Here is a 106,351-nt window from a genome sequence, read left to right as displayed (position 1 = left end):
GCTCGTTGTGTCCAAAGTGCTTCGTATCCGCTCTGAACACTTTGGATGGCTTGATATACAAGTAGAAGAGGGAGGGGGAGTGGAGGAGGGAGGGAGAGTGGGGGAGGAGAGGGAGCAGAGGGGAAGACTGACATCTGGCAGCATCTGTGGGGTGGGACTAGAAACAGCATAAAAGCCTCTGTTTGGAGTCGTTCTGTACCTTTTTGCAACTTGTTCCCTGTCAGGAACTTTGTGAGAGAGGAACGCTCACACTGAGACATTGTGGCTTGCTCTGGCTCAGTACTAGTTGAACTTGCCTGCTCCTTTTTCTTGTTACAAAGGAGTGGATAGGATTTAGCTTAGCTTAGCTTAGTTTTCTATTCAGTTATTATTAGTATTACTATTCTTATTCAATTTAATCTTTGAATTTATATTTGCTCTTTTTTTGTGTGGAAACTTTGAAAAAAGAAAGGTGTGTTTTCCCTGCCAGTGTGATCTATCACTGTGCAGGTAAGCACAGCTTGCTTGCACTCACACCCACACACAGACACACATGCACACACAGATATACAGACAATATAGACAACAATCAGATATTCACAGCAGAAGACGACAGACAGACAGCACACAATTTTTACATAACCTTAACACAAACATTCAAAGAAGAGGCCAATGCACGCATGCAACAGAGGGTATAAAACGCATAGTACGAAAGGATTCACACACACACACACACACACACACACACACACACACAGACCTTTTGCAGCACAGGAAAGACCAATATGAAGCGTGCTGCAAAGGCAGGTGCCAGGTCTTCTGGCAGGGGAGGGAGAAGGGTTAGGGGGAAAGCTACAGCTGCAAGCCACCCCCCTCCCAAGCACAGACGCATTCTCTTCCCAAGCAGCCATGACATCAGTGCTGCCAGTGGAAGCAAGGAGATGGGAGCAGTGTCTGCTCCTGACATCCCTGTACCTGCGTCACCTCTGCTCAGTCCAGAAGTGGGCACCAGCAATAGAATCACTGACTCCTGCACCCCAATTTCAGCTCTCAGCATGAGCCTCCCACTGCCAGTGGAGGAGCTGGAGCTGGAACCAGGGATGCTGAGCGCACTGGCTCAAGCAATTCTGGGGACTGAGGGAGAACCAGAGTTTGTGCTCCACACCCCTCAAGTTTCCCCTAGACCCAGGTCTCCTCCAGAAAGCAGCACCTCAGAGGAGGCTGAGGTTGTGGAGGCAAGTGGCTCAGCTGGGGCAGCTCCTCCTGCTGTTCAGCCTCAGCCTGCTGAGAAGGGGGATAAGGCAGCATCCCCACCCTCAGACCAGAAGTGGAGGAGTAGTGTAGTGTGGGATCATTCTGAGGTGGCAGATGATCCCAGGTTTGCCATCTGCCAACACTGCCGAAGGCACATGAGCCATGGCAAGGACGTGAGACACTTCTCCACCACAGCGATGCTGCTGCATCTGAGGAGGCACCACCCTTTTGCCCTTCTTCTTGCTCAGCTTGGCACCAGTGTGAGTGTGCCAAAAGGGAAGTCCCCCACTTGCTCCAAAGCTCCCTTGCCCCCAAAAGCACAGGCAGGCCACCCTGGACCAGTGGGGGAAAGGTGGACAGAAAGGCGGGGTATATTCCCAAGGCGAGTGAGATCACCCAGAGTATTGAGGAGATGATTGCTCTGGATAGCCACCCCTTCTCCCTAGTTGACCAGCCAAGGTTCAGCCAGTTTGTAGCACTTCTGGCCTCATTTTACAAAGTGCCCACATGCACCACTTTTAGAAGGACAGTGGTGACCTCCCTGTATGAGGCATGCAGAGAGTACTTGAGGAGTTGTGCAAGGCAGGGCCGCAGGTAGCCTTGCACTTCACCTCTGACATCTGGAGCAGCCAGGGTGGTGATCATGCCTACCTCTCCCTATGGGGCACTGTTGCAATCAGTCAGGCCGTCAGTCCTAGGTGAGTCCCACATGGCAAGGGAGATCATGGGGGTCATGAACCACATAGTGCAGGGTTGGCTGATTGGGCAGGCCGAGCTCACCCACAGGTTCGTGGTCACTGACAACAGGGCCACTGTGGTGAAGGCTGTCCATGATGCCAACTTTGTTGGTATCCGCTCTGTGGCACACAGGCCGCACCTAATAGTGACAGATGCCTTGGAGGGGGACAGGGCTGCTGGTGACAGTGCTGCCACTAGTACTGCTACAAGTCAGCTGATTGTGAAATACAGGAAGGTGGCAAGATACTTTCATTGCAGCATCAAGGGGGGCAAGATGCTGTGGGAAAAACAGGCAGAGCTGACAATCCCATGGCACAGAATTATGCAGGATATGGAGACTCAGTGGAACTACACATACTTGATGCTTGAAAGGTTGGTGGAGCAACAGAAGGACATCCATGAGATGGCTTTTCTTGGGAAGATTGGGATCAGTGCCCCCCTGAACAGAGATGAGTGGTGTACCATCTCCCAGTTCTTGGTGGTCCTCAAGCCCTTCCTCAAGGCCACCGAGACCCTTAGCACTGGTGATGCCCTCCTCAGCCAGGTGATCCCCCTAGTGAGGGAACTGGAGAACCAAATGGAGAAGTTCCAGGGGATCAGTGTTCCTGGCTGGGGCAGGTCACTGTCACCAGACATGGAGGCACTGATGAGGCGGCTGAAGGAGGGCATCAGGAGACTGCTGGATCCCTTGCAGTCCAGTATGGTCCACATGATGGCAGGCATGTGCAACCCAAAGGTGAAGGGAGCATGTGCACTTGCAGCCCTAAAACCCTCGATCACTGGACGCAGGTGCTGGTGAATGAAGTCAGGGAGGCCGAAGTGCAGAGGCAAGGGGATGTGGAAGAGGGGGATCCACTTTTCTGTGCCAGCAGTCCCAGTCCCAGCACCAGCACCAATCAGTTTTCTCCATGCCAGCCACTGCCAATGCGAGCCATGGGCATGGCTTCAATGCTGGGGTCCAAAGTCGCCAGACCCCAGCCTCAGGCAGGTAGTGCCGAGGCTTCGGTGGCTCCCTATCTCACTGAGGCTGTGGAGCCACTGGACTGTGGCCCCTTGGCTTACTGGGCAAACTGCAGGCAGGTGTGGCCGGATCTGGCCACAGTTGCCCAGCAACACCTGTCCTGTCCACTGACCAGTGTTACAAGCGAGAGGGTGTTCAGGATTGCTGGGGATGATGTGACACCACACCGCACCTGCTTGGATCCTATGTTGGTGAAGCAGCTGGTGTTCCTAAAGGTGAACCTCCCCAAGCTCCACCTGCAGACAGAGTGCCACCCTCCTCACTCCGTCTGCACCAATTTCATTTTTGAAATTTTTAAAAGTCGAGTAATGCCATGCTGTCAGTTGGAGGGGACACTAACTGCATCACCAGCCAGCAGAGGAAGAGCATATTTCTGCCGAGCTCACTCCCCTGCCAGAATGAACTTGGAGGTATGGGATTGGGGCTATGGGGAAGGAGGAGGTCTCAGGTCCTGGGCATGACCATGAAAACTGCACCCTGCCAGGGTAGGGAGGCCTGGTGGGACTGCTGGTACCGTGGCAGCCCTGTAAATGCCAGGACCAATGATCCCCTGGTGAAAGGTGGGTAGGAGGCGCCATAATCTCCAGCTAATGCACGCATGCACAAAGTCCTGGCTGGGGAATGTCTTTGACAGGCCTGATGCTTGCTGGTTGCAGTGCAGTTGGAGGCTCCCGGTGAGCTCAGCTTAGCTGCCTGGGATTCCAGCTTTAGGGTTGAAAACCCCTTTGTCAGGCTGAGGAAGTACCCGCAGTTGGTCCTGGATGGAAGGAATGGTAAAGAAGTCAGAGGCTGGCCTGGCCCGCAATGCAGGTAAGAAAACCACTGCAGTTCATAGGCCCAGCTCTGAAAAGTGGTTTGGCATTGTAATTTGTACCCTCTCAGGATCAGGCCTGAGAGACTGGAGGCAGAGTGTTTTTTTGGTGAGGAATGTGCCCCCACAGCTAGTTTGATTTTGTTGTCTTTGATAGATTCTGGTGTGCAGTTTGCGAGGTTATTGGAGATAGTTGGCAAGTTTTGTGTTTTAAGCTGTAGGAAGTTGGCTTCAGTTCTGGTGATGAGGTTAGGTGTTTCTTTGAATGTACAAACAACTTTTCAGAGCTGGGCCTATGAACTGCACTTCATCAGCCTCCTAGGTAGTAGGTACAGAAACTCATGAACTCAATATACACAGTGGAATTCTGGCACACTGCCACCTGCTGGACATCTGGGTAACTCCCCAGTTACCTCTGCACTTTTACCTGTGCTGCTACATCCCCCTTTCCCCGCTACCCCAGGCTGTCCCTCCCCCCCCCGATGCCTCCATTTCCATTTTCAATGACTGACTTTCTTGCCTGCATTGCATGCCAGGCCAGCCTCTGGCTTCTTTACTATTCCTTCCATCCAGGACCAACTGCAGGTACTTCCTTAGTCTGACAAAGGGGTTTTCAACCCTAAAGCTTCCAAAGATACATTATTTAAGTACTCCTTTTTTTTTTCATAACACACATATACATATAAAAACACAAGATGAGCCATCACACACCATGAGCAACATCATATGTCCAACACAACACATCTTTTTACTGTCAATTCCTTTATAAAAAGAAAGGCTCTGTGACAGTTGTGTTTGTGTACCTTTGAAGTTGCTGCTGCTGCTACTGGTGTTGAGCCAGCTAAGTTATTTTACCCGTTGTCACATAAAGTAGAGGACTGGGCGTGAGGCTGTAGGGGAGGAGGAGGCTCCACTGGGGCACACTGCCATGTTGTGCAGAGGCCCCACCTCCAGGAAGGGCACACCTTAACACACACAATGTCACCCACCCACATCACGGGTTTTGCCTGTCAGCAGCTTGGGGTGCAGGGCCCTGGACTACAGACTTCCCCAGCGAGACACACACAACTGGCAGGCTTCATGGCCTGGCAGGGCCCAGCACCCAGGCCTGTACTAGATTTCACCTCCCTGTGGCCCAAGACAGATGCAGTCGCCCAAGCACCCACCCACATGACGAGTTTTGCCTGTCAGCAGCTTGGGGTGCAGTTTCCCCCAAACCCTTGCACTGATCTTCTTGAAACATGGCAGGCTTTGTGACCTGAGCAGGGGCCATCACCCCTGCAGTTTTCAGCCTGCTGTGCCTTAACACACACAGGGTCATTTGTGTCATGAGTTTTGCCTGTCAGGAGCTTAGGGTGCAGTTCCCCCCCAAACCCCTACACTGATTTTCTTGAAACTTGGCAGGCTTTGTGGCCTCACCAGGGGCTACCATTCCTGTAGTTTTCAGCCCCCTGTGGTGTAACACATAGACGTGACAGGAGTTTTGCTTTCAAGAATTTGGGGTGCAGTTCCCCCCAAACCCCTGCACCGATCTTCTTGAACCTTAGCTAGCTTCATGCTCTAAGCAGAGGTTACCATCTCTGCAAGTTTCTCCAGAATTGAAGCTAAAACAACAAAGTTATAGATATTTCATTGATCCCTCTTTATAGCCTATAGCCAGATGTCCGAAGTGGTTCCGAAGCTTCGGAGTCACTTCAGCCGAATCGTAGTGGCAAACCTATCTGGAGCTCTGGATCAGATCGTGGCCATCCAAAGTGGCTGGATCCAAAGCTGGATCAGATCGCTGCTGACTTGCACAGACCTACTGCTAACCCCTGTTCTAGGTCCTTTTCAGCTCAAATGGTTGTTGCACCCATTCTTGCCCAGCTCCCAGTTCTTGTACTTGTGCCCAACTACCAGGCTGTAGAAGAGTGAAGGTAAGAGTGCACTCTACTCCACTGCTGTGCACAATGGATTGCAAAATCTATGGTGCTGCAGGGAAGGCAGATAAGAGGGAACCTGAGCATATAGATAATTGATGAGGGTCGTCTCAGGGAGTGGATGTCTTTGGTTTTGGTCCCTGTGACTGGGTCTTTAGCCAATACCTATCTAATGTAAAATGAAGCTTTAAGCCAGTAGTGCTCTACCTCTGGCTGTCAGGCTAGATTCAGCAGGTGGAGCCATGTCATCTTGCTACCCCACCCAGATGCCAAATTTCTAGACCCATGGGGAGTCGTGTGGTCTGTATGACATGGCCCTACTTATTGTACTGCACCAGCATGTGGGCACTCCGTGGCTAGATCTGGCTTGCAGGGTGCGGCTGATACAGTGCAGCTGGATCTGGCATGTGAGGAGGTCACACCTGTGCACTTTTAACCCCACACTGAATCAAGATTGCACACTAACCTAATGCAGGAGCTCTGGCCCATGGGTCCACCACATGTGGGGCTGGAGAGGTTGAGCACCACTATTTGAAATTTAGGGAGTGGAAACCAGAAACAAGAATTACAAGAATTCCCTCCTCCCAAGGAAATGCCTGCCTCACTAGGCTACAGAGTCATGATCCCTCTTTCTTCTTTCTCTCTCTGGCCCCATGACTCCTCTGTGTATGCCTTTCAACCAGAACCCTCCAGGCATCAGTATAAAATGCTTCAATGTCTTGGCTTTGTGAAAATTGGGGGTGTGTGGGGGGCAGAGGTTGGGGAAGGGGAAAAGGAGAAAGGGGTGATCTGTCTCTCTCTCAAGCAAAGCAATGGCAAAGAGACTGTCTGCAATGCTGCCACAGAGGCTACATACTATTACTGAGTGGTATTAATGTAGGAAGGTACCAAAATAATACAACTACAGGAGAATGGATGGAAGATACTGAAACTACAGACAGGTATTCTGTTTATCAGGTCCCACTTTAGTGCAAGTGAAAGCATAATAAACCCTAAGCAGAGTGAATTAGCCCAAATTTTGATCATTAACAAAAGAAAACTTTAAAAAAGGAAGCCACAACATAATGGTAGACAATATTTGCAGATTTTTTTAAAACCTCCTTACCATCTCTGCTACATAGCATTTAGGATTTGAGAAGATTGCAGCTTTCTCTCTTTTACTGCACATCAGTAACAGAAGTGAACCTCTAGCTTCCAGCTGAACCTGCAATTTTGTTGATGGTATGAGGCAGACTAGAATGAGATTCACTTTCCTGTGATGGTTTTGTAGGCCAAACAGCAGAAATTGCTTCTTCTCCCTCTGTTCATTTTTTCCATTATAGCCAAGGGATGTGACTCAGATGCACTAAATTACAACTGTGTTGAGCAAGATGCTGATATTTCTTCCCTTATTATCAAATTTAGGGTAAAAGCAGAAAAAACCTAAACACACCTCTGTCAGGGGAGAAAGCTAAGATACTACAATTACTGAATACCTTTAATAGATTTTATTAATAAAAAAAAACAGTTGGAATACAGTATAACAGAAAAGAATAGCTGTATCCACTGGAAAATGAAGTCTTACAATATATAATAAAACATCTTCCCTCCCCTCACTTAAACAATTTTTTAAATACTATTATCACAATTCTTGTTAAATCTAATGAAATTAACGGTCCTTTCAGGTTCCCATTATATAAGAATGAACATTAAATACTGGCTTAAATATGACATCAGGAAAACAGTAGTACAGATAATGTTACAAGCATTTGGAACCTCATGAAATTGTGTATGAACACAGTCATAAATAGCAGCAAATTAAACAATTGTCCTACATAGAAATCATTACAGCAGATGATCATGGCCACTCCTGTACCATACAAATAAAGTATTTCTCCCTGCATAGTCATGAATTACCTAGATGGTCTGGAGCAAAGCTGTGCAAATGCAGCTGATGGTGATTTTTGTTTCCTGAGGAAGTTGAGCCACTGTAAATTGCTCCACTGAAGCCATGCTGACTTACATAAGCAGAGGAGCTGGGCTCTGTGGTTTAGTCATTCTTGCTGAGAATAAGAGTAAATAAATCAGCTCCAGAATGCAGTGAAATCCATGTAAGGAAACAAAAGAAAATAGTGGGAAGGGTAGTAGCAGAATCTAGGCAAATAGTAAGGGCTGTATGGAAATATTCAAACCTTGCTGCAGAGAAACAAAGAGAATTTCACCAGTTTTGTTTTGTGCTACAAGTCCCAACAGTAATTTGCACTCCAAGCCTCTTTTCTCTCTTTCACTTTCCAAAACTCCTATAATGCTGTTAATTGGAGCTACATAGTAGAATTAGTAGTAATAATAACAATAATCATCACCATTGATTATTACTATTAATAGAGATGATAATAATAATGATAATAAGTCACATTTTCCCCACTCTCAACAACTTCTTGCATAGTTCTACTTAATATTTTATTTATTCATTCATTTCCTATGTAAAAAACACTAACTGTATCACTCAGTACTTTGGAAGCCTCTTACACATCACCCCATTTTCCTTACACATAAGACTACAAAAAAGAAATAGATTCACACTTGTTCTTGTAAACAGTGGTTTTGCAAGTAGTTAGGAAGAAATTGCCCTCTCTTAAATAGATAGGGATTGAGTCTCTACTCAGTTACACCAGTTCTAGGATAGTATTACTCTAGCATATTGTAATGAGGCATCAGGTCCATAGTACAAATAATACTCCCCAGAATACAATGTATGTCTCGGTGCAATTTCTGACCAATAAGTATATATATTATCTGCCCTCTGTCCCTTTGGAAAAGCAACTTGCTTCCAAGTATAAAGTGTATAACACTGTTTCCTCTTTTCTTTTTTAAGGACAGAAAAAAAAGATAGTAGACATAGAAAATGGCTGGAGATTTCATAGAATAGATGGGACACCATGAGTCACATTTGTATAAAACTGGTGTAGACAAATGAAAGTCAGGGCTAACGTGTATATAAAGTTGAAAGGAGTGGCCTATATGACTTTTTAAAGAGTCACATACTGTAATTGAAAAGGTGGTACTGTTCCACTGCTCTCGCTCATTAATCCACACATCTACCATTCAGAGCTCTTTCTACAGGACCTGCCATCATATTTTCTTTTGTAGTGTCAGAGAGAACACACACAGAATGCAGCTGACTGATTTCAAATGGTTGTTTTACAATGGTCTGACTAGATGGTCAGATGTCAAAGTGCTGCACAAAAGAAGATACGGCATTCAACAGGACTTAAAAACATGCAGGGTGTAGGAATACCCTTCTGAATATTAAATATTCCATAATGTTTCCTGTATCACTGCTCATCAGCAACATGTGACCATCTCATATTTTCCATGTCTTTTAATAATTAGTTGAGGCTTTGGTTTAGAGACCTCATTACAATTATTTTTAGGAGCTTCTGTAGCTTGGATGCTTAAGATGAGATATAGGATTAATAGTGTGGGAAATAGGCAGATGAGAAGAAAGGAACAGAGAATCATGATGCTATATGCTACCCTCTATTGAATCAGTAGCAGAATGGCATCATCATTGCCCCAGAGAAGACAGCACATTTTACCTTCCCTGAGGGAGTCACATGATTGAGGGTATATGATTGGTTTCCCTTTAACTATCAGCCCAATCAAATAATCTGTAGATAAGAGTCAGAAATAACATAATCGACTAAAGAAACACTCCAAAGGAAACCTGATGATCTGGAATACTTTATATCCCAAATGTTTAGTTTTTGTTTCTCTTCCTCAATTTCATGGCACAGTCCTACACTCCTCAAAGCTGTTAAGAGAAGCCTAAAATATTTTGGGAGCTAACATATTCCAGAAGGTAACAGGGTGCAACAGTGTGTTGACATAGTAGCTCCCTCTACATGTTACAGATATTGCATAATTAACTGGTTAATTGTACAATTACCTTTGAGACCAGCTATACCTGCAAAGTAGCTATCCTGGAATGAAAGTTCCAATCAGCTATGAATTAGACCTCAAAAGTGTGTACTAACTTTATAGCTGGTTGCTACTGAGCTTCAATTTTTACATATGACAGGATCCCATAACTTCAGTGGTACACCATGCCTAGCCAGGGCTGCATGTCCCACAGCTGAGGGACTCTCAGCCACAGCAGCTGCTGACTCTGGGTCTTGGCAGCACAGGGACCCAGAGTCCCACAGCTGTGGATGTTGTATGCTGTGACCCAGATGGGCTGGGTGGATTGCCGCTGCTGTGATCTCCTAGCTTTGGGGGTGCATGAGTGTCCCATGGCTAAGAGCTCCTCAACTAAGGGGGCAGTCAGCTACAGGAGCTTGCTTCTCCCCAGTGCAGGGGAGCCTGGGATTGGGCTCCCCCTGCATTAGCAATAAGGTGCAATCAGATCTAATGCACGATCCCACAATCATGCCTCCTGCCTTGCGTATGTTTTGTGGCAGGATTTGTGTGGATTGTGCATTACATCCCAGCGTGCCTTTACCCACACATGTAGAAGGGCAATGTTGGAAACACTGAAGTACCACAGCACAGTGGCTCTTCCAGAGGATGACATATTAAAAGGTTCAATCTTCTCCTTGCCCCTGAAGAAACAAGGGGGCCTATTCTGTGGCATGCAAAGCAGCTCTTAGCCTGGCTTACCTAGCTAGTTAAACCAGACTTCAATTGTTTGCTTCACTTGTGTGGTATAAATAGGCCAGATTGTATCAGTGAGTCAAGCTTTAAATTTCTTCCAATACTTATTCCACGAGATGCAAAGAAGTATTTTACTCACTTGCTTGTTAATTGGTATTATCCACCTCAGAACAAATAAGAGATTTTGTTTAACAGTAATGGCAGAAGAGGACCCTATGGTAGACCATGTGAAACACATATCAGTGCCCAATACTACTATTATTGCCATGCTACAAAGTACAGAAAAACCCACTAAGTTGCAAACACTATCAATGCTAGCATAGCATAACTCTAACATTTTAGGATTAAAATAGAAATTTAAATGAAAAAATAATTTTCTTTAACAACCATCCCCACACCTCAATTATTTCAGACACCATCTTGTCTGCCTGGTGTATCCTGCTTCCAAGAGTCTGCTCTCATTTTTTCAGGAGCATTTTCCCCTCAATTTTAAAGGTTCATTCTCCTCCCTTATTCTCCACTGTTGGCAGATGTGTTATCTGAAGGGACTGTTAGCTCCACCTTGTGATAGTGTTGCAATTATTACATATGGTCCCACACCAGCTATGTTTGAAAAAGAATAAGTAAGCTTTTTCTGTTCTTCTTGGCGGGCATGCATGGTTTGGTAACGGAGGAAAACATTGTGTTAAATGTACTCTGACAAAAGCCAGCATAAACTGCATGACAATGAAAAACTTCTCAAAGTTTCTGTGCTTTGCACTTGGAATCAAAGATACTTAGGTATCCTAAGCACACAAGCTGTTGCAAAACATAACAGCAAACAACCTCTGAACATGAGAACCCATTTATGATCTACCTACTTGGAGAATCACAATTTATCTGCTTTAGAAAATAATCTTTATAGTTGTTACACTGGTTTTTCTACAATAATGGCAATATTTACAAAAGTGTCCTGGAATTTTAAATGCCCAATTTTAGGCACCTTGGATCTGTTTTATGTAATGGATGAGAATGAACATCAACTGAAATTTTGGGTGAATGGCACCTTTAAAAAGCAAGTCTCTGGAAAGAAGTTTACATTGGAAACTCCCAAAACTGCAACATCATAAATCACTGGCCACTTCTGAAAACATTAACTTAAAGACATGGACAATTAGCACCTTAGGAGGAAACCACCATTTATAAAAGATCTGGGTGAAATTCTAGGAAACGACTTGATACCTATATTATTATACGCTATAGATGAAATAATTCAATTGCAAAATAGATTAGAGTGTAATACTTGCACAAAGTAACTAATGATTGTAGCTTGGGGTGCAGTTCATTGTGTATTGATAGAACCTGGAAAGATTAATTACACCAAGTAACTATATCCATGCACTGCAGTGATATGTGATCCTCCTGTATGGTGGATGAGGATTCATTAGAGGTGACAGGTGTTGCTGCCTGCATTCCTTTTTTCAAACTTCTGTTTGAGCTCTGACACTAGGGCATTGTGGGCACTGCTGTGACCCTTCTTCAGCTGCTTGTTTATAAACATGGGAGTCAGGGAACCTGATACGGTTGGCAATCTCCATTCAGTGCTGTTCTTCTTAGGTGCTAGAAGTGGGATTGGCGGTGGGGGTGGGCTTGGGGCACTAGGCAGTAGAGAAGGAATTTGGATGTTATTGTTGCTGTTTTCATTCTTCAGGCTCTTTGTGTCATCTTCAATGGCAAACTTCTCTGCAGCGGTGCTGGGCCTTTTGAATTTCAGCCACTCCATCCTAACTGCCCTAGTCTGCTGCGTCTGTCTCTTTCTTATGATCCGTCTTACCGGCATGATTTTGTTGGACCTCTTATTACGCCAGAACATGACAGTAGAGATTATGATTGTGATCATCACCATTATGCCCATGACACCAGCTAGCACTCCTAAGGCTTTCATGGGGTTATCTTTAGTTTGCATCAAAAAGGCTGCCATAGGCCCTTTGTGAAGAGTCTGTAAAAGAGTACAAAGAGAACGTGATTTTACTCTATGGGACCAACAGTGAATTTATAATTACATTTGTCCAAAATATATACCAATAAGGGTTGGCCAACGGAAGCTGACTTTAAAAAATAATTAAATGATTCAATTATTTTATATTTGAATTTGAGTAATTTTGATTTAATACCAACTGTACAGGAAAAAAATCCCTGGAATACTGTGTTGTTGTGCTTGGACACTGAAGCATAGAGTTGTTACTGAAATATTTGAGGATATCCCTATATAACACTGTAACATATATTTATTTAGCATGAGCATGAAAAGGATTAACTTTAAGATTTGCAGTGGAATTGTTACACTCTATTGTAGAAGCAATTTCCAAAGTATAATGCGGTTGAATTCTGCTGGTGGGAAATGATTTTCTGAGATGAGTTTCAGGTTTACAGATCATTTGAGTTATTGAATATGGCATTACAGATATTTTGAGGCAACTTTTAAAAAAATATTGCCACATGCAAAATAAACATCTAACAAACAGGCCTGTTATATTTTGTTTTCTAGTACTCTTTTACAGACATAACAAAACCCTTTGAAGTAGGGGATCTGAATAGACCAAAAGATCTATTTTTGGGGGGGTTGTTTTTTTTTTAAAGATAACATACGCTACATGTGGCATATTAAGGACAAATGAATTAACAGTTCATTTGCAGCTTAGCATATTGAGCTCCTTGGAGGTCCCCGTATGATTTTTCTGATTTTCCCCTGTGGATGCAGTCTGGATCTTTTAAGATTTTTCCAGTATATGATGGTAGAGATCACCATTGTTACAGAAATGGTGGATAGGACGCCACTCATGAAAATCCCAAATATTGTCCATGGATGCTGCTTGAGGCCTAAAATATAGGATTTTACCCTTGACTTCATCTGGAAATGTCAAAAATAAAAGAACTGGTCAACTCATACACCTTTATATTCCAAAAAGGCTAGGGTACTATGCAGGCATGTGATACCACAAACATGTAAAAGGAGGGACATTTTCATTAGGCATGGGAGATAAAGGAGTATGTCATAAAGTAAAACTAAACCTGGAAACCAGAATGAATAACGAATGAGACATCCTACTGTAGGGGCTAGGTATAAATGACATTATTGATGACATTAGTAATCAAGAAGTAATTAATATTAGTCCCTGCATGCCATGGAAAAAATCTATGGTGAGGTTAGCAACTGAGGAATGTTTATTTATAAATCTTCTCTCACCTGGATCATGCTCTTTGGGAAAGGCTATCTAAATTAGGTTTTGGAATCACTATAATAGCGAGTAGTTATTACAATGTGGCATGCAGGAGAGTGAGGTTGTTCAATGGGGACTTGTTTGTTATAAGGCATATTGAAATGTGGGGATGCTCTCTTCTGTTACCATAGTGTGCTTCACATTCACACACCCCAAGCATCATTATCCCAGACTGGTATTCTCACAACCTGAATGTATCCTAGTGGCTGAGAAAATTGGCAAAGGAATGGCATCAATGTCCTTCTATAAGGGTCAAAATTCACCACGATAAACAAGGCACCACATCCAGTGTTTACATCATTAAAATGGAGATGCGGCTGAGCTAGCACCTTAGATATAAACACCCTAAAACTGAAGTTTGGATTGAGGTCTAAACTTTGCTAATCAGGTCCATCTTTGTATTCAATAAGTGCTATGCACTTAACTCTACTCAGATGAGAAAACTTCTATACCTCTCCAGTTACGTAATTTTATGTGAAAGTCTGATGAACTAAATGTCAGATAAAACCTTGGGAAGAAGTACCTGTCTTGAAATAAGTCCATTTATTATGAGTGTTTGTCAAAATCTATTTTGTGGCATGGCAATGAAGGCTGGATAGTGTAAGACAAACAAAGGGTTGGAAAAATTACATATATTTTAGAGGGTGCTATATAACAGTAAGTAATTATTTGACTAGCTACATTGTATCATCATGAATAAATAGGATTAGACACCACCAGGCTCTTTCTGTTTTGTCAGAGCAGAGATGTTTCAATGGAGCACAACTTGAAGGTGTAATAGCAGTACAACCCTGGGTACAGATTGGCAGCATCACCACTTTGCTTCTTTAAACCCTCTCCTAGCTCACTGACCTTTGGGCTTGTTCCAAGCATTTAGAGGCAGTTGTTTTATGCCAAAACTAATAACTTTAGTGTCGTAATCAGAATCAGCCTATACTGGAAAATATTTTATTTACCAGGTATTTGTTAGAAATGTTATATGGCTTAAATTTGTATATGCATATCAGACTATGATTTTTTTCTAATTATTCAAAAAGACTATGCATTTTGTCACCTTGTGTAGGGAAAAATGCACCTTTTATAAATGAGATGACATTCATAAAATCCACTGCAATGAAACTATCTCAGATGATTTGTGTGCTCAGTGTTGTGTGCTTTTGTTGTACTACTTAGGTCAGGGGCATCAAACTTATATCCTCTCAGGCTGGACCCAGAACTGAGTGCCCTGCATGCAGCACAGGGGGTCAGTCTGAGGGGCATGCTGTATGCAGCATCCTGCTGGACCAGCCCTGCATGCTGGTTCTGGGACTGGTCCTACCTGGACATTGCTGAAGCCAAGATTCAGGGTTGTTCTGGCAGGGCTTGCTGTGCCTGTGGCACATGGGGTTGGCATGGAGTATTCACTCCCTATGGCTGGTGGGCTGGACCTGACCACTGCATATGGCAGAGGGGTCCTGGGGCACAGGTTGCACGTAGTGCCCCATACTGACACCCAGACTGTTACCTTCAATGCTGGGTCCAGCCCATGCAGTGAGGGCCAAGCATGTCCTGTGCTGGTCTTACATACTGTGTGCACAGCAAACTCTGGGGCCTGCATGTGCAGAGTGCAACATACAGGTTTGACCTGGTGCTGTGGGTGCTGCACAGAGAGTTGGTCTCTGGTCAACAGACAGGCCCAGCAATCATCATTCATGGAACTTGACTGGGTCCTGGCTCCAGCATGAATTAGTTGAGGGTACCTCTGATATCTTTTATTAGACTAACTGAATAGTTGGTGAAATATAACTTAGCAAAAAACCCTTCGTCATGCTGAGGAAGCATCTGCAGTTGGTGTTGTGTTTGCTTTTCTTAAATGGAATGAATAGTGAAGAAGCCAGAGGCTGCTATGCATGCAAGAAAGCCAGTCAGTGAAAGTGTAAATTGAGGTGTCAGGGGGTGAGGGACAGGCTAGGGGATGGGGGGAGGAGGATGTGGCAGGTCAAAGTGGAGAGGTACCTGGGGAGTCAGATGTCAGGCAGGTTATAATGTGTCATAAAGCCAATGTCCATATTGAGTCCATGAGTTTCTGTATCTCGGAGATTGATGAAGTGAAGTTCATAGGCTCGTCTGTGAAAAGTGGTTTTTAAATTTAAACAAGCGCTGAACGTCGCTAACCTCATCACCAGAAGCAAACTTCCTACATCCCAAAACATACCGAGTGGATCCAGACCATACCATGACAAGAAATACAAAACCTGCCAACATATCTCTAGTATCCCCACAATCACTACACCCCACAGCAGAACCATTACCACTCCTGGATCTTACAGCTCCACCTCCAGAATTTATATATCTCATGCAATGCGCCAAATGCCCTGATGGAAAATCCGGCTCAGTGAATGAACACCAGAAATCTATTACAGACAAGAATACCCAACTACCTGTCGGAGCACATTTCTCACAAGAAAGCCACTCTGTCTCCAGTCTCTAATGCATGATCCTTAAAGGGAATTTACAAGCCACTTTTCACAGACGAGCCTATGAACTTCACTTCATCAACCTCCTAGATACAGAAACTCATGAACTCAATATGGATATTGGATTTATAACACACTATAACCTGCCTGACATCTGACTCCCCAGGTACCTCTCCACTTTGACCTGTCCCTCCACCCCCCAGCCTGTCCCTCACCCCTGACACCTCAATTTACATTTTTACTGACTGGCTTTCTTGCATGCATAGCAGCCTCTGGCTTATTTACTATTTATTCCATCCAGGAAAAGCACACAACACTGAGCTGAGATGCTTCCTCAGCCTGAAGAAGGGTTTTTTGCTAAGATATATTTCTCCAACTATTCAGTTGGTCAAACAAAAGACATTAGAGGTACCCTCAGCTGATTCATGCTGGGGCCGGGACTCAGTCTAGCTCCACTGATGATGACTGCTGGGCCTGTCTGTTGGCCAGACAGAGACCAATGCTCTATGCAGCACCCACCGCCCCAGCTCTGAGAGCGGGGCATTAAATGGTTTAAAAAATAATAATAAAAGGAAACAGGTGTGGATGGAGTGAGGAGGGTGGCACACACTCTGTCTGCATGTGGAGCTTGGGGAAGCCCAGCAGCAGGAGATTCACCTTGAGGAACACCAGCTGCTCCATCAAACCAGGATCCAAGGAGGTGCAGTAGGGTGTCACAACATCCCCAGCAATGCTGAATACCCTCTCACTTGGAACACTGGTTGGTGGACAGGGCTGGTGTTCCTGGGCAACCGTGGCCAGATCCTGCCATATCTGGCTGTGGCTTGCCCAGTAGGCCAAGGGGTCACAGAGCAGCGGCTCCACATCTTCAGTGAGATGGGTTGCCACTGAGGCCTCGATGCTACCTGCCTGATGCTGGGATCTGGTGCCTCTGGACCCCAACATGGAAGTCATGACCTTGGCCCACACTGGCAGCATGTGTGGTGGAGGAGACTGGCTGGTGGATGGAATGATGGTACGGGACAATGGTTCTTCCTCTTCCACATCCCACTGCCTCTGCCCTTCTGCCTCCCTGACTGTTTACCAGCACCTCTGTCCAGTGACCCAGTGTTTTGCTGGCACACACACTCCCCTTCACCCTCGGGTTGCACATGGCCTCCAGCACATGGACCATACTGGGCCACAACAGATCCAGCCATTTCTTGATGCCCTCCTTCAGCTGCTTCACCAGTGCCTGCACCTCTGGTGAAAGCAGCTTGCCCCAGCCAGGATCATCGATCCCCCGGAATTTCTCCGTTTGGTTCTGAAGCTCCCTCACTATGGGGATCACCTGGATAAGGAGGGCATTGCCAGTGCTGAGGCTCTTGGTGGCCTTGAGGAATGGCTTGAGGACCACCAAAATCTGGGAGATGATAGCCCACTCAACTCTGTTAAGGGGCTGCTGATCCCAATCTCCCCAGGCAAGGCCATTGCATGGATGGCCTTCTGTTGCTTGTCCAGTGTTTTGAGCATCAGGTATGAGGAGTTTCACTGAGTCTCCACATCCTGCATGATTTTGTGCTGCGGGATGCTCAGCTCTGCCTGTTTCTCCACAGCATCTTGCTGCACTTGATGCTGCAGTGGAAGTAGCCTGCCACCTTCCTGCATTTTGAAATGAGCTTGGTGGTTGTGATGGCGTCCTCACCAGGAGCTCTGTCTCTTTCCAAGGCATCCCTAACTATAAGGTAGAACTTGTGTGCCACACAGCGGATGCCAACAAAGTTGGCATCATGGACTGCCTTGACCATATCCGCCCTGTTGTTTGTGACCATGAATCTGTGGGTGAGCTCACACTGCCCAATGAGCCATCCCTGCCCCATGCGGTTCATGGCCCCCATGATCTCCATCGCCATGCAGGACTCATCCACGGGCCTGAAGGAGAGCCCACTGATAGTCTAACTGATGGCACCAGTGCCCTGTGAGGGAGAGGTAGGCATGATCTCCACCCCAGCTGCTCCAGATGTCCAAGGTGAAGTGTAAGGCCACCTGTGGACCTGTCTTGCACAGCTCTTCCCTCAAGTACTCCCTGCATGCCTCATACAGAGAGGGCACCACTGTCCTGCTGAAGGTGATACATGTGGGCATGTGGTATGATGTGGCATGAGCGCCATCAGCCAACTGAACCCTGGCCACTTAACAAAGGAGAAGGGCTGGCCATCCAAAGCTAGCATCTCCCAATGATCTGGGTGACCTGGCTCATCTTTGGAATGTGCCCCATTCCAGGTGAGAAGGAACAAGGGGAAGGGGGCGGTGCCTCCTGAGATGCATCAGCATCCCTGTGATGCTGAAGTGTTTCACCTCCTTGCCCCAGCTGGTCTTGCATTGACAGTGCAGACAGATAGCATAAGTGGGATCATCTGCCACCTCACAATGATCTCACACTACACTACCCCCTTTCTTCTGGGGTGCAGGTGTGGATCCTGCCTTATCCCCCTCCTCAGCAGGCAGAGGCACAACAACAGTGGAAGCTGAGCCACCTGCCCTACAACCTCCTCCACAGTGCCTTCCAGAGAAGGAGACCTGGTTCTAGGGGAACTTTGAAGGGTGTGGAGCAGAAACTCAAATTCCACCTCCTTCCCCAGAATTTCCCTGGCTTTGGCACTGAGTTCCCCTGGTTCCAGTTCCAGCTCCTCTGGCACTGGGAGGCTCAAGCTGGAAACTTAAATTGGGGTGGAGGAGACTATCATGCTGGTGCTTGTTATGATGGTTTGCTCCCTCTAGCAGCAGAAGCCTCATGGCTGCTAGGGAAGAGGGTGCATCTATGTTTGGTGGGGGAGAGGAGCTTGCAGCTCTCCATCTGGCCCCACTGCCCACCCTGCCAAAAGACCAGGCACCTGTCTTTCCAGCACACTTCATGTTTGGTGTGCTGAAAAATGTGTGTCGGTGTGTGTATATGTGTAGTGTTTTCCTGCACAGTGATGAGACACTGCCAGGCAAAACACAGGTTTCTTTTTGTTTTCGGTGAAAAAACCCAACAAGAATAAATAAGAGGATTTTGGAGAAGAAGTATTTGAAAGGAATTAACAATAGGGATGGTAGGAAAGGGTATGTAAGAAAGGATTGGCTAACAGCTGGCTTGGTAGCAACAATCTACCTGCTGTTAACAGCCTGGACTCCTTCAGATCCTGTGCTTTGCTGCTCATGCTGCAAGTGACAGATCTCACAAAAGGCAGAGAGGTGTTCACAAACAGCCTTATATGTTCTTTCTCCATCCCTCCCCCACAGCCCTGGGATTGGAAGGGACTTCAGGGACAGATCGCAGACACTGGCCAGCTACAGATGCCAGTATCAGAGCAGTCCCTCCCCACCTCCTCTGAGTTTCTGTTTCCCCACAAGCTTGCTTCTGAAACATTCCAAAACATTCTGAAGTGTTTTGAATGGTTCTGTTTCATTTTGGAGATGTTTTGGAGTCTTTTGTTTTGATTTGGATTTGGTGTTTTGGGCACTGAAACAGGCTGAAACACCTCCCGAACGAAATGGCTGCTGAAGTTTCACACAGCCCTAGTAGTTATTACCTCTTAGATATGAAACACTCTCAAATTATTATATTAGTTAGATTTTTTTAATGTTTTGCCTATCAATATAGAAAATAGGGATGGAAATATTATTGATTTGTGGGGCTAGGAAGTCAGGTTTCTTGCTGATTTCTTCTGATGTCTGGGGTCTCCTTGCTTTCCTCAGAAGCATTTGGGATGGGACACAGCCAAAATGGGGATTTTGACTGGGTTGTGTTCATGCTTCTACTGTGACTTAGAAAACCCAGAGGGCCCTGACTTTCTCTTCCATTCATGGTCAGATAAATTGCAACATCCATGGTCAGACTGGCATGGACAGTGGAGATTTTTGCCTTCCTTTGTAGTGGAGGCATAGTCCTCTTCCTTGGATCTCACAAATATAGTTTAACAAACTAGTTCCTGTCCATGCAGTAGTGCAGTGGCAGAACACTGGAAATACCCTGATTTCCCTTCTCTGTGGCAAGTTAAAGGTGTTTTAATGCTTTGGGCATTATGCCTATTAGTTGTGTGTGAGGGTTTGTTCCTGAGGCTTTTAATAACTGGTTAGACAGATACTTGAATAGTTTAGACAGGGATGGTCCTGTCTTGAAAAGGGGGTTGGACAAGATAGTGACCTTTTGAGGTCCCTTCCAGCCCTACTTTTCTGTGATTTTATTTGAATGCACTATTCAATGAAGAGTTAAAACAGTGATTTTTTCATGAGTGATGATGCCTTGAAGTTTACTGCACTGATCTTCACAGTTACATAAGAACTAGCCAAGAAAGACATGTGAATATAATCATAGGGCTGATAAAACATGCTCAAGATTTCAAGATAGCCAAATTGCTCATAACAATTTTGAAAAATGGAAAGTCCAAGCCTAAAACAAGGCTCCCACTGAAAGCATTAACCAGGAGCATTTTTCTTTTACACTGCCTTTAGCTATTTCCCTCCTTTGCCTAATACTTTATGTGCTGATGATTCTTGTGCTATCCAAATATTCTGCAGACTGGCATAGATTTTATGGCTGAAAAATCCTCTACAATTAAGACCCAGATGTATAAAGGCATTTAAGTCCCTAGTTATCACTGATTTTGGTGAGAGATAGGTGGCACTAGAGCCCATCTAAATGGGCTGAGTTGCCAGTGCATGCCTTTGAAGCTGCTTTCAGAAGCTTTACTTCCAATCTCAGTGTAATGCTAAGTAGAAAGGGTGCTCTTCAGCAGGACTTATTTGAATAGTTACATTGTCTGAAAATTGGGACTAACTGTTTCAAAGGGCATATATGAAAAATGAGTATGGTAAGGACATACTTCTGCAATGAATATAACTACTGTGGTAAAGTGGGCCCTATTCGATTTGGATTCAGACTGAATCAGGGACAGTGATTCAGTTTGTTGATTTGGGTCACTGTCCCTGATTCGATTCAGCTGAATTTGAATCTGAAGATTCAATGCTGATTCAGGGAATCAGAAATTCAGACATAGACACAGCTTTAAATGTTTTTTCTACATACCTTAAAGTAGCAGGCACGGCTCGTGATCGCTGCAATACTGGGGTGCATGGAGCATCCCACAGGAGTGTGTGGGAGCCCTCCATGTCCTTGGTGGCAAACCCAGAAGTGGACCAGAAGTCTGGGTCAGCTAGGGAGCATGCTGGGGGCCCCCTCCACACACTCCCAGCTTGGCGATCGGTCACAGAGGGACCCTAGGTCCTGCCCAAACCCAGGAGGCACTAGTCACTGAGCTAGGAGAGTACAGGGGGAACCCCCCAGCGTGATCCCCACCAGACCCAGAAGTGAAGCAAAAATGCTTCTGGTCCACTTCTGAGCCTGCTGCTGAGCATGCTGGGGAGCCCCCTGTGCTTCTGTGGGACACTCCATGCATCCCAGTATTGCAGCATTCATGAGCCCCTGCTACCCACAGGTATGTAGGAAAAACATTTAAAGCTGTCCCTATGTCAGAATCTCTGAAGCTTTCTGAGTCTCTCCAGATTTATTTGGAGGGTTCTGATTCAATCTGGAGAGTTTCAAGGGTCCTCTGATTCCATTTGGATTAGAGATTCAGCTACTTCTTAGTTTGTGTACAGTATTGTTGAAAATGCACTACATCTTTGTACCTAGGGGTTGGGTATGATGTGGATGTCTGCAAGTTTATGGGCAACTCAGACTTTTTTCCCCCAAGGAGCAGCAGTCTCATTTTATGTGAGGTCTTTCTGAGGCATAATTCTTGTTTTTAAATCACATGAGTTACCATCTGAATCACCACTGCAAGCTGCTTTCCTCTGAATGTGTTGTCACACATTCTTGCAAGGGAACAGCATAAACACTTGGAAAGTAATAACTGGACTCTAAGATAGTAGATAAAACTCTCTGGTGTCCCTCACCTACCCTAACACTCATGGAAATGGACTCAGAGTTGCGGAGAATATCCAATTTAGTTTATCATTTTTATCTCAGTTTGTATATAAAATAAATTATTTAGGCTGAAGCTTTCAAATATGAGTGCCTAAAATGAGGCATCACCAATATTTACAGGCAGGTCTAAATAAACAGCCTAACCTTTTAATTTCTTAAAAGATAGCACTAACTTTACATGCCTTGGCATGCATAAGCCTCAATCCTATGTGTAAAGGTACTCCCATATCTTTGTAGAACCCCTTGGGACAATAATGGGTGGCACAGGTGTCCACCAATGGAACAGCTGAAAAGATACGGGGCACAGGTGCCTAGCTTTAAACAGCTATGTTTGAAAAAGTTGACTCTGGGGAATACATTTTAAACAGGGCCTTTGAACATGAAGAAAATAGTGGTTTCTACAGCATCTGTTTCTTATTCTGTTCAGCAAGGACAGGAGATTAAGAAAAGTGTCAGGAGCAATCAATACTAATTTCCATAAAAACAGACTCCATTAAATTAAACAGCCTCTGGAAAATTTTATCTCTGTATTATTCCAGGAGTAAAAGGTCTTTTTGATGTATTATACTGCTGAACTTAGCTGCCAGGCTTCTATCTCGAAGGGTACAGTCTTGCACTAATTGTAATAGTAAATGTTAATCAGAAAAATATGCCTCCTTAATTACTCAGTGTGATTAACACTGCAGGAAACCTCTAGTTATGCTGTCAAAAAAGCCCTTTATCCATAAGTACTAATAAAAAAATCACCCAACATGCAGCCTTATAACTAAAAGATATGGTGCACTTAGAGTGAACAAAGAAAAGATGATGTACGCAAAAACATAGGCTTTAAGTGACTATGTACCCATAAGCTTTAGAAAGGACTGTTTCCTTCAGGTACTGTTGGTTAAGATTGTGTTGTATTGGAATAGATTTTTAGATTATGTCAACATCTTCCACAAGATATGAGTGAAAGCAAAAGGATGGTGGATAAGATGGACTCTTTCAGGGACAGAAAAGTGATTAAGAACATTGGCCATAAATAGATTTTGAGAACTCTCTCTTTCATCACAACCCATGAAAAAGATTTGTGTACCTGAAGACTGAATATCTCTCAGAGGTAAGGTGGAACTGGGAGCATATTTTTAAAGTAATGATATAAAATGTGGTTGAGCACTGCGTAAAAATTTTTATGTAAGGCAACTATGTGGGATAATTAGACAGTAGAATATTCATAGATTGTGAGGCTGAAAGGGAACCCGGAAGGTCATCAAGTCCAGCCCCCTGCACCAACTGGGGTCAGGTGACCATCCAGCAAGGTGACCATCCAGTCTCCATTTGACGCTTTCCAGGATAGGCAATTACCCCCGCTCTGGAGGGAGCTTATTTCATGGTCTGGACACCCTAGCTGTGAAGAAGTTTTTCCTAACCTTGAGTCTGAAACAGTCTTCTAGGAGCTTGTGACCATTATGTCTATTTTTTCCCCAACTGTTCTCCTCTTGGTGAATACCCCTTGATGTATGCTGCTTTTAGTTCTAATATAATGGACTAAAAGTCCACAAAGGCAGCACTTGAGGGACAGAACACTGAGGCTGATTTTACTTGGAGATGGTCTTGGAAATAGATGAAATTCAGCATTCTCCATTTGCTAGTTGGCTGTCATTTAAGTGGATCAAATTAGGAGGAGGAGTTCCTCAGTTCTTAATGTATGATCATGATTGCTGATACCATGTGGAGGAATGGCACTTCAGCCTTTGTAGTGTACCTACCAATAAAGGGAAAGGGAAGGTGAAGGATGAGGAGTCTATGTCTCAAAGCAGGTTTATAGACAATCAAACAAGTGAATGTGTAAGTGCATGTGCAGGATTCAGAACTGCCTAGGGGAAGAGCCCTTGTTTTTCTAACTGCCTTCACCACCTCTTCTGCATCCACATACCTACCCTAGGGAGTACCAAGAGTGGAGAGACTACCTAATCTGTTCACCTATGGACTCTCTCTGGAGAGGGGAACACTGGAGGCAGGACTCCCTCTTTCCCTTTCTAATGGAGAACTAGCTAGGGGCCAGACTTCTCTTGAAGAAGGAAGGATGCAGGAAAGGGGCACTCCATTCTCTTATCCTTAGGAGATGGGGCTACTTTTCAGCAAAACATTAGCTTTTCCTGCTGTTCCCACTTTGTAGTCCCAATGAGCCTTTAGATCAGCAGCCAGAGAACATGCAGAAGAAGTGGGTTTCTGGGGAAGCAAGTTCCCCAAGGGGACAGAGGGAGAAAGAGATGGGAACTTGTTCTCCTTAAGCACTGGAAATAAACAGGTGAGAACTTGACTGCTCATATTTTCATACACTCCTTTTTTCTAATCCCTGCTCATTAGTGGTCTAATATCCAGGTAGACAGTCACCTCACTGAAGCCTGGTACTTAGTCAGTCCCCTCAGGGTGGCAACTCATCAACCATTCCTAAGGAGAGCAGGGAGAGCTAGAAGTGGCAGGCTCTTTCACTTTGCTTTTCTGTAGAAATCTAATGTCAAAGCTAAGCACTACCCAGTGGTGGTGAAATCTTCTCTGGTGATAGATATCCTCACCGTTGTGTGCCTGTCTATGTGTAGCTTATGAACAGATAGATAAAACCAAGATACAGGTGAGAGAGTTGTGATTGCCTGCAGTAGCTGTAGCATGGTATTTTTACCATCTATTTTGATTCATGAAAGGCATCGTTTCATTAATTACAACTATGTCCTACTTGGAAAAATCTGGTAATAGGTTATTATGATCTTATTTAGCTGTTGGAATAAAGGATGCCCTTAATGAATAGTTGCCTCTAGTCTTTGGTGTGCGTTATATAAAGCTACCATTGACTTAGAAGCACTGCATGTTGGTCATTGAACCACCAGTGTTTCAGAAGCAAGATCCTTTTAGAAGTTAAGGCTAAGACAAACTTTCTAAAGTGAGCGTGCTTATTTTATACCAGCAAAATCTCTTTTGGCTCATTCTGCTCCAAAAACCTAGGCTTGTGTACATGAACAGTGCGTGCCCCTGGCGGCTGTGGTGGCACAGCTGAGCTGGTGGCAGTGGGAGTGTGGAGGCAAAAGCGGAAGCCCAGCTGCAATGGCAGGAGCCCAGTGGCAGGGGGTGGGGAGTTCCTGCAGATGCTGGGTCAGTGACCACCTACAGGAACCACTGGCAGGATCAGCAGCGGCCAGGGGTGATCGGGGACTGCCCAGAGGCACCGCCGCCACACACAGGGGGTGTACGTGTATCCACGTGCACCACCTACATGTTCCCCCTGCCTGTGCATACAAAAGAGCACTAGTGCATGCAAAAATGGTACTTGCATACTGAGACAGATACCTAGGTAAGCAGTTCCTACTGCAATTCCTTGGGACCAAATTATAACCCTTGTAGTACCTGGTATGAAAGCCCTTTCGAATTGAATACACAAGCCAGCCCCCTCTGGCTCTGACTTCTGTTTCCACTCTGCTCCTGGAGCTTGGGAACTCTGTGTTGGCTTGGACTCAGCATTAGCTCAACAGTCCTAAATAACATGCATCCACAACCACTCACTAGTTGTCACTGTGAAGTGTGATAAAAGTAAGTGTTGTATAAGCTCTCTACCCTCTTGAGTATGCACTTGTTCTCTCTCATACACACTAGACTTGTGAAGATTACTGAAGCCAGTTGACCACGATGCTGTCACAATGGAGAATGTAGCTAGTCAAAGTATTTGTTCCCTCCCTACACACCAGTCCTCTCCAAACACCACCTTCTCACCATTGAGTAAAGACTTTTGATCCAATTCCTTGTTGACTCTATTAATTGGCAATGTGGAATTTTAGGAACCAGAATGAAATTTGCTCTCAGAGGTACATAGTCAGAATAAGAAATAAGAAGTGCATCCTGCTCCTAGCTTTATAACTTCTCCACTCAGAATCTGGTTATACAATAGGGCTCTAGGAAGGTTCTAAACTGTGGGCCTACCAAGAATCCGTATGTCAGGCTCTGATGCTTGGGAAAACCTTTTGTTGATGACATCCCGTTAATTAGAAAATTGCACAAAATCTACCTAAACAGCTTTCAAGGTGGACGATTTCTTTCCAACATCAGCTTACCTCCTCTGTGATATCAATCTTCAATACTGCAGTAGTGCTAAATGAAGGGGAACCCCGGTCTTTGGCTTGGACTATCAGGGACCATATACAGTCTTTGTTCTTTGTGATGTTGTGGATGATATCCAGGGATCTGATATATGACTTCAGCTTTATCTCCCCAGTGCTTTGGTCTATGTCAAATACATTAGCTGGATCTGCTTGCATAATAGAGTAGTCCACAATGTTGTTGGGTTCTTCTGCATCTTGATCTACAGCCTATTTGGGGGCAATATTGGAAACAGTGTGTTATGGCTTATGATTTTGCTTGAAAGCAGAGTAGTCAATGTTTCTGAGCAAGTATTAGCATACTATAGGGGCAGGAAAAGCATTTGCTGTGAGACTACTGAGACATAGCTGTGTGATCTTAGAGTAATATTTTCTCCTTCTCCCTCTCTCAATGTTGAATTTTTCTACAGAAAAATTCCAAAGTGCAATGCTTTCAGTCTAGACAATTTCTGTTCGAGATTAAAAGAGAAAAAAAGTGCAAATAAGTAATTATGTATGGGAATACAATCAATCACTCTGTAACAGTGGACATCTTAGACTATTTTACTGCAAGTCTTCCTGCAAACAGACTGGGGAAATAATTTAAAATTTCATAGACATCATCGTCATAGACATCAGGGCTGGAAGGGACCTCGGGAGATCATCGAGTCCAGCCCCCTGCCCAAAGGGCAGGAAGTCAGCTGGGTTCATAGGATCCCAGCAAGATAAGCATCCAATTTACTCTTGAAGGTGTTCAATGTAGGTGCTTGAACCACCTCTGCTGGCAGACTGTTCCAGACTGTTTTCTTCTTAAATGTTCAATTCACTGAAAATAATCTGACAGTCAGCTAGGTCCCCACACTATATAACTGTATTAGTCTTTGTCATACCTGTGTTTTTACTTTGGCTAAGTAAAGGTCTAGTTTTGCCATCAGGCTTGATTATGTATGTCTGACAAAATATCTTTTTTTTTCTTTACCAGCAGATAATTTGTGCTGCTGGAAACTAAAACCCTCTCTTTACAGAACTGACCCAATGGCATGGACAAATGCAAGTATTCACATACAATCTTACCAACAAGCTTGACTTGTTTTGATGGTTAACACCATTGGAAACTCATGGATATGGGCAACTGTGATTTATCCTTAACTCAGCTATTCAAATAATGCTGCTTAGCTTTATTATTTTTATAGATTTACATTTTGGGCACATTTTTCTTTCTGAACAATATGCAAAAAATAGGAGTGAATGTTTTATCTCTGTGTTATATATTGCCACAAACTGGCAAAGTAATTGACATAGTGGGAGAGGAAAATCCCCTCTCCTCATCTAATTTATGCACTCTTTGGGACCAAAGTGGGGTACTTTAAAACCTCTTTGCATTTTCTCCCATAAAATTCCATATATTGTTTCTTGTCTCACCTCTATCTTCACTGGTGACCCAATGATCATAGTCTTTTCCTGGATGTTCTCACTGAATTCTGGTGGGTGATCATTGACATCTAGCACCGTAATAAATACCTCAGCCAAGCTGTACTTCCCCTCTGTGTCTTCTGCCTTTACATAGAAGTTGTACTTTGAGCTGACTTCAGCATCTAATACAGCCCATGGCTGGGTATAAATAATACCTGTTGATGGGTGGATCAGAAATCTGGAAGGGAAGCGTGAAAAGCAATAATCGGTCACTTCAGGGATGTACAGATCCTACAAAGATTACTGAACTCATACCCAGCACAAATGAAAGCTTAGGTTAATCTAGATAGATTGTGTCTGGCTAACAAAGGGCCAAAAAAGAAGCTTCTGACAGAATTAAATCATTATGTGGTATGAGTCTGACATAACTGGCCCTATGCCCATGGTTTCTTGCCTGCTCCATAATGCAAGTTGGTATGTGGGAAGGTTTTGTTGGGTGAGCTCACGTCGTGGACAAAAGGTGCTGCATTACGTCTGTGTTACTGCTCTAAATTATATTGGGTGCCAACTCAATCCAGGACTGGGGGAGTTGAAAAAACAACTGAAAAAGGAGCCACCATACAGATATGGTTTACTGCAGGTAAGGTTTTTAAAGATCTGGGCAGTGACACAAGGCTACAAAGCATACAGTTGTGAGTCCCCTACCCCATTACTTTGAAAACATATCTAAAACGGAGACTGTTCCCTAAGCAATGACCCGACATATTTTTTGCTTGTCTTTTTTGTTTTGAAAACAAAGAATTATTGTCACTTCTTTAAAAAAAATTATTACTGTGTTTGCTCTTTCAGTTGCATTTGTTGTTGGCAGCTTTTGTGCTTGTGAAATGCTCAGTGTGATGGCTTTTTCACAAAATAATCACTTTGTGTTAAAATATTAGAGAACTGCGTATTCATTCAGTTTATAACCACACTGTATTAGATCATGTCCTGAATAAATTAAGACTTATTGACACTTTCTGAATAGCTGAGGAAATTGTGTTGCATATAATATTTGCCTCTTAGTGTCTCAGAATGGATAACAGAAATGGCTTCTCTAACACCCCAAAAACACAGGGTAATTATCTCCTCCAAAAAATAATTACTGTTTCATAAATTGGCACACGGAGGTAGCAGGTATTCAGAATTTTCTGTGGCAAGTTCAATTCTATGCATTTTTAATTACTGAAGCATGGTGAAGAGTGACAGGCAAAAGACTGAATTTATCTTAAAGATACTAGAATGCCCTTTTTTAATGGACTGTCAGTTTAGGCACCAAATATAAGTTTTGTGAAAATTAAAGGTTTTTATGTGCTCTGTAATTAATGAAAAATAAATTCAATCCTTTTGTGCATTATTATAAAAAAGATGTTGTTATCTATGATCATTGTTTATACTACAGTTGTACATACAGACCTCAGCTGAGAAAGGACTCATAGATTTTCATAGATTTCATAGACATTAGGGCTGGAAGGGACCTCGGGAGATCATCGAGTCCAGCCCCCTGCCCAAAGGGCAGGAAGTCAGCTGGGGTCATAGGATCCCAGCAAGAGAAGCATCCAATTTACTCTTGAAGGTGTTCAGTGTAGGTGCTTGAACCACTTCCGCTGGCAGACTGTTCCAGACCTTGAGGGCTCGGACAGTAAAGAAATTCTTCCTTATGTCCAGCCTGAAACGGTCTTGCAGGAGTTTGTGACCGTTCGACCTCGTCATCCCTTGGGGCGCTCTGGTGAACAAACGTTCCCCCAGATCCTGGTGGTCACCCCTGATAAACTTATAGGTGGCCATCAGATCACCCCTGAGCCTGCGCTTTTCCAGGCTAAAGAGTCCCATGGCTCTCAGCCTGTCATCGTAAGATCTGTTTTCCTGACCTCTGATCATGCGCGTGGCTCTCCTCTGGACTCTCTCAAGCTTCTCCACATCCTTTTTGAATTGTGGAGCCCAAAACTGGACGCAGTACTCCAGCTGCGGCCTCACCAAGGCCGAGTACAAGGGGAGAATGACGTCCCGGGATTTGCTCAAGAAGCATCTATGGATGCAAGCCAGTGTTTTGGTCGCTTTACTAGCTGCAGCATTGCATTGCAGGCTCATGTTCATCTTGTAGTCAATGATGACCCCCAAGTCTCTTTCTTTTGTAGTGCTATCCAACGTAGCACTGCCGAGCCTATAAGGAAGCTGCAGGTTTTTCCTCCCAAGGTGGAGAACCTTGCATTTTTTGGTGTTAAACACAATCAGGTTCTCGTCCTCCCATTTGCTGAGCTTGTCCAGGTCAGCCTGGATCACCTGCCTATCTTCTGGCATGGATGCTTTGCCCCAAAGTTTGGTGTCATCGGCGAACTTGGCATTAAACACAAAGCAATGCTATTAACGCCTTTTCATACAGCAGGAAATGAGGCAGAGGTGTTCTGGCACACGCCACATGTATATCAGAATGACAGGAATTACACTGATCTAACTTTTTAATTCATTTAACACTCCTAATAGAAATAGCTGAATCATTGTATCTAAGTCATACAGCCAAGGTAACTCTGGAAGCCTGTGGCAGAGCTGGAACAATGATCCAGGTTTCCTGAGGTAAAAGCCAGTGTATTAATCATGAGTAGAGAGAGATAGTTAGCTACATTAATCTGAAGTCAGATAGAAGGCAGGTCACGGTGACAATTTATAAACTTATACCTCTCTGAAAGAGTTAGTCTTACCGTGCTTTCCGCCTGCATTAACGAGATGACTTTCCTTTCCCTCATTCTGCCTAAGCAATGAAATTCCACACTTAAGGGGAATAAAATCTCATTTCTTACTTTAAACTTTACAGCTTTAGAAGTGTGAAAATCAGAAGACACTTGCACATACTTTAAAAAAACATCTTTGATAGCAGCCTTCACAAGCTTCCTGACACCAGCTGTTACATTGTAATCTTAACAGGTCTGAAGCCAGCATATGACCTTTGCTTGCTTGTGTCTACCCAGTTAACAGCTTGCCAAGAATTAGTGGAGAAGCTCAAAGTATGTTGCGATTTAGAAGCTCCTGCAGATGAGTATCCTGCTGTTGGCAGCAGAAACTTGGACATCTCCCAGTTAGGCTATGGAGTTCTAGGGCTGGCCTGGTTTTCCTAATGAGTTTCGTATGTAAAATGAGCAACAGAATTTGAAAGTTCTTCTTTGCAGTTATACGTTAGACAGTGTCGTTGAGTGGTTTGGCAGGATGATATGAGTGGCCAATGATATCAGGGTGGCAGAGTTGGGGTGTTGTTGTACCCATGACAATCCAGAAAAAAGGAGAGGGGCGAGGATTTTTGTGGGTGATGTCTTTTATTGGACCAACTGCATCATTGGGAGGGATAAAGACAAACTCCTGAGACCTGAGGAAGGGAACTCCATACTCAAAAACTTGTCTGTACCCTTCCCACCTATACAGTTGGTTCTATAAAAGATATCATCCATAAAAATCCTTACCTCAGTGACATTAGAGATAGTTAAGAGCATCAGCCAGATACTGAATGAGATGGGAAGCAGCCTGGGAGACCTGATCAAATCAGTGAGGTGTTTTTTATGCCCAGTCATAAGGCAAGTAAATTTTTCTTTCGTTTCTGGGCTTTCCTGCTACAAGTTTTGGATGCCAATTCTAATATCCAGTGCTAATAACCTCCAGTCCTAAAAGTGCTATTGGCATTAGACTTCAGAGAATACTGTAGAAATCAGTAGATCTTGTTACCTTTGATCATTGGTGTTTTTGTACATTTGACCAAGTGTTGAAATTGTACCATATTTACAACTAAGTATAAGTGAAACTTTTTCTACAAAAGCTGATCTTCTGCATTAACCAGCACAAAAAATCTTCCTTCCTATTACAGGTGTTTATGATTGACAATATGGTCACATTCTGGGTGCTATTACTTTAGCAGTCTCTTGCCTCTTTGGGACTTGTGGGTGAACTGCTATAAAGTCATAAAACTTGTGTGTAATGACTTTGACTCTCTCTAGGAGTAGAAAATGATTTCATAGAAACAACTTACGGAAGGCCCAGGGTAAATTCCCCTTGGAAATTAATCTCAACATGCATTAGTCTGAGCTGTCAGCTCTTGTCTTAACACTCATATTTTATAAGTAGCACCTTCCTTTTTTATTTTATTAAAAACTTAGCTTTTTACTTACAGATCAGTGCCTGTTCCATATATGGAGTATTTGACTTCTCCCCAAAGTCCTGAATCTGGATCTGTAGCCTTAAGAAAAGAATTGTAAAAAGTCCTGATTTATTTACCTGGAGAAAATTGTATTATGTTTTGCTTAGCAGATCAGTCTAAACAATGCAATGGTTAAACACAATGAACTTTCCCTCTTCTAAGAGTATTTATCATCATATTCATTAACATTTCATTAACATTTTTCATGTGGAAGTTTAGAAAATTCAACAGTATCTGATAATACTGAGTCTCATAACAAAACTTTTTTCAAACAGTGTCCTGAGCACTCTGTTTGATCACAAGCAATATAATCTGGAATGCCCACTGGGTGGCTCTGTTCGTTGGAGTTTAAACACATCATCTATTAACATCCTTCATTTCATAGAAATAAAGATTGCTTTAATGTGGTAACCTGCGAAACAACTCTCACACAAAATTTACTAGATATTACTTAAACATTAACACAATGTTCCTGGCCCAAACAGGGACTTTAAGGAACATATACACAGATTCTTAATTTTTTTCTGAGGATTGGGAGATGCAGCTGACTCAGTGATAATAAACTGTTTCTATTTCTCCCTCTATTACTTTGTTCTCTGTAATGAATTTTCTATGCCAGTATATCTGTTCATTGATGTCTACAGTATACGAATGTTAGTTGAACTAGGCAGGTGCCCTGCCTACATGTATAACTAGCTGTTTCATGTCATTTGCTTAAATATTGTTACTTGTTTTGTAGTCTTTAACAATATATTCAGTTTCCAAAACTGCTCCACAGCCAGTATACCATATCTGTAGCTTTGTGGGGATGTGCCTCTGGTTCTTGATAATTAATGTGAACTGTTTTCAACATCTCAGAATTAATAACTTCAGGTACTTTTTACTGAATTTCATTTTGCATGCTAATTTCTTCCAGAAATACTCGGAATTCCCCAAAATTCACACGTAGCCTTTGTCTTAGAACAACTGCTTTCAGTCACATGATCTCAGTTCGTTCTGATATGGTATGTCTCTGAATCTTGGTCAGGCAGTGCTCTCATGCATATTTGATACTGAATATGAACTCTTCTAATATGCTGATTTCTTGCCTTTCACTAGATGGACCTTTCCTTATTGCTTTTACAAAATGGCTTCTTTTCGTATATCTTCTGCAGACCCCCTTGATGCTGGACACTTTTTCTTTCTTCTGCTACCATGGTAATCACAAATTGGAATCTCTGTTATGCTGACTCACGGCTGGTTTCCTATAGAGTGTCTTGTTTCTCTTCTTTGGGTACTTTTTCCTCTTTGTTGCTTTCATCTCCAGGAACTTCCTTTTAATTCTTTCAGTACCATTTCTGTCATTTCACTATCTCTGCAGCATGCCTGAAATCTGCCTTGCAGATCACTTAGCGTTCTGTCCCTGCCAACAGCATCTCTGCTGCTGAGCACTATGTGGTCGTCTATCATTTTCAAATTCACAGGTGGCTGTGAGGTGCCTCAGCTTTGTGACATACTGATCTATGTTCCAACTCAGTCTTAGATCCTCTACCTCTGACTCAGATCCTGATTGTTGTATTAAATAGATGCTGCTTAGTATTATTTATAGCTGGAAGATTTCTCCAGTGCTTCTAGGGCCTGTGTAACATCCTGCTTTTCTGACTCTGACACTGTGAAGTGCTGCTAAAATAAATAAACAATCTCTTCCCATAACTGAACATAAAGAGGTAGTACAGATTTTGGGATCTATCTTTTCCCAGTTCTATTGAGTTGTTTATAGTCTTACTCTTAAGCAGTATAATAATGCATGTTAGCAGTCAGGTTCTCTCCCTGCAATTTCTGGAGGGTGGGATTAAAAGTTTACTAAGCAACCATTTTATTTTCTTTTTTCCCTTGCCCTTGATCAAATCAAGCTGTCTTACAAACTCAACTTCACTTTGCCATAGCTAAATCTTGCATGTAGAAGCTAGTCAGCTTTCTATTTGTCTGATGTGTGATGTCTTTTTTCTTTGGTGGCTAAAAAGTGCTAAAACCTACCCTGGATTGCAATAAAGTCATTCCTAATAACAAGCATCTTATTGAGTCCCTTGTATTTCTGTAACAAAAGAGGCTACTTGTTTCCACACATTGGAATTGAATATACCTCTGCTATACAATAGGGCAGGGGTTGTCAACCAGGGGTATGAGTACCCCCAGGGGTACTTAAGAAGGACGTAGTAGGTACGTGTGGGTGGGTGGGGACTGAGTGCCACCATGCATCCAGCTGGATGTGGGGGGCAGGGGAAGTTTGCACATGGTGGCTGCTGCTGCTCCACATGCCACCCCCCACCCCCCATGCCCAGCCGTGTGCCACATGCCCCCTGCTCCGTATCCAGCCACTGGGGGTACACTGATACAAAAAGGTTGAAAACCCCTGCAATATGGTAAATGCTGTATGTCTATTCTGTCTTGATGTCAAGATACACAAGCTTGCAGAAGTAGGTTTTCTCTTGCATGTTGTTTTATACCACCGAGGAGTCAGCCTATGCTCTCTCTCAACATAGGGCTGGGCCCTACTTGTGTTGAAGACTTTGCCTTTAGTGGGATAGAATAAAGATAGTAAGAGGATACTGGGAGTGATGAGAGCTCACTCTGGCTGCCGTCCTGATCTTTCAAGATGCTGAAAACCCTTGGTTCTACAAGCTTCAGTGGATATTGAGAATGACTGGTACACTTCAGGATTAGATCTGTAACTGGGCCGCTATAAGGCATAGCAGTGGTCAAACTCATTCCCACTGGGCTGCTTCCATATGGAAGGGATGTGTTCCATGAGGAACATATGCCTGCGTTTGATGAGAGGGTAGGAGACAGGAGAATTCCTTCAGGGAGTGGGCAGGAAAATAGCTCTAAATTTTCATAGCTACATACTGAAGTGAGAAAAGGGGCAGACTCTGAGCAGGCCAATGCAGAGAGGAGAAGAGTATTTCCTAAAGAACTGCTGCAACTCTGTGTTATTTTGTTTGCTTTTGATTACATTCTTACCTCACTTGGAAAAGAAGTCCAGAGGAACTGAGTACTGCCTGGAGGGACTTCTGATTCTGTGCTAGCTCCCTAAATAACCAGTCTCTTCTGTTTCCAAAAGAGAAAGACCCTTCCCTTTTCTCAACCCCCCCCCTCAAAAAAACCAAACAAACCGGTTTTCCAATGATTATTGGAAGGAATTGGTATTGGGTCCAGTCATTGGACAAAATATGATTAAGGAAAATGTCATGTTTTGCTCACAAGAGATTTAGTTGACAGGGTTTGAACACCTGCCTTTCCAAGATCCTTTGTTAAAGTGCCAGATATGTTGGTTAGCAATTCTGATAGTCAGTAGGGTCTGATACATCTTTAATGCATTTAAAATAACTTACGGTTACAGCCACTACATTGGAACCTCCTGGGGAATTCTCAGGGATCCTGGCAATATAATAGTCAGATGAGAACTTTGGGACATTGTCATTGGTGTCCAACAGACGTATGACTATATCCGCTGTTGAGCTGAACTTCTCGGGAGTGTTCACCTCTATAGCAAGAAGCTAAGAAAATAAAATTGGAATTTAACACCGGTACTTGGAAAACATTAATCAATACTCTGTGCAGGTGTACTTTACCCCATTTAGAACAGAATGGGGAGCATGCAATTTAGGTAAATGAATAAATCATGCTAAGATCAGACTCAAATTTTAAATGAATAAGCAGCTTAAAAGAGAACCACTTTAAATATGTTTTTGAACATTTTGATTGCCTCCATCAAAAAATCAGCTTGGTTCTTATAGAAACCAGACTCCAAATTTGTGTGCAATAGGAACCAGATTTACAGTCTGTAGGTATCATTACTAACAGAGGAAGTGAATGACTGATATAAACTATCACAACACAGCTGAGACACCTATTGGAAATCAAATACCTACAAAGAGCTGCTCCTGATCAACTCATAACATTAAAAAAATGACTAAAAAAATGTAATCATTGAATTATTTAGAGAAATGAATAGAACTGCTGGAAGCAGCTGGTGAATATTTTTCATACAGATAGACTGCAGATTTAACCAATTGTTCACTGCAAGGTTACTTGATCAGCTCCAGTGCTTAGCAGCCACCTATAGCAGCTGATATAATTCCCTTGGAAGGGCTCAAGATAATAAACAGCACTAACAGACCAAATATTTAGGGCCTCCAGAGGCTGGTACTAGTGGGAAGCCTGGAAGCAGAAACACGTTGCATGAACTTTCACAAACACAGCCAGGCTGGGATTCCTATCTATTGAACTGAAAATTCCAGATGTTTCATTAATGAGAACTCCCAGACTAAAGCTTCCTTGAGCTTTATCCTATCTGAGCCATTCTTAAGGTATATAGTCATAGCGAAGGTTAAAGGAAGTGAAAGTCTGTGACTGCAGGGCCTAAGTAATAAGGACATTTTTAGATAGTGACCAGCACCTTGAATACCATGTTGAATGTGCAGTTACTCCAGTGTGGAACTATATGTTCTCATTATTCAGATCTTCTGAAAAGACAGACAGGTGCATGCTGCACCAGATGCACAAAGACACTTTGTAGGATAACCCAGTTATTTTTAGGTTATAATGGTCTGGTCTTGAGGTGACAAAAATATGAATTACCACAAACTCCATACTTAGAAGAATGGGCTCAATTTTTTAGTCACTGAAGCTGTAAATGTGTGTCTCATTTGAGGTGGTCCCAAATAATCAGAGTCAAAACCCAGGACAAAAGAGGAGTAGCAGTGGCATGCAAGGAGCTTTCTAAGATGCACTGGTATTCAGTGGCTAGGGAGAGCACACAGCCTGACAGGATTGCCCCTGGACTGATTGGATTACCTTGAATGAGCCACTAGCCACAGACATACAGGGAACTGTTGGGAGGGGGAAGGGACCCTTTAGCACATTTTATCTCACATACTTCACAGGTACTTCAAGTGGGATAAAGGGCTGAGAAGTCTTTAGTATTCTGAAACAAAAGGCTGTCTCCCAGGAGAAATGTGACAGTTTATACCCTGGAAGTGAAAAATGTTTAATTTTATTAACGGGGTATCTAGGATCTAATAAATACCCAAGGGGATGAACCATTTTCATAACTGGAAAGCACATACTTTTGGGCAAAGCAGTAGCCACTGGCTCTGCCAAGTCTTTGAAATGCACTCTGGTTGGATGGCTTTACCTTACTCTCTGGAATGTTAATGGAAGGAAGTTAATAATTCCTTCCATTAACATTCCAGAGGAATAATAATAATAAGCAGGGAAGGAGTTAATAAGCAGGGAAGGAGTTAATAATTCCTCAGGGGAAGATATAACAGGCAATGAAAATTGTTATGGAGTAGATGTTAAATATTAAAAATTCTGATTTCTACCAAAAATAATTAGCTATAGCACATAAAAATAAGTGGCAAGTTGATTGAATTTAACAGGTAAAAGAAAGAGAGAATGACATTTTATTAAAATGTACTTTAGTTGAGTTACTTTAAACCTTGATTATTTCTACCCTTCCTCCCCTTTCTAATTCAGATTTGGAATTAGTCTCTAGGAAAATCTTTCAGTTTATCTTTAAGCTTTTGGGGAAAAAATATCCAAATAAAATTATTGATTTCTTAAGCAAAAGAAATGTATTATTTTCATTTGTACTTAATTCTTTTGCTATTCACTGCAATAAAATTAACTGCTTTGAATTTGCTTAGTATTCATGAGGTTGCCATGTGTAACTTCTTTACTGGTCTTCTGGTAATTTAGTATGAATAAATGTGCACTTATAATTCATTTGAGTAATACTTTATAACCTCTCCTGACCTCACTGTAATTCAATAAGAATATACAGAGTTTCTATAGCACTATGTAATCTGAGGAGTTCAAGGTGCTTTACAAACAAAAATGGTGAAATGAAGGCATGCTATAGTGAATTTTATTTACATCATGTGAAAAACCCTTGGCAAAGGGGAGAAAAGAACACAGTAAATATGACTCTTAGATTTCTCCTGGAATCATCGTGTAGCAACCCCCCCAGTTTTTTAAAATTTATTTTAAAATGCATTCCCTCCTCTTCCCCAACCATTTATGACTTTTTCTCTTCCTCTCTATTCCCTATAGATAAGTATAAGTAAGCTAAGCTGTAGGATAAGGTTTAACATTTTATTTTAGGTAGTAAGTTTTATTTTGCTCTCCCCTTTTTGCAAATAAGTCCGCTACTATTTTGATATTGATACCCACTGTTTTATTAGTGATAATTATTATGTTTGTACTGCTTTTATATTGTGTGATTACTGTTTTAGGCCTATATATGTAAGTTAGCATAAGGCAAGTCAAGTTTCCGTTTTGTATGTCAAGCCTCCATCTTGTGTCCTCTGCCCAGGCATGCCCTGTGTTGCAACTGTTTGGTTCATGTACCCCTCCCATGTAAATTGGTTCCTGGATGAATGAGAGTGATTGGGAAGGACTGAAATACAATGGTAGCAGGCCTCTACTGAATGGCCTGTAACAACCAGGCCATCACCTTGCATTGATTCACCCAGGAACCACGGACCTCACCCAGGAACACAGACAAGAACCCGGCATTTTGAAAGAGAAAAGACCCTGCAGAACCAGCAACTCTCCCACTGTACCCCACCATTACAGACACTCAAAGCTGCACATCCCTGCATGTAGCACACATGCTCAGTACACCAGGGGCTGACCCTTGCCTGGGCATGCCTCCTGTCACTAGGGTCACACAACGTCTATCCCCTATAAAAAGGAGCAGTGAAGACAGACCCAGTGGGATGCCCTCTCCATCTGGATCAGCACCATGCCACACCACCTATCCACCCAGAGGCCCTGCTGGCGACCCCCCTCTGAACAACACCTACTGGACAAGGCCCCTTTTCCAGCCTGGATAGGTAGCTATCACCCCCCACCCCCTCTTCAACCAAGGACTTGGACTCTGCTTCTCTTCCCCACCTAGACTCCAACCCTTCCACCGAGTCTCTTTCTCCTGGTGCCATTGTGAGTGATTATGTATGTACGTGTGTGTGTGTGTGTGTGTGTGTGTGTGTGTGTGTGAGAACCAATAACTTCATGGGGCTGTGTAGTGTGTTGTCTGTTTAATAAAACTGTTATTTGGACCCATAAGTTGGGTTTTGCTTTACTATGGTTTGGCTCGGCTCCAATCTCTGCTCCTCGCCCCTCTAACTTCTGTCTCATGTCTCCCTTTCCTGCTTCTGGCTCACTGCCACCACCAACACCTGTCCTGAGCTCCTCTATGCCTCTAAATCCCCTTTCTTTGCCACTGTCTTAACCCACTGCCTCCTTTTCGCCTGAGCAACCAGGTGTCTGCCTCAGTTTCTTTCCTGGCTGTCTCCTCCTTGCCACCACTTATCTGTTCTCCCCGCCCCCCCCAATATCTCAGCTGTCTGCCTCAGTTTCCAGCCAGCTTCTCTCTAGTGTACCAGTTCTAATCCCAGTTCTGGCAACTTTCATTCCCTACACTTTAACTCTCTCACCTGAACCTTCCCCCAAGTATCCCAGGTACCCCAAGCACACACATACACACTGTACCATCCAAGTTAGGAACTTACCTGTGTGCTTGAATTGGTGATAGGTATGCATGTGCCTAGCCTGGTTTGGATGTGTATGTGCCTGAGTTGGTAGTGTGTGTGTGTATGTACCTAATTGATTTGTGTGTTTGTATATGTGCAATTGTGTCACACCCTCCTATTTTACAGCGTGATATTGAGATCCTGAGAGTTGGCCTGACCCCACAGGGCAACAATCATAGTAATGCCTATGTATACAACACAATTTAGCCTATACTAACACTACACTACAGTAAAAAACACTACACTGAAACTTTGACAAGTTATTTTTTACAATACATTCTGTCTAAATAGCTGGAGTCTTAGGTCCGCTGAAATGAGTGGTGCCAGGATTTCATCTGGTAGGTCAACTTACATCAGTGAAATAATCCCCTAGACCTGCACAGTCTAGAGTGTTTCAAAGCCATCACAATATAAAATTTCTAAGTGTAGTGGTCAGAAAGCCTTGCATTAAATGGATTAAATTTAATCCTCAATTACAACCTTAAATCTGCAAGTAAATGAACTGAAGGAAGACTGTAGTTTGGTGAACTTAATTTACAAAGAATACAACGCTGTAGCACTAATTCAGATGGTTTGAGGAGAAATGAGAATTTTAAAAAATCCACTAATTGTATAAGACTTCTAATTAGAGAGAGGAAAAGATAAGCTCCAGTACCTTAAAGGATAACATCTGAAACTGCTCATAGTCTATGGTTGCAGAGTTTTCCACTATTACTGTAACTTGAGCTTCATTCAGGACAGTTTGGGGAACGACTCTGAATATGCCACCAGGTCCAACAAGTCGGAGGTTGAATTTAGCATTTGCCCCCTATAAAAAAAGAATAACAGAGTAAAATTATTGCATGGTTAATTTTGAAGTGATGCTGTAGCTGTGAGGTCCAGAAAATATGCAAGAGAGAAGAATTTGTTTCAGTGATATCTTTTATTGGACCAACTGCTTGGTTGAGATAGACCTAGACAAGCTTCTAGGTCTAGCACAACCATGCCGTTCATCCAATAAATGATGGTTAAATCTTCATCTGCAGGCCACATTTCTTTCTGCAAAGCACAGTCCCTGTTATTCAGTATGTGTATAATTAGAATGAGTGTGACTGCTTACAACGTTCTGCCTCCTCCCTACCCCCCATCTCTTGGGTAAGAGAGTGCTAAGAGGCTTAGTTAAATAATCTCTCCAGCTCTGGTCACAGGGCACAACATAGCCTGTTTAAAAATAGATTAACAAGCTTGACTGTGGAAAAGTACCTGTGGGTTACAGTGAATCACAAGCTGAATATGAGTCAACAGTGTTCTGTTGTTACAAAAGTAGCTAGTGGGATGTATTAAACAGGAATGTCATATTGAAGTTGTGGCAAGTGTTTCTTTCACTCAACTCAGTACTGGTAAACCCCACCTGGAGTAATGTTATCAGTTTTGAACACAACAGTGTGTCCAGAGATATGTACAAATTGGCACGCATGCAGAAAAGAGATTAGGGGTCTAGAAAACATGACATATGAGGAAAGCCTGGAAGAACTGGGATTATTTAGTCTAACGAACAGAAGATTGGGCAGGTATTTGGTAATAGCCTTCAAATAGAAAAAAGGTGTTGGAAAGTGAATGGTTAATTGTTCTCTTTTTTACAAGCAAGATGACAAGCAGTAAATAAACAAGAGGACAAGTAATGGGGTCCTGGCAGTTACTGGCCACATGGGCCTTGCACCCTCTATCTTGTAATTGTAATGTCTCAGCATAGTGGTGTAGCTGAGACTGGGCATTTTTGCTGTTTCACAGCTATTACATTTTAGCCTAGCTGTGTGGCTGAACTCCAGCCAAATGTTTGGCTAGCAGATTTGAGCCATGGTGGAGCCTGGTATGTTTTGATCCAGGGTGAAGCCCAGCATCACTTGTTTATCGAGGCCTCAGTGCAGTATAGGCCTGGCTGGTTCTTGCTGCCCAGTTCAGGCCCAGTGAGATAGGCCTGCACCTCCTTTTGGCCCTTTTGTAGTGTATGTCCCAACCAAGTGGTGTGGTTGGATGCTAGTTGTAGGTCAGGCCCAAGCCCTTTTACTTCTTTTGCAGTTTTCTGCCCGGCAGAGCTGGGATTGGGACTAGGAATATTAGTGTGCAGTATGCTGATGAAAGCCACAGTTAACGCCCTCAAAGCTGCGGAAATGGAGATCAGCACTCTACCATGTCTCCAGGAGCAACAGAGCTCCTTGCAATGCAGAAGCACCCACGCTCTCGGGCAGCTCCTTGCAGCACAGTGAACCCAAGGATCAGCTCAGGAGTCTCCAGTGTGGGTCCCCCTTTTCAGCCCATTGCTGAAGGGCATATATAGGGGTGCAGGTCCCCAGAACTACCTTTTGGGGAGCCCCAAGTCCCAGACTGCCTGGGCATGGGTGAAGCCTCCCCCAAGAGGGAGCCACCTATAGACTTTGCTTTGTAGTTGATAGTGTTTTAAAATTATATTTAGTGGGTTTTATGTTTTGTTTTTATTTTTGTTAATAAACTTAGGTTTTTGTGTTTACACTGCTTGTGAGGAGGGGGTTTTGTTTATACAGGCCACACCAGCAAATTTAGTGTTCCCATATTTTGGGTGGGGGCTTGAGCCACTGGTATAATTTATGGGGTACCTTAAAATGTGAACCCAGCCGTTCTTGCTGCTGAGCAATGTATGGCAGAAGGGTTACACTCAAAAGAAAGCTGCTATGGCCATATACATTCTGTTGTGATCGAGTTGTGATGCTAGCTGTACAAGTCTCCAGAATGTTAGTAACAGGAAAAGCACAACTTGTGGACTCTCCCACTTCCCCCCCCCCACCCAAATCTAGTGCTAAAACACTCAACATCACCTTGCCTACCAAGGCATTGGTTCTGGGTTCTTGTCTCTGCTCCTGCTACCATTGCTGGCCACCTATGTTATCTCATTGCTATTTCATATTGGAATATTTTAACAACCCTTGCAGCAGCAGGACATTGACTTTACCTGAATTAGATTAGGGTGCTATGCCTTGTGGTTGTGTGATAGAGTTTACTGAGTAGTTTTAGTAATAGGTTAGACAAGGATGGGATAGTTTGGATACAGATGATCCTGCTTCAGGCAGGGGGCTGAACTAAATAACCCCTAGAGGTCCCCTCCAGCCCTACTTGTCTACAGTTCATGCACGATACAGATCCCACACCATCAAGAGGAAATATGTACACATACTCCAGTGGGTGCCAGTATTTCATCCAATTTTAATCCCCAGTTTATATTCAGACTTGCTAATGCCATGACATCCCTCAGGACGCACCTCAGGATGCTATGACATTTCTTTAGATGAGCCACTTCCAGGAGGCATACTAACACATGATACCATGTATTTCTGTGTATGAAAGGGGAATAATTCTGCTCTTTGTCTTAAAAAGACAAACCCTGACAAAATGTGATATGGCAGCATGAAGCATTAGCAATTTTTTTCCCCTTTGTTATAGATCCCCTGTAGCCTCAGTTAGGGTTTTTACCCCAAGTAGAAGAGAAGTTAGTAAAGCTGTTTCTTGTTTGCTTCCTCCTGCAGCAACATCCTCAGCAACAAGGGCAGTGACTGCTGTGAAGGCAGTTATTTATCTGCTTGCTTCAGAGCAAGAGGGGGAAGTTACTGGCTTTGATACAGTACAATACAGTTGGAGTGGCTCGATGCTGGGTACAGTTATGTAAGAGCATTCTTTTCAATAGCAATACAGTTTCAGATATATTAAACTTTCTGCTGTAATGCCCTGACCCTGAGCTAATTCAGATGAAGGCCAATCATATAGTTTCTGCCTTAAGGTTTCCTATAGCAACCATAACCATCTCTTTACTTCCCAGGTCAGTTAGATTTGTAGTATGAGCTATGTGGTGCCTTCTTCTCTTCTTTATATAGTTACAGCAGGTTCTGTTTAAGGTATAATTTTTATGATTATATAAAAATGTTACTCCAGTGGGGACATCCACTGCAGGCTCTTGTTAATTAGCTATAACATGAAGGCCATAAGAAGGATTAAACATAGGTTTTACTAACAATAACAATACTATGCTTATGGACTATAGTCTTTCTATAAGGTCATAGAAGACACAACAATCATGCCTGGCATTTGTCTAGCATTCTGAATACATAAAATGCTACATATTCCTTCTACCTCCTCTGGGAAACAGATGAGAATGTTTTCTTCATAGTATTAGTATGAGGTATCAGTATGCATCATTTTATGTATGGGTATACAAAGTTGGAGAGGTGAAGGGCCATGAAATCAATAATATTAACTGGAACAGTATTAGATTAGAAATAGGAAATCAAATGTGCCAAGCCACAGGCAGAAGCAGCATCTGGGCTATATCTAGAACGTATGACAAGTTCCTTGTTTCTTAAATTAGATAGACAATATTTCTTTCTTAAGTATTCACAGATGGCTTATACACTGCTGGCCAATCATATCATAGTATTACTAAACTATCATTGCCCCACTTCACAGTGGACATGTCTACACATGTCCCTGACTGTGCATTTGGTACTGTGCAATCCCGGCGGTGCATGGTTAGTTTTAGATGCTACATCACCACAGCAATGGTAATGTAGCAGTGGTATCATGGTTTGTGCCTACTGAAGCTACGTTGCCATAATGAAAAGTTATGTCACTGTAGCTCATCGCTACGGCGATGTAGCATCTCACGTAGATGTGCCCAGTGTGAATGTCTGGGCACTATAGTGACAGATGCTGGAAAAAGCTTATCAAAACATTAAATGGATAATTTTTACAAACTCACCTGATCTGAATCATTGACTGTAATTTTCAGCCCCCTTAGGATCTCACCCTCTGGTGGGTGTTCATACATAGTCAGTTCAAACCGGTTCTGGGGCCCATTTTCTCCATAGAATGTTGGTGGATGATTGTTGAGGTCAACAATTCTTATAATCACTGTGGCAAAAGCATACACAGACACATTGCCCTCCGCGCTGAGTTCTGATGCCTACAATGAGGAAAAGATGCAAATAGGGACTTCTTTTTAAAAATGTTTAAAACATTTCTTCTCTCAGGTCCAGCTAAAACCATTATCTGCATGCACAAATCACACTGATATTTGGTACATGGACCAGAGGCTAGTATGTGAACTTACATTTGCTTCTACCTTTAATTCCATTTTGGCAAGAAGCCTAACTTTGATATGAAGATTTTTTTCATGTCAGTGAAAAATCTGCCAGTAACTGGTAAGGTAAGGAGTTCAGTCTAGAGTTAAACACACTTGCAGAAATCATAGATGTACAAAGCTGTGATCAGTTAACTCAAAACTTAATAAAGAAATAAGGCCATGTATGCAGGAAAGGGCTTCACCATCCACATCTGTCTTAGAATCAAAACCGCTCCCTAGAGCTAGGGAAAGACATTCAAAAAGCCTGAGCCTGAACTGATTCAATCTTTGCAGGTTAGTCTAACCTGCCTAGGTTGAACTGGTTTGCAACCACACAAACATTCCCTCTAGATTGAAGAAATGCAGGTACAAGCCTGCATTGGCTCAGGTTAGAAGCTGGGGGGTGCTAGATCATCCCTCTCTGCCTTTCCATAGTGCTGAGCTGAGGTGGGGGGATGTGCCTAGACCACAGGATGCTCTGATTAGGGGCAGGTGTAAACCCCCACTCTGGCCTGCACCGTCTCAGGGTTTTCCCCACTTGCAGCTCATGGGGAAGGAGTGTTGCCAGACCGCAGCCCTGAGCTATCACTCTGAGACAAAGCAGGGGTGTGCAGTGCATGCATCTGTTGATGTTGAGCTTTTCAATCTCCCTCTTCTTGCTTCTTCATACTGTCTGCAAACCTGACAGGGCTGCAAACCAGCAAGAGGCTGACAAAACCAGTGTTTATCAGCCCATCAACAAAACAAAAGCCTCTCTCATTAGTACAAGCTCTTCTTAAACAGCTTTTTCCAAGGAAGGAAATGAGGGACATTACTAGCTGACCTGTTGATTAGCTCCAAAAAGCCCTAAGTGGACACTGTTCTGTCTGCCTTTGTCCTGTCCAGTGAAATTGGACACGCGCGCGCGCACACACACACACACACACACACACACACACACACTTACCCTCATTATTAGCATTAGCTAGCATACCGCATGCCCAGGGTCCTTGGGGATGGGGCGTGTGCTGTGGGAGATAGAGGGTGGGGGGAGAATCCCTGATTGAGCAGCGTGGGAAGCCAGGCAGACCCTGCTCTGCCTACAGTCTCCCCTGGAACTGTGGATATGGAGGAGAGGGGCAGGGCCACCTTGTTCTCCGGAGCAGGGTTGCAAAGCACCAGGGATGCTGGGGACTCTGATTTAAGTTAAACCAGGAAAGGGTCTGGGACAGACTTTGCATAAACTGGTTTGACCCAAATCAGTTAAGTCTGATACAATATTCAACCAAGTTTATCTTAAATTGGTTTCAGCCATTTTGAAACTGGTTTATGTGCACTGAATTTATGTTCTGTTACAGGTTTAAACCAGCTTCTGATCACTTAAATCAGTTTATGTGTAATGTCTGTCCCTAGCTTAGGGGGTGTGTCTATATGAGATGCTACAGTGCAGTAGCATTGCTGGGCAGTAACTGTGATGCGATGCTACCGCGCAGTAGCTCATCACTACTGTGCTGCAGCATTGTAAAAAACATGTGGGGTAGGTACTGCACAGTAATGCTGGTTACTGCACAGTCATTTAGTACTTGTTTATGCTGCTTGTATAGATGTGTACAGGGAGAGATTGTCCAAATTTATCTAAAGCAGAAGCTGAGCTAAAGTTTTGCTAAGAATAAAAATTGAAAAGGAACCTGAATCTCTCTGGGGTTTCAAAAACCCTTGGATATTTCCTCCCAGTAGTTTCTCATATACCACTGCCTTTCTTGGCAGGGTAATATGTTCTGAGTTCATCAACAACACTCTGGACATTCCTGGGTTGAACTAACAGTTATTTATTATTATAATTCTCTGGAATCATATCCAGGATGGATCTTAATGATGGCCCTCAGTAGATATATGCAGAACTTATACCTGCTCTGCCTCTGACTTGACCCAGTCCAGTCCTGTGAACCCAGAATGCCTCTGGCTCCTCATGGCAGAGAACAGGAGTCTTCAGTGCTACAAAACTGCCACAAAGCAACTGAACCCTGCAGTGCTGAACATGAGGGTTTTAAAGGGACAGTACAAGGAAAACACAATAAGATACAGTATTGGGGAAAGGGCATGGGAGAGGAGGGGTGTGGAGAGGAGGAAGGGGAGAATCAGAGTGATGAAACACTGTGGTGAGAAGAGCTATACTTACTTGGGGATATATCTGAAGAAGAAAACACAATATACCTCTCTGTGGAGGCCTGTTCTCAGATTCATAGCCTCAGCTAGCAGTAGGTGGATTGGATAAGATTTGGACAGGCAACTAGACTATCAGCACATATTTGTAGGAACTGAACCACCACATATGTATTAAGTTCATTCATGTTTATTCTCGCACCATTTTGTGCTTCCTAAGCTTTAAATAATAGAGGGAGCTGACTGTTTCCTTGTTTCACAGACTAGTTACCTACTGAATTCCTGAGAGGTAGGTACCTAAATATCTTTGAAGACATGGCCATTAACTAAAACCCATTAGATTTACCCCTGACCATGTGTACCCATTTCAGTTAAGGGGTTAACACCAGCACTAAACTGGGTTTCATTTAGTATTTTACTTGTAGAAAAATATTGCTTTGATTTTTCTAATGCAACACACTATTCCATTACCATCTTAAAGTCTCTGAACATGTGGAGCCAGGTTTTAAGCCAGAAGTGAATACACTTAATATAGATACTACGAGCAGAATAACCATGGCAGAACAGAGTTCAGTATGGGCTACATGCCTCAATATTTACCCAGATTGTCAGGTAGGACTGGCAACTTATACTGAACTATAGGCTTCAATGGCTACAGTGAGATGTCAGAGATTCTTTGTTCTGGAGTTTTACTAGTCTGTGAGATACAAGACTCTTCAGACCTTATTCAGTTTGTATATGGCAGATTTGCAGGGATTTTAAAATATGATTTCCATTTACATAAGTTATCTTAAACATTGATTCTATAGAGTTTGTTTAAAGAGGAAACTTGAGGCATTTTTAATATCTGTGCAAATAAAGGGAACTTATTTTAATTTACACCACATTAGGGCTTAGAAAGGTGAAAGCATAAATAGAATATGGAGCACTTATGGCATCACACATTTTACCTATTTTTAAATATATTTATATATTTGTGGACAACAGCCCATTGGAGACAAGTCTTGGGAACATACCTGAATTTTTAGCTCATATACCTCTTTCTTCAGTTGATTAGGGCTTTTTATAACAGAAATGGCTCCAGTTGCATTATTGATGTCAAATGAACTTTCACTTCCTACCATAAAACACAGATATTTCATTATTCATATTACACTTTCCATTCCCCACCCTCCCTACCCAAAAAAAAAAAAAAAAAAAAAATTAGCAATCCCCATGAGCAGTACAAAGTATTTGCCATATTTTTTTTTACATACAACATGCCCTGGCTTATGATTTTGTTTTTGAAAGGTAGAATTAAGAAAACGGTCTTTGTTTGTAGAAAGTAACTGAGTAGCAGCTACGAATCTGAGCCTATTCCTCATTCTGCTCCCTGTGAGAGTCAAATTGTAGATTTTACCTACTTTACAGTTTCTACCACCTTCCTTGCATATAATGCACACTGAAATTTCCAGAAGCCGATTTTTGGGAAAAATAATGTTGTATGCATGATAATACAGTCAGTAGTATATATCAAAAATGTATTTTCAGGCCAAACCACAAGGTGGAGAAGGGCTGAGTGGAACAGCAGCTAGCAAGCTGTTTGGAAGAATGCTGGCCCACTGACCAATCCCTGAACGATGATCATGGAGCCCTGTGGATGTGAAACAGAAATATCACAAATGATTCACAGAAGTTTAAAGCTGGAAGGGACCTTGTGAGATCATTGGGTCCAGCCCCTCTGCTCTGGGCAGGAAAGACTTCTGGCCTCAAATGACCCCAGCAAGGTGTGTGTCCAGTCTCCTTTTGAAGATCTTGAGGGTAGGTGCCTGCATCACCCCACTGGGAGTCTATTCCAGAGTCTGGTCACACGAACGGTGAAGTTTTTTCCTTACATCCAGTCTAAAGTCTTTTTCTAAGAGTTCATGACTGTTGCTCCTGGTTTTCCCCTGGGGTGTTTTGGTGAATAGTTGTTTGCCTAGTCCCTGATGCTCACCCCAATATATTTGAAAGCTGCTGCCAAATACCTTCAAAGTCTTTTCTTTTTCATGGCTTGAAAAGAGAATTTAAGTGGCTGTTGTGCATGTGGAAGTCTTTGGCTAAATGGAGGTGAAGAGGTTCAGGGCCATGAGCCTGAATTTCTCCTCTAGAGAGACTGGCACCAGTAACAGAACTGAATTTGCAGTTCTTGTCCTTGGAGAAGTACCAGGATTATGAAACTTCCCAGGCTGTACTCCACATACAGTCAGATGCCACTTATCTTTAAAAGGATAGGGGTTTCCTAAAAGGTAGCAAAAGTGAAACTGGAGAGCTATGTATAAAATAAAGGGGAGATGCTGCCCCGGGTAGAAGATTTAAGCAAGATGGACAGCATTTCTCCCTCTGTGTAAACACTATCTTCTGAACCCCAAACATGGTACAACTCAACAAAGCAACTTTCTCTGTCTCAGAAAGTAGTCTTAAAATAAGAATGGGATTCACTGCACATCAGACATGAAACTTATATTTTCCTTAGTAACTGGTGATCTTTGTTGGTTGTCCGACTTTCCAAACACTGTAAAGGGAATTGATTTGCAGAGTGCTAAGCATTTAGCCCACTTTGAAATTCAGGTTCCTTTCAGGCACCCAAAATGACTTTGGGGTCATATTTGCTTGTCTAGGTAAAAATAAGATTCACACTGTAATTAGCACATCCAATTATATCTCTGTGAAAACAAGAACATCTCTTGATAATATCAGCTAAGGTGAGAAGTCTGACAATCTAACTGAAAAAGAAAAAAATAGTCATGTCTTCTGCAGGAGGCACCCCTGGAGGCCTTAGGTCTTTGAACACTAAAAACAAAGGATGCCTATACATGTGCTCTGGGGTGTGCTGGGGGAGGGGGGCTGTTTTAATTAGAGCAGCCTGCAATGTCTTGTGTATTCAGCATCCTGTGTTTCAAAATGATGGTGTGGGAGCACTTTGGCTAAAGCAGGTTCAATGAGCTTTAAAGTGCCCCTGCCACCATTTTGAAATGAAGGATGCTGAATACATGAGATTCTGCAGCACGCTAGAGGTTTCTTATTAGAATGCTCCAGCAGACTCAATTAATCCGATTAATTTAATCAGAACTTGCCAGAGCATGTGTAAAAGTGCGTATAGTCATGAAAGACTGTACTATTGAAAAAGGCCTTGAATAGATTTGGAGCATAACTCTGATCTTAACACTCACTGAGGGCCAACAGATTTATAAAGGTGATGAAAGAATCTGGGTTGTAGAAGTGGCAGGGCTGTGTGCTGGTTTCAGCACTCCCATTCTTCCTTACATTTGGCCAGAGAATCGGTTACGTTTGTGCTATGCTCCCCTTTTGACCTGGCTAATTTGTACATGAGCAGATGGCCACTTCCAGAGATGCAGTAATCACCTGCTTTGCTATCCTTAGCCCTCACCCTACCTACGTAATAGCATAGATAGCTGCTAGGAGAAAAGGAGGAGAAAATGAAAGCTTAGAAGAATGGCAGGGCTGTAAATACTTGATTATTCTGGGTTGGGAACCTGATGCTGGATGCTTCCCTCCCTTCACTTCAGTCTGCATAGAAAACTAGCCTTGGATGGTTTTGCATCTGAGTTGATTGTTGGTGCCAGGAAATAAAACTAAAAAAAAATAAGAAATGCTTTAAAATGGAAGATTTCAGTCCTTCAGAAATGAAGGCTGATTGTGTAAAGGCCAAGTCATTTTTCTCTCTCTCTAACTTGACTTTAATGCTCATTTTAAAACTGTCCAATAATGTCCCATTTTGCTAATATCTGCAATAACTGCAACTTCATTAAAGTGCATTAGACACAACATTGAACAGATATTGACTTATGTGGTGGTCAATTATCAAGATGCATAGGCCTGAAAAGTAATTTCTGACCAAGAAGAAGCTGAAGTCAATAGTAGTTTTAAGCAACAATTCACCAAGATATTGCCTAATTACCATAAGGAAATTGGTACCTCAGAGTATGTAGCATTATGTACTTCCTGTGAAAAAGCACATTTGGAAACTTAAGAGTTTCCTTTTAGAAACAAATGAACAAAACATACAGTTTGAAACAAAACAACGAATTAGTAAATAATTAACAACTGGATGCTAGTATTTTTCTGAAATCTTGACAGCACAAATTCAGGGTTGAGAATAATGACCTGGCTTTCCACTGAAAGGCAGGAAATACTGCAGTGTTTGTCCTTGCTCTCTTACCGTTCTTTTCCCAAATCAAGGGATATGTTGGCCAGAAGATTTACCACTGCCTTGCACTCTAAAACCATGGTTAGTCCTTCCCTCCTTTTCTATTCCCATTTCCTGCTAGAAATATCCTATTACAATGTACATGGAAACTTGGATAACATTTGCTGGTCTTGAAGTTACGTTTACATCCTGGTGCTACCTGCGCTCTGTTCTCTCATCTCTCTGATCCTTAATATTTCTCTTTAAACCAGTTTATTTCCTTTTTCTATATTTTAATGACTCATTTTCCTTTCCATAACCACACCTTTCTCACATTTTTCTTTCCCTTTATCAAGCCCATATCTTTCTGCCCTAATTTATAGGACTGTGCAAAATGGCACCATTTTGTTTTGACTGCATTTCGATGGAACAGCATTTCATTTTGAATTTCATTTTGACTTGAAGCTGCTGTTCAATTTTGTTTCGCCAAAAGAGTTTCGCTGTTTCACTGTTTCACCCATAGTCTATCATGGGGAAGCTTGAAACAGCCTATAACTTTGTCATTTCTGGCCTGATTTGGATGAAACTTGCAGGAATAGTAGCCTGCCAAGCTTCAAGGAGATTGGTGCAGGAGTTTCAGGGAAACTGCACAAAGTCTTGAAAGCAAAAAACTCATGTCACATGTACGTGTTAAGGCGCAGCAGGATGAAAACTGCAGGTGTGCTAGCCCCTGATGAGGCCACAAAGCCTGCCAAGTTTCAAGGAAATATGTGTAGGGGCTTCTGGGTTCTGGGGCCCTGCACCTTTGGCTGCTGATAGGCAAAACTTGTGACATTGGATGCTTGTGGGACTATGTGTGTCTTGGGGCACAGGGGGGTGAAAACTGCAGGCCTACTAGCCCCTGCTGTGGCCACAAAGCCTGCCAGCTCTCAAGGAGATAGGTGCAGGGGGAGTCTGGGTTCTGGGGCCCCGCACCCATCTCCTTGAGAGCTGGCAGGCTTTGTGGCCACAGCAGGGGCTAGTAGGCCTGCAGTTTTCACCCCCCTGTGCCCCAAGACACACATAGTCCCACAAACATCCAATGTCATAAATTTTACCTGTCAGCAGCTAGAGGTGCAGAGCCCCAGAACCCAGACTCCCCCTGCACCTCTAGCTGCTGACAGGCAAAACTTGTGACATGGGTGCGTGACACTGTGTGTGTGTTAAGGTGCGCCCTCACTCAACTGACACCAAGGCAGAAAGCAGGGCAGTTCAAACAATGCTGCCTTCTTTGCAGAGTTTCCATCCCTCCCCCTAAGCACTGGGATTGAAAGGGATCTCAGGAAAGAATGAAAGTCACTGGCCAGCTACACCGTCAATAATGAGAGCACTGCTTCTCCCCACTTCCCCATCTTCCCCCTCCCTTTCCTTACTTTCCTTTCTGTTTCCCTTCAGGCAAGCCCAGTTGAGCTTCAAAACTCGAAATGTTTTGAAATTTTCAAAACGTTTCGACATGCCTTGTTTCTTTTCAAGGCTGTTTCAAAGCTCTATGTTTCATTTTGATGTTGCTGTTTCAAGCTTGAAGCAAGTCAAAACAGCATTGAAATGAAACTGCCAGAGAAATTTCACACAGCCGTATTAATTTATCTCTCCTTCACATTTTCCCTGCACCATCTCCTTCCTTTTATTCTTGTCCCATGCCAACATCCTCTTTCTCTCCACATTGTCAATAATATTTCCTCACAATTTTTCTTTTCATTCTCTATCTTTCCTTCCCCCTGTATTCTTTCTGTTTCCCCTTCCCTGCTTGTCCCTGCCCCATTATTTGCCCTTTTATCCCCATTTAAGCAGAAGGTATCTCCCATTCTCTCCCATTTAGGGGTAAAGCACGGAAGACAGCTTTCTAGCAGAATTAAATGTCATCACGTCTCTCCATACCTTGCCTTATCAGTGGCTTATACCACTTTCTGCCACCAGATCCAACCACCATATATTTGACTCATCAGGTGAACATGGTTCTTGTTACTATCTGTTGACCCCTTTTGTAACTGGTACCAGGTTCTGAAACCTCCTCAGATTTCAGATATTAAAAACATGCACAAATGTTTAAGAACTTCTCAGGACAGTTGATGGAAAACCTTTTCTACTTAAAACATCCTGCTTATTCCAGTATGGTGAGCATGAAGCCTCTTTATACATGAATGCCCATTCCACCCGTAAGGTTTGCAAATGTTGACCTATAAAGAATATTAAAGAATATTCATCACAATATGCACTGTTCTCTGATATGCTCACTGTCTTCCTTTGTCTACCAACTTAGGCAGGAAAGTCCCTTAATAGTGGGACCATGCCTTCCTTTATATCTTGTCAAATGCCAAGTATACTATGGTGCTTAACAAATAAAAAAATAAGTATTATTAATGGTTCGAAGATGAGAAGTGCAGCTCCATGAAGAAAATACTAAAGGTCAATGAATCATCGCTTTGCTGCTTGCAGCTAGACAGGGACTAGGAATAATTTCAGATGTCTGGCACTATTTTATGACAGTTTTCTTTAGACTTTATTAGACTCTAGCACACCACATTTTAATTTAATGTTGCATCTACCTTTGACATTCCTTAGGATTTCATACCAACTTAGTCTACTCACCGTTCACAAGACTGTAATGAATATTGTTAGGCTTTCCTCTGTCACCGTCAAGAGCAATAACTGTTAGTACCTCAGAGCCCTAGGGAAGAATGGGGAATTACAGTCTATGTAGTGAGATCAAAGAATACTGAAATTTCTACTGCATATTAATAAAATCCACTTTAGCCAGCCCCCCTGCTCTCCCCAACAGGGTGATAGATGCTCTTGCTGTGGTTGCAATAGGAATATGGCAGGGACTCATAGTTCTTAGCTTGAAAATCACAGCTTGACTTTGGGCAGGCCATTTGCTTGGTACAGCTACAACTCTTTGGAGGGCCCAGGTTAGGTTTCAGGACCAGGCACTCAGCTTTTGTGTCCCTTTCCTCCATTCTTCTTCCTGTAAATCTCCCAGTTGCTTATTCATGTGCTGTAGTGCAGGTGCTGATTCTTTCAGTGAGTTGTGATAGGAAGCAAAAATCAGTCTCAGTACCTATATACACTTTCCATTCAGCAATGCAGGTTGACATCACAGCTGCTCTTGATTCGAAGTCTGATATTTTGAGCAGGATAAATCTTCCAAGGGAAATGTAAAGCTTGGCTAGCAATTAAGTTTAGAAGTTCTGTCTCCTGGGAGAGACAGGACTGAGATACTTCTGGATTACTGAACCTTTGCTTAGGATAGCTCTTTATCAAGGTAGAATTCTGTGTGGCTCATGGCCTTAGGTAGGTGGCCAGCCTAAGTAGCTGGCTAAGGCCAAATCAGACTCTGGTTTGACTGAGCAGTGCCTACAGATTTCCTAATTATTAACTTGAACAGAGGGTGGCCTGTACTTGGGAAATCAGCTGCTGCTACTGTCTGATGCAAAGTCTAGTTGACTCTTTTTTCCTGTTGTTTATAATGGTTGAATCTAGCAAAGTTGCACTGTGTTCTGTTTCTTTCCTCCTCCTCTTCCCCCCCCCCAAATGGGAACATTCATTTTGCAGCACTGTCAGCGAAGAGATTCGTTATCTAATACCTACCCTGATCAGCTTAATGTCAGCATAACGTACGGCAGGCACAACCTTTGTTGATATGTGGAATATGAAGTTGGTCCAAAGTGAGATATTGGCCCACAACAGTCCCAGTGTTGCTCCTGATGATATACTGTGTTATTTGCCCAACTAACAGCTACCCATCTACTCTACCTTGTGCAGCTCTCTATAAGCAATGAGAATAAATAATGAGAATACTGATCTGCTCCCCTGTGGGGTTTCTGATGAGCACAGAGCTGCCCACATGAGCATTTCAGTGACAATACTGACTCCATTAGCCTGAAATAGAGATTAAACCCTCTGTGAGGGTTTTAAGGTATCATTGCTTTTAGTTTACATGGGAAAACCAACCATGGAAGTGGCCAGAAAGAACCTGGAAAACAATAAGAAGAGATAGGCTCAAGCCACAAAATTTGGATACAGGATACTTAAGCAGGGTTTAGGAGTATTCAACAGGAAGGTTTTAGTTTGGCTTATTGCAAACTAGAGCCGTTTGCAAAATTCAGACTAGTACCAAATGCAAATTTCCATTATGCTATACTATGCAAAAGCCTAGGAGAACTTTAATTTAAGATTCTGGCCCATTTCCACATCTAATTTTAATCTGAAGAAGCTACCTCTGTTTCTTCTGTCCTCTTCTCATACAGACATACCGTTCATATAATGGGACTAACTTCCATTTCTTATAACTCCTTGATCACAGCCTGATTTATGAAGTCTTTTCTCCACTTTTACTGATACTAAATGAGGTGAAGGAGCCTAGCATGTTGCAGAATAAGACCTCTACATTGATCCTGCAAATATCACGCAGCTCATGTAAACAGCAAAACGTACAGTTCAGTAACTTTTTAAAATTTCCATGTTTTGGAATTGCAATGTGTTTTTTTGCCTTTTAGTTTGCCAAGAAACAGACAGTTTCTAGAAGGTTACTACATCATTTTTGTTCTTTCCAATTAAATTGAGATAGAGTAGAAACAAATTAGGGCGTCATATGGCAACATTCTTTGTAAGTACTCTGAAATCTCATAAGTGTAAAATCCTGATGAAAATTCATTGTTGTCTTTAAAAGCTTTATGGGCTTTCCTTTTTCCTAACAAGCATCACTCTGGGCTACATTATTCCAAATTTGTTACTATTAATAATGTTTATTCACAGACATAGTTCTACTGCATCCAGGAGAATAATCCAGAATACAAGTGTTCAACAAAATATGCAAAGCTGTTATAATCTAACCCCTTTGAAAATGCCAGTCAATATTTTTGTATGGGGAACACTGAGAGAATGTTAATTACTTGCAAAGAACAAGTGGGAACGTTTTCATGATGACCACTACTTATTTCAAATAATGACAGCTTTCTGTCAGAGCAACAGCACTGTCAGAACATACAATATATATGCTGGCAAATACCAACCTCAAAAAGTCATTTAATTTACCAAACTGATGAACAGGATATTCATACATGAAACATGAATAAACATCTACAGAAAGTGTCAATATTATTCTGTGGGCTGGAGGCAGACTTTACAAAAAAAGATTGTGGAGGAAACCCAGAAGTTGATTGAATACATGGCTGATCACCTCCTGGTTGTCCCCCTGACAGCGTATCCTTGACAGTCTGGTAGCTTTAGAGCTGTGACAGTCGCATAGCCCCTGTCTCCTTTGTCACCATTTATCAGAGAAGTTCCCACAATATTAGATGTCAGAGATACTACCTTCATAGTGACTCCAGGGAAGGTTGTACTTGGGACCTTATGGCATAATGGGCAATAGGGTAGCAGAATCATAGAGTCTTCCCTAGCTAATATTCGTAGATATTAGGGTCAGAAGGGACATCAGCAGATCATCTAGTCTCACCCCCTGCCCCTGGCAGGAAAGAGCACTGGGGTCAGATGACCCCAGCTAGGTGCTTATCCAGTCTCCTCTTGAAGACCCCCAAGAGAGGGGAGAACACCATCTCTCTTGGAAGCCCATTCCAGATTCTGGCAACCCTTACCATAAAGAAGTTCTTCCTGATGTCTAACCCGGATCTGCTCTCTATCAGTTTGTGGCCATTATTTCTAGTTACCCCAAGGGGTGCCCTGGTAAACAGAGCATCTCCTATCCCTTGCTGTCCCCCCACCATGAAGTTGTAGATGGCCACAAGATGACCTCAGACTTCTCTTGCAGAGGCTGAAGAGATTTAGGTCCTTGTAGATCTCTCCTTGTAGGGCCTTACCTGGAGGCCCCTAACCATATGAGTGGCCCTACTCTGAACTCTCTCAAGGTTATACACCTTCTTGAAATGTGGCACCCAAAACTGGACACAGTACTCCAGCTGTGGCCTTCCCAGTGCCGCACAGAGGGGAAGTATTACCTACCTGGTGATATTCTACAGAGCTAGCTGATAGCTCATTGACATGTGAGCTAGTAAGTAAAGGCCAAATAAAGGCTGGTAAGTAAAGGCCAAGACCAAATATTTCTGTTTATTGATATGCCCAGAGTCTTCTGTGTCACTTGTGCTGAGTGGTCAGGTGAATGGGGTAGCTCATTTGAGTTCTCTTACAGCAGCTCTTTGAATCCCAGTAATGGATAGTTCTATTCACTGTGAGATCAAGGGGCAAAAATACCTTTCATTTTGGAGAGTAGTGATTGAACATAAAGTTAGCAGGAGACTTGATTGGACATCAAGGTAGCAGAAACTTCTTCTCCTGCTAAATGCAAATAACTATAATGTCACTGGGATAACGGAGACCTGGTGGGACTCCACCTGTGACTGGACCATGGTTATAGACGGCCAGACCCTGTACAGGAGGGATCGAGTGGACAAAAGGGGCGGGGGCATAGCTATGTCAAGGAAAGCTACATGTCCCTGCAAGCCAACATTGGCACCCATGGTGGATGACTTAAGACACTTTGGGTTAAAATCTGTGGGGAACACAGCACAGGGGATACTATGGTGGGGGTGTACTACAGACCCCCTACCCAGAGTCAAGACCTTGACCAGGAGTTCACCAGGGAATTGGCTGAGGTCACACGATCCCAGTGTATGGTTGTCATGGGAGACTTTAACTACCTAGGCATCTTGTGGGAGGAGTGCTCGGCCAAATCTGAGTGGTTGCAAAGCTTTCTCTCATGTGTGCACCTCTGTCTGACGCAGGAAGTTTACAGGCCAACAAGAGATAAAGCGCTGCTTGACCTCATACTGGCAACCGGGGATGACCTAATCAGTGACCTAACGATCGAAGGGAAGCTGGGTGACAGTGACCATGAACTGATCACCTTCACCATCTGCTGTAAAGCTGGCAAGTCAGTCAGATCAGTTCCCTTGGCTCTCCAGGGAACTGGCAGACCTCCTGTGTCTTAAAAGGAAGACCTACAAAGGATGGAGGACTGGAACTGCCACCAAGGAGGATTACTCTGCTTTAGTCTGGACCTGCAGGGAGCAAACCAGGAAACCCAAGGCTGTGATGGAACTCCAGCTAGCTACAAATATCAAGGAAAATAAAAAGTCCTTTTTTAGATATGTGGGGAGTCGGAGGAAAAGGAAGGGCAACATTGGACCCCTGCTAAACCAGATGGGGCAACTGATGCCCAGGAAAAAGCAAACTTGCTAAATGGGTACTTTGCATCAGTTTTTCACCAGTTCCATGGGACGGCACTGCTCACTATGGGTTAGGGAGGTCTGGGTGAGGGAGATTTCTTGCCCTCCATCGAAACTGACATCATGAAGGAGCACCTTGACAGGCTGGATACCTTCAAGTCAGCAGGCCCTAATGGGCTACACCCAAGGGTACTCAGGGAGCTGGCAAGCATCATAGCTCAGCTGCTGGCACAGATCTTTGAGCGCTCCTGGTGCTCTGGTGAAGTGCTCAATGATTGGAAGAGGGCCAATGTCATGCCTATCTTCAAGAAAGGGAGGAAAGTAGATCTGGCAAACTACAGGCCCATCAGCCTGACCTCTATCCTGGGGAAGGTCTTGGAAAAGTTTATCAAGGAGGCCATCCTTAACAGAGTAGCTGAAGGCAATATCCTGAGGGATACCCAGCATGGGTTTGTTGCGAGTAGGTCTTGCTTGACCAGTCTCATTTACTTTTATGACCAGGTGACTTATCACCTGGACAAGGGGGAAGAGATCGACGTTGTATACCTCGACTTCAAAAAAGCCTTCAATCTGGTATCCCATGATCACCTTTTGGCTAAACTGGTTAACTGCGGCCTTGCCATCACCGCAACCCACTGGCTGGGGAACTGGCTCCGCAGTAGGATCCAGAGGGTGGTGGTTGATGGGAGCCAATCGTCTTGGTGCACTGTGACCAGTGGGATCCCACAAGGCTCTGTCCTAGGGCCTGTACTTTTTAACATCTTCATCAATGATGTGGACATTGGTGTCAGAAGCGGACTGGCCAAGTTCGCTGGCGACACCAAACTCTGGGGTAAAGCATCCACACCTGAGGACAGGAGGGTAGTTCAGGCAGATCTTAACAGGCTCATGAAGTGGGCAGATGAGAACCTGATGGTGTTTAACACTGAAAAACGTAAGGTTCTCCACCTTGGGAGGAAAAACCTGCACCATGCTTATAGGTTTGGCAGTGCTACGCTGGTTAGCACTACAGATGAAAGAGACTTGGGGGTCATGGTTGACCACAAGATGAACGTGAGCCTTCAGTGTGATGCTGCAGCTAGTAAAGTGACCAAAATGCTGGCTTGCACCCATAGATGCTTCTCAAGCAGATCCCCTGACGGCATTCTCTCCTTGTACTCGGCCTTGGCGAGGCCGCAGCTGGAGTACTGTGTCCAGTTTTGGGCTCCACAATTCAAAAAGGACATGGAGAAGCTTGAGAGAGTCCAGAGAAGAGCCACGCACATGATCAGAGGGCAGGAAAACAGACCTTACGACAACAGGCTGAAAGCCACAGGGCTCTTTAGTCTGGAAAAGCACAGGCTCAGGGGTGATCTGGTGGCCTCCTATAAATTTATCAGGGGTGCTCATCAGGATCTGGGGGAACGTCTGTTCACCAGAGCCCCCCAAAGGATGACAAAATCGAACGGTCACAAACTCCATTGTGACCGATTCAGGCTGGACATAAGAAAGAACTTTTTCACTGTCTAAGCCCCCAAGGTTTGAAATAAACTGCCGCCGGAGGTGGTTCAAGCACCCACTTTGAACGCCTTCAAGACATATTTGGATACTTATCTTGCTGGAATCCTATGATCCCTGCTGAATTCCTGCCCCTGGGGCAGGGGGCTGGACTCGATGATCCTCTGGGATCCCTACCAGTCCAAATGTCTATGAATCTATGAAAGGTGAATGTGTTTATTTCTTGGCTCTCCAGAAGGTGAAAGATAGTGATACTCACAGCCAGGGTATCCTCATAGACATATCCATAGTAGGGAGTCCCAATGAACATGGGAGGGGTATCTTGAACATCTTCCACATTGATAGTGACTGTAGTTGTTGCTGAAAACACCTTGTTGTTTCCTCGGAGCTTCCCACCACCATCCTGAAAGAACACACATTGTAAAGATCACAGTGTTGAAATTTGCCTGAGACCCCTTGATTGTGGACCTATCAGTTTACAATACCACACACATCTCTGATTAGCCTTCACTGTTCATTCCTAAAGCTATTATAAGCTATTATATCTCTAACAACACACAGAAGAACAGATGCATGAGAATGAGAAGCAAGGATTGTGGGGAGGAGGGTGTGTGTGTGTTTATTTCATATGTGCTTAGCAAGAAAATGGTAATTTTTCAGGTCAATACTACGTGGAAATAGATAAATGATATTAGAACCAATCAGCTAATGCCAACTGTTACAATACACTCTGCCTGTTGTGTTTCTGCTATTTTCAGCTTGTTTTGTTCCCTTTCTGATTAGAGGGACAGCCTGACTCTCTCTGGAGTTAAGAAGTGGTTAGGTCACTACAAAGAATCATATCATTTTGTATTTGATATCCTGTGTATCAACACCACTTAGGGCAGAAAATTCCAGGGCTTTCAGAAAAAGGGAGAGTTAGAAAAAGAAGCAAAAATTGGTCAAGAGGATGTATAGCTTTTTATTCTAAATGTAGATCTAACATAATAGGAAGAATACACCACTTCAAGTAGCATTGCTAGGGAAGGCTTAAACAGAGCATGTGATCAAAGTCTCCTAGGAACTCTCTTCTGATATAATCAAAAGTGTAGGAGAGCACAAAGCCAGCAGCTCTTAAATGGCTACAATGTATAAATGATTTTTGTGGACTGTGGTACCATTAGCTCTGTGTTCCTGACATGCAAAAGCCAATTAGAGAGAGGACTCAACCTTTTAACTTCTACTGCTTCCACGCTCTGGCTACAAATGAATAATTTTGCTGGAAATTTAAAAAGTGGGTACATTTTGGCATCTTCATTGTAACAAGGAAAACTGGGAAAGTAAGTTTCTGAAGAACAGAAGTGTCACTTTCATCCTGTGCTAAGATAGTTAAATTTCAACACTTATATGTTGCTTCATGGCCTTAATAGTGGTAGACAATGCCCACAGGCAACACTCAGCTGACTGTTGCACATTGGCCAGAATGAGGGTAGGCCAGGAATTACATTCGTCTGGGTCTAATTCCCACCCAAGAGGGTGGTGTGGAATGCTGGCTCTAGACTTTTGCAGCATTCCAAATGCAGCTTTGCATAGTTGCAGCCCTTCCCCTTCTCAGTATCTTCTCTCAGGAAAGAGCTTGATACCTTTGCAACAACGGTAACAAAATGAGTCCTTGATTTTTCATAGTCCAGGGTAACCCCTCTTTTGATGCGAAGAACACCACTGTGCCGGTCAATTGTAAATTTATTAGTATGGATGTTCTGGAAGAAAAAAAATGGTAGTGAAAGATTTGAGGCATAGAAACAAGATTGCTGTTGGGACTTAAATTTTACTTTATCTGCTCAAGGGAAAGACTAGAATAATGATAGGGTTGGGAGGGAAATATGTCATAATTTAGTTAATGAATTTCACTTCTATGTGTTTATGAACAATTCATGAACATACTACAATTTTCTCATTATTTAAAATAAGTCACAAATGTAACGTAGACATTTCCTGACCTTTTAGTGTTTCATTTTGCAACCTTAATAGCTTACTTCATTCAATAGAATTACCACAGAATTTTTTAACAGAAAAAAAAAGATGGGGAAAAATGCACAAAAAATTTTGTGCCCCTTTTCAGGACTTAGTTCAGAACTCTACCAGACTTTCAAAAGCAACTAGGAATTTTTTGGATGTCCAAATTGAGGCATTCAAATGGGTTCTGATTTTCATAAACCCTTGAGTGCTCTGAAAGTGTTTGAAAATCAGAACCCTTTAAGGTGTCTAACACTGGGCACCCAAATTGTCTTGGTGTATTTGCATAGACACTACTACTGGAACAGCTCAAAAGAGCTTTTAGGAGGTGTGGGCCAAATGAATGCAGCTTAGTCCAAATGTGGACCGCTACTTGGGATCTGGCTGCTGCTGCTATTTCCCCCACTGCCTAGCGCCACCACTGAAATGCTGTCAATACACTTTTTTCCCTAAATATCAACCACACCAATGCTTCCTCCACCACTGAACTGCTACCAATATCCTAGTTTTGTGGACTGGATAACATTGCTCAGTAGGCTGATTTGGCCTTCAGGCCATAGGTTACTGACCCCTGGTCTAAAACATACCCTGTAAAAAAGCTATAGAAAAGAGAGACCCTGTTCCACAAAACTTAGGAGCAATTAGACCTGGAGTCAGAAGTTCTTGTGGAGTCATTCCTCCGACCAGTGTACATTTCAAGTAGAATTTTTGCTACATGGACTAGCCAGCCACACATGCATGTATGTCAGAGCCTTTCTCAGCAGCACAATTTATAAGCTTAATGAAAAAATGACTGCAAAAATCAATTGCACTTGTATTGTGCAACTCAAAAACACCATGGCATTTCATTATAATAAGAATATATGCATGCCAAACTTCAACTTTTGACTTCAATTTGATGTGACTGCATGCAGGATTAAGGTAATACCAATGTTGTATAATGGGAAAGTACATATTTTTCATCCCCCTACTATTAAAAATAAAGTGACTAAACCAATTTTACTTAAACTTTAGACATTTTCTTGAGGCACAATCCAAATCTGGACATTTCTGCCACAAAGGTGAAAGTTTAAGTTATTAACAAGCAATTCCAAACAGGAATCTGAACAGATGCCTACATGCAATTTTAATAATAATCACCATGGCCATACCTGCTATCAAATATTAGTTCCACCTGTAAAAACTATCAAGTTATGATAACAGTGCTCTGTACACAATGTGTCTGTTCAATGGGTGATTATGTATGATATTAATGCAACTTATTGACTGTTGTTTGCTTGTTGATAAGGAGAAAATGAAGGTCACTTGTCACAAAAGTGGGAAACATTGGCAAAGTACAGGACAAAAAATGATAATAGAAATAAAATTAAGACTGATTTTCTGCAAGATAGGTGGGTTTTTATGTACTGACTTAATCTGCATGACTTGCAGGAACTGCAGAGAAAATCTGTAAGTGAAACTGGATTTAAAACGATTCCCTTTGCAATAAGATCAATGTTTGTATAGGGTTTCTTTTTTCTTTTTGTCTGTTCAAGGTATTTAGTTTAATGTGTCTTTGCTTTCATTTACCTCCTAGAAAGAGGATTAGCTTTAATCCTACATAAATACTTTCTGAGTAAATCCTCTAATGAATCAGTTACTTGGTACAGTTATCCCTGCTTCTCACTGGGCACATCAACCTGCATGGACCATGGAGGCAAAGCAGAGTTTGCAGTACAAGAGACTGGAGAGAGTTTCATACCCAATCTGAGTGCCAGCTGTTTGCACAGCACTTCTGCAAAGAGTTCTCTTAATAAACAGCCATTTGCTGGCATTCTCTCTTGTGTTTAAAAGCAGGAGAGGGCTAAGTATGGATAGTCAAAAAGCCCGAGGTTGAATTGATTCAATCTTTGCAGGTTAGACTAAGCTGTGTAGATTGAACTGATAAGCAAGTGAACAGACATTCATTTTTTATTCTGGAAATGCAGCCACATGTCTGCAGTGGCCCAGGCCAGAAGCCAGGGTGAGAAGAAGGGGGAAAGGGGGAGGGGAGGGGTACTATACCACCACACCCCCCTTGCTTGGCTGGAGCAGACAGCATGGGCCAAGGCAGGCTTGCCCACCCTGTGGGGGGAGGGTGTTACAGGGGTGGTGCAAAGCATCCTGGCATGCTGGGAGACTGTGACTTAACTTGAATCTGGAGGGGATCTGAGACAGAAGTCCATTAAATTGAGTTAGCCGAAAGGCTAGGGACAGACATTCAAAAAGCCTGAGCCTGAATTGATTCAATCTTTGCATGTTAGTCTAATCTGGCTAGGCTAAATCAGTTTTGTAACCAGACAGACATCCCAGAAATGCAGGCACATGACCACAGTGCTTCAGGCTAGAAGCCGGGGACTGAGGAAGGCATGACCAGGCCCCGGCAGGACACCCTGATTAGGGAGGTGTCCCTCCCCATGATAACAGAGCATTTATCAGCATTTAATATCTCATCAGAAAACAAAGCCTCACTCATTACGGGCTCTTCTTAAACAGCTTTTTCCAGAAGAAAATGCATACCAGCCTCTGGCTTCTTTACTATTCATTCAGAAAGAGCACACACGAACTGCAGATCCTTCCTCAGGCTGACAAAGGGTTCTTAAACCAAAAAACTTTCTAAGAATTTTTTTTCCAACTATTTAGTTGGTCTAATAAAAGATATCAGATTTACCCAAGGAACCTTGTCTGCCTTTTCCAAAGGAAGGAATGAAGGGAAATTATCATCTGAGCTGTTGATTACCTCCAAAAAGCCTTAAGTGGACACTGTCCTATCTGCCTTACACAGCATTAGCTAGCATATAACATACTGACTAAAGTCTGTGCTGTGGGAGAGAGGAGGAAGGGATCTCTACTTAAGCAGTGAGTGGCGAGAGGTGGGGTGTGGGCCATGGGGAACCCAGCAGACTCCCAGAGCTCCAGCCAGGGAGCAGAGGAGAGGGGGCAGCCCTGCTGTAAAGTATGCTGGGATGCTTAAATCAGCAAAGGGTCTGGGACAGACATTGCATAAACCAGTTTGACCCAAATTGTTAAGTCTGATACTACGTTCAGCCAGGTTCATCTCAAACCAGTTTCAGCCATTTTCAAACTGGTTTATGTGCACTGAACAACTAATCTGTTACAGGTTTAAACCAGTTTATGATCACTTAAACTGATTTATGTGTAATATCTGCCCCTAGCTAAATCAGTTACCTCTGATACTACATCCATCCAGGTTTATCCTAAACGGATTTTGCCCATTTTGAAAGAAGTTTATGTGCACTGATCTTCTCTTGTGTTACACATTTGAACCACTTTCCAACCACTTATACGAGTTTTTGTGTAACTTCTGTCCCTAGCGTATGAGACACTATGTTGGGGTGATTGACGTGTTGTGTACAGCTTCATGACAAGTGACAAGTCCTGGATTCAGAGGCATAACCAGGCAGCTCCATGCCTTGGATACCTTTGGTGCATGGGACAGCTTCAGCCAGCTGCTTAAAGATGGTGGGGGTGACTGGGGCACTGGCTCTGGGTGTTGACTCTAGGCAACATTAACACCATCTGAGTTCCAAGACCAGCTGTCACCATGCTGCTGGTAGTGCAGCCAATGATGGTGTCTCATGCATTGCTGCTACCCATGGCATTCAGGCATCTCAATATACTTTTGGTGCCAGCTGTTGCATTGCCAGCTGTGGTGGTGGCTAATTTTGTGCACCTCCTTCCCTCCCATAGGTGGCACCCAGACCTGTTGCCACAGTCACCTCTCCTTTAGTTATGCTACTGCTTGGACTGATGCAGATATTACATTGACATTTAGCCTTTGACATTTTCAAAACCAGTTGCATTTAAGTGCTGAGATGGATTTTCATTATGTTTTGCTTTTAAAGGAATATTTTTGCTTTTGCATTATGCTTTGACCCAGGGGCAGGCAAAATATGGCCCACAGGCCAGATCTGCCCTGCCAAGCTGTTCTATGTGGCCTGTGGGACTCCTAAAAATTTAGAAAATATTATCTGCTCCTGGCAGCCTGTCAAAAAGTACAGGAGCCCAGGGGCAGTAGGACCGAGGGGTAGCCAGCAGCAGGAGGCGGAGTCCAGCCCTGCCCACCCCCACCCAGTTCTCTGCCCCCATCCTGCTCCGGCACCACTCCTGGCTCTGAGCTGGACCGGGGAGCATGGGAACTTGCCAGTCTGGGGGTGTGTGCACACATACAGGCAGGGGCAGAGTGTGTGCATGCAGGCAGAAGCAGAGTCTGTGTGTGTGTGTAGGCAGGGGCATCCACACCCCCCTCACACTGCCTTACATGTAGACCCCCACACCCACACCCCCTCAGACCCCCCAGCCACCCTCCCTGCCACACAGCCCTCCACCAACCCCATACCTGCTCACACCCCAAATAACCACCCCCACCCCCACAAACCTATACCCCCCACAATATACAAGAGTAAGACTTCATTTTAAGCTATTGTGCAATCACCTATATTTCCATTGTACAAACACATGTAAACCAGAGCAAACATTTTTTTAAATCAAATTAATGAACGTTGTAGATGTTTGCTTTTTAGAATATAATTTGGTGTTTTTCTGGTTCCAAGATGGCAAAACCGCTTGCTTGTTTGTTCTGCTGTTTGTGTTTTATATTTTGTTAACCCTGTTTTGTTAATGATTGTAAGTGTCTAACCTTTGTTGAATCCTGCCCCCTTGGGGCATTGTAGTGTCCACTATACCCTCTGATTTATGCCTCTTATGTTCCCGGTATTAAAAGGTAGATGGTTAAATCCCCATTGGTGGTCTGGCTCTCCTCTGTAGGGCAGGAGAGTCCCTACACCTCCCATAGCACTTGTGCACCTGCTTTGATCCCTTCAACCGGAGAGGGGGTACCTCTTGGAGTACTGCCCGGGTTACAGAGGCCTAGCTAGAGAAAAACAGGGGTCAGACCCAGGTTGGCAAAAGACCCCAACATACAAAATACAATAGGCAGTCTCCCACTCTCAAGAACAACAACAATAATTTCCATCAAGAGGTGGCAGCTGAGTAGAGGACGGGACATAAGAGTTCCAAAGCAGAGTCCAAGGGCACCCCACATAAGGTGCAGCTTAACAGGGAAGATGGCATTGGAGAGGGTGAATTGTTATCGTCCTGTATGTATTCACAGAGCCAGCTGTGGCAGAGCAAACTGAACTGTCCATGCACTGGTCAAACAAGGAGCCACTGCCCTGAATTGGAGGGTGGGGCTCACATCCACAAGTGTGATTTCATTTCCGTGGACTAGGATAGTTTAGTGGTGCCCAATCTCAGGCACTGTGGGACAAATAATTGGCGAAGGGCCAGCCCATGGGCCTGATCCAGAGTGCAGAGTTGTGTCATCTGGCCTGCAGGTGACAAATTGTTACCAAATATGGTTTTGTGATGTGACCCACCCTATTCATTAACCTTGCATGAACCAGTAGCAGGGCAACTGCTCACAAAGTGCTTCATTTCTGTGTTACTCACAGCAATCACAGTGTTGCTGGTGTTTTATAAAATAGTATGGTGGAGGCATGCATATTTTTAACCAAGCTTAGGCAGTGATGCTATTAGTTCACTAAGACTTGTGGATAGAGAGGTTGCCCTTGTTTGTACTTTTATTCATATTGCCAAAGTGAGGGTAGGCTCCAGATTAAAAAGAAAAAAGAGTGAGATTATGTTGTGAGAAAAAAGTAACCATGAGGATGTCAACAATATGGCAGGAAACAGATGATCTGGTAGAAACTTAAAACACTGCATAAGTTATCAGCAGTGAAATCATTAGGGGAGAGCAGCAAAAGTCAAAAGATGTGTTTAAATGAATATGTGGTGACGACCAAAAATATTTAGTCATGTGTATTAGTCTTTTTTTTTAAAGACAGACCCTACTTCACCATCAGCTTATAATGCTGAACCCAAACACAAGAATTTTCTCAGGGGCTCATCTCTATTTGTAGTTGACTTCTGTCTGGACTCCTGTTTTCTCACCACCCAGTAATTCATACTGCTTCAATTATCCAGGTACAATTAAAGTGGGTGAGCTTATAGCTGTGTGAATATATTCATAGTGGTGTAGCTTATTATTTTAGGAAGGGACTAATTTATCTGGGGAAAAAGCATCTTTACACTAATGTAACAACATTCACACTGGAGTTGGAGCTGATATATTTCTTGTAATAAAAGAGCACATCCCTAACCAATAAACTATACTAGTATAAGAACTGCTTGCAGTCTAGGCAGCACAAATAGCTAAGACCGAGGACTGTGCACAACATAGCTAAGCACTGCTAAGTTAGGCTGAGAAGGCTCAGAGAAAGCAGGAGTGGGGCTCAAGGTGCCTGAATTCTGAACTGAAGTTGAACTCTGACAGTTCACTGCATTTTCCTAGGTGTTGCCAATTATTTTAGAATCTGTTTCTCATGCACTGTCTGGATCACTACTGGTACTTATGGTGATATATATGTCTGTCAGGTTAAGCTTCATGGACTCATCTTATTCTTCTGGTTCCTACATACCTTAGCAAAAAAGAGACATTATTTGAAAAATGCAAGCAAGACCCTTACCTGTAAAAAGTAGTTGATGCTTCCTCCAGAACCTGTATCTCTGTCCACTGCTTCAGTCTTGAGGATGCTACTCCCTGAGGGAGTGTCCTGTAAATCAAATGAGATAGCAGATTCAGAGGTGTCTGCAGAGCAATGCAAGGTAAAAGATGAGATGGCTAAAAGATTAGGAATTAATAAGTAAGAAGACAAGAAATGAGAAGCAGAGAGAGGAATTAAAAATCTGGAGAAATAAAAGCTGGAGGAATTGATAAAGGACAAGTCAGTGAAAAGGAGAAGTGAAACTTATGTGTGGATAAGCAAGTGTATCAACCGAGAAGGTAGTGCGGGAGACAATAAGAAGGGGAGATAAAGAAAAATATTTTAAATAAGGGGGATAGGGACAAAAAAGGGAAAGAGATACTTTCATAGGGTTCAAGGAGATAATGAAATCTGAAATTATAGGAATGACTTTCCTAGAATGCTGCTCTTCCTCCATTTGAAGTCGGTGGTAACATTCTCATTGATATTAGTGCAGAAGCAGGCCTTCTATGGAAAATACTGTGCAAATATCACAGCTTCATCTCTCATGCTATTATTGGAGGACAATAGTATAAGACTTCTCAGGAAGTGTGCATGACACAAGCACCCAATATCTAACTAAAATTCCATAATAAAAAGTAAAAGTTCATCAATGATGATATATCATCATTAAAAACATACTAGATCTACTTCTATGCATTCTGTTGAAGCATTGAAACATGCAGTATGCAAAGGAAGTCAACCAACCTCTGGGACATGGACTATGTAAGGTGTGTTGATGAACTCTGGGCTCTCATCGTTGGCATCTGTTATAAGGATTCTGACTTTTTCATCAACCTGGAGTGGAATATGATGAAAACGTAATCAAACTGAATTGTAGCACTTTCATTTGTCTGCTCTTTCATTTGTCTACTCTGTCTCTCAGTAATTCTCAAACAGGGTGATGTGAGATCCTTTAAGTGCAGTAAGGGTTGGCATGCAATATTAGCACTACTAGGTACGCAAAAACCTACCCAAGACTCACAAGATAAACCCAGAGATTTCAAATAGGTATTCATATGTCTAAAAACATCCTGACCTATCATGCTCTTTCGGAGTTCCTTGAAACAGAAAAATTATTCCATTCTTTCTTCTGTAGTAAAGAAACAAGCGAAAGCTAAGAGTTTGCATTTTCAGAGGGGCATCTTAAGTCTAAAACATTGAGAACTGCTTGATGAATAATTTCAATAGCAATGGAAAAACTTTTTTGTCATGGAATGTCCTTCTGCTACCAAATCAGAAGTGGAAACCTGCCCCCCCCCCAGCAGCATAACAAGTCTTCTTAAATAATTATTTTAAGAATGGAAGGTAAAGTGTTCTCTGAGATGAGTATTTTGATGTATGCAATGTCTTACAAAAGTCTCAGCACATTATATAAATTACAGCTGATAGGCCTGATTTTCAAAGTTAGTTTCATACTTATTAAACTTGCTACAAACCTAAACATCCTACTATGTGCATACAAATAGGTGACCTGAGCAGGTGCATGTTCAAATGTGTCCCTTCTTGACCATGCTGGTGCACAAATGACTCATCAACAGGTGCTGGTGTAAGGAAATAGGTATACAAACAAACGTTACCTGTAAGTAGCCAGATTGTAAACTTACAGGGCATCAGTTATTCTGGTAACCATCCCATTTACAAACTCTGACCCCTTGGTAAATTCAAGTTATTTAACTGCACTTTCATTAAGGGATAATCTACTTTGCATTTCTACATAGTAAAAGTGTGCACATAGGCAGTTATCACAGAGTAGCTGACAGGCTGTAAATTCTTATCCTACCCTACCTTGCAGCAATTTATTTATGTTTCCAAACCCTTTTTGTAAGTAGGGCATGAGCACAGATATGCATATGATTTGGAAAATATCTTTCTACATATACATCTAGAAATCACTGTGGCATCCAACAAAATGTAGTCCCTTTTGTATTTATAAATATATAGTAGACAATAACAACTGCCAACAAAACTGCACATTTATTAGTGAAGTAAAGAGACATATTTGAATTATATAGTTGCCCTAATTATGGGAATTTCTATGGTACTCATCATCTTAGTAGTTGAGTACCACTCAAATGTTCACAAATTCTTTATTTGAGGTGGGAAACGTTCCAGATAATCATTGTTCCAGTTTTATTGATGGGGAAATGAAAATGGAGAAGTTAAATGACTCTTTCAGGGTCTCATGGATAGTTTTGTGACAGATTGGGTGCATCTACACATGAAATTAGTGCATAGTTCTCACCAGAATTTATTGCTCCCAGACACAGTGTTTACATGTGCACCTGGGGCTACAGTACATTGAGCTGGGGCAGGAGAACCCCGGCTGGCAGGAGGCCAAGGGTAGGGGGTAAGAGGGGTCAGCCTGCCAGCCCGGAGCTGCTCTGCCTCAGCTTAACGTGCCCCAGAGTAACTGGCTAGGGCACAAGGATGCTACAGTGAAGGGCTGGCTAGTCCTGGTCACCATCTACACATGTGTTGTGGTACACTAAATAACTCTGCCATAGGATAGTATTTGTATCAGACAGTTAATGGAAGAGTTAATTAATTTACTCTGGTCTAATAGTGCCACTGTGTAGACAGTGAAGCTTTACTGCGGAGTTAGTTAGTCAACTCCTCAGTAAAGTGTGTGTGTAGATGCTCCCACTGAGAAATAAAAACAATATTTTCTGACTGTCAATCAAGGTCACAGCCAGAAGCCTGTTGGGCATGCCAGTTTCCGTAACGAACTGTACACAAGGGAGCAAAGTCACTACCATCCTATCTGTCCACCTCTGATTCCACACTCCAAATTACCAGATATTTATTTATAGCTGAGTCAGCTGAGGGCAGCCTTTAGCATTCTGAAGATAAGACTCAAGCTAATGCCTCTGGATCACCTTAACTTCTTTGCTGCCCTCCCCCTCTGGCTGCCAGTGCTGTGCCTTAAAACTGAAAAACTTGTTTCTTTAAAACAAGTGAAAACAGGAGAGAAGTTTGTGGGACCCCTAATGAAACATACCAAAGATAAGATGAAACAGCACATTACTCAGTAAAGACTCCTAATACCATTCTGAGGCATAGGTTCACTAGGAACTTAGGGAGAGGAATACCTGATCCTGAATCTCCAACTCTAACTTGTGTAATGCCTTATATTTTGTTACAGAGCCTCCAAGAATCTGGCACGCCTAACTCTTCTTAAGGGCATGAGACCCAAGGAGATCACAGCCCAAGACAGATTCCTGTTTGAAAATGCTATGTTTGCAGCCTAGTTTGAATCAGACTGCCCCCTTGGACAACAGAATTCATAATTATCTAGAAATGACTGTTCAACGAACAAGATTTAGGCGTGACCTACTATGATTTCCTTGACACCGTCAGTAAAACAAGCATTGGCAATTTTGAATACTTACTGTATTTATGCCATCTGAAATACTGACTATTACTTCGATTTCATCTTCTTTCTGCAAATAAAGGAATCCATGTAAAACAGATCCAGTATTTAGCAAGATTCAAAGAAGCATTGAGTGTTTAAATAAATCACAGAAGTATCCAGCCCTATTATACTAACAAAAAAGAAAGCCAGTTAAATCATAGCTTTTGGTGTCAATTTGACCTAGTCCCAACAATAAGGCATACTTGGACAATCATCTTTCAGGATCCTATGCTGTAATCTGTGATATACTCTTATGTTTCAGATTTTAAAATGATCTTTTGCTATTAGGATGAGCTCTCTTCTTGGGGGACAGATTACTTTACATGTGCCTACCTCCGGACTCCTTACATCTGTAGCATCTTATGCTGACCTCTGTTAGAGGTAGAATAGTGGACTGGATAGACAAAAGTATTCCTATGAAGATCTAGATGAATTAAATCCTTATATTTTTCAAGAATACAATGACTTAAAGAGTTATTTTGTGAAAGTTTTACTGTCTTTGAAAATGTTTTTTTAAAGTTGAAGTCCATCCAAGCCTAACAGTCATTCAGCTAATGTGGTTCATTTGGCTAGGATCAAACCCACCTTTGACTCCACAACCTAAATAACCAAGGCATCAATTTCTAACTAGATCTACTTGGGTTGACCTTTGGCATGAGTCCAGAGTAGAGTTTAACTCACACTTCTGGACCTAGTGAGACACCTCCACCCTTTGGTACCATATCTAAAGGAATTTGTAAATCTTGAATAGTCTCATCTGAAAAAGCAACTCATGGGTTTAGAGAACAGGATCCTGGAGTAATCTGATTACCTGAAATACCTTATTAGTGGGGCTATCTTGGACTGACATTATTTAAATGGAAACATCTCTCTTAGTGCCTTTTATGTCTATAATTTTGAATAACCTCTTATATAAATATTTAGAAAAGTTCAATGTAGCAATATAGCCCTTAATATAGCATTCTAAATCTAAAAAAATACTTGTGTGGATATAAAAAAATGTGCACAGCGAAGCTTCATAACAAAAATCAGATTTTATCCACAAGGTTTCGGAAAACTTAACTACATTAGGAACTACACAGGAAACTGACGGGAATAAACAGTGACCTCCAGCAAGAGCTTAACAGCCTGGTGCCTCCACATTTTGCGTAAGAGACAGTTTTATGCATAAACTGGGATAATGGGTGATAGGTAATATAATACACTATATAACTAATGTCAGTAATATTCTATTGCATCATAAGTTGAATGATTTTGGGACCAAATGAGTTGACGCTATTCTGTAAAGAACTTGAATTGCTTGCTGGGCCCTATAGGGTGGTACCATTTCACTGTACATTACCTCTCTATCAAGTTCTTCAATCAATGTGACATTCCCAAAATTCACATCAATGGCAAAGTATCGTCTTAACCCTGCTTCAAATTTAATTCCATAGGTTACAGGTTCTCCTTCTGGGTCAGTTCCATTCAGAGTATACACATGTGTACCTGAAGAGGTGAAGTGAGTTATTTCACAAAACTGTTCTGTGGTAACTTCAAGCAGCATGTATTTTCATACTATTTCTTATAAATGAGTTCCTTGGTAATGTATTTGTGTATTCATAAATAACAAGTAGTTTAATGGTTTTGATGATAATTTTCTGCCTATTGGTTAAATCCAGCTCACCAAAGACCATTGTCCCCCTCCAGAACTCTCATCTGCAGAATACCTTTAAAATCAGCCATTTATTTTTATCTATGTACCTGGAAGAGGAGTAGCAGGCCTTGCCTGAACCCAGGCAAGACCAAGGTGATGATAACAGAAAAAAGGGAGACATCAAATAAACTGTCTCCTCTATTAATTTTAGGGTATCTACTCTCAAAATTTCAGTTAATTTGGAGCATGAGGGCCCTTTGGGCCCTCAATTTTACTGGAGGCCCCCCAAAATAGAGAAATATGAAATACCCACTGCCTCCTATGACCAACCAGAAGACACTCCTCCTCTCCTTGTACTCAAAGGGTAGCTATCTTTCACTGGAAAAATGAAATGTAACAAAACCAAGGAGGCTCATGAAAACAGAAGAGAACATTTGTACAAGAGGTCAGTGTAGGCTATGGAGTTCAAGAAATAAGAGAAAGATTACAGACTTTCATCCTTTCAGAATTAAATAAATGCAAAATTCTTACTTACTAAATTCTTCACAGACAGCCACTCATTCACATTCAAATTAATGAACCATGTAAACTAATCAATTTACTCCTTTTACAAGCTAGGAAAAGATAAATTGTATCATCTATTTTTAAATATGTGAGAAGTCAATGCCAACTTCAGTGAACTGGCTCTTTGTATAAAAAGTGGCATTTCCTGCAGGACTGTAACACCTACATTTTCAAAACATTGTGAGGCATATTTATTATGCAGCTTCCTTGCAAGGCTCTTAGTCTATTTTTCACTTACAGAGCATCCTTCATCCAAGGTAAAGTATTTTACAAAATTAATTAACTGGGTCTGATCGTGTTGTTGTGCTCATTTTTCATAATTATCTGCATTTTCCAATAAGTAAAGTGAGGCATAAATGACTTAAGTTAATTGTTCAAAGTCATATAGCAAATTATTGTCAGAGTCAGGGACAGGACTCAGGTGTCCTGATTTATCTTCTACTGCTTTACCTACTGGGCAAGTCACTCCTTCCACTGAAAGTTTTTCACAGCTCTAAAATTATGGTTTAATCTTTTTTCCTGGTTCAGATTATAAAACCATTCTTATATAAAATAATATTTAACTCGGTGGCAAAAGTCCTGGGATGCAGAAGTTGTGTGGAGGAGGTTAGGGATAAATCTTTTCCCTGCCTTTGTCAGTGAGCCTGGGAAGTAACCAACAGCAAAAAGAGGAGAGGTGTGTTTGTGGTTTGAGGGAGAAATTAATATGGCAGAGTTGGACTTTGGATTTAGGCATTCACATGAGGTGTGTACCATTGTCAAATATAAGCACCATATTTTGCCATGTTCCATGTTAAAAATACTCCAAACACTGAATTTTGTATGATTTTAACTATAACTCAGGTCAGCTTCACTTGGATTTAATCTCATTTCAAAGCAAAACTAGACAGTGCTGTTGCAGGTTACTATATCCTTAACTACTAACAATAACATAATATTACTCTGTTGCTGTAATTGTGGTGCTGTCAGCAGTATCTGTGCACCAGATGGGTTCCCTTTTATATTCTCAGGTTTGTAATACAACCTGCTCAAAGCTCACTTGCTTACCCTGTGGATGCAGCAATGAACCTCTCTCAATAACAGCGCCATGGACTATTGGCACAACTAGCAACATGGCATTGGAGGATCATAGTTAGCCCAGACTGATTATTTCCGTATACGTATATACAGAGAGAGAGAGAGACTATTCTGATTAGTTTTCTGAACACTTAGTCACATTGCACTGCAACAGTGCATGGCATTTGCACAATAATCTCTGCTACTGGCCCTGTGCTAGAAACAGGGACTGTCTTTTAAATAAAGATTATATTCTGCAAAAACTAACAGACACCTCTGTGAACCAACTCAACAAATCCCCAGTGAATAGTGAAAGTTTTCAGAACAGGCTCACAAAACTGGCACGTCACTTCATTTTCCTCTTGGGATTAATCAAAAGAGAAAAAACTAAAAACAATGTTGTAATTAAAAAAGTGAGTAGGAAAAGCCATTGGGCTGTTACACAGGATGTTTTCTTTCTCCCACTTCTTGCTCCTAAGTAAATAATTACAAAAAGGAAGGCAGAAAATCTTACATGTAGCTTTTTTTTAAAATAGAGTGACACAGGTGGGTACGTAGATATCTACATCCTGTCTTAGCCTTTTAAAGAAGAGAGCTAATTTTCAAGTGCTGAACATCTAGCAGCTCCTGCTGATTTCAAATAGTCTCATTTTTAAAAGCTTGGTCTTTGCTGTTTAACAAGTGTAAGGCTAAATTCTTATCACATTTATATAGGTGTATATCTGAAGTAACTCCACTTAATTCATTGTGAACACAGTATTTTTCTCACCCTCTTTTTCTTTTTACAATATTTCACTTCTTAATTACAGTCTCACTTTCTGTGCCTCTTCCCTTATCACTGTCTCTGTCTTGTCTGTTTCCTTTCCAGATGCTGAACTGTTTCTTTGCCTTCCAACTGATCTCCTCTGCCTATCTGAGATGTCCTGCTATGGGTTTCTTGCACATTTGTCTATGTCAGCTGTTGAAGCTATGTTTGCTTAAAAAAACCCCTAAATTTTGTGTTTCAAGTGCTGTGAACATTAGTGATAAAAATAGCTCTTGACATTTGCAGTCTATTATACCTTTCACCCACAGAAAGAGAATCACTTTAATTAAACTCAATGATACCATCATATGGCAAGCTCCTAACACCTCCATTATAAGAGACATGAAGTCACAAAGGCAAGGGACATGTCTACCGTCTCATAGCCATGTTGGTGACAACCAGTGGATCTTATCTCCTTTTCTTTGGGATGGGCACCACCTTTTGGTAGTGTGTTTGTTCACCACTTAGGACAGTGGGGTCCATGGCTAGGGTTCCTGGACAATACCACACTACTACTAAAAAATACAGCATTACTCTCTAGAAACATTCTATAGCAAGTGCAGCATACAGATTTTCAAAGAATACTTTATTCAAACACACATGAAAGTATTTTAACGTGGACTTATGCAAACCTACCCACTAAAGCATAAGTAGATGGGGGACAGAATAACAGGAAAGTAGGATCTGCAGAGAGGAACATCCCTTTCCAGGTAAGTCAAATATAAGCTCTACCATCTGTCCTGTTATTATAAGTCTACACACTGCTTCTGTTGAAATCTCTTAAGGAAATTAAGATCTGCACATGCTAGAGAATTTTTCTAATAGCTCAAAATGATATAAAATATTGATGCTCATGTAAAGTGTGTGATTGTTGAAGTTTCCAAAGAGAAAATGAAGCCCTTCATCGATCTTCATTTCTTTTGTGGGTATTACACACCTTTGGTTTTGCAAGTGCGGGGTGTTTAACGTGCCATTTTCACTGGATTGTTTGATTGTAATTTCTCTACTGGTTCAGTCTCAGTTCCTAATGTTAGCTGACTTATATTTTAATGCACAAATTCTCCATATAATTAACACTCCAGGAACACTTTTCAGCACAGTGTTAATTCCAATTAAAAAATCTACTCTTGGCACATAGACTCTACTTACTGAAAAGTAAGTACATTCAAAATCCAACTAACATCTTATGTGTGGGTTCGAGCAAACAGCCTCTTCCTGTCAGACACATAAGCAAATAAAGCATTATTCATCTAGGCACAGGGAAAATGCTGGTAAAGATCCCAGTCCTGAAGCTCTAACGTACTTACTTTTATTAAAAACCTTTATTAAAGGCCAACTTCATCCCATAAATCCATGTTAGTCAACAGGAGGATGAATTTGGGCCAATGAGTCTACTTGCATTACAATACATTATCAGGTCTAGAATTCTGAAAACAAATGTCCCCTTTGTCTTATTTTGCCTATTCTGTGAGTTGACTTCTGGGTCTTGGCTGTGACATGGTTTCCTGGTTATCCACTTTCATAAGATGTTTATGTCCCTGACAACAAGCAAATACTTTCCAGCCTTGTGGGAATTTGCTGTTCGTGTCTCAGTCAAATTCCAGTTGCATTATAGGAAGGGAAGGAAAATGAACTAGTTTCTTACTATCTTGTCCAAACACAATCTATTTGATTCTCGTTAACTGGTTCATAATGCATGAGTACATTCAGCCTGGCATTCAGTTCGCAAAACTTCTTTGTAACGTGGGCTGTATCTCACAGGGTTCTCACTTAACAATCTCCCTGCATATTTACTACCACATAACCTTATCTATCTGACATTCATGATCAGGCAGCTCACCTCTTCTTTCCTGTTTTCATTGCCAGAACTGCTTAAATGTGGAAACAACCATCTTGACTAACAAACCAGACATGTAACTGTGGTCCCTGTACTCTCCTGAGCTAAAAACATAAACTGCTACAGAATGAATGAAAATTTTCTGACTAGAGATTATCTTCTCAATACAGAGGCTTTGAGACAAATATTTCTCATTAGGTGCTATATCACTTCCTCTCCTACTGGTGATAGCATAACATCCCTGTTGAACCTACAACAATTGATTTAATAATTTTAGGAGGATATTTAATGCATTTACAGATGTCTTCAATACCACAAAATGGCTGGAACCAAGGATGAGAGCAAGCACCATATGACCAGTCAGCTGTTTATGGATCACCAGCAAGTGCCCTATTGATCCAGTATCCTTTAAATGGCAGAACATGCTTCATTATGGTATTGTACTAGCCCTTCTACATCAGTGCAGAAGACACTGCTGTTTCAAGACCTTGCTTTGATTGCATATCATTTTCTCTGGAAAGGGTTTCTTTTAGGGCTGAAAACCTCTGTCTCAGTTGAGAGGTGAATGTTTTTGAAAAGTCTGTCTTCAACTAGTTCAACCATTTTGGAGTAATTGGAATGTGAGCTGATGATATTATGCAGGATTTAAAGACACTGGACAATTTAAGAATGATTTGGACTGGAAATTCATGTGTCAGTACCTAGCTTGCAGCAAGATTTGCTAACTGTAAAGTGAAAAATGATTAACCTTTTCACTCCTGCAAGTCTCTTTTTGGAGAAAATGAGTGAGTGGGAATAAGTTATAGATGGTGGGTTCCTGGGGGGATTCTCATGGTTTAAATACTTTGGAGATGGATGAACTACAGAAATAGTTGGAGAGAGGGGGCAGACTAGTTGGCAGGCAGTAGTAGCTTATGGAAGAGTTTCTGAGCTGGTATGGAAAGAATAGGAGATAGTAGCAGAAATCTGGAGCAGCGTGGAAATTGGTAGCTGGACTGCAACAAGGACAGTAGGAGCTGGAGAGCATTTGACAGGAAACAGTAATGATGAAGAGATAGGTGGTGAGAAAACCAGGCTAGTAAGAAAGAAGCAGTGAAAAAGAGCCAAGATAGTAGGAGCTCAGAAGCAGCAAAAGAAGCTCCAGCAAGCAGCTGGGATTGCAGTTGTTCTGGGCTGCAGAGAATAGCTACAACTGCATAGAAGACAGGGATAGGGGAGGAATAGGAAAGAAGAGCAGTGAAGGACAAGAAGAGGATATTCTGAGCTTCCTGGGTGGCAGGACTCTGTGCAAACAAAGACTCTTTGTACTGTGAGAGTGCTGGGAGCCCTCAGCCATATAGGTGTTGCCAATGTGGAGGTATGGCACTTCTGTGTCCTGGCCTGCAGCCGCACACGGGGCAGCATCAGTGACACAGCAGCTGCTACTTCTTCATGCCTCCCCATAACTTCATGTCTGGGGCTGGTGCCCTGGTTGCCCCCTCTAGCTCTGATATGGTTTCATTCAGCCATTCTAATTGTACAGGTCTTAAGAAATAACAGACATTAAGATGCCAACCTGCTCGTGCAAGGTACAGTACTTTTCTGACTAATTTAACAACATGTCTGAATTGGACATGCATCCATGTATACAACTGCACTGTTTAACACTGGGGCTTTCTCTCTACTTGCCCAGCAAACTTTTTCTTCCCTGGCATCAGCAGATGCTTGGAAATTGTGGTTGCTCTTCCATTGCCCTTCATTGCCTCCACTTCTCAGTCTGTAATCCTTTGTGAGGCTATAAACCCACAAATCTTTTATAGAATTTGGAAGCTGTGAGTTTATACACTGAAATAGTCATTTACTGACATTTAATTACAATGGTAGTATTAAGTAATGCCTGAATAGATGAGTCAAAATTCCAAATATACAGATTTTAGATTATGGTTTGTACAGGGTGGTTTGGATAGTGATGATCCTGCCTCAGGCAGGGGGTTGGACTAGATGACCTCTGGTCTATGTTTCTATGTGCTCAACAAAGCAAAATAAGGGGACTGTGGCAACAATATTGTGCACCCTATTTCTTCCTATAGTCCCATTCTAGTGGGATTATACAACTAGTTTAAACAACTAACCCTTTTTCTCCTTCAGTGCTCTGTATTCTTCCAGCTGTGCCAAACTTTAGACAGTTACCTGCCTGTGCAATCCCAGTCCAACTGAGAAGGTAAACAACATACATCATTTCTATAATCTTACTCTGGTAAAAGAATGTAAATTTTATAAAGTTTTTAAAGCCAGGTGCATAGCCTGGTGGTTCCACTCAGACCCTGGAAGCAACACAACCAGCATTCTGCACTGAGACCTATCTTTTAGGGAAGAAGAAAGAAGCACCCATGGCTATTTGCTCCCACTAAAGGGACTTGACAGACATGGGAAAAAACCCCAAAACAAAACAGTGCTTTACCAGAAGAGGCAGTGCACTGTGGCTGCATGCATGCATGGACATTTATCACCCAAATTATCGGTCACATCAGGCTGATTTCTGATAAAGTTAATTTTTTTATATTGATGCCAATCCAATAGCGGACCAATGTGTTGGTGCACCTCTACTAACAGCGGTTTTCATATTCTTTCTAGCCCAGTCAGGAAAGAAAGTCCTGAAATTACAGTGCAGTGAGGTTTGGAAAGCGCTCAAATTAGAGAACCCCTGTATCTTGGCTTCTGAACAACAATCCAAAGTCTCCTGCTTTCTTGAGAGCTGCCTCAATAATTTTCAAAAGGGATCTGAGCCTAAGTAAACTAAGAATCTCCTCCATGCCTCACCTCAAAAAAGCCCTTCTAGCTAGGACTCTGCAGAAACATCCTTGGAGTCGAGCCAAAAAAATCCTTTCCCTCAGGTGTGTAACTGCAATGAGCTTCTGTGGGCCATAGCTCAGTTATCATTTATTCTGACTCAAATCCAAACTTCAATGAATTCAAACTTCACATTAACTCAATCGAGGTTATTTTTTTCAGCCATTTACTCTTAAGGCAGGAGATCAGGAATCAAAAAATGAGGCTATTTTAAAAATATATAGCAGACTTTGGCCACAAAAGTAAACCCCTTCTACAAGTTACCTGAATGTTTGCTGCTTGGATTTTAAAATACATTCACTGGAGATCTGCCAGTACATAGAACATGTTAAATGGATGAAAGAGGCCATATTTAATTGTAGTAAAAGCCCCAGTTTTTCTTTTTTAATACATATTTATATATATGATGATATGCATTCCCTTCCCATCCCCAATTATTTCTGGCTTTTCTTTCTCTCCCTCTCTGTTCCCTATAGAAAAGCATAAGTGAGCTCAGACTTAGGATAAGCTTTAACATTTTTATTTTGGTAGCATGTTTTTGGTTTTGGATATCAACTATTTTATATTGTATTATTATTAGGTTTGTATTGATTCTTACTGTTGTATATTGTATTATTATAATTTTTGTATTAATTTTTATTGCTTCATATGGATATGTAACATATGTATCTGTGTTTGTAAGTGAACCAAAGTAATGTCAAGTCTCCATCTTGTGTCCTCTGCCCAGGCGTCCCCTGTGTTGCAACTGTATGAGTCACGTACCCCTCCCATGTAAATTGGTTTCCGGATGAATAAGAGTGATTGGGAAGGATTAAAATACAATTGTAGCAGGCCTCTACTGAATGGCCTGTAACGACTGGGCCATCACCTCGCATTGATTCACCCAGGAACCATAGACCTCACCCAGGAACAGAGACACCGACGGTAACAAACAGGTCCGGACGGCAAGTAGCCACCAACCAGGAAGGCAGAGCTCTCAGGAGCAATGCAACAAGGCCCGTCGGGGACGAGCACACATGCTCAGTACACCAGGGGCTGACCCTTGCCTGGGCATGCCTCCTGTCACTAGGGTCACACAAGATCTGCCCCTATAAAAAGAGGCAGTGAAGAGAGACCCAGTGGGACGCCCTCTCCATCTGGACCAGCACCATGCCACACCACCTATCCACCCAGAGGCCCTGCTGGCGACCCCCCTCTGAACAACACCTACTGGACAAGGCCCCTTTTCCAGCCTGGATAGGTAGCTATCACCCCCCACCCCCTCTTCAACCAAGGACTTGGACTCTGCTTCTCTTCCTTACTTGGACTCCAGCCCTTCCACTGAGTCTCTTTCTCCTGCTGCCATTGTGAGTGCTTGTGTGTGTGAACCAATAACTTCATGGGGCTGTGTAGTGTGTTTTCTGTTTAATAAAACTGTTATTTGGACCCATAAGTTGGGTTTTGCTTTACTGTGGCTTGGCCCTGCTCCAATCTCTGCTCCTCACCCCTCTAACTTCTGTCTTATGTCTCCCTCTCCTGCTTCTGGATCACTGCCACCACCAACACCTGTCCTGAGCTCCTCTCTGCCTCCAAGCCCCCTGTTTCTTTGCCACTGTCTTATCCCCACTGCCTTTTCCTTTTCCCCTGAGCAACCAGGTTTCTGCCTCAGTTTCTTTCCTGGCTGTCTCCTCCTTGCCACCACTTATCTGCCCCTCCCCTTCCCATATCTCAGCTGTCTTCCTTAGTTTTGAGCCCCAGTCTACTTTAAGTAAACCCAAGCCTCAGTTCCTCACCCAGCTTCTCTGTAGTCCATTGGTTCTAATCCTGGTTCTAGCAACTTTCACTCCCTACACTTTAACTCTCTCTCTCTCACCTGAACCTTCCCCCAAGTATCCCAGGTACCCCAAGCACACACATACACACTGTATCATCCAAGTTAGGAACTTACCTGTGTGTATGTGCAGGTGGGTTGTATGTGTGTGAACTGGTGTGTGTGTGTGTATATATGTATATATATATATATGACATTGTGTGCATGATGTATGAATTAGTGATCTGTGTCTAACATTTGGGGTGTATAGTGTATGTGCTTGAATTGGTGATAGGTATGCATGTGCTTAGGCTTTGGATGAGTATGTGCCTAAGCTGGTAGTATGTGTGTGTATATGTGCAATTGTGTCACACCGTCCTGTCTAACAGTTCAGTATTAAGATCCTGACAGTTGGCCTAACCCCACAGGGCAACATAATGTACTCAGGGTTTAATTATTGTTTTAAGTACTTTATAATATAATTGATTGATACAGATATGACTGCTCTGGTATTAGTCCTTTAGTCACTTTCCCTCTATTTCAAGTTGGGAGCTTTATTGGGAGCAGTAGTCATTCCAAGCTTGCCTGTTATTTCCTAGCTATTTGTAGCCCGTCCCTGCAGTTTAAGTTAATGCATCAGGGCAAATTTCTCTGTGACTGAAATTATAAGCTAGAGACCTACTTGCTTTGCTAGGCAATGACCTTTGTCTGTTTTTTGAATTTGCTCTGATTTTAGCAGTTAATGGCCAAGTGCCTCAATGTCAGTCCTGAATGAAGAGAAAGCAAGCTATGATTTATTTCCATGACAGTTGATGCACTTCACAGCTTTACTTATGGCATCCGGGGGTTGCTTTGGTCAGCTTAATTTTTGCTGGCCTTTGATTGCAAACTCTAACAGGCCAAACACAAATTTAACATTTCACTCTTCTCAGTAGGTATATCTACATGTGCACTTTCCTGTGGAGTTGACTAATTAGCTCCACAACAAAGTGTTACCAACTGCATGTGTGCTGGTATTAGGGCACAGTAAGTTAATTAACTCTGCCATTATGGACAATTCTATCATACAGCACAGCCATTTATTGTGCTGCAATGCATGTGTGGACAGTGATTGGGACAGAAGTACTTTAAGCCAGGGTAGAGTATCCTTGGGCTGGCAGCAGGCCCAGGGGTCAGCCACAGAGCTCCCAGGGCTGCCCCACCTTAGCTCAAAGTGCTGCTGTCCTGTGCAGACATGTAGAAGTTGCACCTGGAAGCAGTGTGCTCTGGAGCAAATGGCTCCAGAGTTTATCACATCACATTGATTGCATGTGTAAGTGCACCCACTGAGCGGTGAAGCTCTACTTTATTGCTATAACAATGCTAATCCCCCTGGAATATACTTATGTCTGGCAAATATTGCATTTCAAAGGCTTATTGTTACATCAGTGGCAAAACAAGTCAGGCTGGCACCCAGAGCCAACTCTGTAGGATAGCGGGGGGATGGAGGACCTACAGGTCTGATAGTTGGGAGGGGGGAGGTGCTGGGCAGGAGAGCAGCAGCCTTACCCATGCTGGGAATTTCTGAAGAGTTCTGGCTGAGCTGCTTCCCCCACACATGCTCTGTGCACCTGGCTGTCACTCTTATAGTAACAGTGGCCAGGAACTGTTTCGGAGTTCCCAGCATGGCGATCCTGTCGGGGCATGGACTCTGTGGGGATGAAGGATAGTTTGATGCCCCTCCTTAACTTGGTGCCTGGGGCAGGTACCCATCTCACCCACTCCTAATTACATTCTGTGTTACATCCTTTTTCTCCTCTTTGTATATGCAGAGGAGGAAGGGAAAGAGAACCTGTTGCCACTGTCCTGTTAGTGGGGAGAACTGAAGAAGCCTCCCTTTCAGTTTCTAGAATGGCTGTAGGTGACTCAAGACTTTGTTGCTGCAGTTTGCCCCCACTAGGAGTGGTCCTGCTTCCTGCAGCTGCAGGGACTTTGCTGCTACTTGCAAGTGAATGGGATTATTTTTCCAGTTGTATCTGCCCTGTTAGAGAGCAATTCCACTGCCTGTATACTGACACTACTGAAATGCAGTTTTTTTCTGGTGGAGAGTGGGCAATGAACAACTTGTCATAGGCAAACCACAATGGGATGGCAAGATTTTTTCCCCAAGTCACCCTCTATAAAACAGACTGCAGGAAGTTAGGGGAGGATTTTCCAAAGCAATGCAGTTTTCTATTGATTTTAGAATAGAAGAGCTAGGCAAATGCTAAGTGCTTTTGAAAAGTCCCTTTTCCTTTAATTCCAATCAGAATACACAAGACCTGCAGCTTTTAGCAACTACTAATCTAGGCTCAAATCCAAAAAAGAGCTTGGGTATCTATATTACATTTAAGTCCTAAACTGCTGTCTTGAAACCCATTCAGTTACCACATCAAAAGTCCCTACACTCCAAAGATACTTCAGTTTTTACCTTAATTTCCCAAATGTAAAGTTCTGTTTTGTATATGCCTTGATATACTTCAGTTTACATGGGCTTGAGCCAAGTTCATACTGAAGCTGAGATAGGATCCTGAAATTAGGCATTGCTGAAGACCTAACTCAGCTGGGCTTGAATCCAGAGAAGTTCTTATGCCTAATGACATGAATTTAGGATTGGGCTCTGCATAAACACAATGGTTACTGCCTCCTTCTTTAAAACCCATGCAGTGGAAGAGGAGATGGTGGTGCCCCTTCTTTTATACATTATTTTATTGGTGGTGGCATTTGGTCAGGAAATGGGAGACAGGGATTCAGTTTCCTGCTTTACCCTCAGACCTGCATCTCCTACCTGGAGAGTGCCTTTACAACCAAGTTATAGGACATTCTATAAGTACTCTAAGGGAAAGATACTCGTCTTGCTCCAATATCTCTTTACATATCTTTGCACAGAACAGCCAATAATCAGAATACTTAAGCAGTCCCTCAAGGAGGGACCAGAATCCACGTTTCACTCACCCATCAAGTGAGTGTCCTAATCACTAGGCTAGAGAGTCATTTTACTGCTTCTCTTTCTGGCCCAATACATCATCAGTTCTTTTCTGTTCAGTGGAACAGTCTCAAGGGGAGGGTTGAAGAGTATTTCCACAACAGAGCAGCCTATAGCTTTGTGTTGCAAGGTGCTCTCCTTACCAATTATATTTTGAAAGAAAAGACTGAGCTCTGATTTTGAAATAAAGGTTATAGACACCTGCTTTCAGAAGACAGTTATGTACTGTGTTGCCAGTTGAAGGAAGGTACCTCCCTGCAGCTCAAAATTAGGCACGTAAATCCTAGAGAGGGGGAACATTTAAGAGAGATCTCTGGGCTCAGCTATTCCTATTACCATATTTGCTTGAATCCAAGATGAGGTGGCCTCATATGACATGGGGAAAAAGTCCTGCACCTTGGAATCAAGTGTGAGGCTGCAAGAGGCAGGCAGCTTCTGTGGCTCTGGCTGTGGCCCTGACCCTGACTCTGCCATCTCTCTTCCCCCAGTCTTTCCCTTTTGCCCCTGAGATTTAATGTTGCTCTGTACTGGCAGGTTGTGTCCCTACTCCACCTTGAGGCAGGGAGCATGGCCCCAGCCCAGACTAGTAGCTTGGGTGATAGGGAGACAGGGGGAAGGGGGCTGGGGACCCAAAGCTGCAGAGGGGCTGGTGGGGGAGGTAGGGAAGTCTGCAGGGGAGCAAGCACAAAGGGAGTTAGGAAAAGTGATGGCAAGTGGAGGGAGCTATGGGTCATAGCTTCAAGTACCCCTTCCTACCACCTGCTCTCACTGCTTCCTACCACCTACCCCCTACCACCTTCCCCCCTGCCTGGCCACCGCTCCCCCACCTCCTGCTATTGCTTTCCCTGCTGCAGCAGTGGGGAATACACATTTAAGGTTACCCACTAATAATGAGATTCTATACATGGAAAATCATAACGAATGTATACATTTTCCATAAACAGAATGTAACTATTGGGGGGGGGTCATCTTAAATTTAGGATTGTCTTGGATTCAGGTAAATATGGTATCTAGGCAGTTCCACATTCCATGTGTTAGGTGTTGGGAGTCTTACTTTGAGGTGTCTAGCTTTTCCTGTGCCTTCTAGAAAGTTCTTTCTTCCCTATAGGGAGCCTAGGGTAACATAATAATCCACCCTGGGAGTTGCACATCTAAAAGGTCAAAGTTCTTAATTTCATAGATTTCATAGACATTAGGGCTGGAAGGGACCTCGGAAGAACATTGAGTCTGGCCCCCTGCCCGAGGGAAAGGAAGTGAGCAGGGGTCATAGGATCCCAGCAAGATAAACATCCAAATTTCTCTTGAGGGCGTTCAAAGTAGGTGCTTGAACCACCTCCAGTGGCAGGCTATTCCAGACCTTGGGGGCTCGGACAGTAAAGAAGTTCTTCCTTATGTCCAGCCTGAAATAGTCTTGGAGGAGTTTATGACCGTTCAACCTTGTCATCCCTTGGGGTGCTGTGGTGAACAAACGTTCCCCCAGATACTGGTGAACACCCCTTATAAACTTGTAGGCAGCCATGAGATCACCTCCGAGCCTGCACTTTTTTAGGCTGAAGAGTCTACATCTCTCAGCCTCTCACCATAAGCTCTGTTTTTCTGACCTCTGATCATGCATGTGGCTCTTCTCTGGACTCTCTCAAGCTTCTCCACATCCTTTTTGAATTGTGGAGCCCAAAACTGGACGCAGTACTCCAGCTGCAGCCTCACCAAGGCCGAGTACAAGGGGAGAATGACGTCCCGGGATTTGCTTGAGAAGCATCTATGGATGCAAGCCAGCATTTTGCTCGTTTTACTAGCAGCAGCATCACATTGAAGGCTCATGTTCATCTTGCAGTCAATCATGACCCCCAAGTCCCTTTCATCTGTAGTGCTAGCCAGCATAGCACTGCCGAGCCTATAAGCATGCTGCTGGTTTTTCTTCCCAAGGTGGAGAACCTTGTAATTTAGCCTCTAGAAACTATAGTCAAATAGGAGTAAACACAACATAGGGACCAAGTACAGTATTTTGGCTCCAGAAGGAAAGGAGTTCATTGCCACTGGATTTCTACTATAAAATTATTACATTTGGGCTAGTTGGTTATTATTTTTCCCTGTGAAAATAAATTATGAAAGCCTACAAGTTTTTACTCTTGTAATGCTGACATTTTTCTTTACATTTTTTTAGTTCTTATCCAACAGGAAGATTTTTTTTTGTCACCTGAAAACTTAAAAAGTCTGTTTTTGAATTTTCACTAAATCCCTAACTACTTTTTTTAATGAAAATTGATTTCTGTGATATCTCTCCTTAATGGAACTTTTTTTTTATAAAGATCACTATGACAGAAAGTTTTCAAATTTTAAACATAAGGAGTGTGAAAGCTACTTGAAGAAAATCCTTCTGTCATCTCTCATTTACATTTCAATGTACACTTTGTCTTACGCGTTTCTTGATGAAGAGACAAGGTGAAGTTAATTATTAGCAACATGCTTACTTTACATAAGCAACTGCTTAGGTTGACAAGAAATCCTCTCAATGCCACAAATTATTTTATCTGTCAGAAACACTCATGCTTGTGCTGCTCTGGGTGGATCAGGTGATCAACAGTGTGTGACCAACAAACCTGTTCTTTCAGTACAGTTCATATTTGTATACAGTACTTTGCTTCTTTCTTGGACCTGATGAAGCATGCTTGAAGCCTGGAAGCTTGTCTCTTTTCTCTCCAAACAACTTAAGATGGTCCAATAAAAGACATTACCTCACCTCACAAAACTTTGCATTCAAACATGTCATTTTAAATGAAGTGAGGGAGAAAGAAAATAAACATTTAAATGCATCAAATGGCAAACCAATACAAGATTTTGGTGACATGTTAACAGTAGCTACAACAGAATAACAGTAGTGCTTCTCCTTATTTTTTAACAACTGAAGCAACAAATGGCATCAGTTTATTTAAACATAGGTACTGTAATACTGACCAATAGATGTGTCCTCTGAAAGGCTGAGAAGTGCCATGTTCCCATTTGTGCTGCTTGGTCCATTATCAAAGAAATAGGGGGCATAATTTGCATGAACTGAAATTAAAACAAAACAGAACCTGAAGAAAAATATGTAATAATAAACTGCAGCAACCTGGTTTTTTCCTACTCTGCCTCTCAGCATAAAAAAAATACAATTCCTTGAGGGAATAATATGAGTGAATAGCATAACCAATTACGCTAATGAACTTTTTCCTTTCAAAATAAAGATATGTTACCTGTACAAATAAATTATACCTGTATAGTATACACCAGCATATGAAGAACATGAATTAAAAAAAAAGAAACACAGGATCCTTCTGAAGAATCTCAAACCTTCAAAAACTGATTCTTGCAAAATTAACCTTCACTGCCACTCACCGTAACTGTAAACAGCTCCTTTATGTTGTGCGTTTGACATTTTACTATTGGGTAAGCAACTGATCCAATAGTCTAAACATATTGTTTTAAATTATGTCTACTACATGAGCAATAAGCCATAAGTAAACAGTTACTTACTTGCTGCCAGATAACAGCAAAGTTAAAAAAAAACAAAAACAAAAGCAACAAATTAGTTGTCATTCCACTCACTGACAGTTATAGAATCAAAATAGCCAATTTGAAACAAAATGCAAATATACAAACATACAAACATAATATTTACACATTGAACAGTATTTCAGGAAATAATTTAAGATCCACATTACCACATCAATAAGGATTATTACAAGATTTAAGGTTATTCCATATCCTATATATTTAATTGACAAAGTGATTTGTTGTACTCACCCAGGCAAACCTGCATCGAACAGAGAACTAACAATGGAGTGAAATGCCTTACATGCTTCATCCCACCAAAGAAAGGGCCAGTTTCTTCTCTGAATGAAGGTTTGTTTTGGTTTGGTTTGGGGTTTTTTTTTTCTGTCTAAAGGGACTGAAAGTGTCCTTCAGACTGGTGCGGTGATGAAATGTGTGAGGCAGGAACAGATGTTAAGATGTTAAGCGGATGACACGTCTTAATTTCTGAGGAATTTAAAGAAGCTCCTTCCTACCACCTAATTAGACCAATTACTTTGCAGGGAACTGTGGGACTCATTTTTGAGACAAGGCATGGAGGAAGCAGCATCACTCTCAAAGGGTCTGTTGTTTGTATTGTACATATGTTGCCTAATGAACCCCTCTTGACTTCCTGAACATACAAGCCAAAAGGAAGGTAAAGTTCAGTTTTTTAAATGCATCTTTTATTTTCTAATTTACTCTTCTGTTTTCTAAGAAGTTATATGGTTTTTATTTATTTTACATTTAAACTAACAAGTAAGAATTTAAATATATAAAATGGTAAGCAGTAATACCTTAATACTGACACTTTGAAAGGAGTCTGTCCCAGCTGTTAAAGCAGAAAATATCATGTACAGAAGCCCTCAGTTGTTCTTCTGTCCATGAAATTGCCTAAAGACATTAATTAAAAAGTACTTGGATTTCTACTAGGTTTTTGATGCATCCTTTAGAGCAAGTTAATTTTTGACCAACACACTGCATTTTTCACCAGTATCCCAAAGAAAGAACCAATGAAATAGGTTTTGTATGCAATGTTGTCTGTTTTATTCAATTAAAACATGAATTTTTAGAGGGCACTTTATTTGCAATAATTTAAAAAACCGAATTCAGTAGATGGAGGCAGAAGAAAGCCACACTGGAAAGTACTTCTGCGTAGAACTTAAGAGCTCCTCCTTAAGAGGAACATGGCAAATAGTAATGCTTAGATACCTCCTGGGACATGTGTGAACTGTGATGTACCCTTGAAATTCAGTTTAATGGAGAAATTATTTCCTTTTTAGGAATGCACTTATGTATTTTGCAATGATTTCTTGAATGAATGGAAGATATGGTACTGAGAACACTTAAAACTTAAGGAACCACAGTTTGTCAAGATATTTTAATACATCATTTTGCTCTTCAGGTGTGTTGTAAGTTTTATTTTCTTCTGACAGATATGAACTGAATGGGACTGGGAAGAAAGGGCATTTGGAGAGAGAGCCACATCACCACACCTGTTATCCCCAAAGGTTTTAAGTAACATTCTTGTTAGTTCTCAGTAAAGGCAGAAAATGCCAACCGATCACAGAATTAATGAACCTCTAATTGTCTAAAGGTTGTTTTCTCTAGATCATGCCCATTGGTCTTAACCCATAGCACAGCATTTAAGCACATGGATAATTTTAGAAGGACAACCAGCAAGTATTTTTCTGGGTTGCTCCATTGGTGGTGCTATGGAGAATTTGTTCAGTTCGTAGAATCTTACCATGGAACAGCTTCAGGTTCAGAAAGATACTACAGTCACATCAACACAGGAACTGAACCAATGGAAGACTTTTGACTCCTACCTTAATCAGTTTCCTCCTTAATCATAGAGCTATCTCTAAATAGAGCAGCCACAGAAGACAAGGAAGAGTGGGAGGAGGAAGATGTTATGTAGAGGTGGCCTCTTTTCTTCCTTAGGAGCTCTATATTTTTGTCCCTTCTGGTAACAATTCATTTTGCCCCTAAAGTAGGGCTGTGCAAAGCTTCGGTACCTGATTTGATTCAGCCCGATTTGGTGGCTGAATCTCCAAATCAGAATTGAATCAGGAGACACTTTAATCTTTCTGAATCAAATTGGAACCCTCCAAATTGATTCAGAGAGATTTGGAAAGATTCATGACCTGCACCTGGTATCTCGAGGTATGTAGAAAAAAGCATTTAAAGTGTGTCCATGGCTGAATCCCAATTCTCTGAATCGGCATTGAATCTTCAGGTTTGGATTTGGCCGAATTGAATAGGGGACAGTGATCCAAATCAACTAATTGAATCACTGTCCCTGATTCGGGCCAAATCCTAATCCAAATCAAATTGAATACAGCCCGTTTCACCCACCCCTACCCTAAATCTTTTTCAACAATACAAAGTGCATTGAGAAATAGACCTTGATAAACATATATAATTCCCAATGCATATACATATAATTCTCTATCTCTCTAGCGGGGTGTGTGTGTGTGTGTGTGCGTGCACACGCTCACATATCCACCCCTTCTTTAACACCCAAAGACACCAGGAAGCTAGAATCTGGGAGAATGCATCTTTACCACCCGTATCTCTTTTCTGAAGCTTTGTCCTGGAGCATTCCCAAATTCTCCTGTAAAAGGGTTTCCTGGCCTGCAGGGACAATTTCCAGTGAAGAATATTGCACATCTCTATAAAATTTGTAATGGATTGTACGCCTCTAACATGATAAATAGGATATGAAAAATATAGTAGTTCATTATTTCCATCATCTCTGGGTAACTCTAGAGTGTTCTGAAAGTTGTATTAATAATATTAATTATTTTTCTTATCCACAAAGACAGCAACACTAAAATAATGCTGAGTAATAACAACATACAAAATCACCTACATGCTGTCCAGGAAAAAATATGTCACCTGTCTATCACCTGGAGAGATGAATGCCAGGCTGGCAGCAACAACATTGGTTTCTTGAGAAAAGCGAGGCTTGATGTATAGCTCAAAAGGAAGTGTAACAGTGCAGGCTGTGGTAGTTAGTACCAATAAACAAACTAAAATACAGGCAGTCCTCAGATTTACAACACAATTGGTTCCTGAAAACCATGTCTTAAGTCAAATCATTGTCACTCAGAACCAATTTTCTCATAAGAAACAATGTTATAAATGGGGGATTGGTTCCTGAACCAAGGTCTGATACCCTATTTTCACCAAAAATACCCCAGAATTTTGTACTCAATCACTTATAGATGAGTAATATAGCCACATTAATGTATTTTTATTGTAAATAGTAATCATACTGATTTGGAAGAACTTCTTTGAGGTGACTTTGCTGCACTTTTTGAAGGGCTCTTGGTTGGACTTTTTGAAAGGTTCTTGGCTGGAGTCTTCTCAGGAGTCTTGGCTGCAGGGTTTTCTGGAGTCTTGTCTGCTTTCTTAAAGAAAGTGTCCAAGGAAGTTTGGACAGGTGTTCTCCAGGGAGATAAGCAATGCAGCAAACTTGTTTGCTGGCATGGCATCTATTGGATCAAGCATTGCAAAGTCAAAACTGATGTCATAAAGTTGAAACAGGGTGCCAATTTATAAACGTTGTAAGTGTGAAATGTTTTAACTCAAAATGTTGTAAGTTAAGGACTGCCTGTATGCTGCCTTTGGTGAAGTTGAAGGGAATGGTGCTGTGAGTAAGAAATATAAAGAAATGTATCTTTGCAAAAGCTTGATCTTGATTTGTTCATTTTTGCTGTCTTGTTTTTTCAGATTCTTTCCATATGTCACCTCCTTTCTCCTAGCAGGTCACATTCTAAAAGTCTTGAGGGAATGGTTTAACTCCAATGAAAGAAAACAAAGAATTTTTTACTTTTTCTTACAGGGTAACTTACCAGCAAAGGTGGTAGGAAGCTTCCTCTTTAGTCTCTTAGACTATGAACAGACATCACATTTGTTCCCGGACAAGCTGTACCTATGTTTGTCATAGAACAGAAATATCTCAGGATTGGTGTGTACATGCATCACCCTTCTAATGAGGGTTTAGTGAGCTCTTGAATACATTGCTTCTTTTATTCCATTGATTCAATGATGCAATCCAGGTATAACTATTCAGACACACTTTGTGATGTCCTGGGATAAACTGATAGTACTTCTTATCCCATGAACCTTTTTAAGATTTATCTGAGGTTAATGATAATGCATGTTTGAGCATCTTTACTTTTGTCCTGGGATAAAATGGCTTAATCTGGGCCAATGCAATGTCTGTTTTGGATTTTCAAAGCATCTGGGTAAATGATTCTTACTGGAAGCATCTGTGTATACATTTGATCTGGAATCAGTTTACTTGCGAGTAAACTACCTGTGAGTAAATGCTTTTGGGCAGGCATCTACATACGCAGGGAGGCAGGACCAGATTTGCTGCTAATGGCAGCAAACTGCTTCTGCTTCCTGGGGCTGTGCAATGGGCCCCTGCTGCCATCAGGGGGAGCTCTAACCCCTTCCTAGGTGCTAGCCTAGGGTCTGGCAGGGAGCACTGGGCTAGGAGACAGCTGTCTTCTGGCTGGGCCCAGGACATTACACTGTTTCCCCTGGGGCTGCCAATTAGGGGCAGGAGACTTGGAAAGAGCTGCAGAGAAAGGGCAGGTCCCAGCCCCCTACCCTGATCTGCTGGCTTCACCCCTGAAGCTCTTTCTAAGCCTGGTGCCTCAATCACCCAAATGGGGCATGGAGCTGGGACCTGCCCCTCAGCAAAATAGTTCCCAGACTCCGCTCCATGATTATAGAGTGGAGGCTGGGAAGCCTGTTCCCCACCCTGCTCCACAATCATGGAGCTTGGTGTGAAACAGGCTCCCTAGCCCCTGCTACCAGGGAGCTCCCAGCAACAGCTCCATGGTCATGGGGCCAGGGCTGGGAGATCCTTATCTCCCAGCCCAAGCTATGCAGTCATGGGGCTTCGGCTGGGACACCCTTATCTCCCAGTGCCAGCTCCATGGTTATAGGGCCAGTGCTGGGAGATAAGGGTCTTCCAGCACCAGCCCTGCGACCATGGAGCTGGCACTGGGACATATGGATTTCCCAGTCCCTGCTTCCTGATCATGATGTTGGAGTGGGGAGCTTGGAGCTTCCTGCTGCCAGGACAGAGGGACATAGTACCTGCCTGAACTCTGGTGGTGGAGCCCACCCTGGCAGCAGGCAACTTTTGGGGGCAGGGAGCAATCTCCTGCCCATTGGTGGCTGGTTGAACAGGAGCAGATTTTTTCCTGGTCAGGCATCTATATGAGCACTAATGCACTGTTATTAATTGTGCCCATCTTCATTTGAAGGCTTTCTCTTAAGCCACCTTTGCCCAAGCAGCTGACCTTGTTTGCCAGGGAACCTTGCGTAGACCCCAGAGGGTACCTCGATTACCTTTGGGGTGTCCCCCATACTTGCTTGCCATGACTTTGGATGGTCTCTCAGTGAAGGGAGAGGGTGCCTCCAGAGTGGACATGCATCCCAGTGGAAGTCTCCAGGTCTCCAACCTCCCCTACACCCTGGCCATACACCAATCTTCTAGACAAGTCTCCAGATCTTTAGCAGCTATTCCCCATTGATATCTTCCTGGTCCCTATGTCCTTCCTCCCCAATGGGCACCTAGGGCTCTGATTGGACACACAGGGTCTGGTGACTCACTGCCTTTGGAGATGTCCCTTCCGATGCCCAGCGCTATCTACGGGAGATGTCACTGTTCCTCTTCACACTCTCTCATGGTCTCTTTCCCACCTTCGACCGGGGTCACTGCTACCCCAACTTGCGGTGGAGGGCTATGCTAACCTGCGCTAGACAGGGAACTAAAATAGAACATCCCAAAAAAGGGAAACACAATCAAAATACCTTCACCAACGTAAAGCCCTGGGCCTCGGAAGCAACTCAACATGAAAAACAAAACTGATACCCCGACTACAAGAACAATGAGATGGGGAAGGGCAAAATGGACAAGGCGAATCACGGGAAGTATTTCGTACTCCCTCGGTCCTCTACTGCCCCAAAGCAAGCATGCCCTCAGGGTTGGGGCCCACACCTCCACCTCAGCTGGGTCTCCTTCTTCCCCTCCAGGACCTGTCTCTGGCCTGTGGCCACGACCCCCATTGACTTTTACTAGTGCTCTCATGCCAGCTCTCCCTGTTGGCTCTTTTGATCCCCACTGGGCTTCTCTGGCAAGGGGATTCCCCGCAGCTCCTGCCACTGCCACTGTTGCTGCTGCTGCCGGCTTCCCTGTCAGCATCTTCAATCCCCATCAGTCTTCTCTGGCACAGGGATCCTTTGCAGCTCCTGCTGCCTCTGCTGCCGCTGGCCTCCCTGCTGGTGCCTTCAATCCCTGCCAGACTTCCCCGGATAGGGGATCCTCTACAGCTCCTACAGCTGCCGCCACTGTTGACTGCAGTGGCAGGACGCTTTCTGACCGGCAGTTCCCTGCCAGTCCTCTAGCTCTCAGCGTCCCCTTTCCTGCGCTTTCTGGGCTGATTTTTATCTTCACCAGGTGATGCCTCCTCGTTGCATCACGCGGCCCCAGATGGAGATGGGCGTGGCTGATAAACAGCTCAGGCAGTTTTCCGCAGCACGCCTCTTCACTTTCCCTGGCCCCTGCAGCAGGTATGTTTTTTTTTTTTTTAAATGTGATCAGGGGTCTGCCTCAGCCCGAGGCTTCCCCCTGGTCTGACCCTGTGTCCCTGTGACATAAATCAAAAGTAAATTTGCTACTTGCATTTGCAGGTAGCAAATTTACTCATGATTAGCGAGGTTTACTGCACAGTAAGAATGTGTACATGTAGACGCACATGCTTACTGCACAATCAACTATGCTACTGTGCTGTATAGCTTCTTGTGTAGACATGCCCATTTACTTTAAAATGTATTTAGGCTTCTGATTTAGAACTTGAAAATTTGAAACCAATATCCATTTTCTACGTATAGGTTTGATTGCTCTCTTTTCAAAAACAAAATAAAAATGTTTTGTGGAACAACGCCAATTTTGATTACATTTTATTTTGGACTAAACTCAAAAATAGATTTTGAGAAGGCCAGACCATTATATTTCAATGTTAGAATTTAGTGTGTCAATTTTTTCCATTTTGGGGTGACTTTTCATTTAAAATATTTTCATTTTATCTTAAAAATATCAAGTAAAAAAGTTAAAATCCGAATGTCATTTTATTATTGACTTAGAATATTTTTTTCAGAATTTTACTTCACAAGCTAAGTCAATGTTTTCTTTATGTTCCAGTTTGGAATTAAAACAAACTTAGAATATCTGAACTTGTCATAGAATAGATATTATGAGGGTTGATCAACTCTACCACACAACAAGCTGAATCTTCTTTAACTGGTTGGAAAATATTTATTGAAACTAGGAAAAAAAAAAGAATCATAAATACCTTCGCATCTTCCCATTCTCAGCACTTTCCAATCTTTTCTGGGTCTTATAGATCACACTACTATGTGAAGAGGTTCTATTCCAAGACCTCTGTAACTGTAGATTTTATCCTGGAAGGTAGTGTGGAGTAAAATAGGGGCATGTGACTCTGGTTACAGTTGCTCTTAACACATATGAGGCTGAATAAAAATGTCCTTGAAGACCTAGGCTTCATAATCTATAGGAAATACAAAAGAGAACTCCTTGAAGGAAAAGTGGCATTTGTATTCATAAGCATATTTCTGAAATAACAGTTCCCATAATGGGATACAGTAGTACCATTTTGGGATGATGACTTGTTTCAAGCTGGTAATGAAGAACTGTGTATGATAAACTCACTCTCATTGCAACTGGCACTAGTTAGCACCTGTGTTGGCAATCTGAGCAGAGGAAGAAAATATGGACATAAATATTATTGCCCACATTCTGTATGATCACTCCATATCAGTCCAAATCACATTATCTAGGCATTCTGGAAAAGCCTGCCTACAGGATGTTTATTTGGTGGATAAATACGGGAATTCAATTTGCTAAGTTTTTTTATCAGGAAATATAGTAAATATATATTACTATAGGGTGGGTGGCACGGAAGTGGAAAGGGATCTTGGAGTCCTAGTGGACTCCAAGATGAACATGAGTCGGCAGTGTGACGAAACCATCAGAAAAGCCAATGGCACTTTATCGTGCATCAGCAGATGCATGACGGGTGGGTCCAGGGAGGTGATGCTTCCCCTCTATCGGGCGCTGGTCAGACCGCAGCTGGAGTGCTGCGTGCAGTTCTGGGCGCCGCACTTCAAGAGGGATGCGGATAGCCTGGAGAGGGTCCAGAGAAGGGCCACTCGTATGGTTAAGGGCCTGCAGGCCAAGCCCTACGAGAAGAGATTAGAGAAACTGGACCTTTTCAGCCTCCGCAAGAGAAGGTTGAGAGGCGACCTGGTGGCTGCCTATAAGTTCGTCAGGGGGGCACAGAAGGGAATTGGTGAGTATTTATTCACCAAGGTGCCCCCGGGGGTTACAAGAAATAATGGCCACAAGCTAGAAGAGAGCAGATTTAGATTGGATATTAGGAGGAACTTCTTCACAGTTCGAGTGGCCAAGGTCTGGAACGGACTCCCAAGGGAGGTGGTGCTCTCCCCTACCCTGGGGGTATTCAAGAGAAGGTTGGATGTGTATCTAGCTGGGGTAATGTAGGCCCAGCACTCTTTCCTGCTTATGCAGGGGGTTGGACTCGATGATCTATTGAGGTCCCTTCCGACCCTAGCATCTATGAATCTATGAATCTATGAAATATATATTTACTTTTCACCAAGTAAATATGTGCCTTTGAAGAAGGGAAAGAGAAAGAGAAAAAAATGAGAGACAAGTATCTGCTAGGTTTTTTGTTCTGCTTTAATGGCCAGAAGTTGTGGCCTTCTGGCTAGTTATTGCTGCCTTCATTTGTGTAAATATTACCCCATTTTTAGCTTATAGACCTTCTTATGAGTAAAAAGATTAATATTATATACATAGCCTGAAATGCCATCTTTTATATATAAGCCTTCTTTTCTGGCATTGCATCTGTATGAAACAAATCATATTGTGTTAGAAACTTGTAGAGAAACATTGCCCTTGTTTTCATTCTGTGCTGTGAAATCAGCAGGTAAGTGGTTTGTGTTTTGGACTAAAATAGTTTGATACTAGGCTGCATGCTGGCATTTCCTCCCTAAACCATGTGAGGAGTAAAGTGTACTGTATCAGCCAAGTATAGGTGTACTGAGCTATTCTGCACAGTGCAACATAGCATTGCTAGATACCAATAGGTGTGAGAGTGGGACTATGTCTGTCTAAGGTCACAAGGTGTATCAAGGATAATCTATTGTAGGACTCCATGCAGGTGGAGGAAGAGATGGAAGGGTCTTTCTGTGCCTTCTATAGCTTTGCAGGACCAGGAAGAATTTTGCCATGTAGAGCTCATCTTAGTGTATGTGCAGACAGCTATAATGGTTCTTATATTCTGAGAAACTCTGCATTGCACCTCAGTGGCAACTCTGAAAGAACTGTGTGAGTGTGAATTGTTCAAGCTGTTTTCCAAATGTCACACCTGCAGAGGGAAGTGCTAAGGTACAGTAAGTGTGACAAATTTCAATATGTTGCTAGACAATATTGTTCTTGATTTTAATTCAGCTGCTTTAGTGAGCACAGAGCTGAACCAAGTTAAAAGTGCAATCCATAGAGTTTGGTATAAAAATGCCAGTCCAAAACACCCACTACCACTTGCTGTATTAATGTCAACTGAATTTTTTAGGACAGATTAATGTCACTCTTCCCCAAGAATCAAAACTATGGTGTACAAATGAAAACAGTAAACAGTAGGAACTTTTTAAATGAATACTTAAGATGACAATTTTTGTTTTAATCCTGGATGCTTTGCACCTGCTAAATTTTGCATGTCCACATTTTGCAAAATTGGTGTTTCACTTTTCCCTTTAATTCACAAAAAAATGATATTTGGACCAAAAGGAATTTCCAAATTTTAAGGATAGGTTAGAATATTTTTTTAAAATGAACATGTTTAGGTATATTTAAACAAAAAATATTTTCAAGACAAAAATTCCACCCAAAACTTTCAGGCTTTTCATGAAAACTGACACATTTGTGATGCCAGCATCCCTCCCCCTCCACCAAAACCAAACCCTCTCTCAAAATTAAGGATTCATTTTGATTTGAATATTTAACTACAAAGACTAAGATAAACATATGTGTAAATGTGGACTTCTTTCTGAATGGAAGCAGAAGCTGTAGGGCTGAGTAACTTCTGTGCCTCTAAAGGGAAGCAGTTTGTTATAAGGTTATGGGGGTGCAGGGCGCACTGTGGTCTCAAACAATGAAGAAAATAGTTTCATAGTTTCATAGTAGCTAGAGTCGGAAGGGACCTAGGTAGATCATCTAGTCCGACCCCCTGCCTTGGCAGGAAAGAGCACCAGGGTCAGATGACTCCGGCAAGGTGCTCATCTAACTTCCTTTTAAAAATCCCCAGGCTAGGAGCCTGTACCACTTCCCCTGGAAGCCGGTTCCAGGCCCTAGCCGCCCTGACTGTGAAGTAGCGCCTCCTAATATCTAATCTAAACCTACCCTCCGCCAGCTTGTGACCGTTATTCCTGGTCACTCCTGGCAGCGCACGGGGGAACAGGGACTCCCCCAATACCTGCTGATCCCCCCTGACCAGTTTGTAGCAGGCCACAAGGTCCCCCCTTAACCTTCTCTTGTGGAGGCTAAACAGGTTCAGGTCCCGTAGCCTCTCCTCATAAGGCCTGCCCTGCTGACCCCTGATCATACGAGTGGCCCTTCTCTGGACTCTTTCCATATCGTCCACGTCCCTCTTGAAGTGTGGCGCCCAGAACTGGACGCAATACTCCAGCTGCGGCCTGACCAGTGCCGCATAGAGGGGGAAGATCACCTCTTTGGACCTGCTCGAGATGCATCTGTGGATGCATGACAGGGTACGGTTGGCCTTCTTGACTGCCTCCCGACACTGCTGGCCCATGTTCATCGTGGAGTCAATGACGACTCCAAGATCCTTTTCCGTCTCCGTGCTGGCAAGAGGGGAGTTCCCCAACCTGTAAGTGTGGTGCCAGTTCTTCCTCCCCATGTGCAACACCTTGCACTTATCAGTGTTAAACCCCATCCTATTCTCATCCGCCCACCGTTGCAATCTGTCAAGGTCAGCTTGTAGCTTGTGAGGGAGGAAAAGTTATATTGGTGCTGTATAGTTATATATAGAAAAGTTATATTGGTGCTGTAGTCACCACTATTGGCTACTGCAGAGCCATAACATTACTGGGGCAAGGAAAAATGTGAATTACGCACCTGTAGTGATTCCATGTTGGTTTTCCATCGTTTCTTGTTGATGATTCCAGTGTGAGACAGTGCACAAGACTTGGCAGCAGATAGAAGCCTGGAAAGTCTTTTCAGCAGGCTGACGAAAGATAGGACATGCTGTGTAAGCAGGAAAAGTCAAGAACTATTTAAAAAAAAATTCCTTTCCATGTAACAGGTAAGTCTAATCAGACACATGCTTGAGACCTTAAGTCTGAATTCCCCTGAGTCTATTACTATGTGAATTTCCTTATAAAAATGGCTAGGACAAAATCCCAGGCAAACAAAAGAAGTAAATGTTTCAGTGCTCTGATGCCACTTTGTTTGTGGTATCTGTGAGCTTTTGCACTTAAAGGGAACTGACCCACAGAACACTTTCAAGAGGATTATATTTACAAAATTAAGTTCAGTTCAGCTAGTAATCAGATATTGTAGAAACAGTGTGTATGGCTTTTTGTTTTATTTTGCAGATCTTTGGGGTATTAGGTTATAATTTCAGCATTTCATTTGTCTTCAAAATGGTAAAACCTATACCTGTTCTTTTACAGCAGGAAATGATGGGAGTATATAATTTGTTTGGCAAGATGCAATAACAGGTATCTTTCAAATATTTTCTACCAGCATTTCATTTACTACCCTAAATTACCCTGTTGAGTAAAGCTGAACTGTGTTTTTTCTCTTGTGTACACTGAGAGCTGGTAAATGAATACACTTGATGACTGAATATTTCAGATTGTGATCTGCCAAAGATCATGCAAGAGACCTGTGATAGATGAAAGACAGTAACACTGAGCCCCAGGTTTAACTATGGGAGCATTTTTCCTCTTAGATTTATGAGTATAACATTAATTCAATTACAGTACTACAGAGCATCACACAATGAAACAGATGTATTTATTGGCTAATATTCAAACATCACAGAAATACAAAACTTGTCAAGTCATTTTTAACAATCTCCCTGTGTTTCAGTTTCCCAAGTATAAAGTAGGAATAATACATTTTACTATTCCCCTTCTTCATAAGCACTTAAATAATTTGGAAGAGTACATCCCATTTTCTAACATGACTTATGAACTTAGAAGTCACAGTCTCAATCAAAGTCAATAGGTCCAAAATAGGTCTTGTGCTTGTAAGGCCCAGATCCTCAAAGGTATTTAATTACCCATGGCCAATTGAAATCAATGGTGCCTAATAAGCTGTCTGATAACTTTGTGGATCTGGACCCAAACTCCCTAAAGCACTTTTGGAAATGGAATTTTGGCTTCTTTTACTTTCTAAGTAAGCAAACGAAAGCAGCTCTCACTAAAGTGAACTATGACCAATATTTGCAGATGTGACTAGGAATTTTAAATCTCCACCATAAGACTTACATAAAGTTTATCAAAATAAGGCAAATTGGCCAAAAAAAATGGAGGCAACCAAAATGGCTACTTATTATTGAAATTCTTGCCATATTTGCTTTAACAAAACAAGCAAAATTGACCAACTACTGCATCTACTTCATGATGTTATCTTTATCTCTAGAGTTAACCAGTGAAAGGATGCTTCCTTCAGAGCAGCTGAATTTTTAAAGGTTATTTCTCAAAAACATAGCTTTTTATTTATTTTTAAAAATTAATCCCTAATTACATACAATTTTGGACAATTTGGGATTTTCTGATGGCTCATCATGTTGTGTTTTCATCCATATCTTTTCTAATAACCTATACAAAAAATATTAATTACGAGAATGATTACTTAAAAATAAGTGATTAGCGGTTATGTCTTAAGATGGCTAAAAAAGTTCCACTAAAGCCATTTTTGACCAAAAAGTTCCCCTCCTCCTCCCCCTTTTTTTCTTTTTGCCAAACAAATCTTTTGTGTCTACTTTTCCTGGAAAATGTCAATATTTCATTGAACACTCAAAAATGGAAAAAAATTTGGCTGAAGACCAAAAATATTTTAATTGAAAATGGTACCACATGGAAGCTGTAGCTCAAAGATCCTTTGTTGTCATTCTCTTCTATGTGCCAGGCTTTCTATCTTAATCTACCCAGCCTGCTTGATTTCAGACTACCACAACTTGCTACCTCACTGTCCAGGCTTTCTAGCCAGACTACATCTCCCATGATGCACCTTCACTAGAAACTAGGCTGATGCATCGCTACCCCTTCCATGAGAGAAGTAGAGGTCTAGTGTGGGTTTCACTGCTTTCCTACCTTCCCCTTCATTTCATGAAGCAGGTCTATATTGGTTTCACAGAACAGGCTCCCTAATTTGACCTATATGTGTCCAGAAAAGTGAGCAGTGCTGGACACACACAGTTTCACTTTCTGTCTCACTACATCGAGTCCACACTGGAGGCAGGAGGGGACTTTAGTTCCAGTATCCTCTTGACTTACACGTGTTCCTATTCCACAAGTGGGAAAACTATACTCTCTCCTGCAAAGGGGCACTGTGGCCTTATTGGCCAATGAGAGCAGACGCTCGTAGTATGGGCAACAAGCAGGAGGAAGTCACCCACCTGCTGGCTGACACCAGCCCGGACATAGTGGGGATTACGGAAACGTGGTGGGACGAAACACATGATTGGGCAGTCAATGTCAAGGGCTATAGGCTGTACAGGAGGGACAGGATAGGAAAGAGGGGTGGGGGCATGGTGCTCTATATTAAGGAGGAATACACATCCTCGTTAATTAGCAAGGAGCCAGGGGAGGGGCACTCTGAAGTGCTTTGGATTAGAGTACAAGGCAGTCGAGGGGAAAGGGACTTAATGGTGCGAGTCTACTCCAGACCTCCCAACCAGGGAGAAGAGCTTGACCAGGAATTCTTGGGTCAGCTCACAGAGGTAGTGAAGGCTAAGGATGTGGTTGTCATGGGGGACCTGAATTTCCCGGACATCTGCTGGGAAGAGCAGTCAGCCAGGTCTGAACCATCGTGTAGGTTCTTGGCCAGAGTGCAGGACCTCCATCTAACCCAGGAGGTGCACAGCCCCACCAGGGGGGACGCCTTGTTGGACCTAGTGCTGGCCACAGGTGATGACCTGGTGAGGGGGCTGCGAGTGCTCGACCACCTGGGTGACAGCGATCATCGCCTGCTGGAATTCGCCATCCAGCGCAAGGTGGCAAAGGCATGCAGTAAGGCAGCGACCCTAGATTTTAGGAGGGCAGACTTCAACGAGCTAAGGACGATAGTTGGAGAAGCGCTGAGGTCCCGGGGGGGAGGGGAGCCAGGTGTCCAAGGAGAGTGGTTGCTCCTTAAGGAGACGATCCTCCAAGCCCAAAGGAAGGTAATCCCAACGAGGATCAAAGGGAGCAGGAGAGCACACAAGCCTCTGTGGCTCACCAAAAGAATCCGGGAATGTCTCCTTGCTAAAAAGGAGGCTTATACCCAGTGGAAAGAAGGGGCCATCACCAGGGAGGGCTATTCTGTAGTTGCTCGGGGATGTAGGCGGGCAGTTAGAAAGGCCAAGGCAGAGATGGAACTGGGACTAGCTTCCCAGATTAAGGACAATAAGAAGTCTTTTTTTAAATATGTAGGGGGTAAAAAGAAGGTCCCGGGTAATGTGGGGCCCTTGCAGGACGACATGGGTAACTTGGTCGTCACACCAGATGGCAAAGCTAACATGTTTAATGATTTCTTTGCCTCCGTCTTCCTAAGTAGGGACCAGAACAGCCACCTCCCTGCTGGGGTCCCCCTCGGGCCCCAGGGGAGGCACACCTGGGCCACGGGTTAGCGAGGATTTAGTTAGGGAGCTTCTGGAGGGGTTGGACATATTCAAGTCAGCCGGCCTGGATGATCTCCACCCTAGAGTTGTAAAGAAACTGGCCCAGGTCATTGTAAGTCCCCTGGCACAATTTTACGGGTACTCGTGGTGCTCTGGTGAGGTACCGGAGGATTGGAAGAGGGCCAACGTGGTCTCCATCTTCAAAAAAGGCAGGAAGGAGGACCTGGGAAACTATAGGCCGGTTAGTCTCACCTCGATCCTAGGCAAGCTGTTCGAGAAAATTATGCTGGCACACATCCAGGAGGGGCCAGCAGGGAACTGCATGCTTAGGGGCAACCAACATGGGTTCATCAGTGGCAGGTCCTGTCAGACCAACCTGGTGGCCTTTTACGATCAGATCATTAGATGCAGGGGTAGCAGTGGATATAGTCTTCCTGGACTTCCGGAAGGCTTTTGACACTGTCTCTCACCCTGTTCTCATTAAGGAACTGGGGGGCTGTGGTGCAGACACCCACACAGTCAAATGGGTCGCCAACTGGCTGGAGGGCTGCACCCAGAGGGTGGTAGTAGATGGGTCCTTCTGAACCTGGAAGGACGTGGGCAGTGGGGTTCCGCAGGGCTCAGTCCTCGGGCCCGCACTGTTCAACATCTTCATCAGCGATTTGGACGAGGGGGTAAAAAGCACCCTGTTCAAATTTGCTGATGACACTAAGATGTGGGGGGGACGTGGGTACATTGGAAGGATGCAATAGGCTACAATCAGACCTAGACAGGTTACAAGGGTGGGCGGATGAGAATAGGGTGGGTTTCAACACAGACAAGTGCAAGGTGATGCACCTGGGGAGGAACAACCGGCACCATACCTACAGGTTGGGGAACTCCCCTCTTGTCAGCACAGAGGCGGAAAGGGATCTGGGGTCATCATTGACTCCAAGATAAACATGGGCCGGCAGTGTGGAGAGGCAGTAAGGAAGGCCAACCGCACCTTGGCATGCATCCACAGATGCATCTCAAGCAGGTCCAAAGAGGTGATCCTCCCCCTCTATGCGGCACTGGTCAGGCCGCAGCTGGAGTATTGCATCCAGTTCTGGGCACCACGCTTCAAGAGGGATGTTGACAGCATGGAGAGGGTCCAGAGGAGGGCCACTCGTATGATCAGGGGACAACAGGGCAGGCCCTATGAGGACAGGCTGCGGGACCTGAACCTGTTCAGCCTCCAAAAGAGAAGGCTGAGGGGGGATCTTGTGGCCTGTTATAAACTAGTCAGGGGGGATCAGCAGGCATTGGGGAAGTCACTGTTCCCCCGAGCACCGCCAGGAGTGACCAGGAATAACGGTCACAAGCTGGCAGAGGGTAGGTTTAGGTTAGATATCAGGAGGCGCTACTTCACAGTCAGTGCGGCTAGGGTCTGGAACCAGCTTCCAAGAGAAGTGGTGCAGGCTCCTACCCTGGGGGTGTTTAAGAGGAGGTTAGATGAACATCTTGCTGGGGTCATTTGACCCCAGTACTCTTTCCTGCCATGGTAGGGGGTCGGACTATATGATCTGCTCAGGTCCCTTCCGACCCTAGAAACTATGAAACTATGAATAAATAATTCAAGTAGCTATACAAAGGCAAATGGGACAAATGGAAAATCCTTTCATAGACTAGATTCCACTGATCCTACTTCAGCCATTAGATCAGGGGTGGACAATTATTTCGGCTGGAGGGCCACTCAACAAGTTCAGGGACCTGCTGAGAGCCACATCCATCTCTTTCTAGTCTCTTCTCATCGTTGGTCTTGTTTCTCTCTTTTTCTCTCTCTCTCTCCTCTCTCTCCTTATCCTTCTCTTCTATCTGTCTCTTCTTTTCTTTCTGTCTCTCTCCCCATCCCCCTTCCTCTGAACCTACTTAGCTGTAGTTCACTGCAGCAAGCAGGCAGCAGCATCACCTGTGGATGCTGCCATAAAGTTCAGGAACCTGGATAAAGAACCTGCTACCATAGCAGTTGCTACCACCCTCCTGGCACAGTGGAAACTCCCTCCCAGACCCCTGCCCCAGAACCTGCCAGTAGCATCAGCTGTGGACCCAGGCAGGAGCTGCTGCCATGCTGGGTGGGTGGCAATGTCAGCTGTGGGCACAGCTGACAGGTTCTGGAGCCCTGATGCAGGACCCGCTAGTGGTGTCACAGCTGACACTGCTGCCTGCCGGGCATGACAGCAACTCCTGCCTGGGTCCAGAGCTTATGCTACTGGCAAGTTTGGTTCAGGCTTCCAGGAAGGAGCTTCCACTGTGCCAGGAGGACAGCAGGATTAGCTGTGGATGCTGCTGGCAAGTTCTGGGTCTTGGCTCCTGAGGCTATTGGTGGTGTCCACAGCTAATGCTGTCAAGTGCCCGCTACAGGGGAAGCCCCACCGAGGTCCACAGCTGATGCTGCTGGGCAGAAGCAGTCCCGCCCGCTCACTCAGCACCATAGGGCAGCTGGAGCTACAGGCCTCCAGCAGGCCAGATCCAATTAGTTGGCAGCTGTCTAACTCCAGGGCAAACTGAATCTGTTGGTGGGCAAGATCCAGCCTATGGGCCATATTTTGCATACCCCTGCATAAGACGATATATACTGCTGCTGCAACAAGAGGGTATAACAATTTCCCTCAGCCACCAACACTTTATTGGAAAAACTGCTGCTCAGAAGAGGGAAGAGGAGGAAATGGCTGACCTGAGACTGTGCTCAACAAGAGTGCTTTCCTGTTTCAACAAAATATGTGGGTCTTTCCTGTCTGGCCTCTCCAGGTGAAGCTGCCT

General features: G+C 42.9%; 1 protein-coding gene across 2 annotated transcripts; it reads right to left on the bottom strand.

Annotated features, from left to right (window-relative positions):
* Window positions 1-7,200: 7,200 nt before the first annotated feature.
* On the bottom strand, window positions 7,201-88,974 carry CDHR1 (cadherin related family member 1). 2 transcript variants are annotated; one of them, XM_090058114.1, is made up of 17 exons: window positions 88,824-88,974; window positions 87,996-88,091; window positions 72,863-73,008; window positions 71,498-71,548; window positions 68,814-68,903; window positions 68,049-68,135; window positions 61,110-61,226; window positions 59,747-59,890; window positions 53,399-53,477; window positions 47,619-47,719; window positions 44,098-44,301; window positions 39,991-40,143; window positions 35,127-35,291; window positions 31,727-31,794; window positions 27,549-27,777; window positions 26,103-26,357; window positions 7,201-12,332 (listed from the first exon to the last, which is right to left on the bottom strand). In XM_090058114.1, exons 1-17 carry the CDS (start codon window positions 88,882-88,884, stop codon window positions 11,778-11,780), a joined length of 2,601 nt encoding a protein of 866 aa, XP_089914240.1. In that variant the 5' UTR covers window positions 88,885-88,974; the 3' UTR covers window positions 7,201-11,777. The 2 variants fall into 2 exon arrangements, with proteins under 2 accessions (XP_089914240.1, XP_089914241.1); XM_090058115.1 differs by having other exon boundaries at window positions 12,197-13,244.
* Between the last annotated feature and the right edge of the window lie 17,377 nt (window positions 88,975-106,351).

This window comes from Crocodylus siamensis, chromosome 7 (genome assembly GCF_052110815.1).
Source record: "Crocodylus siamensis isolate JL-2025a chromosome 7, ASM5211081v1, whole genome shotgun sequence".
NCBI lineage: Eukaryota > Metazoa > Chordata > Crocodylia > Crocodylidae > Crocodylus > Crocodylus siamensis.
The sequence above is the reverse complement of the archived record's forward strand: the minus strand, read 5'-3'. Positions and strand labels throughout refer to the sequence as shown.

Bases quoted from the DNA above. Each gene is read 5' to 3' on its own strand.
- CDHR1 (XM_090058114.1), bottom strand. From the start codon at position 88,884: ATGAAGCATGTAAGGCATTTCACTCCATTGTTAGTTCTCTGTTCGATG. The intron at 44,302-47,618 runs GTATGTTCCCAA...TCCTCATTGTAG, and splicing joins TATATGAGCTAAAAATTCAG to GCATCAGAACTCAGCGCGGA. The intron at 26,358-27,548 runs GTGAGACAAGAA...GCCCCCAAATAG, and splicing joins GGTCACCAGTGAAGATAGAG to GCTGTAGATCAAGATGCAGA.